The sequence below is a fragment of the Ochotona curzoniae genome, unplaced genomic scaffold (assembly GCF_017591425.1).
Source record: "Ochotona curzoniae isolate NIBS_2020 unplaced genomic scaffold, NIBS_Ocur_1.0 contig_1, whole genome shotgun sequence".
NCBI lineage: Eukaryota > Metazoa > Chordata > Mammalia > Lagomorpha > Ochotonidae > Ochotona > Ochotona curzoniae.
In genome coordinates, this window is record NW_024464918.1 from 46,788,841 (window position 1) to 46,915,358 (window position 126,518).

The following is a 126,518-nucleotide window of genomic DNA, read 5'->3' on the forward strand; positions in this document are numbered from 1 at the left end:
GGGACAGGGAAAAGGGACAGGGGCAGGAGCAGGGCAGGGGCAGCCTCTCTCACAGACAACCTGTGGGCTGGCCAGGCCTCCTGTGTTGTTCAGCTGGCTGTGCAGAGACTCCAAGGCCCTTCCCAGGCAGTGGGCTCATTTTGTAAACTGCCCACAACCCTGACCAGACTCTGTATCTCACCACATGGGCAGCGCAGGGCAGGGACAGGGGCAGGGCATGGCAGGGGTAGGGCAGGGACAGGGATGGGACATGGGCAAGGCATGGGCAGGGGCAGGGTTGGGGTAGGGACACAAACAGGGCAGGGACAGGGCCGGGTTGGGCCTCCCTTTCATGGGAGAAGAGAAGGTCCTATTGCTGGTTGAGAGAAGACTGTGCAGTGAGCAAAGGAAGTGTCGCGCATATATCCCCAGATATGGCCTGGCAAGGATGTCAAAAGCAGCAAGACCCTCTTTGGTCAGGCGGGACCCCGCAGCACTGGAGTCTTCCGGTGGCCTGCGTCTCCCCAGCTGCAGATCTGCCCTGGGAACCCCAGTCCTGTTCCTATATTCCCCATGCCTTGGTCCAGGCACAGCTGGTCCTGATTAGACGCAGGCAAATGAGGAAACTTGATTCCGGCACTCATCCCACCGTCAGCCCCCAATCTCCTGGCTTTGGGGTGGGGTTCCCAGGATGTGGTTCTCAGCAGAGAAATGGTTAGAAATTTATCTCCTTCTCTACTCTAGTCTGGTCCTGTGGCTACTTTTGGCTTGGCCATGATGGGGCAGGGTCTGTGTGTCCTCTGGGCGAAGGGACCAGTGGATCCCATCAGAGCAGAGCTCTACAGGATGCCAGGACGTGTGGCTCCCACCCCTTGGCTGCATCATGATTCACTATCCCCTGTCACCCAGGACCCTAGCCTTCTCCTTCCTGTTACCCCAGCCAAGCACAAGGAGAGGTCCTGGCAGAGTTGTCCTTTTATGCAGGGGGCCCCAGCAAGAAGGATGAGAACCATGCATCTGCTACTCACTCCTGAGGGCCAAGCAGAAGCTGCCTAGAATTGTGCTGGGAAGACCTTACTGCTTCTACAGGTCCACACGCGCCACCTTGGGGATGTTCCACATCACCCTCCGAAGCTCCAGCTGTTCACTTCCCCATTCCTTGCCAACCACGGAATACCACCTCTGCCATGGACCCTGGACACCCTGCTGCCCATGGCCTGGCCCTGGGGGACTGCAGATCTCTAAGCAAGCAGGACCCACTCCCACCACCATGCAGGTATCCATCTCAACCCCTATGACCTTGTCTCTTCCTGTGGGCCACGCCTACCATAAGGACTGGACTAGGATCTGGCCTCCTGCACCTTCACCCCACTGCAGCCGTTCCAAGGCTGAGGGTGTGGCCTGCGACCTCTTACCCAGAACTCTTTGAACCCTGCAGGGCCTCCTGGTTCCCCTGGCTCCAAACCTTAGGAGTGGACTGCCTAGTCACTATGGTCCCCGACTCCTGTTTGGGACATGTCTCTGGGAGAATCACAGCTGCCATGCTGAGCACTCCTGGAACTGCAGGACTTATCTGGGCTTCAGGCCCCAGCTGGCTTCTTTCAGAAACAACCTGTGGGCTGGCCATGCCTCTGTGTTGCACATGTGTATTCAGCTGGTTGTGTAGAGGCTCCAAGGCCCTTCCCAGGCAGTGGGCTCATTTTGTAAACTGCCACAGCCCTGACCAGACTCTATCTCAACACAAACACTCCCATATGTTGAGATTCTCTCAGAAGCAATCAAAGAGGAAACCCAGGGATACATGAACCACCTGTATCATGAGTGACATTTGTGCCTGTCCAGCCCATCTCACCGGTATACTAGGCACACTGCACTCTGGTTACACCCCACGCTGTGTAGTCTGCACCATGGTCATACCCCACACTGTGCACACTGCACTTTAGGTTACACCTCATGCTGTGCACACTGCACCTTTGTTACATCCCACACTGTACACACTGTACCCTGGTCATACCCCACACTGTGCACACTACCCTGGGGTCACACCCTATGATGTGCACACTATACCCTCCATCACAAGAATATGTTAAGTAACTCATGCTAGTGGCTCTTAAGCAGCACGAGAGTCAGCCCCTGCACCTGGTATGAACCGCCTTCTGCATCACCATGTGACAGATACCAGGTCTCCTCTAATTATGTTGAACTACAAAATACTGCTTTTAAATATGTTTTTCAAATATTTATTTATTTTTATTGGAAAGGTAGATCAGATTTATGGAGAAAAGGATTTTCCAGTGACTGATGTGATGGCTCAGTGGCTAACCCTTTACCTTAAAAGCGTTGGGATCCCATAGAGATGCTGATCTATGTCCTGATGGCTTCACTTCCCATCCCGCTTCCTGTTTGTGGCCTGGGAAAGCAGTCAAGAATGGACCTAAGTCTTGGGACCCTGCACGCATGTGGGAGACCCAGAAATTGTTTCTGGCTCCTGGCTTTGGATTGGCTCAGCTCTGGCCATTGCGGCTGCTTGGAGAGTGAACCAGCAGATGGAACATCTTTATCTTTATCTTATTCTCTCCGCTTCCCTGTAAATCTGCCTTTCCAATAAAAAATAAATAAATCTTAAAAAAAAAAAGAGAAGAAAAGATCTTCCATCTGCTCCTTCACTCCACTCCCCAAAGGGCTGTAGTACCCGGAGCTGAGCTGATCTGAAGCTGGGTGCTAGGAGCCAGGATCTTCACCTTCTTCTGGGTCTCCAACGTGGGTGCAGGGTCACAAGGTACACCATTCTCTACTGCTTTCCTAGACCTAAGTAGGGAGCTGGATGGGAAATGGACTGACGCCCATATTGAACCCTGGTGCTTACAAGTGGAGGATTTAGCCACTGAATCATCTCACATGCCCCCCCCCCCTTTTAAAAGATTTGTTTATTTTTATTAGAAAGTCAGATATACAGAGAGGAGAAGAGACAGTGAGAAAGATCTTCCATCTGATGATTCACTCCCCAAGTGAGTGCAACGGCTGATGCTATGCTGATCCGAAGCCAGGATCCAGGAACTTCTTCTAGGTCTCCCACACAGGTGCAGGGTCCCAAGGCTTTGGGCCATACTCAACTGCTTTCCCAGGTCACAAGCAGGGAGCTGGATGGGAAGTGGAGCTGCCGGGATTAGAACAGCACCCATATGGGATCCCAGTGCATTCAAGGAGAGGACTTTAGCCGCTAGGCCACGCAGCCGGGCCCAACACATGGCCCTTTTTTAAGACTTTTTTTTTTTTTTTTAATTTAAAAAGCAGAGTGATGGGTGGTGAGGAAAGGGAGTGAGAAGGAGGGTAGGAGAGAGAAAGAGGGAAAAATTAGTCTCCTACAGAGCCCACCTGCAACCCAGGTATGGTGACACAACCCCCTATCCAGGTGCAGAGCCTGCCTGCAGCACTGACATGGTGACATAGCCCCCTTGTCCAGGTACAGAGTCCACCTGCAGCACTGACATGGTGGGGCCTTCTTTGTTCTTAGCAAATAGATATTGCAGTGAACTTCATGCTGGACAGCTTAGTTCAGTGCTATTGTTGCAGGATTTTTGACTCCGAGTATGGCAGCAACCTCAATTCTTGTCTCGTAGGAAAGAAGAATTTTCACGCGGACACAGTTTAGTTTTAAAGCAAGATTTATTAGAAAAGCTGAGAAGAGAAACTCCCATCCTAGCGACGGGAGGGGGTTCTGAGATAGAAAGGACCCTTATCCCCTGCCATAATGGCAGGAGGAAAAGTAAAAAGAGGACCCTAGTGCTCTGCCATAGTGGCAGGAGGACAAGAAGAACCCGTATTAATGGTGGGCAATGCACCTTTTAAAGGTTTCCCTCAAAGATGTTTCTCCATAAACAAAGAAAATTCCTGGTTTCCATGGTACCTGGCCTTGGGACAAAAGGCCACAGAGATACCAGATATGGGCCATTCCAGGCCTTGGGCAGATATGTATATAAACAGATCAGCCTGAGGCCCTCCCACAATGGCAGGAGGTAATGGCCGATAGTTCAGGTGGGGAATTGATATGCTAATAGCATCCTTGTCCCTTGGAAGAGACATGCTCTGGTGAATCTAAGACATGGTAGGGGATTTTATATTTGAGAAAATGACTTGGGGACCCAGAATACCCTAACTGCCTACTACCCAGTCTAACTCCTCTCTTACTATCAGCAGTGGTTCTGAGCTGAACGGTGACAGACACACCCAGGAATGCCCAGGAAGCCCAGATGTAAGTTAGCTCCACCCCCCCTCCCCCCACTTAGCCTCAGTTGCTCAGGTGTAGCCCTCTTCCCACACAATATGGCCTTCCCAAGCCCAAGCCTCATCACAAGGAGCACAAGGGACTGCAGACCCAAGAGGAGAAGCCTGTCAGTAGCAAGCACCTTGCATTCTGTGTCCTCTTAAGTCAGCTTCCTCATGCGTCGGTTGTGCTTGTCCACAATTAAGGTTGCCCGATCCACAGCTGCAGTGATGCCATCCAGGGCCTCGTCCTGCCGCTCTAGCTCTGCCTCAGCATCCAGGGCAAGCCCTTTCATCTTCTTCAGGATCTGGGGAGAAGCACAAGTGTTTGTTGTGAACTCTCAGGAATGTACACAGCTGACAAGATGGTTTTCTGTAGTTAATATGTACAGGGTTCTCAAAGCTAAACACTTAGGTCCAGCTTCTTTCTGCTGTTTCTTGTCTACTCAAGGGATACCACTTCTAGCTGGCCAGTGGCACTCAGTGATGGGATCTTCTGTATCCCACTGCCAGTCTGCTCTGTCTGATCCAAGTGTCCCAGGGTGTTCCACACCAGCCTGCTCTGTCTGAGGTTGACTGTCCCACCGAGGATGCCACAAGTGGATTAGGGACTCCTTTGCCACCTTCTTGTGTTGCATGTGTGAAGGTGCCACAACAAACATGAGAAGTAAAACAAAATGCAATTACTCACTGTATCACACAGCCAGGGCCTCAGAACATCACTGTAGTGTGAGAACATTCCTGTAACCCAGTGACACTGTACCACCATGGATAAATGCATGCCTCTCATATGTGTGGTGATATGGTATAAGCACACTCATATTGTCCAACCTCATAAACACAAAACACAGTATCTGATACCTGATTGTATAGCTACTATACTTTTCCTGTTGCTTTGGAGTGCACCTCTACTCCTGAGATTCAGTTCAGCATGGAATGCCTTGTGCTTTCTGCATTTCTCACATTGAGTAACTCACCACTGCTCAGGTTTGCTAAGCACACTCCATGGTGTGTATGTGGTGATGGGTCTGCTGACTGAGGCAGCTTTCAGAATTCATGTCTGACTGATCTGGCTTGATGGGAGGGGCACATCTAACCTGATGAAGAAGGTAGGATGTGGCACAGCACACAGAGCACCACAGGCACTGAGAGCCCTGAGCAATCCAGGTTCTGGTGGGGTGGACATGTGCCAGCTGGAAGATGCGGGCTACCCACAGGAATGCCACAGAGCTGGGGGGCATGGAGCCAAAAGGAAGCCCTCCCACCCCATGGCTTCACAACTCACGCCTACCTCATGTGGTTTCATTTGATGGCAATTCTGTAGACAAAATCACACATGGTATCTTACTTTAACAGAGCCAGCTTTAAAAATTCAACACACTCAAACTGACAGCACGAGAGAACACATTTAAGGAGGAAGAGAAATAAACAGCTACTTGCCATACACATTAATATACTTTTCTGCAGCAGGTTCAAATCTTGGGTAAGGACCAGGGAATGAAGTGTGAGAAGCAGGCTGCATCCTACACCTGCTCCCACAGTCACTGTTATTGAATGAACTCCACAGAGCCAGTGCCAGGGCAGTGAGAGCAGGATGGGTCTTGACAACTGAGGAAAAATAGCATGGGTAACAGACCCTAAGATTCTCGGAGGCAGGAAACATCCTGTGACAGGCAGTGTACAGAGTTTTCTATGAAGTGTTCAGAGCTGCGAGATTGCATCTGCTATAAACATGGCAGAGGCAGACAAGGCTGGTTATAAAAGTTGAATGAAAACCTGAATCCTTCCTAAAGGAGAAACTAACCAGAGATTGTTCTGAGCATCAACAGAGAATGTCCTGTCTGAGGTCATGAGCAGACGCAGATATGAAGAGCAGTGAGCAGGTGGCAGCAGCTTTGGGAAGAGAAAGCTGCTGAACTGCAAGGGAAATGCAGGAAGGATGCTGCTGCAAAGGGGCTAAGGGGGAACTTGGTGTCATAGAAAAAGAGTTGTCAACACTGGTTACACCAGGAAATGAAAGATGAGGAAGGTGCAGAGAAGAAAATGAATACATGGGTTCTAGGATAGAGTTTTTTTTTCTCTCTCTTGTCTTTAAAGCACTGAACACGCCTGTAGGCAACTCCATTAAAAAAAAAAAAAACTGAATAAGATTCATTTTCCACTGTACTGTTTTTGTAGTTCACACACAAGTAAAAGCGTCTTTGGAGAGCCCTGTCCTGTGGATATTCAGTAGCTACTTTTCCTGCTTAGCACTCTATGGGGCTGTGAACTGGCATGGAAATTATAGCAGCTTCTTGTTGAAGTCCAGTACAAATCAGTTACACATGGAATGACATTATTCATCTTCAGTTGCTTATGATACAGTATATATAAAATAATTGTTCTGTTAACTGAGTATTGTTTTGCATTACAAAAAACTCACAAAAGCTGTAAGTAGTTTTGTTGGCATTCTGGATACATACACATACACACCACAGACAACTCTTTTTTTGAAAGAGTTATTTGAAACACTGAGCAACAGATTGAAATGAGAGAGAGAGAGAGAGAAAGAGAGAGAGAGATCTTTAATCACCTGGTTTACTGATTAAAGTGGCTGCAATAGCCTGGTCTGGGCAAGGCCAAAGGCAGGAATCAGAAACTCCATCTGGGTCTCTTACATGGGTGGCAAGGGCTTTAGCCCTTGGGTGGTCTGCTGATGCTTTCCCAGGCACAACAGCAGGAAGCTGAGTTGGAAGCAGAACAATCAGGACTCAAACCAGCACTTTGCTGTGGAATACTGGCATCACAGGTGGTGACTTAGCCTACTGCACTGTAACACCAGACCCAGCAAGAAAGTCTCTCTCTCTTTTTTTCTTCCTTCCTTCCTTCCTTCCTTCCTTCCTTCCTTCCTTCCTTCCTTCCTTCCTTCCTTCCTTCCTTCCTTCCTTCCTTCCTTCCTCCCTCCCTCCCTCCCTCCCTCCCTTCCTTCCTTCCTTCTTCTCTCATTCTTTTCTTTCCTTCCTTCTTCTTCCCTTCCCTTCCTTCCCTAACCTTCCCTCCCTCCCTCCTCTTTCTCCCTTCCTTCCTTTCTTCCTTTTCTTCTTTCCTCTCTTTTTCTTTTTCTTTTTTTTTTTTTTGTCATTTTTACCTGAAAGGCAGATTTACAGAGAGGGAAGAGACAGAGAAAGAGAGAGAGAGAGAGAATGTTTCATCTGCTGGTTCAGTCACCAAATGTCTGGGTACATGTGAAGCCAGGAGCCTGGAGTTTCTTCCAGATCTCCTATGTGGGTACAGGGACCCAATAACCTGGGCCATCTTTTTGCTGATTTCCTAGGCACATTAGCCAGAGCTGAATGGGAAATGGAGCAACCAGGACTTGAAATAGTGTTCATATGAGATGTCGGAGCCACAGGCAAAGGCTCAATCTGCCACACCATAGAGCTAGCTCCAAATTTTTCTAATTGGAAAAAAAAAAAAGGACTTTATGGTCTTCAGAAGGAGCCTGGGCTCCTTCTGCACTCTCGGCCTCCCTAATGTCAATTCCTTGGTGGATGCATGGATCATCCTCCATGGCAGGCTGGGTGGTAAGGGTTGGTAGCAATCAACTGGGCCAGGTCTTCAGAGGGACTCCTGAAGCTCAACTTGGGTTAGCAAGCTGCCTGGGCTCTGTCCACATGCCATATCAGAGAAACATTCACATCCTTACAAAGACCTGGGAAGTGCTGGGAAGAGCTACCTGGTACAATTTGGAAAGGAATCAACTTTGACACACTGGTGCCCAGGCAGAGATACCAGGTGCAACCAAACAGTGAAATGCCAGGGGCCCTTGCTGATAGCAATGGTCTGGCCAAACATTCTGTACCCGACCAGTAAGTAAGAGTGATGGCAACAGGTGGCCAGGATGGAAAGATCCAATCTTTGGATGGTGACAACACTTGCCTATACCCAGACTCACACACTGAAGCTGACTGTGTAGTGCAACACTCACCTGTCAGAGCCACAGGCAAAGGCTTAATCTGCTACGCCTTAGAGCTAGCTCTATTGAAGCTCACTGTACAGGGCAACACTATCTGTGTCCAGACTCATACACTTAAGATGACTGTGTAGGGGCAGCATTCACTTATATCCACAGTCTGAATACCCTGATGCTGATCCTGCTGAGGGCTGCCCACTTCCTCTTCACAGAGAGGAGGGAGAGAAGAACCTGAGGTTACACAAGGGCACACAGCAAGTCCATAACAGAGGTGGGATAAGTCCATCTCTCCCTCCCTACACAGCATCTGTGCTGTGATCTGTATCATGAGACTGAGGAACACATCTTGATTCCAGCAGGCAGTCTCAGACAGCAGTCTTCCTGCTCCCCTTGGGATATAGTGGAAACTCCATCAGTTGAGTCATTACTGAGCAACTGGCTGAAGCACTGGAAACTCAACTGTGGGGTCAGCAGTCCGGGGGACAGCCGGATGACCTCATACAGTAGGTCTTTTCCATCCCCTGTTTCTATGATCTCATATGGCTGATGCCCAAACAGCATAACGAAAAAGAAAAACACACCATAGCTCACCATGGTGGGCAGGCTCTTTCCTGCCATTTTCTCTGGTTGACTACTTCTCTCTCATCTGCCTCCACTTTAGTAAGAATGTTCTTCCACAGGAATTGGCACTAAGAGACAGCCTTTGCCACTCAACCCCACATTCTAAGATGTCCCCTGAGGAGGCCTCCCCATTCTCACATGAGTAGGCCACAAACCTCCCTAGTGACTCTCCTCTGCTTTCTTCATGCCCTGTCAATCACATAAAAATGCAATTCAATCTTACAGTAATATGCCATACAAAGACATTCAGGTCAATGATGGTGGTCTCATGACATCGCCCTATGACATAGCTATCCTGGTTTGTGGAAGTGCACTCTATGATGTTTGCATAGGGATGAAATTGCCTGCTGGTGCATTTCTCAGAACATGACCCCATGTTTAAGTGATGTGTGACTGTGTTTGAAAACTGAAATGTGTTTGGGACCACAGGGCTCCACACTGTACACAATGACCTCTTTGCACATGAACTAAGAGCTAAGGGATGGGCTTCTGTGATGGAACCTCTGGTTCCTGTTGGAGATCAGGGTGTGAAAGCATCTATGGGGCCATACAGGGACCAGCTGTCTCCACAGCTTGCTGGTCCATTCAGCAGAAGTCACTGTTTATTTTGGTAAGAATAGTGCATGCAGTTCACGAGACCAACACATTATGAATAAAAGTTGTCCACAATCTATATCACTGTCAGATTAGTGGTACAGGTTGCCCATCCCTAATCTGGAAATCTGAAATTTGTGAGCACTAATGGAGATGCCATATGTGGTATCTGATACAGTGTGATAGGTCAAAAGGCAGGTGTTCTACAAAACATGTGCAAATTACCTTTATGCTATGTGTCTGAGGAGTTTATAACACATAAATGAATTTCATGCTTAGCTAGACATGGATCTTATCTCTAAGACACCCTGTTACATGCATGTAAATATTTCAGAATTTAAAAATAAACCCTAAAATCCCTAACAGTTCTAGTTCTAATCATTTTGCATAAGAGCTATTCAGTCTGTATCAATAATATCTTATCCTACCCTTATATTCCATATTCTCACTTGGGATTAAAGCATATACTAGTTTCACTTCTGTTTTTTTTTTTTCAACCTCTAGCTAGGATACACTAAATAAAAGTAAGAGTTATGGGATCCCTGAAGTGCACTCAACATTGCTTTCAGAACTCCATATATCTTAACTCAATCTCCACATAAACTTGGTTTCAAAAATAAGACCCAAGGATCAGTACTGTGGTGTAGCATGTAAAGCCTCTGTGGTACCAACATCCCATATGGTTTGAGTTTGGGCTGCTCCACTTTGATCCAGCTCCCTGCTAATACACCTGGGAAAGCAACAGGGGCTGGCCCAAGTCTTTGGACCTCTGCACCCATATGGAAGACTTGTAAGAAGCTCTGGCTCCAGACTGGCCCAGTTCTAGTGGTTTAATCCATTTGGGGAATGAATCAGTAGACAAAAGATTCTCATTCTCAATCATTCTCTATCTTTTTCTCACCCTCTCTCCTTCCATCCCTCCTCCTCTTTCTGTAATTCTCCCTTTCAAATATATACATCCGTAAAAATAAGAATAAATTGTGGGCCTGGTGCAATAGTCTAGTGGCTAAAGTCCTTGCCTTGCATGCGCCGGGATCCCATATGGGTGCCGGTTCGTGTCCCAGCAGCCCCTTTCCATTCAGCTCTCTGCTTGTGGCCTGGGAAGGATGGCCCAAAACCTTGGGATCCTGAACCTGCGTGAGAGACCCAGAAAAAGCTCCTGGCTCTGGATCAGTTTAGCTCCAGTCGTTGTGGCCAGTTGGGGAGTGAATCAGTAGACAGAAGATTTTCCTCTCTGTAGATCTTTCAAAAACAAACAAACAAACAAAGAAATAAAATCTAAAACAAACAAACAAACAAAAAAGAATTAATTGTAAAAATAAAAAAAGGTGTTGGGGGGCAGACAGCTGAGCAGCCCATCACCTACAGGAAAGCCTAGGTTCTACTCTTTCTGAGTTGAGTGTTGAGTGGCCTCCTGACAGACACAGGGCTGTATATCCCTGTGGCAAGGCAGGCGGTGACCATACAGGCCCTGCTGCAAATGACTCAGTCTCAGCAGTAGACCACTGAGAAATCACACACCCTTTGTGGAATGAGAGAAGGGACTACGGTGGGTCAGATCTGGACCTGTGCTGCCTCACACAGTCTTGAGTGGTTAGGGCAAGAGCCTTAATTTCAAATACATGGGTATTTCATGGGTAGAAAATAATAGATGAACTCATGTCAGTATTTCACCATTTTATTCAAAATGTTATCACTTAATATGCAAACAACATTAACATAACAGTGTTGATATATTGTTTTACAAATTTCAATATGAAGTCCTGGAAAGACAGTGTGAATGCCAAGTCATGGGAGATGGGAACGTGGACAAACCATGTTTCAGGTGGTCAGTGCTAACAAGTGGAGGACCCTGGTACTTCACAAAAGGGTCTGCAGGGTCATCCCTGAGACAAATCCTCCTGTTTCCATCACCCATACCCTCAGAAGGCCAAAGGAATTACCTTTTCCCAGCCCACAGTGAAACCGTGGCTTAACCAAAAACAACTAGATTCCTGGGTACAGCAGTAACACACATGCACAAAAACCTGTGGTAAGACTAGCTGTTCTATCGGCCATTTTATTGCATGCATACTCAAAATAACGGCTGGTTCTTATTCAGTTTTTTAATTTAGAAAAAGTCTCACCACTTTGAAAGCCTTGTAAATAGAACTCATTGCAAACAGCCTGCTGAGACTTTTGCTTGCTTGCCAAAATAGCACTTGCAATTAACACTGCAAAAATACAAGAGAGATCTTTACAGCTACGAAGTCTCTAGACAAAGAAATCACCAAGCTAACTTTCAGACTACCAGTACTCCTGGAACAGAGTCCAGATTCTTTTTCCTTTAAGAGAGGGATTGAAGTAATTAAATGGCATCGTGTGCATTCCATATAACAGGGGATGGAAAGAATGGAGAATGTGAAGTCTGGCCAAACCCTAAAAACAGTTGTTCCTTCTGTGGCCCGGGATGACAGGCTGTCTAGTCATCAATGCATAAAGTCATCAACTTCTGAAATACCTAGTGGCCTCTTTGGGAGCCCTCCTTGGGTTCTGAGTCAAAGATGGGAGTCAAAGTGGAGTCATCCCTAGGTTGTCACTCTACTAATAAATAAACCTAGCAACCAGTGGCAGTTTTACCTACACAGAAATGATCTGTAACAGTGCTTTGAGCTTAAGGAGAAACTAACATTTACAAACTCCAGAGAGCTATCTGGTCACACTGGGATACATGAGATAAACAGGGGGGTGAGTGAGTTCAGGAAAGGAATACTAAGCAGAGTCTTAGGCCTTCTGCTTATGACCATTACAGATGCCCAGGCAGGGCCAGACAGCAAGCACTGTAGCCCATAAGCAGGTTATTGGGAAGGGAGCAGGAAGCCGAGGCACCATCTGATAGTGAGTGGCCACCATCCCCAGGAGAGCACAGGGGCTGCTTTCCTCTGATGGTAATTGTAAGCGACTATTGGACCTGTGTCTTCTGTAAGAAAGAGCTATTAGCTGCATCTGTCTCCACAGAGCACCCGAGTCCTGGACAAGCACCATAGACACCATCTGGGCTGACAGCAACAACAGACAAATGCAGAGACAGCTTGACCCACTCACCATTCCCATTTTGTTTATAAAGACAGAAAATAAATGATGGAAAATCAGCTCAATGAGGTAGACAGTGTGTCCTCATAGAGAGATGTGTTTATGTGTAGACTCCATCAGGAGTAAGGCTGGGCACCAGTAACCTGAGCCACCTTCTCCAGCACTACTCCTCTGTGGGACAGTGGCACAGAGGACATGCCCCACTGCTACACCAGGTATGGGCAATTCTTTCAAAGTACAGACTGCAAAGAGAAGGTGTTATACTGTACCTGGCCATACAGCCTCAGGATTCAGAGTAACACTCTATGTGTAGTAAGCGCCTACAGTGAGTTAGCATTAGCCAGGCTGTCTGCCCTAAGCTGTTATTAAGCTGACTCACCCAGAATCTGTGAATTTTCTTGCAGTGAGAAATTAGCAACCATTAAGAACAGAGCTGGGATAAATCAAGCTGTCTGCAACTCCAAATAGTTCTACCAGTCAGGGCCATTAATATGCTATGGGGAAGGTAAAGGGAGAAAGTTGGCTCTCACCACAGTCAAAGCCCTGGGGGCCGTAAGCAACATTCCCTGCTGTAATCTGTCACATTCAGCACTCAGAGACCACCCCAAACCATGTTCCCCACAGCTGCATTCCTTGGGGCCTGGAGTGCTATGGGTCTCTCCATGCTCAGGACCCCACCCATACCACCCGCCATCCGGTACCCCTGCAAAGCTGAAGCTCAATGTGGTCAGGCCTGTGCTATTTCTGAGGAACCTTAGAACTGGCCGAGGTGATTCTTGCACATATGCTGGTGGCTGCCAGTGACAAGTGGACCTTCTAATCTAAGGTTGAGGAAGTGGGTCCTGGAGACTGAGGAATCTGGGTTGGCCTGGGCTACTCCATCAATCAACATGGCTCCCTTCTACCAGATCATGAAACCAAGTGTTAAGAGCACAGTGAAGCCTTACTGAAAGAAATCCATCTTACCTAAAGGAGTGTGCCGGAAGGTTCATCTCCCATAGGGAACTTTGTACCCCAGGAGAACCCTCAAAAAAGGAAACAAACTGAAAGCTGCTCAAGATGACCAGAGCCTCTGCCATTCAGAGCTTACGGGCATTGGACATAGAATACATCCACTCTTTGTTCTCACTCAGACCTTGGGGCAGAAGCTTCTATACAGAGGGAGTAGCAATGAAGCCTGATTCAGGAGAAAGAAGTTACACAGTCAAGAAGCAGCAATGCCACCCCACCCATCTTAGCAGGGGACACAGACAGGCATTGTCAGGGCCTGCAGACAATGGCTTCCTTGGACAATATTCACTCAGGACAATTCAACGTGTAAAAATTTAAGACCCACTTTTCAATCTGAAACAAAAACTGCATAATACTTGTAGATTTTTTTTTTAATTAGTAAAAGTAATGTCAGCAATGGACAGAATATTTGGAGAGGAGATCAGTAAGGAAACAACTAGAAGCCCTCTGCACCCAAGAGACACAACACAGAACCAGAAGAATGGCTATTATACAGCATAGACCATGTGCTGGCAACAAGATAATAACAGAGAAAGCATTTTCTTTGAAACTAGAAATATAGGACACCATAATGTTCATAAATACCTGGGCATTAAACACCAAAATCATGAATGAAGGGTAATCAACAAATTTTTTGTTATAAATGAAAATGAAAGCATAATAAGACACAAGTGAAATAAATCTGTGTGAAATGCATCTGTGGTGTAGGATCTAGAACATGGGAAAATCAGTGTGAAGCCCTACATTAGCAGCATAGGGAAAAACCACACGTTCATTTCGATACAGAAAAAGCACTGACATCCTATATGGGCATCAGTTCACTGGAAGCCCATTCCTTGGGCACTTGTCACCCATAAGGGAGACCCAGATGAAACTCCTGCCTGTTGGTCCAAGTGCTGGCTGCTCAGCTTCCAATGCAACATCCTACTGATGCACCTGGGAAAGCAGCTAAAGATGGTCCAAGTACTTTGGACCCTGATCCCACACAGAAGATCTGGAAGAAGCTCTTGGCCCATGGCTTCAACCTTGTGCAGCCCTAGCCATTGCATCCACTTGGGGAGTGAACCAGCAGATGGAAGATTCTTATTCATTCTCTTTCTTTTCCCCTTCCTTTCTGTGACTGCCTTTCAAAAAAAAAAATCTTTTAAGAAGAAAAAAGAGAGAAAGAAAGCAACAAAGCAAGCAAGAAAGAAAATAAAGTAACTTTCATCTCTCAGCTTTGGATTGGCCCAACCTTGGCCACTGAAGCCATCTGGGGAGTGAAACAGCAAATGGGAGATCTCTGTCTTTACCACCCTATCTCTCTGCAAAACTGAAAAAAAAAAATCCTAAAACAACAATAACAAAACCCTCCTAATTCCAACATGCCTGCATGACAAAACCACACAAGCCATCACAAATAAAAGGAACTTCCGTAACATAATCAAAGGCTTTTGTGAAAACATAGCTGACAGCACAATCAATGCAAAAAGACTGGAAGCATTATCTCAAGATCTGGAAAGAGGTAAGAAAAATCACACTCAACATGCAATAAGCTAGCAAAAGCAATTAGAACAAAAAGAAAAAAAGGCTACAAGTCGGAAAGAAGTAGAACTGTTTGTAGATGACATAATCTTACATATGAAAAACTTTAAAGACTTTACACACACATCAAATTTTAAAAAACCCCTGTTATATCTAATAAACACTTACAGGTAAAATATCACTTGTGATGCCAGGATCCGAAATTGGAATGCTTGTTTGAGCTCCAGCTGCTTTGCTTCCTATCCAACTCCCTGCTATGGTGCCTGAAAATCAGCAGAAAATGTTCCAATTGCTTCGGTACCTGCCGCCCACACACATATAACTGTATGTAGCTCCAGACTCCTGGGTTAAACCTAGACCACTCTTGGCCATTGAAACCATTTTTGGGTTTAGACCAGCAGATGGCAGATCCATCTCTTTCTCTCTCTCTATCTGTATCTTTACCTTTCAAATAAATAAAATTGCAAGTAAAAAGATAACACCTTTCAAAAAACAAATACAATTTAAACCAGCTGTATTTCCATACAGCAACAATACAGAATTAGAAGATTAAAAAAAGTGTGTGTGTGCACACGCGTGCATGCACATGTATATCTTAACATTCTTATTTTTATCTTCTGATAAAAACATTTGTCTTTTTTATTAAAACAGTATCCTAAAAGAATAAAATACCTAGGAATATCTTTACCAAAGGGGATGAAAGAGTTACATATTGCAAACTCTTAACAGTTTTAGAATGGAAAGACACCATGACTTCCTGGATGCCAGATTTCACGTTGGGAAAATGGCAGTGCTTTACACAGTACTGTGCAGATCTTAAAAATCCCAACAAAATTCCAACTATTGCAGTTAAAGAGGTAGAGAAGCAGATATTCAAATTCATACAGAATTGTGAAAATCAAGATGGCAAAATAGAGTAAGGGCACATTTAAACAGACAGAAATATTAGCCAGTGTGAAGCAAAGAGGGCACATTCCAGGGAATAGAAGAGGACAGAACAACAGCAGTGAGGCACCTGGAGACTGACAGACATAGGAAAGCAGCAGAAAAATGGTGTGGTGTTGCAGTGACTGATACCCCAGTGGCATTCAGCAAGTGATGATCTGAATTGCACCAGCAGCCAGAACTGCACCAGCAGTCAGAACTACACCAGCAACAGGTGAGAAGGGACTTTTACTAGGAGCTCAGGAGGTGAACCCAGACAAAGAACTGCCCATCCTGTTGGTCTTTTTGATTTGACCAGGAGCAGAGACAGAGCAGCAGATCCCAGACAGGCAGTGCGGGAACAGGGTGGATTTCACAACCCAGTCTGGCCCTTGGAGCCTTATTGGGGTGCCATTTTGTTTAAGGAGGCAAGGGCTATGGACAATACTGCACATGCACTGAGCTAGGGAGTAAACTCATTTCTGGCTCAGTGAACGGCAACAACGTGGCATCCTACAGGTGCCACCCAAGATAGGTCCGGGTAGCGCTCAAACCTGACAGCCAGCAGATCAAGAACTCTAGTAGTGGCACATAGGTACCATTTCATACGGTGTGGCAAAGAATTTAAATCTGCAGGGACAACAATGAACTGTGCATGTGCTGAGCTCTGCGAGAACTCACTGAGCTCAGTGCATTGTACTGGTCCCACAGGAAAATAATACCGACTACAGCATCATACGGGTCAAAATAGGTCCGTGTGGCCCTCAGACCTAATGGCCAACAGGTTCTGGCAAGATCACCATCACCAACAACCTAGCTATATAGGACACCTGGTGTCTCCTGAATTGTGGGACCTGCTCCAACTGGAAGTGGGAGAAAGGTTGTACAGATAATGATACAGCCTCAGCATAGTCACAGGAGGTGGAGAATGGTGAGCCAGGAACCGGGGCTACAGAGACCATGGAGGAAGTCCAACATAAGAACCCAGACCTGGAACTCAATGGAGGGAGTGCCACAAGTGACTGTAAACAAAGAGCTGTGCACCAACAGTAATAAGGGAAATCAAACTGTAGACCTGTGGGTAACAGAGCATGGAAACCTGCCCCAAGGAAAAGAATCTGATGTACAATGAATCAGAAGTACAATGACCAAGAGCAAAAGAAGAGACAGAGGCATAACGAATATTACTGAAGACTCCCCTGCAAAGGAGCAAAACCCTTTGCCAACCTCAGAGTTAACTGAGAAGTACACCGTGAAAATGGGGGATACAGAATTCAAAATGCTTGTTATAAAGCATCTTATCAACAACTAGAAGCACGTAAGTAGGCATTCAAGGAATTTAAGGAATATGTCACATAGGAAATGAATTAAATGAGAGCTTATATATCACAAATGAAGAATACAGGAAACAAATTAAAAGTACAGTGGAGAGTTCCAAAATAGAATGAATGAACAGAAGAAAGTATGTCAGAATTGGAAGATACTCCTGTCACTAGGGGGAAACAAACAAAAAGCTGGAAGCGGAGCTGGGTCAAACTATAAAAAGTACTTAAGAACTGAAAGACACTGTTAAAAGGCCGAATATAAGACTTATGGGAATTCCAGAAGGTACAGAAACAGAAGCTGAGTTTAAAAATGTATTCAATGAAATAATAAAGCAAAACTTCCCTAATCTGGAGAAAGAATTGGGAAACAACATCTAGGAGGAGCACAGAACTCCCAACAGGCTTGATCAAAAGTGATATATACCATGACACATGATAATCAAGCTCTCTTCAAACATACATTAAAAAAAGATCCTTAAATGTGCATGTGAAAAAAATCAGCTGACATATAAAGGAATGCCAATTAAACTCACAGGAGACCTTTCACAGGAAACTCTATAGGCAAGAAGAGAATGGAACTACACATTCCAGATTCTGTAAGCAAAAAATTGTCAACCCAGGATAACATACCCAGCAAAGCTTTCCTTTGCTTTTGAAAACGAAATAAAATTCCTCACACTAAAGAAAAGTTAAAAGAATGTCTCTTCCAAACCTGTGCTACAAAGAATGCTTAAAAATGTTCTCTTGACAGAGAAAAGGAATAGCACCCACCAAAACCTAAGACAAATGTGAAGAACATCCCAGTAAAATAACAACAAAAGACCAAATCAATGAACAACGTATTGCTAAAATCACAGGACCAAATTACTGCCCATTCATATTAACCCTGAATGTAAATGGCTTAAAATCATCAATCAGACATCATAGATAAGTAGACTGGATTAAAAAACAAAGCCCATTTATTTGTTTCCTACAGAAAATATATCTTACTAACAAAGATCAGCAGAAATTATATCTCATGGATTTTAATTATTTTTATCAGTTTCATCTCTTCAAAAATTAATTAAATTCTTTACTGACTCATAGATCATACAGTAGCATCATTTTCTTCAAGCAGGTTCTTGATTTTCCTTTTTTACTTCTTCAATGACACATTAGTCATTCAGTAGCATGTGATTTAATTTCATGGCGTTGTAAATTTCTCTTTTCTCTTCCAGTTGTTGATTTTGTATTGTGGCTTTTCATTTAAGGGGATGTATAGTAACAGTGTATTGGAGACTTCATATCTGGTAGCATGTTATTTAACTTCATGGCGTTGTAAATTTCTCTTTTCTCTTCCAGTTGTTGATTTTGTATTGTGGCTTTTCATTTAAGGGGATGTATAGTAACTGTGTAATGGAGACTATCATATCCAGATGTGATGATACAATGCAGTATGCATCTGTACTTCCAGACAAAGATGGATTCCCAATGAAACTGTTAACTATATCTTGATAATAGGATGCTGAACTCTCTGCCATTGTCCATGCCCATAATGCCAGACATACGATCGTGTATGAAGAACTATACTTTAGTACTGATATAGGGGAACTCAGTGAGGGGGAAGGAATGGGGAAGGGATAGGGAAATCCCAGAGCCTATGGAACTGTATCATAAAATGATAATAATAAAAGAAGTAAAATAAAAAAGAAGAAGACTTGGAGAACCAGAAACATGGTTCCTTTAAGACGTATCCTAAGCATTCTCCAATTTTAAGTAAAAATGAGGGCCTTAGTGATTATATTGTCAGGATACTTTAAAATGAAGACAAATATTACATTTTTCTAGCTTTTGCCTTGCATTTTTTGTCATTAAGACCAAAATCTGGATCTCGACTTTAATTTTGCAAAGTTTCACATTTGTAAATCTTTTTTTCTTTTTAGATTTATTCATTTTTATTACAAAGTCAGATATACAGAGAGGAAGACCTTCCGTCCGATGATTCACTCCCCAAGTGACCACAACGGCCAATGCTATGCCAATCCGAAGCCGGGAACCAGGAACCTCTTTCAGGTATCCCACACAGGTGCAGGGTCCCAAGGCTTTGGGCCATGCTCTACGGCTTTCCCAGGCCACAAACAGGGAGCTGGATGGGAAGTGGAGCTGCCGGGATTAGAACTGGCGCCCATATGGGATCCTGGCGGGTTCAAGGTGAGGACTTTAGCCACTGGGCCACACCGCCGGGTCCTACATTTGTAAATCTTAAAAATACTCCTTTGTTGTACTTTGTGTGCTACTTTTCCAATATAATTTTAAATCCCCGTCAAAAAAAAAAAAAATTTACACAGAAGTGTAAGGGAAGCAGACTAGCCACAACAAGTTTGTAAAAGAAAGAAGTTGGATCCTCCTGCTAAAATTTACTGCAGGTGTTGGTGCTATGGTGTAGCAGGTAAAGCTGCTGCCTGCAGCATAAACATTCCATATGGTCACCAGTTCAAGTCCCAGATGTTCCACTTTTGATCCAGTTCCCTGTCTATGGCCTGGGAAATCAATGGAGGATGGCTCAAGTCCTTGAGATCCTGCACCCATGTGGGAGATACTAAAGAAGTTCCTGGATTCAGACCAGCTGTTCTGGCTATTGCCACGATTTGGAAGAGCGAACCAGCAAATGGAAAATTTTCTTGTCTCTCCTTCTCTCTGTAACTCTGCCGTTCAAATAAAAAAATCTTAAAAATAAGAGAAAGTGATACTCCATCAACTCACTTAAAAAACACTTACTACAAGGCCTGGCACCATGATTCAAGGACTAAATTCTTATCGTGCAAGCACTGGCACCACATGGGCGCTGCTTCATGTTCTTCTGGCTCCACTTCCATCCCGCTCCCTGCCTGTGGCCTGGGAAAGCAGCTGTGCCCAAAGCCTTGGGACCCTGCACCCGCATGAGAAACCCGGAAAAAGCTCCTGGTTCCTAGCTTTGGATTGGCTCAGCTCCAGCCACTGTGGCCAAGTGTGAAATGAACCAGCAGATGAAAGATTTTTGTCTCTCTGTTCTCCATATATCTGATCTGCCTTTCCAATTACAAACAAAATAAACAACAACAACAACAAAAAACACCAAAATTTACTACCATGATTAAAATGGTGACAATAGATTAGAAATGAATCCATACATGGTGGCTCAGAGATTTTTGATAGATTATCAAGATTACTCAGTCACAAAGACAACTGACTACTGACACGAAAAAGAATGAAGACGGGGTCAGTGCTGTGGCACAGTAAGTTAAATCTCTGCCTGTGGCTCTGGCGTCCTATTTGGCTGTTGGTTCAAGTCTTGTCTGTTCCATTTTTGATCCAGCTCCTTGCTAATGTACCTGGGAAAAGCAATGGAGGACAGCCCAAGTGCTTGGGCTGCTGCACCTTGTGGGAAATCCAGAAGAAGCTCCAAGATCCTGTCTACAGAATGGTTCAGCTCCAGCCTTTTTAGCCATTCGGGGAGTGAAAAAGTGGATGGACAATCTTCCTGTCTCTCCTCTCTCTGTAAACCCGCTTTTCAGATAAAAATAAATAAATCTTTTTAAAAATGAAGATAGACTCTTACTTCACTTCACACACAAAAATTCACTAAGAATGGATTGGTAGTAGTAGTATTTGGCCTAACAGATAAGACCCCAGTTGCAACACTAGGGTCTACCCTAGCCTCTGCTACTGCAGGCATTTGGAATGTGAACCAAGAGATGGGAGATCTGTCTGTCTTTGTTTTTTTTGTCTCTCAAACACATTGATTAAAATCACTTAAATGAAATGAATTTAAAATGCTTAAAGGGATGTTTGGCCAGTGTATTCAAGGAGCTGGATCAGAAAGTCAAGCAGCCAAGACTCTAGCTGGCCTTGTGATATGAGATGTGGTTGTTCTTCTTTTTTTTTAAAAAGATTTATTTATTTTTATTGGAAAGGCAGATATACAGAGAGGAGAAAAGACAGAGAGGAAGATCTTCTGTCTGATGGTTCACTCCCCGAGCGGCCACAATGGCTGGAGCTGGGCCAATCTGAAGCTAGAAGCCAGGAGCTTCTTCCAGGTCTCCCACACAGGTGCAGGGTCCCAAGGCTTTGGGCCGTCCTTGACTGCTTTCCCAGGCCATAAGCAGGGAGCTAGATGGGAAGGGGGGCTGCTGGGATACGAACCGGTGCCCATAGGAGATCCCAGTGCATGCAAGGCAAGGACTTTAACCACTACGCTATTGTGCCGGGCCCGAGATGTGGTTGTTCTAAATGGTGACTCAACCCACTGTATCATAACACAGTCCTAGCAACGGATGCTTCGGTATAATATCCAAAGCACAAGCCAAAGGGAAGAAACTTAGACATGTCAGACTCAATCTAATTAGACAATTTTATACCTGTTGAACTACAAAGATTTTAGGGAACTGGCATTGTCGTATTCCAGATTGAGCTACCACCTGCAAAGCCAGTATTTCGGAAAACTGGTTCAAGCTTCAGGTGAAAACTGGTTCAAGCTTCAGGTGCTTCCTTTCCAATCACTCTCTCTAATGTACCTAGGAAAGCAGAAGAAAACTTCTAGAGTTCTTGGGTACTCTTCTTTTCTCTTCTTTCATGTTGGAGAGGATGGATCTCCAGGCCCCTATCTTTGGCCATCCTAGTTCCAGCTCAGTCCCAGCCATTGTGGCCATTTGGGGAGCAAACCAAGGTTAGAAAATCTCTATCTCTCTGTTTTTCCCTCTCCCTAACTCTGCCTTTCAAATAAATAAAATACGTTTTTATAAAAAATAAATAAATAAATGTATTGGCCTTTGTCCCTGGTTCCTATGAGGAAGAATCTTAATCTCTGGAACTTCCCAGGTGATAGCAGTGTCTCTGTTATCCATGAGCCCTTGGAACCACATCTGAGTTGATACCAGCTCAGTGGCTCATGGTGGTCCCTGGATGGGGCAGCCATGCTGGATGAGCTGGCTACATGCTTAGGGTAGGAGCTAGGGGGACATGTGGTAAAGGCCCAAGCTCAAGGAAGGGAGTTAGACACATGGCCAACAAGTCAATCCACTACACTGCCACAGAAACATCCTAGTAAAAAGCTAATTCCCAAGGCTTGTGGGGGTGCTTCTTGGTTGATAAGACACATGGACACAGCTGGTGGTTGACATTGAATGTCACAGGAGAGAGCTCCTTATTTAGGATCTCCCAGACTTTGTTCTGTGTCTCTTCATTTGGTGGTTATTGATTTTCAAATGTTATATTAAAGCAATAATCCTGAAAACAGGGATGATTAAAGACTTTACTCCTTAAGGCCTGTGAATTATTCTAGTCAATGATAGAATCTTAGAGTTGTAGAAACCTCTAGAGTTACAGCCAGTTGATGAGCAGTGTGAACAGCCCAGGGCCCTGAATGCAGCTGTAAGCACTGCTGGAGACCAGAACTGAAATGTAGCAGCTGGGGCTGGTGTCAGCAGAGCATCAGAGCACAGCAAGAAGAGAATTCAGACTTACAGGGGCTGTAGTTTAACCTTAGCAGTTAAGACATTTACATCCACACCACAATACATAGGCTCAATTCCCAATTCCTGTGACTGCTAATGCTAAGAGGCCGTAAGTTTGCAGTGATGGCTCAGGTAACTAACTCCTGCCACCCAGGAAGATCGGGATTGAGTTCCTGGCTCCTGGTCCCATCCTGATCCAGCCCTGACCACTGAAGACACTTGTGGGAGGAACCAGTGGATAGGAATTCTCTGTCTCATAAATAGATAAACTGTAAAATTTTTTTAAAAACACAAGCTATGGAATAGAGAAAATATTTGCAAATCATATCTGATAAGGGTCGGACACCTAAAATACATATGTAACTCTTACTTAACAACAAAAAGACAAATCCAATTAATAAATGAGCAAAGGACTAGAACAGATGCTTCTCCAAAAAAGATATATGAATGGCCAATTACCACATGAAGATATTCAACACCAAGTCATCAAGGAAAAACAAATCAAAATCAAAATGAAGTGTCACCTCACACCCATCAGATGGCTACAATTTGCGAAAGGAAAGCAATAATGATGAAGATATGGAACAAATGGAACCCTTGTGCAATGATGGTGGGAACATAAAATGGTTCAGCTTCTGTGGAGAAGCTGCTCAAAAAACTAAGCTTAGAATTATCATGATTTAGCAAACCTACTCTTAGGTACCCACCCACAGGAACTGCAAACCAGAGGTCACACAGATACCTGTACGTGAATGCTTGCCTCAGCACTGTTCACAACAGTGTAAAGGCTAGGACAATCCAACTGTCCATCAATAAACTCACAGAATTGCATACTTCCTCAGGGATGAAACTCCAATTCATTTTTCTCACAGGTAAAGCCTTGACAACACTATGCTAAGTAAAATACGTCAGATATAAAAGAACAAATACTGCATGCTCCTGCTTAAAGGATTTAGGATAGGCAAATTCAGAGACAGAAAGCAAAACGGTGATTGTCAGAGACCAGAGAAGGTAGGACATGAGGTTACTGTCAAGGGATACAGAGTTTTAGTTTGGGACAATGAAGCTGCGGACGCAGATAGTGGTGATGGTATTTGCACAACATTGTGAGTGTAGTTAACGCCACTGAACTGTACACTCAAAATCAGGAGATGGGGCCGGCGGTATGGCCCAGCGGCTAAAGTCCTCTCCTTGCATGTGCCGGGATCCCATATGGGCGCCAGTTCTAATCCCGGCAGTTCCACTTCCCATCCAGCTCTCTGCTTGTGGCCTGGGAAAGCAGTCAAGGACGGCCCAAAGCTTTGGGACCCTGCATCCGTGTGGGAGACCTGGAAGAAGTTCCTGGATCCTGGCTTTGGATCGGCATAGCATCGGCCATTGTGGTCACTTGGGGAGTGAATCATTGGACAGAAGATCTTCCTCTCTGTCTTTTCTCCTCTCTGTATATCTGCCTTTCCAATAAATAAATAAATCTTTAAAAAAAAAATCAGGAGATAGGCATTCGACACAATGATTAAGACATTGCTTAGGATACCCATCTGCCATAATGAAGTGACTTGGTTTACATCACAGAGGTGCTTTCAATTTCAGCTTCCTGCTAATGGGCACCCTAGGAGGTAGCAGGTGATGGCTTACATACTTTGGTCCCTCCCATCCACACTGCAGACCCTGATGCAGCCCCAGGCTCTTGGCTTCCATGTGGCTAAACCCTGGCTCCTGTAGGCAACTGGAGAGTGATCTGTCTCTCTTTCTTTCAAATAAATTCAAGAAATTTTGTTAAATTAAAACTTTAAAAGATTTATGCTCATTTGAATACAGGGAAAAAATCAGTGTGGACACAATGGTATTACCCACTTTCCTGTAGCCCTTGAGCCTTTGTACCCTAATCAACTAAGTAAGATCATTTAAAAAAAATTAAAAAAAAGATTTATGTTCATTTCAAAGGTAGATTTTTTTTAAAGATTTATTTATTTTTATTGGAAAGTCAGATACACTGAGAGGAGGAGAGACAGAGAAAATCTTCCCATCTACTGGTTCACTCCCTAAATAGCCACAATGGCCAGACTAAAGCTGGGAGTCAGGAGCTTCTTTCGGGTTTCCCACATGGGTGCAGGGTACTAAGCACTTGGGAATTCTCCACTGCTTTCCCAGGCCATAAGCAGAGTTGGATTGGAAGTGGAACAACTGGGACACAAACCCTTGCCCATATGGTAACATTTGTGTTCACACACACACACACACACACACACACACACACACCCCTATATTTACTTTGTAGGGTTTGGGATTTTTTAATTTGTTTTTTAAAAGGTTTATTTATTTTTTATTAGAATGGCAGACTTACAGAGAGAAGGTAGCAAAGACCTTCCATCCTCTGGTTCATTCCCCAAATGGCTACAACAGCTAGAGCTGAGCCAATCTGAAGCCAGGAGCCATGGTCCTCCTCCGAGTTTCCCACATGCAGGTGCAGGGTTCCAAGGCTTTCGGCCATTCTCTGCTTTTTCCCCAGGTTATAAGCGGGTTGCTAGATGGGAGGTAGAGCAACTAGGACACAAACTGATGCCCATAAGGCATGCTGGTATTGCAAGGTGGAGAATTAGCCAAATGAACTATTACACCAGCCCTGGGTTCTTTATTTTGAAATATATCTTACAATGTAAAAGTTAATAAAGAGAAATGTCCCTCAAGCCAGGAGCTTCTTCCGGGTTTCCCACATGGGTGCAGGAACCCAAGGTTTTGGGCCGTCCTCGACTGTTTTCCTAGACCACAAGCAAGGGGCTGGATGGGAAGCAGGGCTGCCAGAATTAGAACCGGCACCCATATGGGATCCCGGCGCTTTCAAGGCTAGGACTTTAACCACTATGCTATCTTGCCAGGCCCAAACTGTCCTTCTTATGACATGCATAGTTACTTACTGCTGAACAATGGGACACACTCAGAGACATGACATTAGGGAACATGTTGTCCTGCAAACACCACAAACATGCACTCACAGATCAAGATGCTAGGTTGTCGCTGCGGCACCTGTGGTCCGTCACTGACTATAACGTTGTTACACAGTGCATGGCTAGATTACAGTGTGAAGCCAGGTATTCAGTTGTGAAATGAGCCATCACGATATGCATTTGTTTCTAAATGGACACATAAAGACCATACCATGGAGCACGGAGTCAGGTTTGGTACATTTACACAATATGTAATGATCGATTCAGAATAGTTATCTTTATGACAAGAACATTCAAAATCCTGTCTTCTAGTTATTCCAATGTATGATGCAATACTGCTGATTATAACCACCCTTTTGTACAACAGAACCCAGAACTTACTCTTCCTACTAGCTATGGCTTTGTATTAATTAATCGATCTCTCCTCATGCCCTCAGTCTTGCCTCTGCTTACTACCATGCACTCCATTTTTTACAATTCCACAAATGACAAGATTTTGTTGCTTTTTAATGACTGAATATTATTCCACTGTGCGTTCTTCAGCTAATGGGCTGCTCTGGACAGTGCTGAGGTAAATATATATGTATAGGTGTCTCTTCTGCTAACTAATTTCCTGTCCTTCCCAAAAGCAAGACTGCTGGATCATACAGCAGATCTGTCACTGGACAGATATGGAGAAGGTGGAATCCCCATATATGGTGGGAGAACATGGATTAGTATATCACTATGGAAAACAATACAGAGGCTCCTCAGAAGTTTAACAGGGGCTGAGATTGTGGCACAGTGGGTGGAGTTGCTGCTTGCAAAAAAAAGAATCCTGTACCAGAGCACCAGTTCATGTCTTGGATACTCTGGCTTATGACTCGGTTCCCTGCTGACATGCCCAGGAAGTAGCAGAGGATGGTTCAGGGGCTTAGCTTCCTGCCACATATGCAAGAGACCCACACGGAGTTCTAGGCTCATGGGGGAGTGAACCAGCAAATGGAAGATCTCTTTTTCTGTGTCTTCGCCCTTCAGATAAGTGAATAAATTTTTTTTAAGGATTTTTTTTTTAAATTGGAAGGTGAGATTTACAGAGACAGGAGAGACACAGAGAAAGATCTTCTATCTACTGAATCACTCCCTAAGTGGCCAAAATGGGTGCAACTGAGCAAATCTGAAGCCAGGGGCCAGGAACTTCCTTTGAGTCTCCCATGAGAGTGCAGGATCTCAAGGCTTTGGGCCGTCCTTGACTGTTATTTCAGGCCACAAGCAAGGAGTTAGATGGGAAGTGGTGCAGCTGGGACATGAACTGGTGCCTATATGGGATCCCAGTGTGAGCAAGGTGAGGACTTTAACCAGTACGCAATCGTGCCAGGCCTTGGTTTAAAGTTTTCAATAGTTCTAAACCAGAATTATTGAACACTCAGTTTTAAGACTCAAACTTCACAAAATGACAACTAAGGTATCAGATATCCAGAGGAAGGAGGTGACTCATCTCACAAATCGGAAGTCTCTCACAGGACTGACTTTCTGGAGGAGCTGTTCATTAGATGCCAGCTTCTTCTGCAGTCCGTCCTTTGCACAAAGTTTTGAACCATCTCTTGTTAGGCTTCCTTCGTGGCCAGTTTCCTGGAGGTGACAGTCCCTAATCACAGATGAAGTGACATAACTGATGTACATGGCACCTGGAATTCAGAAGAACTGCACCCACATGACATTCTTATGACCTGTAGAGCCTGGACATTCTGGACACTGAACGGTCCCCTGGGACTGGGCTCCACTGAAATAGCTGTGCCAAGGACACCCCAGGCAGGGAGTATGGGTATCTATCCAAGGTTACTCACAGTGACTCTCAGGGACACACAAAGATGAATGAGTACAGTAACACGTGGCATATTCCCATGACTCAGTCCAGTGTACATCAGATGGGAGCTGAGCTGAGGCCTGGGAGAGGCTTCCTGCTCCCTGCCTAGGGCACTCTGAAACGCACAGAGCCCTTACTCTCTGTGAGTGTTGGAAGCAAAAAGGGAAGTGTGTCCTTGTGATGAGGCTCTTTCTACAGCTCAATGCTTAGAGAAAACATGGGCTGCGGCATCGTGAACATTGATCAACAATTCACAACCAAGTGTAAGTCTGGGGCAGTTAAGATTACTGTGTCCACACCAGAATACCTGGGTTCGATGCCCACCCCTGAGTTTTAATTTCTGCCCACTGCTGACACAGACCTTTGGGGAGACCTGGATTAAGTTCCTGGCTCATGGGCTTTTAAGAAAGAAGCAGGCACTGTCTGCCTATCTGCTTCTCAAAGAAATAGGTACAAACATTTTCCCAAAACACAAGGGCTAAATTGTTGTTACACACACACACACATATATATTAAAGATTTATTTTATTTTTATTGGAAAGTTGGAGGAGAGACAGAGAGGAAGATCTTCTGTTTAATGATTCACTCCCCAAGTTGCTGCAATGGTCTGAATGAGCTAATCCGAAGTCAGGAGCCAGGAGCTTCTTCCGGGTCTCCCATGCGGGTACAAGGTCCCCAGGCTTTGGGCCGTCCTCCACTGCCTTCTCAGGCCACAAGCAGAGCTGGATGGGAAGTGGGGCCACTGGGATTAGAACCGGTGCCCATAAAGAATCCTGGCGCATGCAAGATGAGGACTTTAGCTGCTAAGCTACCGTGCCGGGCCCAGATTTTATATATATTTTAAATATTTTGAAATATTCACATTTACAAAATTATATCTTTGAGATGGGACTCAAATCTAGACAAAAAAATGTATTTTTTTTTTCATACACACCTTAATGCACAGAACCAGAAGGTAGTTTTCTACAATATTTTTCACTTACCTGCATCTTGTCTGCAATACATCACTTGCCTAGTGCTGACAAAGTTTCAGATTTCGAATTTTTGGATGCTCAGCCTGTAACATATCCTGAAATACCTGGCTTTTCTCAACACTAATATCTGGACTGGAATCAAAGCTGAGAATGAAAACAGCTATGAAACATCCCACCCCACAAAGACCAGACTGTAACAAATGAAGGGAACAGTCAGGTTTAAGGTTATGATATCAGAGACCAGGGATAACAGGTTAGAGAGAGAAAGGTTACTGGTGCTGACATGTGTTATATATTGTCTATAAAAGGAAATAATAAAGAGAAAAACAAAAAGAAATGGACCTCAGAATCATTTTTGGAAAGTTCTGATTACTCTAGACAGCGGCAGGAGGGACTCAGCTCAGCTGTGTGTGCAGAGGGCTTCACCACAGATGTAAACGTGAGCTGGAAACATTCAAGTCCTCTCACAGCCCCACCCCTGCCATGAGCCTTGGGAGGGAACACTGCTCCCATTAGGTGGCTTTATAGTCATTCTGAATGATGTTTGTGTCTAATGTCACCTACAGCCAGTGTAGGCTGTCTTATGTCACACAATGCAGAGCTCAGATTCTCATAAATCTGTGAGCAGAAGCTCACCATGCTCAGCAACAAAGATGAGCATCACACAGGGGATCCTGTGAAGCTCACAGGGGCCAGTCCCTAAAATGTGCCTTCCTGGCTCTGTGCCCACCAAGCTGACCCAATCCTGGATTCAGAAAGAGATCACGAAGAACTTCATGCAGAACTGAAACACCCTGCTCTGGGAACAGCCAAAGGCTACTTTCTGTTTTTTTGCTTTCCAACCCAGCATCCACTACGTGGCGTCCACAGATTCCATGACCGAGGGTAGCGGTTCTGAGGAGGGAATAGATGCTGAGGCGGGTCAAGGACCCCTGCCAAGCCCTTGGCCAGTCAGCTCTCCTCATGGCCTCTAAGCTATCTATCTGCCTCTCCAGGCAATGTGGCCACACTGATCACTGACCACAGTGGTCTGAAGGTTGGGTGCTACAACCCATGTCCACCTCTGTGCACCCAACCATCTCTCCCTGCAGCCCCCCGCACTGCAATATAAATCACCAAGACACATCCCGACGTAATGGCTTTAATAGCATTTGCAACAAAAACCACAGCTGGAAGGAGGAGGGTTTCTTGCATTTTTGTTTTCCCCAGAAATTTAACTCGTTCCTACTTAGGCTTGGGCTTCAACTGCACAGCTAAGAATTCTTCTCTAAATAGGAAACATGTGTTCCACCTCAAAAAGACAATCTTGTAAGAAACTAGGTCATTCCATCCAAGTCCACAGCCCTCCCCCAACACCCTGGCGGCTCGTCCTAGTGTCCTCCAGCCTACAGACCTTTACCTTCCACCCTCCCCACAGCCCTGAGTCCAGGGTTCTGACACACAGTACCCATCATTCCCACTACCAATGTCCCTGGTCATTAATAACTTGAAACCCACAAATTTGTCATTCCAGGGAGCCTGATCCTACCCTCAATTCCATGCTTCTCCATCCTGATATCTCCCAGTCTGTCCCCAGCCTTGAGACAAAGAGTACATGCTGTCACATTGGCTGGCAGACAGAATATCCAGAAAGTAAAAGGACCTCTCAGATTGCATGCTTACCTCTGGAATTAGCAGGACAAGTTCTTACTTTCTCACCCATGAGCATAGCTCCTATTTTAACCTAAATACAACTGTGGGACACGGAGATGGTCTCAGCCCCAAACACTTCTGCAGGGATACATGTGGGAATATCTTCAGCCCCCATTACACTCCCGTGATCTCAGCAGAGGGGTTTGGGACACTTGGGGTACATCAGTCACAACAGCAACAGGATGTCTCAACACACCAAACAAAGGAGACCGATAACTGGTGAGTTCTGGGATCAATGTGGCCCAGAATGTGCTGGGCATGGCTAGAAAGTAGCCTGCTTACATGTGATCACTATAAAGGACTGAGTGAGATCCAGGAAGAAAAGTGACAAAAGTGGCACACTTAAAGTGCCTCATAGCACAAACAGAGCACTAATGGACACACACATGGAATACAAGCACAGGATATGTACTGTACACATGTATAAACAGTACATGTGTTGTGCACCTGAACATGATACATGCACACACTGCACAGCACACATGAATGCACACACAGTGAGTTCATATCATACGTTGTATACATGTATAAACAGCACACACACACATAGAACACACAGAGCAAGCACACAAGGCATTTGCACAGTGTACACATGTAGTGAGCACAAGTATACACAATGAGCAGTGATGGCCACCAGGGTGCCTGTGTATGCCTACAACATATCTACATGTCACAAGTCCACAGACCTAGACTGGTACTGCCCTTCCCACCTTTTCTTTGGTTTGGGGTTGTGGTTAGCTGGTTCACACTGGACAGCATTTTTGGGAGAGATGTCAGTGTGTGTAAACTGAGGAGAGGAGTCACAAGCAGGGAGGACAGTGATGCTACCACAGCCTGTGGCATCAGAGCTCATTTACCTGACACAGCTCCTCAGTATCTCCCTCAGAAAGCAGTGGCACACTCCTCTGCAGCTGCAGTGACCCAGCTTCCTGGCCCTCCACAGGCAGCTCACGGTGACCAGGGCAACCCAGTAGCCCAGATGCTGTAATGAAAAACTGAGGTCAGCAGCAATGTCCTTCGGAAGGTATGAATCATGCATGAGGACTAGGAATCTCACTGAGAGCAACATCTGAGATTACTTCAGCTCTTCACCCTAGCAGGTGTCTCCTTGCAGGTCACTGTCCTTAGCCTCTGCTGAGCTCAATGGGGATATGCAGGGGGTGTACCAAGCCCCTACAACGAACCCTCACCCTCCAGTGACAAATTGGCAAGTCTAAACACTTAGGGCTGAATCTGTGATTATCCATGGGAGGAAAGTCCCTCTGTCCAAGATCTGCCATTTTAATTTATTTATTTAGAAAAAAGATGGCAGGTGCAGAGTATAAAATCAGGAATCACTGAAACCTCATGAGATGCACATAGAAATTCATCACTAGGAAACTGGCCATATCTGAACTACACCACAGAGCCCTGCAGCCCTGGAGAGCACAGGAAGTGGCAGCGGTCTGAGCAGAGCAGAGCTGTGGACACATTGGCCAAGGAGGGATGAGTCAGAACCACACTGTGGCCAGGCGCCTGCGGAGCATGGGGCACAGCTCAACACCTGCCTGTGGAGTGATCTCACCCAGACAGGCACAGATGGCTGTCAAGGTATGAATGGCTGCCACCTGCAGAGTGCCACCTGTTTCATTCAGAGGGGCTCTAATGCAATTCTAGCATCTCAGGACCCAGAGAAGTGCAGTAACTGTGTCCTGTGTTCAATTTTCCCCCAGATTTGCAGCAGCAACCAAGGGCATTAGGTAAGGTGCAAGAAGAGAGAAGGTAGGAAGCGTGTGGGGCTGATGGCAACATTGGCTCCAACCCTGGCTCCAGTCCCCTGGTCCCTGGCCCCCCTCCCAGCAATCCTCTACTCAGCTCTATGAGGAGCAAGCAGGTAGCTACACCTGCGCACAGCAGTCTGAAGGCTGGTCAGAAGGAACAGGGAAGGTAAACACAGTTGGGGGTGGGGAGGACCTTGGACAGGTCAAGGATAAGAGTCCCCAAAGCCTCCAAGAGACACCTTCTGCCCCCCAGGAAAAGATGGCTGCCTTCAAAACACACACACACACACACACACACACACACACACACACACACACCCTCAGCCTCACGATCCCTTCCCATTACCTGTACTCTTGGTTGGCTAAGGAAGGGAGAGTTGTCCTCATAGGGCTGGAATAGGGACAGGTACCAGGGCCCACTGGACCCACCCTCTGGAAAGGCCCTTGACTTTATGCCCACCTTGGCAAATGCATTCTAAACAAAATGCTGTGACCTCTACATACCCTGGCATGTGTGTTGAGTCTGACAAAACACTACCCTTGCTTTTGTATTCCATTCTTGAAAGAAAACTTTGCTGCCATGTGCCAAACTGAGTTCACAGCCAGTGTCTGAGATACATTAATGCTGTAGACATTGTCTCCCAAGCTCCAGAAGGGTTCCCAGCACTTCCAATCCTGAGAATGTGTCCTGGTGTGTGACTTAGGACTTCTGGTCCAACGGGATGCCACTTACTGAAAAATACTTTTCTACCCTTGTTGGCAGCATGCTAGAAGCTGGGTTGGAGGAACACAACAGGAAGCATTGAGAATGCCTGGCACTAGTTGTCACTGGTTCCTAAGCCAGGGTAACAATGGACTGGACGATACTGTGATCACAACTCCTGTGACAGCAGCATATGCCTAGGGCTACAGGGTGAGGCTGGAGCACCCTCTAAACTGGCAGCTGAAAGCCCTCATCATACACCCTGATGCTAGACACGTTCAGGTCTGTCAACAGCCGCAGTGCTTGCAGCCTTGTGCCAATAGTCAAGTGCCTGTTTAGAACTCTTCCCCACACTGGCTGAGTTGTTGTCACATGTCCTGCACCTTGACTTGCTGGTTCTGGGTTGGGGTACGCTCTGTCAGTGTCTCCTGGAGCCACAACACAGGCTTCTGAGAGCAGAGCTGCAGGGCTACCCCAACTGCGACTTGGTTTTCATTTCAACACATGGGATTTGCTAAAACAGTCAGAAAGCTGAAACAGGCTTTTCCTTCTGGATGTTACTAATTACCAGCACATGCATCAAGGCAGGAATGCTTTCCCCAAGCCACAGGATCAGCTGGATCTGTCTAAGCCACAGGGCTCTGCCACCTCCAGGACCAAGCTGCTGACTCAGTTACCCAATGTTCAAAACATCCTCTGAGGAAAATCATTGTGGCCTGTCCAGGATGCTTTTCAGAGTCTTTAATAATTTCCCTTAAATCAAAGCAGCACAAATGGCTCACACTGCAAGGAACAAAGTGGCAGGAGGGAGGGCCCTGGATGACAGCCCCCAAGGAGGCCTCTGCATACTGCAAGGTCCACTACCAGAAGCCTCCTCAGTACACAAAACATACAGCACGTTCTGACTTGCTGGCCAGCTTGAGCAAAGGCCTTTAGCCCTGACCTAGGCACTCATTGGCCACAGGCAGATCTTTGAGCCCTGGGCTCAAAAGTGCTTCCTCCTCTACCGAAGGCACCTTGGAGTTTGTGGGGCCCAAGAGGATAACACATGAGTAAAACAAACACCAACTACCCTGTTCATTTGTCCACCCAGAAAAGATAGCCCAAGAGTAGGGAAACAGAGAGGTAGTAGCTTGCAATGGAAACAACACAGGGCTGGGGAGGGAGGCCAGATGAGCTTCCCCAAGCTCCTGCAGCCTGTGCTGGGAACAGGAGCAAGTAGTTTGTGACCATGTGTCACTGGTCTCCTTATGCTGAGACCTCAGGAGAGTCCATCCCAGAACAGTAAGGGCTCCACTACAGCTCCTTCGTGAGTCCCCTTAGGGCAGAATTCTTCTACCCCACAGATGCCTAGACAAGTGCCTTGCACAGATACAACCTCAATTTATTACCTATCTGGTATATTTATTACCTATCTGGTATATGCACCTTCTGCAATCTGGGCCCACCTTGATGTACAAAGCGTTTAGGGAGGATACAGGTGCACACGGGGTTAGCAAAGCAGTAAGAGCATGCAAACATTTCATGGGTGAGTAGCAGGCTCTGGAGAGGGTGAGAGTAGCAACAGCAAAGAGGAAACCAGCCCACAGCACTCTGTGAGACCTGTGCATAGTCCAGCCTGGGAAGAATAGGCAGCTCGGGCTAGCTATGAGAACACATGACCCAGACATGTTGGGGGGCATTCTATCAGCCTTGGCCAGTCTTTCACAGGCTGTCTAGGGCAAGACAAGGGGAGTTCAAGGAATCACCTGACCACAGGGAACCCTGCAGACCCTGGAGACAGAAGAAAGGTCAGGAATGGAGCAAGGATATCAAAGAGACATAGACTCCAGTAGACACAATGCATGGCAGACTCCTGACCAAATTAATGTGTCTGACTAACACCCAATGTTGACAATATGGCAAACTGGGTGGGGACAGAGGGACAGAAGGGCACAGGATGAGCACTCCCAATCCAAAAACCAAACATCAAAATGTTTTGAAACCTGGGACTTTCTGAGTTATGATGCCACAATTAGGTTATTTCATACAGCAAATTGGTGTTTCATGCAGAAAATAATTTAAAATCTTGAATAAAACTATCTTCAGACTTTGTGTGTAAGGTATATATGAAGCATAAATGAATATAGTGTCTGGACTTGAATGAGGGACCCAACAATTCATTTTGTACAAATATTCTAGAAGCCAGGGAAACCTGAAATCTAAAATACTTCTAGTCCTCAGCATTTTGGAGAAGGGTTACTCAACCTGCACTATATTCATAACCCTTTTTGCAAATCTAAAATTATTCACAATTAAACAGGTTATATTAAAGATGCTCTTCAGAAACAAAAACAAAAACAAAAACAAAAAACCCAAAGCTATATGCAGCTGCTCTTCCCAGAGGTCAAGCTGTCTCAATTTTTCTGATATCCAGATAGCTAGCCCAGTCTGTGGTGACACTGCGTGTGGGCACTAGGCATTACTAGAAGTCTGAGCTTCAACTTCTACGTGGGCCCAGCGATACTGCAAGACTGCCCTCCTGTGGTCATGCACAAGCTCCACAGGGCTTCAGGCATGGTCTCCACCTCCAGGACTTGCTGACCCCACACAAACGGCAACAAGAAGGCAATAAGGCCAGCAAGTTCTCATCATCACACTGACCTCTTGAACATTCCTGGGCCGTACTCCTACCAAGCCATCAGCCCCAAAGCACACTCTTCCTATCACCTCATCATAAAATAAGGACTGTACTCCTTGCTCAGAAAAAAAACTCACACATCCAGGCAGTCCCACAGGGAGATGAAAGTTAATACCAGGATGATACCCTGGTGTCAATAAGCACCGCACCAACCTTAACACATCAAATATATCCCAGTGACATGCCCTGATGCACAGTCCAGGTGTTCTGAACAGTGCTGTAAAACTGGCCACAGTGATGTCGACAAAGACAAGGCTACTGTGATCAGGAATCAGAAGTCAGGGGATGGCCTTCTACTAGCTGGATGGGACACATGAACGGCCACACAGATTTCCCCAGGAAGCCATATGGATTGAGGCATAAGAAATTGGGGGCTGCCAGCTAAACCCATGGCACATGCAAGAAGCTGAAATAATCCCTTCCAATATACTATCTCCTGCTCTGCTGAGGACTGAGACCACAAACATGCAGTCACTTCTCTGCCACCACTCATGCCTGCACCACCTCTGGTTCCACTCTACTAGGGCAGACCTCCTCTTCCTGGTCACTGCAGTCTCATCTCACAGTAGACATTGGGGTCACTCTATAAAACCAGATATGGCCACCTTTGACTCCTATCACTTTGCACACTAAACATGTCTCATTCTTCACCTTTGTGTCCAGGTCTCTGCAGAACCTCCTCCCTTTTGCACGCTTTTACTCAGGAGGTTCTGTTGAGACACAACCACAAGGGCTTAGACCTGCTATCATTGTGCAGTCCACAACTCTGGTAGCAATAGGTCAGCGCCAAGGAACTGCATAATGGATGGCAGTCCCACAAGCACTCTATCTCCTCAAGGAAGAATCAGCAGAGTAGGGGATGTCCAGGTCTCAGAGTCAGAGTCCTCCAGGTTAGGATCAACCACTGCCTGACATAGCCTACCCTTCTCAGCTCTCCTGTGTCTAACTTCTGAGCCACGTCTTGACTTATTGGGCAAAGGAGAACATGGAAAACACATTTTTATATCAGTATTTCAACACTCCTCCTTCGCAGGGAGTCTTCAGTAATATTCATTGTGCCTCTGTCTCTTCTTTTGCTCTTGGTCATTGTACTTCAGGTTATCAGATTCTTCTCCTTGGGGCAGGTTTCTTTTTTTTTTAAAGATTTATTTTTATTATTTTTTTATTGGAAAGGCAGATATACAGAGAGGAGAGACAGAGAGGAAGATCTTCCGTCCAATGATTCACTCCCCAAGTGAGTGCAATGGCTGGTGCTATGCCGATCCAAAGCTGGGAACCAGGAACCTCTTCCGGGTCTCCCACGCAGGTGCAGGGTCCCAAAGCTTTGGACCATCCTCGACTGCTCTTCTGGGCCACAGGCAGGGAGCAGGATGGGAAGCGGGGCTGTGGGGATTAGAACCGGTGCCCATATGGGATCCTGGGCGTGCAAGGCGAGGACCTTAATCACTGCGCCGTTGCACCAGGCCGGGGCAGGTTTCTATGCTCTGTTACCCACAGGTCTACAGTTTGATTTCCCTTATTGCTGTTGGTACACAGCTCTTTGTTTACAGTCACTTGTGGCACTCCCTCCATTGAGTTCCAGGTCTGGGTTCTTATGTTGGACTTCCACCATGGTCTCTGTAGCCCCAGCTCCTGGCTCAGCACTCTCCATTCCTATGATCTGGAGCTATTGCTGTATCGTTGTGAATACAAGGTGCACCATTGTTAATACAATGTTTCTCTTCTGGTTTGTGCAGTTCCCAAGTTGATCAGCATCTATAGCTCACTGTTGTCCCTGTAGGGTCAAAGCCTTTGCCACACTTTGTACAAAAATGGTGCCTGTTGTGAAACTTGTGGAGTTCTTGATCTGCTGGCCTTTAGGTTGGGAACTACCTGGACCTATTTGAGGTGGAACCTGAAGGATGCCATGAGTTGCGATTCACTGAACCCGAAATCAGCTCCCAGCTTAGTGCCTGCACAGTCCTGTCCCATAGCCATTGCCCCCCTATAGAAGATGGCACCTGATTTGGCTTTAGTGGAGGTTTGGGCTGTGAAATCCAACCTGTTTCTGTTCTACCTGCTTGGGATCTGCTGCTCGGTCTCTGCTCCTGGTCAAATCAAAAAGACCAGCAGGACCAGCAGTTCTTCGTCTGGGTTTACTCCTGAGTTCCCAGTGAATTCATCTTCCCACCTGATTGCTGCTGGATTTCCAGCTGCTGGTGGAGTTCAGATCACCACTTGCTGAATGCCACTAGGGTATCAGATACTGTAACACCACACCATTGTATCCGCTGCTTTCCTATGTCTGTCAGTCTCCAGGTGCCCCTCTGCTGTTGTTCTGTCCTCTTCTGTTTCCTGTAATGTGCCCTCTCTACATCAGCCTGTGATGCATCACCCTGATATTCTCTACTTAAACATGTCCTCACCCTATTCCACCACTGTGATTCTCTCCTCCTATGAACATTTTATTTATTTTTATTGGAAAGATTTACAGATTTACAGAGACAAAGAGAGGCAGACAGGAAAGATCTTCCATCTGCCTGTTTACTCCCTAAGTGGCCACAATGGCCAGAACTGAGCCCATCTGAAGCCAGGAGCCGGAGCTTCTTCAGAGTCTCCCACATGGTTGCAGGGTCCCATGGCTTTGGGCTGTCCTTGACTGCTTTCCCAGGCCACAAGTAGGGAGCTGGATGAGAAATGGAGCATCTGGGACACGAATCAGTGCCCACACTGGATCCTGGTGGATACAAGGTGAGGACTTTAGGCACTAGGCTATTGTGCCATGTCCTCCTACGAAATTTTTAAAGACTCCGTATATGCACACATTTCAAAGTATTTTTACACCAAAATAAACTTATGTTCTAGTCCAACTTTCCACAAAGTTTTTGAACTACTTTTGTGTAGTCAGCCCTCTATTTCTGAAGGTTCCTTTTCAGAAAAAGCAATTTCTTCTGTACTGACTATCTAAGACTTTTTCCCCTTGTCATTTAGTCCTTAACCAATACAGGGTAACTACTGTCACAGCATGTAGGCTGTACTGGGTGTTCTAAGCACTGCAGAGCTGAGCTCATGTCTGTGGGTGGATATGCACAGGCTATGAACAAACACCTGGTATTTCTATTACAGACTTGAACACCTGAGGGTCTTGCTAAACACAGGCATCCTGGAACTATTCTGCAGACATTCAGGGATGTTAGCATGCATCATATGTATATATGTATCAGCTACAGCATCTATACTATGAAGCAATGTATTCTTTGAACTTGGACTTTCTTAATCAAGGTTGACAAACAAATTTAAGGGAATAAATGGTAGATTTTACCACAGCAAAATGAAAGTTCTGCAATGGAGAGTACAGGCACTCCACAGAACCAAGTCTGAGTGGCCAAAAATGAGTTAAAAATAGCTCCTCCATATCCTAACTGTTCAAAGGAATTGAAGTTAAAATATCAGACAGGTACCTCTCGATATTCATTAGAACAGCAAACATACAAAGTAACATGATGTCAATTCTTCTGTAGGCTATGGGGCAGAGCAGACTGGTACAGTTTCTGACAGCAGGGTCTAACCCTGCACTGCACATGGGGAGATGAACCACCACATCCTTCCATCCCACCAATACTCACATATTGCACTCACAGTCTGCTGAGACACAGGCTCCCTAAGTACATATCTGGACAGTGGGTGGAAGGACATGGTATGAGGTTGAGTGCAGTGGAGGGAAGGGAGATTTTCCAGAGTATGTATTAATAGTCCTGGCTGAGGAGAGAGATTCGAAAATGTTGAGAGATTATTTTTGTCCAGCATTGCCAAAAACCTCTACTATGCTGTGTATGAGCTTTAACTGGGTCCCCCAAAGGTTCGCGTGCTAGAGGCTTGGTGTTTGGTGTTTCTGAAGGGCCTTCATGAGGTGTGGCCTAGTGAGTTGTGGTTGGGTCATTAGCAACACCACCCTTAGAAGGAATTAATGCCAGTCTCTTGAAGTAAAGCTGTTCTTGTAGAGTGAGTAGTTAGCAGTAGCCAGCCTGGTCCAGAACTCATCTGGCTTGCTGTGTCTCTTCCACACATTCCCACCAATGTTGCATTATCTGCCACGAAGTCTTCACTACAGACCAGCTGACATGGGACTCTGAGCCTCCAAAATAACGAGGTAAGAAAAGCTTGTTTCCTTAGCCAGCTTAAAAAACCTTACAGCAACCAAAAACACTAACGTGCTTTTTCTAACCTCTCAAAATCCACAGGGCTGGCAGGCAAATGGTATATCTAAGTAATGTGAGATTCACTTACAGGTGTCAAGTACTTTTCTGTGTATAAAAAGCAAGTGAGCTGTTTCTGGTGAACTGAGAGACACACATGCTGAGTGTGTCAGCCATCTCAGAGGTCAGTGCACACACTGGCCTTGCTGGTCACCCACCTGTGTGCCACACAGAGCAGCTCTTCTCTGCAGAGGAAGACACTCCTGTGGTTCTGAACATGAAGGCATCTTCTAATAGCTCAATCCTCTTGCTGAACTGAACTTCTAGAATGGGAACAACTTTTGGCATCTTGGCAGATAGCACACGATAAACCACATCTGGCTTTCCAATGAAGCGTTGACGTATGCTAATCTCATAAGGTGAATGAACCTTAATGTCATCAATGTCTTCTCTTTCAAATCGGTGCAGTAGCAAAGAATTGGAGTCATGGATTTCCAATCCAGAAATAAGGATGGTGAGCCTTCCTGGTTTAGTGTGGGACTCTGTTCTTCCAGAAATAATACCAGGAATTACAATCAGAATCCTTTCTTTTCCAAAAGGTTCACAGGTAGCTGCTGAGGAGCCCTCCCTAGGTTTTGGTTCTGATGGCATCTTCCAAAACTTGGGGCTAAAGGGCCACCAGGAAGGAGATTCCAATTCTGTCAGTAATCTATAGAAGCAAACAAAACAGAAAATATGGTCGATCAGTATCTAAAGAGTAATACTTTTGGGCAGGAAGATTGTCATCACCGCAACTGTCCTTCCCATAAGCACACGCAAAGCAAGAAGAGCAGAGACTATTATGTGCATGCTTTAGAACTGAGGGGCTGGGCCAGGCGGCGTGGCCTAGCAGCTGAAGTCCTCTCCTTGAATGCGCAGGGACCCCATATGGGCGCCGGTTCTAATCCCAGCAGTTCCACTTCCCATCCAGCTCTCTGCTTGTGACCTGGAAAAGCAGACGAGGACAGCCCAAAGCCTAGGGACTGTGTACCCGTGTGGGAGACCCAGAAGTTCCTGGATCTTGGCTTCAGATCAGCATAGCACCGGCTGTTGTGCTCACTTGGGGAGTGAATCATTGGATGGAAGATCTTCCTCTCTGTATATCTGATTTTCCAATAAAAAAAAAAAAAAAAAAAAAGAACTGAGGAGCTGCTGCTGTGGCACAGCAGGTAAAACCACTGCCTGCGATTTGGCATTCCATACAGGTGTTGGTTCGAGCGCTGGCTACTCAATTTCCAATCAAGCTGCTTGCTACTGTGCCTGGGAAAGCAGTGGAAAATGGTCTAAGTGCTTGGGCCACTACACCCATGTGAGAGACCTTGGAAGAAGCTCCTGGCTCTAGATTGGTCCAGCTCTGGCCACTGCAGTCAGTCATGTGGGGAATGAACAAGCAGATGGAAGATTTCTCTCTTTCTCTCTCTGTTTGACTCTTCCCCCAACCTCTCTCTAATTTTGTCTTTCAAAAAAAGAAGAGGAAGAACTGTGAGGACTAGAGATATGTGGCTGTTAGCAGTGAGGTGAGTGGAGAGGTACACCTCTTCCAACCAGAATGCCACTCTTCCCATGCTATGTTACCTTCAGCTACATAATTTTGATTGCAAAACCAATCCTGGGGCCAGTGTGGTGGCTCAGCAGGCTACAGAACTGACATCCCGTATAGGTGTAGTCCTAGTCCTCACTGCCCCACTTTCAATCCAGTTCTGTGCTTACTGCCTGGGAAAGCAGCAGAAAATAGCTCAAAACCTTGGCCCCTGCATCCACATGGGAGACCTGGAAGAAGTTCCTGGCTTCTGGCTCTGGATTGGCTCAGCTCTGGTCATTGCAATCATTTGCATCCTCTCTGTAAAATCTGCTTTTCAAATTAAAACAACAACAAAAACCCACCCTGATCTCAATCTGCAGAATGTTCTATGTATGCACTGTCCAATGCAGTAGGAGGTACTTGCAGCAGCTACTGAGTAATTACAATGCAGTTAATGCAATTGAGGAGCTAAATAAGTTCATTCACTTTTTTTCTCTTTTTTTAACAATCTTTACATAGTTAGCTAGGGTAAAAGGGTTCAAGGGCTACAGGAAAGTGGGTAAGACTATTATTTCCATATTGTTTCCTTCATGTAATGAGGTAAAGGGGGATATTGAGGGAGAAGCCCCACCCAGTTTCCCCCCAACCCCAGGTCCTGGATGTGGGGCATGCTCTGAGATATTCGCTCAAGAGGTTTCAATAGTTCACCAGTTATGAATCGCTACCAATCTCGCCCCTCCAAACACGATGAGGTCATTGAAGAATCCACTGATTGACATAGTCCATCATAGAGTCTCCATTTGCCCGGTATTTCACTGCCAACATATAGCTGAGGTGGTTGATTGACTTGGTCTGTCTTCTGTCTTTTCTTGGTTAGGGTTCTGAGTCCGGCAGTTCGATTGGGGAGATCCCAAAAGAAACTTTGTCTGAGGTGTTCCCAGACCAGATTCTTGTATGTACTAGCAAGTACAGGGCCCGGCATAGTTCATTGCCCCAATAAGCTGGTAGTTACAATTGTTGGGTTGGTTCTGTTTTCAGCCCCGAATTCCACTGGAACCATGGGTGTTGCAGTCCAGCCTGGTTCTGCCCAGCACATACTCGGCCCTCATATAAACCAGTGGAAGCTGCAGCCCAGTCAGAGCGACCCACAATAACCCCCACCAGGCCCGCGCCCTACCCTGGTTTGCCAGTATGTGTAGCATACTAGTCCTGTCTGTCCACGTCCCATTTGGCTCTTGTACATTTCAATGGGTATTGAAGCTTAGTTCCATCTAACCAGCTCCACTATCCAGCCATCACAGATGTTGAGTGCCTCTCTGTCTAGCCACCCCAGCGCCTGTCCTAGTTTTTGTGCACTCCCGTGGTAGTGGTAACCCAAGAGGGAGGAGCCCACTATTTCCCTCCCAGGCCACTCCCACTCCCGGATTATGCACTCTCCAGGTGGTTCTGTAGTTTGACTTGACAGAATTAGCTCCCAGTGTCAGTTTCTGCCAGCTGGTGCTGCAGCTAAGCCCAAACAACCCTCACCCAGTCTAATTTTATTTGCACCAGTAGGAATAATCCACCCAGCCTGGTTTTCATTCACTTTTAATGTGGTAAGTAGTCAGTTACCATATTACACAACACAACTTGAAAGTAACCACTAATAACATAAAAAAAAAAAAAAAGATGGAAATGGTCAACAGAAAGGAGGCAAGAAAAGGAAAAACAAAGATCAAATAAAACAAATAGAAAACAAGTCATGAGATGGCAGAATTAAACTTAATTATATTAGTATTCATAGTAAGCATAAATGGACTAAAAATTAATTAATGAAGAGAGCCTGGATAAAGAACCAAAATCCAGCTATCCCTTGTTTATAAGTGATATACAGTAAGATCTATCTATCTTACTGTATGCACAAATATATAAATAAATATAGACAGACAAAACACAAGGACACCTGGGGAGAAAGAAACATTGTGGCAAAAGTAAACTTTGACAAAGAATGTTACCAGAAATAGAGACAGGCACTAGACAATAATGGGGATCAGTATGGGTGCAGGAGGGCAGCTAAATGAGATGTTCTCTAGAGACACAACTGTGAAAAGCTATTCATGTACCAGTCTACCTCAGCAAGAGCATGGGAAAGCAGGTAAGAGAAGGAAAGAGAAAGAGAAAGATCTTCCATCCACTGGTTTACTCCTCAAGTGGCTGCAACACCTGGAGCTGAGCCAACCCAAAGTCAGGAGCCAGGAGTTTCCTCTGGGTCTCCCACTTGGGCACAGGGTCCCAAAGCTTTGGGCCACCCTTGACTGCTTTCCTAGGCCAAAAGCAGGGAACTAGAAGGGAAGTGGAGCTGCCAGGATACAAACCAGCGCCCAAATGGGATCCCTGTGCATGCAAGACAAGGACTTTAGCCTCTAAGCTACCTTGCATAGCCCAGCACTGAGCATTCTTAAGAACCACCCTGCATCCACTCACCCAGTGCCCTGTAAGCTATGGACAGCTGTGTGCAGAGCTTCATGCTTCTGAGATACTTTGTGACCTGGCAGATCTTATGTACTTCCTATCATTCAGTAAGTTTTGGGGTCTGCAAACTGGGCCGACTGAGGGAGTGGAGGGAGAAGCCTTAATAACTCTGTCTTGCTAACACTAGTGAGAACTTCCTGCTATGCCCACAGGACTCTGAGAGCCAGGCTATGTCCACGGTTCCTTTGATTACTGCCCACTCCCACCATGCCTTTGGTGATTAAGTGCTACCACATGGCCCCTGCCATCCCTGGGGGTCCAATTATTCCCATTACATTCAAGGATTCCCAGTAACTTTTTTTTTTAAGATTTATTTTTATTTATTTACTTTTTTATTGGAAAGGCAGATATACAGAGAGGAGAGACAGAGAGGAAGATCTTCCGTCCAATGGTTCACTCCCCAAGTGACCGCAACGGCCGATGCTATGCCAATCCGAAGCCAGGAGCCTCTTCCAGGTCTCCCACACGGGTGCAGGGTCCCAAAGCCTTGGGCCGTCCTTGACTGCTTTCCCGGGCCACAGGCAGGGAGCTGGAAGGGAAGCGGGGCTGCCGGGATAGAACCGGCGCCCATATGGGATTCCCAGTAACTTCTTATCTACAGAGAAGAGCAGCCACCTAGCTCTCCAGAGGTGCCAGGGCTCCTGTACAAGTTGCTGCTTATAGTTGTGGCCACGGTGTACCCTTGGATCCTCCAGGATGGGTGAGCAGGTTTTATGGATAAATCCCTTCTACCATTACAATCTTCCTAGTCTTTTGGACATCTCCCCTAAAGTATCTCAAGACCTTGCGTGGCATCTCACCTTGTGGTTGCAGGCCACTTGAGCTCATCTGTCAACTGTGGAGGGACATTGTGAATCTTTGTCAATGTGGGATCAGAGCTATCAGGAGCAGTTAATATGGAAATGAATAGACAGGAAATTCTCTAGCCAGCAGGTTCAGATAATAGATCAGAGAGATGCTTCCTCCCCTAGATAGGGGAACAAGAATCAACAGGCTGAAGAAAGGAACCTGTTAGGTGAACAAATTGTATATTAGGGAACTGCCTCTTACTGTTAAAATGTAAATTCCTCAATCCTCCCTCCTTGTTGCATATTATAAAAGGACGCTGTGAATCTCTTGCCATACAAAACCAAACCTAGTAGCAATTCCTTCAGATATGGAGATGAATAAACAGGAAACCTCCTGGTTCACAGTTTTAGATAAAGGACCTGCTAGAGGAACAAACTATATTGGGAGACTCCTCCCTGGAAGCCTATGTGACAACATTCTTTTAAAAGTCTGATGCTGTTAATAACGGCTATTGACCATCAGTCAGTAGTTCACGGGTGTTATTTCAGGCTCCATGCACCGACTCCATCACTGCCAGACAATGAATAGTCAGCTAATTTGAGAATTACTGCCTATTATTTTTTATCAACAGATTCACCAAATTTAGCCTTCACTATTATTTCATTTCCTTAGCATCGATTCCCATACCTATTCTCCAGGTTGTGTTCTAAATCAGCAAACTCCTGTACTTTCTCACAGGCCACATCCTGTATAGCATCTCCTAGGATGTGTGGGCATTTGAGTTTAGCCACACATCTAGAAGCAAAGATGGATGGCTGCAGTGGGTCCTGAAGAGCAAGCAATGATGAACAGGATCACCGCCTCTTCTCAGGCAGAGTTCATCTTCTCAGCAGCAGGGTTGGGAGAAGGGTTGTATCTACTGACAAAGAAGAATCAGTAGAATGTACTGGTTCAATGTCTTGAGCTTCACTAGGGTCTTCCCATGTGTCCACATTCAATTTTTTCCTCAATCAATACCCTCAATTTAACACCACTGTCACACAAAGATGCAATTTCAATGTTCAAGAAGCCTCAGGATTTGGATTTTAATACAGTCCTTGCAGCTACAGGGCTGAAGATTTCCCTTAAGGACAGAAAGGGAAACTTCTAGGTCCTATATGCAGCACTCCTGTAGCTCTTCTTTTTCATTCTCCTCATATTCTAGAATGATGAGGAGCACCAGGCAATCTGATTTAGTTTTGTGGCTTCTCATTTAAGGGGATGTACAGTAACTGTGTAATGGAGACTATCATCTCTATTAGCATGGGCAATCTCATTATGTGTGAGGAGTTAAGATGGGATGATAGTAACCAGCTAGAATCCTCCTGGTCCCTCAGTTATTTTTTTTCTAAAATGTAAAAATTGTATTTCTACTCCATGTCTTAATTTTACCAGAGCATGTTTCTCCCAAGAGACAGGGGCAGAATTAATATATCAACTCACCACCTAAAGTGGCCTACCTAATTCCATTTCTGGATCATTGTCAAGGAGGTGGTGTCTGAACGGTCAGTTTATCATTAGAAAAGGCCTGAGGAAGTTGACTGATAACATTTTTCTGTGGTTTTGTTTCAGAGCTAGGAACTATAGAAACCTGAATTTTTTTTTTTTGAGACTCCTTTGATAAGAGGTTTTAGAAGATAAAAGCAGCGGAGATTCAAGATGGCAGCATAGGGTAAGGGCACATTGAAACAGAGACACATTAGCCAGTGGAAAGCAAAAAGAGCACATTCCAGGAAATATGAGAGGACAGAATGACAGCAGAGGGGCACCTGGAGACTGACAGACATAGGAAAGCAGCAGACACAATGGTGTGGTGTTGCAGTGACTGATATCCAGTGGCATTCAGTGAGTGGCGATCTAAACTGCACCAGCAGCAAGAACTCCACTGGTAACATGGGAAGATAATACTGACTTTGGCATGATACAGGTCAAATTAGGTTCATGTGGTCCTCAGACCTTATGGCCAACAGGTTCCAGCAAGATCAGCACCACCAACACCCTAGCTATATGGGATAACTGGCGTCTCCCTAATCCTGGGAACTGCTAGAACCGGAAGTGGGAGAAAGGCTGTACAGACAACGATGTAGCCTCAGCATGGTATCACAGGAGGTGGAGGGTGGTGAGCCAGGAACTGGGCTATGCAGACCATGGTGCAAGGGTATATATACTATACCTTGTGTATTTTTATTTATTTATTTATTTTAGTTTCATCTCTTCAAGACAGTGTCTCATTAAATTCTTTACTGACTCATAGACCATACAGTAGCATCATTTTCTTCAGGAAGGTTCTTGATTTCCTTTTTCATTTTTTCAGTGACATATTAGTCATTCAGTTGCATGTTATTTAACTTCATGGTATTTTTAATTTCTTCCTGCATTGTAAATTTCTGTTTTTCTTTCTGTTGTTGATTTTGTATTGTGGCTTGTCATTTAAGGAGATGCATACAGTAGAAACTGACATGTCCAGATGTGAGGATACAATGCAGTATGCATCTCTACTTCCAAATCAAAGATGGACTCTGAATGAAACTGTTAACTATATCTTGACAATAGGATGCTGGACTCTCTTACCATTGTCAATGTCCACAACGATGGACATATGACTGTTTATGAAGAACTACAGTGTTATAATAAAATAGGGGAATTCAGTGGGGATGGGTGTGCTTGGAGAGGGGTAAATGGCCATTGTGGCCATTTGGGGAGTGAATCAGTGAATGAAATCTCTCTCTCTCTCTGAGTATATTTCTTGTTCTCTCTATAAATCTACTGTTCAAACAAAAATCTAAAAAATCTTTTTTTAAAAAAGAAAAAGATTATATAAAGTTTTCTTTCAACCACATAATACAAATGGTTCGCACATTGAAAGATTACTGAAAGTCTATATATTCATATGTTTCCATCCAAGTGTTAAGGAAAATAGTATGAAAGTTCCTCAGAAAATGAAAACTAAATACACCTGTGATCTACCAAATGCACTACTGGATATATACCCAAAAGCAATGAAATCAGATTCTTAAAAGGGTTACTTGCACTTCATTTTCATTGTAACATTATTTACAATAAGCAAGATATGACATCAACCTAAGTTTTCATCAAGTGAAGAATGAATAAAGAAAATGTACACATATTAGGGGAATAATATTCAGTAATAAAAAGAAGAAAACCCTGTCGTTAACTGACATGTATGAATCTGGGGGGGGGGTGCATTATCACAAGGTAAAATAAGTTGGGCCCAGAAAGACAAACATTGTATGTGCTCACTGATATGTAATGAGTGATCTTTTAGAAGACAGTAGGACAGTGGTTACTAGGGCCAAGGGAACAGAAAGTGACCATTCATTTAGATATTATGGTGTGGACAATTCTGATGTTTCCCAAAGAAACACAACTTGGAAAGGAGTACAAGAGCTCAGAAATGTTAAGGGGTACGTTTCAACCATATTTCCTAGCAGGAATCAAAATTAAACAAGGGGGAATACCTAATTTAACATTGCACATGAGAAAGCATGCTTTCTAAATCTCTTCCCAAGTCCCCAATATCCCACCAGATGCAACATGGTCACAACAGAAAAGATCACAAGGCTCAGTGTGGCTACTGGAGTGTTAGCTGTCCTGCAGCAATGTACTTGGTCGTTGGAACCCGAGATTAACACGGGTGGACTCTGACTGATGGTCAATAGCCAAAGTTTATTTTATAGGGTCACATAGGATAAGGGAGGGGACACTGATCTTATCTACGGGACCCATCAATTGTTTCCATACTCTTATTTGAAACTGTTTTGTATATCCCACCAACTGTTCTCATTCAAATGCTACCCACTCAGTTGTTCTCATACAAATGTTATCCTATCAATTGTAACCCTGTGCTCAATGACCTTCTAGAATCACAATGTCCTTCTACACTGGAGCAGATGGAGATGTTCATCCCCAAATTGTATTTTACCTGGGAAATGAAACAAGATGGCTTCTGCTTAGAAGCACTGTTCTGTCAACAAGAATCCTGAACTAAGACAGTCATGTAGCTGCGCCCACCCAGATCCTTGCTTCACAGTGCCTTCCTGTCCCTTTTTCAGTGGAAGCCCTCAGGGATTAGCCCCAGGTCATATTCCTCAGTGATCTGGGGAAAGTGACTGAGGCCCCATCAGGAGGGCCAAAAAGCAGAGCATAGACCTCCCAGAAGTGATGGCTAATGCTACGCCACGGTGATTACACATTTGGTCAAATCATACACTGAGTTTCTGAGTTTCACACACACACACACACCCTCTGCCAGCCAGAGGCAGAAGTTGGAACTATGGTCTCTAGTAGTTTCAGCTGGGAAGAGTGTGATGAGGGGAAGAAGCAAGACCCTTCACACTGGAGAAGCCCTCCAAAAGGCTTAGACCTCAGACGTAAAGGCTGCAGTCCAGAATCTAGCTCCTGACAGCCTCAAACACACAGGCAGTAGGAAAGGAGAGATGATGAGAAAGACATAAAATGAGGCAGGGGAAAAGATTACAGAAAAAAACAAACAAACAAAAAAACCTGGCCTCTTAAAAGTGAAACAAAATCAGTGATAACTTGCTGAGAGTTAGGACTCATCATCCAGAAGAAAGATGCTACTCAAAATAAGCATTGAGGGGAAAGGTAATTCCTAAGACTTAAATATAACAGAAATAGAAAAACAGAGATAAAATTCAGGTTACATGCAGTACCATGAACAGGAAAAAAAGGCAAAATGAGAAAGGAATAATAGTACAACACTAGTGCAGGATGTTAGGTATACAGAAAACGGGAATTCCAAGGAATCAAGCTTTTGAAATGGAGTGAAAGGGGCAAGTGTTTGTTTCAGAAGTTATGAAGCCTTTTAGGACACCTGCATCCCAAACTGAGTCTGGCTACTCTACTCCAAATTCAGCTTCCTGCTAAAGCACACTCTGTCCCTCACACAGGAGACCTGGATGACACCTTGGCTCTGGTCTAGCCAGCCCTGACTGTTGGTGGGCATTTGGAGAGAGAACCAACAGAATTTCTTCTTTTCTCTCTCACATAAAAATGGAAATAAAAATTCACCAAAACTCATCCTCCCAAGCATGACTTGGGAGACACATGTGTCCTAATCATCAAATAGGAGCCACAGTCACAGAGGTCACTACCTGTATGTGTCACTATGTATGCTCTACATGGCATGCATAGCAGGTACACAGCCATGTTCTCAGAATATGGTTTATACACAGAATATGCATCATAACAATAACATCTTCCCTAGCCCAGTGAGCCCAAAGCAGTTTCTAGGATAACCTACCTGTCAGCCACATCCAAGTCTGATTCCATCTTCTCCAGACTCCTCATGGCGTTGCTCAGCTGCTCCCCCTGGTGGTGAAGGACCTTTGCAGTGTCTTCCAGTCGTTTCTGGGACACAGCCATCATTCCGGTGAGCTCCTTTCCCCGGGTCAAGGGGGAAAACATGGCCTCCACAGGAGCTCCTGGCTGGGACAGCAGCAGCTCCCTCCAGAAATGCTCAATGATGGTAAAGACTACATTCCGGTTTGGCTGCAAGGAGCTGAACCAGTGCTTGGCATGGTTTTTTTCCAGGATGGTGATGGAACTGAAGATGAAACGGGAAGCCTCCTTCTTCATCTCAATGATGCTGGCAAGGGGAAAGCCAACCAGAATTTCACCAGTTCTGTCAGCTGTGAACTTCAAGGAGTGTGATGTTAAGGACAGCTTTCCAGGGACCCAGCGTTTTTCAGGGTCCAGGTAGTAAGAGCAGGGCCAAGCATGGATACAGATGTCTTTGCTCATCTTTTCCTGGAACAGGTATGCCACATGGAAGCACACCCTTTCCCTCTGGTGGAGGTTAGGGAGAGGGGAGAGAAGGAGACAGAGAGAGGTTAGTGGGCAAGGGAAGCTGACTAGAGACCTCAGCTTTGGCTAGACACTCAGAAACAAGCAACAAAGGCAACCTCCAGGTTATTCTGAGCTCTGTCTCCAATGACAGGAGCCAACACTCCTAATGAGCAGATGAAGGGGACAGCTGGGATCAGAACAGAGCCCCTCAGACTCATTCTCATGCTTAGGTCCCCTGTGGGGGCTTTCAAACTGTCATTCCCACTACTAGATCCTAGCCTTAGTCCTAACCCTAACACCAACCCTAGCCCAGCTCCTTTGGATCTTGTGGCTGAGATATCCTTGTTGCTGGACAATCCCACAGGTTTCGACCATAGTAGCCTCCTGAAATTTCTATGTTGTAAATTGTACACAGCAAACGATCTGACAAATGTTTTTCCTTCTCAGAATACTAAGTTATCTTAGAGTTGTGCATAACTTCATAGCCAGAGGCAGATGTGTACATCTACTTGTGTGCTACCATAGGTAACAAAGCATTTTCACATTTATATAGACACCAGTAAATACAGTCTGCAAAACCATGGCTGTCAAATCTGCATTAAACCCTTATATTACTGTTAGTCCAATCATCTCATAAAGAATAGGGCAAGATAGGATGAACACCTGTCAGATAAGGCCAACCTAGGAGTTTATGGCACTGACGAGGCAGGGGCACAGTGTGGTAATGCCTAGTCCTGTGAGATTCCGAGTCAGTAGTGCTCTAATTGTGATGGGGCATTTCCTCTATTGCCAGTTGTAATACCCAAATCCATTATTTGAATGCAGGGGTTCCAATCTTGGCTATGCTCTCAATTTCAGCTGCCTTCTAATGTGCATCCTGTGACATAGCAGGTAATGGCTCAAGTGCTTGGGTCCCTGCCATTTATATGGGAAATATGGATTGAATTCTAGCTCCAGCTGCTGTGAACAGTTGGGAAGTGAACCAGCAGATGGGGAAGCGCTCACATTTGCTTGCTTGTCTACTCTCTTTCCCCCTGCCCCATTCAAATATATTTAAATACTTTATAAAAAGCAAAGTGAAACTTTTTAACAATCACTTGACACTGAGTGACTCCTGAGCATATACTAGTGTGAGGTATTCCACAGGCAAGGAGTAAAACTAGTCATAAAGTCCCCAGAGAACCATTTCACTTGGCACTGCATAATCAGAGGAAGCTGTGGTTCCAACGCCAGCTCCTCCAGTTCCGCCCCAAATTTTATGACTTTGGAAAAGTTACCTCACTTCTGGACTTCTGTGTGTTCAGCATTAAAATAAGTTAAAAACGTAAGAGTCACACCAGCTCTAAAATACTCTAAAATTCAAAGAGAAAGGGGCTGGAACCAAAGGTGACAAGATGAATAATGATAGTATTTCTCCTATCACATTACAAGTGCAAGAACAGTACTCACACTTGGAAATACCAAGAAAGAAGCAGAAACATTAGCAACAACTTTTATACCAAAGATTTCCCATCTGCTGTTTCCAAAATCCAAAGTAAACAAAGTGGAAGGGTAGAAGTAAGGACAATGTCTTCACCATGTATCAGAGCTACGACTACACACAGCCCCCTGCCCTTCAAACTCACCTCCCACTCTAAGTGACACATACGTCCCAAAGAATTGCCAGGAAAAAGTGTCCCTGCTCCATTGAAAGGCCAGGCCTTCCTCATAGCCCTCAACACCAACTCTTCCTCCTCTTCAGCATCATGCGTATCTCCTTCTCTCCCATCTCAGGCCCTGAAAACCTGGTTAAGTTCAGGGACAGACACTAAACACTTGAGGCCCTGTGGGCCACAGGTCTGTCACAACTAGTCAAATCTGCTCTTTTAGCATCCAGTCACAGAAAACAAAAATGAGTATGGTTGTCCCAATAGAAATGCATTTACAGATATGCAGTACCTGGGCTTGACCCACAAACTGCATCTTATTCCTTTCCTAGGTCACTGCTGCAATTTGCTAACATGCTCTAAGATCCCTGTCTTAAAACAAGCACAAAAACTACACCCCACTGCTGATACCCTCTACCTCCCAAGCACTGCTTTCCTGAGACACTGTTTCCTGACTTCACTCCACCAATACACAGGCACCTCCAGACAGGCTCCATTCCCACCACTTGCCTGGCATATCTCCCAGTTACCAGTATCTCCCATATCTGTGAATACCTGTGCAAGATGATGGTTCCTCAAGGGCTGCTTGCACCCCATTGCTCTCCTATGACAAATTTTATGCGTACTTCTTTTCACTTCTTTGCTGATTCTTTCTCTTACACCTGCCTAGATGCAGCCTTTGTCTCATAGGCAACTATTCTTAAAATGTGTTCAGAAAGTACCATGGCATCAGATATCACCTCCAGGCAGACTGTCGTCAAATGCACAAATTGCCAAGGCTTCAACTGAGACGTCTCATCACCCATTGGCATCTCCATTCCTCAGGCCTCTACTTACCACTCTTCTCAGTAAAGGCTCCAAGGACTAACCAGTTTTCACAGATTCCTCTCTTCATCTTCTCAACAATCCTGGAGCAAGTCCTCTATCCCCACAGCCATATCTCTGTCCAAGGCAGGATCATCACCCACCTTGACAACCTCTCATTCAACCTGTTTACTTGACCCTGCCTCACCATCTGTCTTCCATCTAGCAGCCAATGAGTGACAAAACAGAAACAGAGGGTTTTGTGTTAGGGTGCAAGATGAGACAATCTTGCACACTAAGCTGCAGCTACAACAATAGCATCCTACATCAAAGTGCTGGCTCAAGTCCCAGCTGCTCCACTTCCAATCCAGCTTCCAGCTAATGGTACCTGGGAAGGCAGAAGACGACCCAAGGGCCTGGTGTGATGGCCCAGTGGCTAAATCCTTGTCTGGCACAACCAGGACCCCATATGGGTGTCGTGTTTCATGTCCCAGATGCTCTGCTTCCCATCCAGCTCCCTAATTAGGCCTGGGAAAACAGTAGAGGACGGACCAAAGCCTTAGGACCCTGCACCTGCGTGGGAAACCCAGAAGATGCTCCTCTTGCACACACTCCTGGCTTTGGATCGGCTCAGCTCTAGCTGTTGCAGCCACTTGGGGAGTGAATCAGTAGATGGAAGACCTCTCTCTATCTCCTTCTCTCCATATATCTGCCTTTCCAATATATTTAAACAAACAAACAAATCTTAAAAAAAAAAAAATAGACAACCCAAGTGCTTGGTCTCTTGACACTCAGATGGAATTCCTGGCTCCTGACTTCAGCCTGACCCAGTCCTGTTATGGTCATTTAGAGAATGAATCAGCAAATGGAAGAGCTTTTTCTCTGTCACTCCCTCTGTCCCTTTGCCTTTCAAATAAAAAGAAAAATTTCTGAAAGAACTAGAAAAGGTCAATCTTCTGTCAAAAGCCTTTCCCAATATTCTGAGTAAACTTTTCTGATGGGCTCTGACTGGCATGTGGCTCCACCATGTAATCCTTTTTCTTTGCACCCTGGTCTCCCACAGCCATTGTACTGCAGTCTTAGTGCTCCTGACTCAATGTATTCTTCAGGGACTCCAGTTGAGGACTTCTTTCTTTAGCTCTTTGCTCAAGCAGCACCCTCACCTCCCTAACACACTGACCCCAACCACAGCACTTCAACATCAGGAGTTCCTGTTGATGTTCATATGGCTGTCAGCTCAGTCGGCTCTCAGTGCAGAGGAGGGTCATGGGAGGGGCTCCTGTGCAGCACTCTTGCACACACAGGCAGCAGTATATTCATGCTAGTATGTCTGTTCCCTCACTAAGCTGGAGTTCTCATTCAGTGTCCTCTGCTGTACCCTGGGATGAGCCTCCACCCTTGCAGATGTGTGCCTACAGACCTGTACTGACCCTGTGGAAACAGAGCGCCTGACTGTGGGAGGTCATGGCAAGGAGCTGGTCCACACACCAGTGACACTCTTGGGGAAGAAGACAGCAGAAACACAGACTGCACTCATAACACTGCAACTGGTTTAATGGGTCTCTTTCAATATTTCCATAAGACATGTGCTCCTTGAGGGGACTCAGTATCAAGTAAACACCCTATTTTTAGTTCATTTCCAAAGTCATCAAACAAGTAACATTTTGCCCACCTTCCACTACCTTGAGACTGGAAGGAGAACAGTGAAGCACTGTGAGCCTGTGGGGGTGGACAGCGCAGCTGGCCGGCTTTTCCATTACCTGCCTCCTGCTCGACAACAGACCCTCTTTCCACTCCCTCAGAGGTTCCCATCTGTACCCAGGAGGTTACATCTCAACACCACAGCCTACTCACAGTGAATGTTCTTGCCACTCAAAGACAAACCCATATATCATTCTCATAGTATTAGACTTGAAACCCCTGTCCTATTGTTTTCTGTGTGACCACCCTGTTCCAGAAGTTCATTGTGCAGGTCTAACCAGGATCCAGGCTGAACCTCCCAGAGTCTGCAAGTGCAACAGAGCTAAAATTAACACTAGAGGGCCACCGTGTGGACAAGGAGTAGTAGGGCACTAAATATCTAGCCCAAGAGCTGCATCTCTGAATTTACAGGTATAGTTGCCCCACTGACTTGTTGATCTTGGGGAGTACAAGGCCTTACACATCCTACTCTCAGCCACAGGGCTGCAGAAATTCATCTGGCAACATCTCTCTGTATTTCATATATTTCCCCATTAACAAAACTTTGTACCAGATGTCCACATCTTGAGATCACCTTAAATACTCTGCTCCTGATACATGTCCTATTGGCTCCCAAGATTCTTCACTCACTACAACTGAAATGTTTAATTTTTAAAAATTTGGTCAGCATGTAGTCAAATATTATACTGTCATTGAAGTTTTTAAAGTTTAGGAGCTGGTGCCATGGCTCAACAGGTTGATCCTCTACCCTACGGTGCCAGGAACCTATATAGGTGCTAGTTCATGTTCTGCCTATTCCATTTCCTACCTAGTTCTCTGTTTATGATCTGGGAGGACAGCAGAGGATGGCCCTGGTTCTTAGTACTCTGTAATCATGTAAAAATTTGGAAAAAGCTCCTGGTTCCCAGTTTCAGCTCAGCTCAGTTCTAGCTACTGTGGCCATTTGAACCAGTAGATGAAAGATCTGTCTCTCCTTCTCTCTGTAAATCTATCTTTCCAATAAAAATAAACAAATATTTTAAAAATTAAAGTTTAAAAAGTACAAATGTTCACGTACTCTAGTTTCCACACATACATGAGGTTATGGTGGAAAGAGAAACTTATGTATATGTATGTTTGTGTGTGTGCTGGGAACTGGAACTCAAATTCAAATTCAGGTTCTCCCATTGTACTCTTCCAATTCTGTGACCACATGAACAGGAGACTTTTCTTTCTTTCTTTCTTTTTTTTTTTTTTTTTTTTTGACATATCTTAAGAAGTTTATTCCAGCGGGGCAGGAATAGGGGAAAGGGGAAAGGGGGAGGGAGGGAGCAAGGAAGGAGAGAGAGAGAGAGAGAGAGAGAGAGAGAGAGAGAGAGAGAGAGAGAACTGAGTGGGGCAGGAACAGGGAAGGGGAGGGAACGGGGGTAAGAAGGAGAGAGAGAGAGAAGAAGAGCAGGGGAGAGGAACCAAGGAGAGCAAGAGCAAGAGCAAGAGCAAGAGAGAGCAAGAGAGCAAGAGAGAACAAGAGAGCAAGAAAGAACAAGAGAGCAAGAAGACCAGGAGACTTTTCTAACGCAGCAGGCAAGCAAACAATTCCAGATACCAGCTGCGGGTTCTGGCGCTGTATACCTCGAGGTAACACTGGAACTCATTTGGCCACCAAGTCCCCCCAACCAGCCTGCTTCAGATGGCAGTGAAGACTCAGGAGATCTTCCCTGTGCTGTAACTCAGATTCGCAATACCCCTTCCTAAAGTGGGATTAATTTGTTTGAGCATATTACAGAATTTGAAGAAATACTGTTTACCATTGTATTACAAAGGATGTTACAGAGAAAACAGATGAAAAGACACACAAGGCGAGGTATGGGGAAAGTATGCACTACTTCCCAGGAACCTCAGATGTTCAGCTATCCAGAAATGCTGCAAATCCAGACCTTTCGGGTACTCGTGGAAGCTTCATCATGTGTGAATGATGAAGTCACTAGCCATCAGTGATGCACTCTCCTCTTTTCAGAGATTGGGAATGGGGATGGAAATCCCAACCCTCCAATCCAGCCTGGGACTTTCTTGGTGACCAACCCATCCTAAAGTTACCAGAGGGCTACAGAGTCAGCAGCCAACTCATTGGCATACAAAAAGACTCCAACAATTTGGGAATTTTGTGTCAGGAAGTGTGGGGAGGGACCAAAAACAAATATATATTTTATGATAGACTGCATGCACATGCAAGAAGGGATGGATTGTGTGCATTTGTGTATGGGAAGGGGTGGAAGAACTGGAGAAAGGGAGTGATGTGGAGAATGAATGAATGCACAGCCTGGAAAAAAACAGACTTTGTAAAAGTCATCTGTGCATTTTCTACCATGACTTAGCTTGTGACCACAATAGTCCAATATTGGCTAGGAAGGAAGCACAACTCACAATACCAAAAAGCATCTCTCCTCAACCTTTTCCTACTCCCTTTCTCACTATTCCCACTCACCACCTGGATCTCAGACTTCCCAGAAACCACCTTGCTCCACATACTCCCTTCTCTGACCCTTCCTGTGCAACATGACAGGTCTTGATATAGTCCCTGCTCCCACACAGATCAGAGCCACAGCATCTCTCTGGGACCTCCTTTATCTTAGCTTGCGAGAATAAGTAAAATGACATTCCAATGGCTTAATTCAGGAGAGGTAAATTGCTCCTTCCACCTCCTCAGGGAGTCTCCTTTTGGTCAGGAATGAGACAGACTTGGCTATACATCTTAGAGGCACAATCGGACATCCTAGACCATCCATGCACATCTCCAAATGGATTCAGAGGTCTTTGCGCATTTAGCCTGTCAGGGAGATCAGAGGAGTTTGCATTGCATTTCCTCATCCATCATCATGTGACAGCCTAGGACCTGCTGCCCAAAGTCCACTGAAGGAACATAATTTGCAAAGAGGCAGCCAAAAATTATATTTTCTTCTCTTCTAATTCATGTGGTTAAGTTTGATTTGGCAGGATTTATTACTAAAACATGCAGGGCCAGTCTCAAATTCCAACCTTCACACTTCATGTATTGCATTCACCTTCTAGCATTCTAGATTCGCTATCTCATCCACACCCACAATTCTCCATCTTTTCCCCATCCCGACTCCTCCTCTACTCCATCCTTAGTGCACCACCTTCCATATTACCATGGATACCATTTTTACTCTGCACTCAATCATGTCCACAGATATGACTGTTGATCCAATCTCACCATCTCCATGGGCCCATCATACCTTCATACTCGTCTAGTTCATACACATTACCATCATTCAACACTTCAGTATCACACAGCTCAGAGTCGTTCCCCCCCCCGCCCCCCGCAATCACACAACTCTACAGGCGTCACCGTCCCCTCCTCATCCCACCATCTTCACAGACGTCACCGTTCACCTATATCCCACCCTCTCTCCACATTTTCTGGGGACATCACGTCTCTCCACAGCCCACCCTAACCCTCCGGGGCTTGGGGAAGAGCAGAGCTGGGCCAAGGCTGGGAGGAGCACTGAGCACAGGCCTGTCGCTGGCCGCACTCACCTGCGGCGCTAGGGGTGGCGCGCAACCAGGGAGTCCGGGAAAGAAGCCAGACTCTGGACCCTGCCCGGAACGGGACAGGAAGCATGATGCGCGCATGCTCGCAGCCTGGTGCGCGCGGCTCCAGGTCCGGCAGGAAGGGGGCGCGCTCGAACTCTAGGTTCCGAGGCGGAGCCTTGTCTTTTTAGCTCTGGCCGGCGCACCACCAGAGCGGTTTCGGCGAGTTCCTGCGTCTCCGCGGCCGGCTGGAGTTTGGAGTCGGGCTCTGCACCCCAGCACCCACAGGCTCCGACCATGGACCGGGAGACGCGCGTCCACGCCGAACGCCACTTCCGAGGCCTCCGAGACGGCGTCCCGGGCGGCGGCGGGACCCCGGGCCGTGTCGCCTTCATCCAGGCGCCCGAAACCTTCTCCTACGCCGACTTCTTCAGGGGCTTCCTGCTGCCCAACCTGCCCTGCGTGTTCTCCCGGGCCTTCACCGAGGCCTGGGGCAGCCGGCGACGCTGGGTGACGCCCGCGGGCAAGCCCGACTTGGACCACCTGCTCCGGAAGTACGGTGAGGGCCAGGTCCGCGGTGCCGGGACGCTGGAGCAGGAACAGGGACCAAGGGGGTCCACCGTTTGCGGAGGTGTCGCGGGTGAGCGAGTCCCGGGAGGGCGCCCCGCATAGCAGTCTTCCTGATCTGCTGTTGCAGGAGATGCTCTCGTTCCCGTGGCAAATTGCGGGGTCCGAGAATACAACTCAAACCCCAAGGAGTATATGGTCCTGCGAGACTACATCAGCTACTGGAAGGACTACATCCAAAGAGGCTACTCTTCTCCAAGGGGCTGTCTCTACCTCAAGGACTGGCATCTGTGCAGGTAAAGGGGCTCACAGCGCTGACCACCTCACTGCACTCACCGAAGCCTTTCTGATGGAGGCGAAGGCTGGCTATCTTCTGAGTTGTCTCCTCTTTCGCTGGAACAGTCAGCTCCTCCCGGTTCACTTGGCCTGGTGCTGACACCATGGGGAACGTGGGTGTGCATGGCATGGTGACTGTACTTACTCCCTTCCTCCTGGTCACCTTTGCCTGGGGTGTCCCCATCTCACCTGATCTTCTCCATCCCTCCCTCTCAGGTGCCCCTGGGCCCACCCCCACCGACTCCTAAGCCCAGGCCTGTGCCTGTCACCTTGCCAGCACCAAGGCGCCTGCATCCTCCTGCCCCCCCGACCCCTAGACTAGCTCTCATTCCCAATCTGGGGAGCCCCTCTGCACCTCCCTGGGATGTCCCAGCTGCATGGGCGTTTTGGGAGCAGGTACCATCAGAGTCTCATCCCTAGCAGTGAGTGAGTAGATGTGGGCACTCATGGGGGCACACTGAGGGTGAGCACAGGCCCCTGCCATTGCCCCAACCCACCTGCCAACTTACCTCCACCACCCTGTGAGTTGTAGGGAAGCCATGAGTGGCTTTTATGGCTTCAGTGTATACCAAATGTTGCATGGGACACACTTATATTAGAAAACTGTTGGTTATTGTAAACTTAATGTTTGACAGAATGTTTTGTATTTTATCTAGCAACCATGAGAAATAAAAAGATCAGAAGAAGGCATGGGGGCAGAGGACATAATATCTGAGCATGGCTTTTGTGGATGTGTAGGAGTCTGTCAGGGAAACTAAGGAATGCCAGGCGGAAGGACTGGCACGGTCTTGGGGGAGCTGTACATGGTTGCTGCTACTGGGGCTATGATCCATCATCGTCTCTGGACTTTAAACAAATCCAGGAGCCCTGTACTATGTGGCATTGGTACCTTTTCCTTACCTGGGGCAAGTGTAATATAATCCTGTAATGTGCCCATTAGTGGACTTTAGGAGTGAATTCACAGGGAATGAAGAGTTGAGAGGGTATAGGGGTGGTGACTCCCAGTCCTGGGCCTGTGGCCTAGCATGTATTTGGCAGTTGAGTTGTCTGGCATTTGGGGGAGTAGCTAGCAGAAGAGGCCCCGCACTTAGGAACCAGACTCCTAGGCTGCTGCAGCCAGAAGCCAGAATCCCAGGACTAGTTCACAGGGACCTGCTGCGCATGGTTCTGGCTGTGCCCTCACAGTACACTCCAAGGCATGTTTCTTGGTTAGAATTCTGGAATCTGCAGTTGGGGTGGGGTTCAGCTTGAGTCTGTCAGGGGCTTGTGACTGTTGGGCAGCTCCAGCAGGCCTGGGTGGGATAACATGGCCCTGCTTATACGTGGTGGAGTCAGCAGAGTGTCACCATGTGGTCCGTATGTGTTTTATCGAGATCCTGGTTGAGGGTGGGCCTGTGGACCAACATACACGAAGTAGGCTCTCACTGCAGCCCTGTGCCTCCCCCTTAGGGACTCCTCAGCAGAAGACGTGTTCATCCTGCCTGTGTACTTCTCCTCTGACTGGCTGAATGAGTTCTGGGATGCCCTGGATGTTGATGACTACCGTTTTGTCTACGCGGGGCCAACAGGCACCTGGTAATGCCATAGGTGAACCACCGGCACTGCTCCTGTGGTGAGCTGGGAGGTGTGACCACCCATCTGGCTCACAGGCCAAGGCCATCACAGTTGGAGGCAATCATTCTGCACGGGGAGGCCTTTGCGGAATGGGAGTGCTCTACTTCAAGGGCTGGTATTTGACACACCTGGTAAAGCTGCCACCTATAATATCATCTTACTTGGGTGCCGGTTCAAATCCAGCTACTCCACTTCTAATCCAGCTCCCTACTGGGAAAGCAGCAGAGGATTGCCTGAGGCCTTTGATCCCTGCACATATGAAGAAGCTCCTGTGTTTCTCTTACTAACTGCTTTTCAAACAAATCTTAAAATAAAATTTTGAAAAAGAAGAAACAAGGCCCAAGCTGGGTATGTTTGCCACAGGTCACCGTTCCATGCAGACATCTTCTGCTCCTTCAGCTGGTCTGTCAACATCTGTGGGAGGAAGAAGTGGCTGCTCTTCCCACCAGGACAAGAGGAGGCTCTGCGGGACTGCCATGGTGGCCTACCTTACGATGTCACCTCTATGCTCCAGCACTGCAGTCCGCCCCTTGAGATCATCCAGGAGGCTGGAGAGATGGTGTTTGTGCCCAGCGGGTGGCACCACCAGGTGCACAACCTGGTAAGGTGGCTACACCCTGCCCTGTCTTACCCACAACCTGCCTGCTTTGCCTGACCACAGTCCCTGTCACCTCTCTGGATGGCTCCCTATAGAGCCAGAAGATGGGGCAGGGTGCCATAAACAATGCAGAGGCCCCAGCCCCTGAGTCCCACTCCTGCCCTGGGCTCATCTGGGTGGCTGTGGACCGAGCTGATTCAGCTCCTTGGTATATTCCATTGGACCAAACGTCCCCTCCTTCCAGCTGGGCCTGGCACCCGGGACTCCTGTAGCAGGCTCATGGTCACTGCCTTTCCTCTCCAGGACGACACCATCTCCATCAACCACAACTGGGTCAACGGCTGCAACCTGGCCTCCATGTGGCACTTTCTGCAACGGGAGCTCTGTGCTGTGCAACAGGAGATCAGTGAGTGGAGGGACTCCATGCCAGAATGGCACCACCACTGCCAGGTAAGGCTTGCTGGGCTGGACTGGGAGTACAGGTGGGATCCGTGTCAGGGCTGAAGTTTGCTTGGCCATATGGGGGATGCAGGAGGGGTTTTGTGGCTAATGTTTGCCAGCGGCTGAGCTGGAAATGTGGGAGGGGTATAAGGTAGTAGCCCACCATTCTGGGGAGGATGTGACTGTAAGGCCCAGGAGGCAGGCAGTCATCAGCTGTGTGTGAGGGGTTAATCCAGGGCCAGCTGAGTGTCAGGGCCAGCTGCCTGTCCTCAAGAGACTCGTAGGCTCTGTGGCTTGGACTCATTGTGTTGCTACTTTACCTCTCAGTGCCTCTGCTCACTGGGGCTGCACTAGGATCCTGTGCTGTCTTTAGCAGTGACCACATGGCTGACTGGCCTGTCATTCTGGTTCAGGTCATCATGAAGTCCTGCTCAGGGATCAACTTTGAAGAGTTTTACCACTTCCTCAAGGTCATTGCTGAAAGGAGGCTCCTTGTTCTGAAGCAGGGGGCAGAAAGAGCATCAGAACATGACCCGGACACAGGGCTTGGCCTACAGCAAGCTGCATTTGACATCAGCCGCCTTACAGAGGTGCTAGCCTCTGTCATCGCACACCCTGACTTCCAGAGGGTGGACACTGGTGCATTTTCACCACAGCCCCTGGAGCTGCTGCGACAGCTGGAGGAGGCCATGGCCGCCGTTGCAGAACTTTAGCATTCCTGGAGGATGACCGCCAGTGTGCAACCTCCCTGCCCAAGACTCCCCACCCACCCTCATGGCCTGGAAAATGCCCCTGTGGAGCAAGAAGAGCTCTTCTCTGGAAACCTGACATGGTCCTGCCTGCCCAGGGCTATTTTATGATAGTCCTAGGCATGGGTCCTCAGTGAGCACTGAGTCCTACTTGCTGTGATGGTGCCTGGGATTGGGGATGTTGGATCATGCAAGCCTGCTGGCAGTCAGTGGACAGCTATGTGACTGTGTTTCTGAAGAGTCTCCTGACTCTTGGTGAAGGTGAGGACTCCTGAGTGACAGATGTCCAGCCTGGCCTGTCACCCGACATAGGTGCATTACAGCTACCCTCCGTCCTGACCTCAGCTCCTGTTGGGCTTGGTGCCATGCGTACCCAAGCTAGTGTGTGAAGCTGGACATTGTGCTCCTGTAGTTAACAGGTGGCAAGGTCACCATTGTGCCAGGGAGTGTGGGTGTTCAACCTCTGAGCAGATCTAGCACCTGCTTGGTAGTGACTGAGCGTGGCAGTTGCAACAGGAGGATGGGAGCAGAGCAGGAATGATAGATGCCAGATGCTTGGTCAGTTTTCCAGGTGCCCACGTTAGCAACTGTACCCTCGGTGCTTCATGGTTATGAGGAAGACGCAAGCAAGTACACAAGCCGTGCCTGGTCTGTGGGGTCAGGTGCTCCTCAGGGTTTCAGGTGGGATGGTAGATGGCCACAGGGCAGCACCAGGGGCTATTCAGGGGCCAGCTGAACTCCTATGTCCCTCAGTGACTGGGACACTGGTGGTCTAGCAAAGTTCAAGGCAGCAAAGTAAAATATTAACACTGTCAAGTCATTGAGTAGTGTTAGCAGTTGTTTCAGAGCCTGTATCAGCAGTATTACCTGTTGAGTCTACACCAGTAGTTCCAAGGTGGTCACAGGTGCCAAGTGGTGTCCCCTGAGAAGCTGAGCTTGTAGGTTGTTGGGGACTTGGTCCCTTCCTCATGTGGAGACATCTCACATGACTGTATGGCCCTGAGCTCCCAACCAGCAGTTCTCCCTGGGCTAGGCTGGAGGAGTAGCCATGCGGGCATGTCAGGGACCCTCCCAGCACGGGAATTTTGCTGTGAGGAGCCAGTTTCCCCAGGATTAAGGCAGCTGTTTGTCTTGTTGAAAACCACATTCTTGGGCCCGGCGCGGTGGCGCAAGTGGTTAAAGGTCCTCACCTTGCCCGCCCGGGATCCCATATGGGCGCCGGTTCTAATCCCGGCAGCCCCGCTTCCCTTCCAGCTCCCTGCCTGTGGCCTGGGAAAGCAGCAGAGGACGGCCCAAAGCTTTGGGACCCTGCACCCGCGTGGGAGACCCGGAAGAGGCTCCTGGCTTCGGATCGGCATAGTATCGGCTCGTTGCGCTCACTTGGGGAGTGAATCATCGGACGGAAGATCTTCCTCTCTGTCTCTCCTCTCTGTATATCCGCCTTTCCAATGAAAAAATAATAAAAATAAATCTTTTAAAAAAAAAAAAAAAAGAAAACCACATTCTTTCAACTCCATGCACCCTGATGCAATCACTGTCCTGTTATAGGTCCATTCTCTAGGCATAAAAACTACCCAGTTGACCCACACTGTCCTGTTTGGTCAGGACCAGACTTCCTGGGGCATCACAACCCTTCAGTGCAGAAGTGCTTTGCCTGCTGCAGCCTGGCCTCAATATGTTTTTTTATTTAAAGATTTATTTTTGGGCCCAGTGTGGTAGCCTAGAGGCTAAAGTCCTCACCTTGCATGTGCCAGGATCTCATATGGACACCGGTTCTAATCCCGGCGACCCTGTTTCCCATCCAGCTCCCTGTTTGTGGCCTGGGAAAGCAGTCAAGGACAGCCCAAAGCCTTGGGACCCTGCTCCTGCGTGGGAGACCCTGAAGAAGCTCCGGGCTCCTGGCTTCAGATTGGTGCAGTACCAGTTGTTGTGGCCAGTTGGGGAGTGAGTCATTGAACAGAAGATCTTCCTCTCTGTCTCTCCTCCTGTCTATATATCTACTTTGCAATAAAAATAAAATAAATTTTTTTTAAAAATTATTTTTTTTGGAAAGACAGAGTTACAGAGAAGAAAAACAGATCTTCAGTTCACTGGTTCACTCCCCAAGTGGCCACAACAGCTGGAGCTGGGCTGGTCAGAAGCCAGGAGCTTCCTCCCGGTCTCCCATGTGAGTGCAGAGTCCCAAGGACTTGAACCATCTTCTGCTGCTTTCCCAGGCCATAAGCAGGGAATTGGATCAGAAATGGATCAAACTTGGGCCTATCTGGGATGCCAGTGCTTCAGCAGAAGCTTAGGGTACTGAGTCAAGGTGCTAGCCCTAAGCTGCCCTGAGTATTATAGTGAGTCGGTGAGGAGAAATGCCTTGCAGAAGCCTGTCTACCTTGGATCTCCCTGGGTATGGGACAATACTGAACCAGAGCATTCCATTACAGGCAAGCCAGAGTCAGTGGATCCTGATCTGAGCAAAAACCGCTAGCATTGAGATAGGGACATGTGTAGATCTGGGCTGACAAGATTCCTACCCAAGACTGGTTCCACTTCCAGGAGCAGCTGCAACTTGCTGGGTATGAGTGAGGTGCAAGGCAGGCAGTCTGCAGGCAGAGATCTCAGAAGAGTCTCAGCGCAAACACAGCAAGTGATGTTAGCCATGACATACATGCACCTTGAATGGCAATACAGGCTGAGGTGTGTGCCCTCAGCACTCTGGAACGTGACCTTGGGTCCCAGTTCTCTCCACCGTCTCCTCGCAACTTCAGGCCATCGGTGTGAGTGGAGAGATCCTGGGGTGTTTTGGTCTAGGGACAGCCACATGAGGAGGCAGCCATCTGCCAGCACCTTGATCCGAGTCTCCAGCGTCTAGAACTGGAAGAAGCCCTAGAAAACTAGATGCACTAACCAGCCCTAAATCCACAGCAGTGTGGCAGACTCTCACTGTGTGTACAGTGTCTGCCTGAGCTGGAGGTGGTACATTCACAACTCTGTCATGGTTAATGCTTAGTTAAACTGCCTCCCAATTCATGGTGAAGACTTCACAGCACCTCAGATTGTGGTGTTACTCTGCAAATTTGCACTCAGCCGGACACTTCATGCAGGTGGGAGCCAGGCGACAGGGGCAGTGGTGGACACTGCAGTTGCAGCTCCTTGTGCTACCTCTTATCCTGAGGACAAGTCTGCCAGTCGCCCCTGTTGTCTCTACTGCTTCCCAAATGCAAGTCTCCAAATAGCAAACTAAGTATGGATTTAGTGGGAAATAATGAGGCACAATGGGTTAAGCCACAGCATTTGGGGGAGTGAACCAGTAGTTGGAAGAGATAGTATATTTCCCCTGTCACTGTGTTTATTCAACTTAGTAAATATCGTGCTCTGGCAGCACATATACAAATAAGTAAATATTCAACATTAATGGTTATATGTATTTTATGGAATAGCTAATGAGAACAAAGCCACAATAGCTGTATTTATTGCAGAGTTGTTTTTAAGGCAAATACACGTGCATGCACACACACATTTTTGGAGATACAGGAAAGTTTCCAGCAGGGAAACTTCTGAGTGTATGTGCACCTTATCATTCAGCTTTAGCATTTATTAAAGTAAAATTGATCAAAGGAGCAGACAAACTGTCACAGTGGGAGACCCTTTAGTTAAGTCATGAATTATTTGAGAATTTGTTTCAAATTGTGCCTCCCACAAATAACTTCCAAATCAGCCTGGTTGCCAGGCTGACTTGACTCACAGGGCTCTACCACCTGATGTCCTCTGGAAGCCAGAGTGAGAGACACCAGTTTTTGTGAAAGGAGTTTGCTATTTTCATGCTTCATCTCAACTGCCACTCCTCTGGCTCAGGGAAGGGATGCACACAGGTAGACAAATGCAAGCTGGGAGGGTGGCTGAGGCTTCAGGTGTGTCTGTATCCTTGCTGTGTATATGTGGATTTTAAAGCCCGTTTATTTTTGATTTGTGAGACAGCAACAGAGCCCCCGTGCACTGCTTCACTGTGCAGATGCATTGACAGCTGGCGCTGAAGCCAGAAGCCTGGAGCTCAGTCCAGATCTCCCACATGGTTGGCAAGAGCTCAGTGACCTGAACTGTCACCTGCTGCTTCCATGGTCTGCATCAGAAGGGTGGTGGACTTATGAGCTGGCATCAGGACCTGAACTCGGGTATTCTGGTATAGGATGCACATCTTAGCTGCCAGACTAAATGCTCATTACCTCCTACAAAGTTTATTAAAAGTTTATTTATTGTTTGAAAGGTAAAGAAAAAGATCTCCCATCCCCTGGTTCATTCACCAAACACACAACAGCTGGGGCTATACCAGGCTAAACCAAGATGCTGGGAACTCATTCTAAGTCCCACATAATTGACAGGAAGCTAAATACGTCAACCATGGCTTGCTATTTATTTCTTGGGATGGACATAAGCAGATGAACTTGGAGTCTGAGCCGGGCTGCAGTCCCAGGCACTTCAATAAGGGAAACAAGTTAACCATCAGGTAAATATCTGCCCCTCCCCACACTTTATGAAATACCCACATCGAATGCATGTTGCGTGTTTGTGATGATAATGTAGGTCATTTTTATTGTAAGTATTAAGTGTTTATTCATGCAGCCAAAAAATATTGAAGCAAGACATGTAAAAAAGGTGTGCTATTTTAACACATTCATAGTGGAATGAACAAATAGGAACCTAACTGCATGAACCCATGGATCTCCCAAGCAACCTCAGCATCCAGTCCCAGAACCATTGGTTGTAGCCACTGTGGCAATCCTGCAGGTTACGGAGTAACAAACAGCTTCATCGCCCAGCCACTCATGGGACACTCTGGGACACAGAATCTTAGCCACTCGTGGGACACCCTGGGACATCTGCATCCTACAGTTGCGGCCTCATCCCAGCAGGGCCTCTTGGGAATAGCACAGAGCAGGTAGATCTGCCTGGCACCACGCTTATGGTTGCTTCCCCTCTCTCCCTCAGCTGTCCCCACAGTCCTTCCCAGTGGTCTCTCACTGCATTAGTGGGGCCCCTTACTTGGGGCAAGCAGGAGTGGGGAAGGGGCTGCTGTGATTCTCTTCAAGTCCCCACATCTTCTGCAGCTGATGATCCTGGCTCTTTGTGGCTTTCCAACCTGCTCCCCTCTCTCCTCTTCGAGGTCCTCACAGGCCTTGGACTATGTCCATGGGTCATCAGCTGGCCACATGTATCTGAGACCAAACTTCCTTCTGCCAGGTCCCTGCCATAGCTCTGACTTCCGCTCATGTTTCAGCAGACTTGTCCATGTGCTCTGTCTCTGTTGACCCTGTTCTCTCTTGCAATCTGGAAACCTGGGATGGCCATTGGAAGTGGTGCAGCCTTGTGGGACTGAGCTGGGATCCTGTGCTGTCCCCAGGTAGATGGTGGCATGATTGTTTTCAATTGTTGGAGACATGCTTTCTGTGGGAGAATCCCACACACTGGTCGCACAGGTTCTGGGTTGAGTACGGCTGTAATAGTAGGGGAAAACAGTTGGCTTCTTCCTAACCTGGTATGTTCAGATGTTAGTTCTGAGGTAAAGTCAATGTATCTGGTTTTGTAGTGTTTTTGTGCTTTTGGTGTCAGATCTAATGAGCATATGCTCAATGCAAGGGCATGGAGATTTATTTCTGTTTTCATTTAGAGTTTGTAGTTTCACCTCTTACTCTTTTTTTTTTTAAAGATTTATTTTATTTTTATTGGAAAGGCGGATATACAGAGAGGAGAGACAGAGAGGAAGATCTTCTGTCCGATGATTCACTCCCCAAGTGAGCGCAACGGCCAATGCTATGCCGATCCGAAGCCAGGAGCCTCTTCCAGGTCTCCCACACGGGTGCAGGGTCCCAAAGCCTTGGGCCGTCCTCAACTGCTTTCCCGGGCCACAGGCAGGGAGCTGGATGGGAAGTGGGGCCGCCGGGATTAGAACCGGCGCCCATATGGGATCCCGGGCGTGCAAGGTGAGGACCTTAACCACTGCACCACCGCACTGGGCCCTCACCTCTTACTCTTTGTCTTTTGATCCATTTTAGGTTAAGTAGATTATGACGTGTGGATCAAGACATCTGGACAGCCAGGTGGACCAGCACCATCTGTTGAAGACACCCCTCTTTTAAATGTTTCAAATTACACATTCAGTGCAGAGAAAGAATATGACCTAGTTCCCATCTTCTGGTTCTCTCCCAAATACCTGTTAGTGTAGTGGGAGCTTAGAAGGTTGGAGCCAGAAAATCAGACTGGGTCTCCCACATGGGTGGCAGGGACCCAAAGACCATTTTGCATTTCCTCTGTCTCCAGGGTCTGTGTTAACAGGAAGCTGGAGGCAGGAGCTGCAAGTGATCACTAAGCTTGAGCACTGCAGTGTGGGACCCAAATGCCTCGGCTGCTGCCTCAGCTGCCAGGTCAGCTGTCTACTTTGAAGACACCACTCTTCCCCCTTGTAATTTCATTGGGTCCTCGTAAACAATCAATCCACTGCAGACAGCTAGATCCATCAATCAACTCACTGCAGATGTGTGGTTTCATTTCTGTGTCTTCAATTCAATTCTCTGAATGTTTCCATTTATACCAGTATAGGACTTCCTTTGATTTCCATTGTTTTGTGTTCATATTTGAAATGGGTAATTATGACTCTCTTTAATTTGTTTCTTTTTTCAGAATAACTTTGATCTTTAGGTAGGTCTCTTGAAATTCCATATGAACCATGGTATAATTGTTCCAGTGCATGGAACCACACTGAACCTGTAGGTTGCTTTGCTCTGTGGTATGCAAATGTTAAAATGTTTATAAGCGTTCTACTGCATATGTGTGATAGATCTTTGTATTTATTTTATTTAAATCTGTATACTAATATTTTATAATTTCCAGTGTGTAACTCCCATTTTAATTTTATTCATTTTTATGATTGTTGACATTACTTAGAGAAGAATTTTAAAACTTTGCTTCATGCAGGTTCATTTCTGACATGACATGGATTGTTGGATGCTGATGACATTTTCACCTCAATGAGCATGACATCACCAACTCTTCTGCCATGTCAAGGTCTCCTTCCCCTCACTGCCCTGGAGAGGCAGTGCTGAGAGCTGCATGGCTGAACACAGAGGGGAGGGCTGCCCCTTCAGCTTAGGCCTGGGGCTTTCAAGGAGAATCATTGTGTGTGTTTGACCAAATACTCTATCCTGCTGAGGAAATTCTCTCCCTCTTAAAAGATTTATAATTTATTCAGGAGGTAGAGTGACAGAGAAGGAGAGAAGAGAGAACAGAGGTTTTTTTCATACTCTGATTCACTATCAAGATGCCTGCAGCTACCAGGACTTAGCTGGGCAAAAACCAGGAGTCTGAAACTCTATCTTGGTCTCTATTAGGGTGGCAGGAGCTCAAACCTTGAACCATCACCACAGCTCTCCAGAAACATTGTCAGGAAAAGGATCACATGTTAGGTGAGGCATGGATGCAAACCATACATGGAGATGGGGCATGCACCTGCCAAGCAGCAGCCTAACATGCTACCCTGCAATGCTAGGCCTCAAAATGCCCTCCTTGCCTGGCTAATGTGAGTCGATCTTGCAAAGGAGGTGTATTGGTCCCAGCTATTCCATGTCTGCTGGAGAATCAGGTGGAGTGTCCCCTTGCTTTGTGACTGTGGTATCCACATGAACACCGTGTTTGGTGGAGGGTCATGTGGAGTGTCAGTATTTCCGTAATTCTGTCTTTCAAATAAATAAAATGAAACCTCTTTTATTTTTTAAAAGCGTATTGGTGTATTTCCTCATCTGTGGAGTGGTGATAGCAGCAGCATCTCAGAACTATCAAAAACACATGGGCAGAACCCTCAGAAAATGCTCCACAATGGACCCTGGGATGACACTGGGTGGTAGTTCCCCATTCCCCCGGTAATGCAGCAGTTGGGAGGTTGGGCATGGTTTCTCCTCTCCTGATCCCTTCTCCGACATATACAGGAAAAAAAATATATGTAAACAATGGTTTCACCCACCATCCCCTGATCCTCGACCCTTCCCACCCTGATCAACTATGTAAGCATTATCAAAAATAAAATTAAAAAGAAAAAAAGTGTGTTGGTGTATTTGCACATGTGTTGCTTAAGTTGCTTGATGCCAGTGATGTTTTCAGTTAGTGTTGTTTGATGCACAAAAGGTACTACACTGCATATTTGACCTAGGTTACATTTTTTCTCTATTTTTAAAAAAATGTTTAATTAACTAATTTATTTTTGTAGCAAAGGCAGATATATATAGAGAGAGGAGGAGAGATAGAGAAAAATATCTTTTGTCTGATGATTCACTCCCCAAGTGACCAAAACCGCCGGTTTTCGCCGATCCAAAGCTAGCAGCCAGGAACTTCCTCCAGGTCTAACATACAGGTACAGAGGCCCAAGGCTTTGGGCTGTCCTCAACAGCTTTCCCAGGCCACAAGCAGGGAGCTGGATGAGAAGTGGGGCTGCCGAAATTTGAACCATCCCATGTGGTTTGCACATACCACACAAATAATGTTTCATCAGCACTTCGGCCTTGGGGACTCAAGCACAACCCTGAGTTTCGTCTACTTCACAGGGAAGCTGGAAAGGAGCACTCAGTCCGCTGAGAACGTATTGCACTGAGTCAAGGAAGCCACTAGAGGGAGTGAGAAACAGGCTTTTCTGACCAATGTCACACTGATGGTGGAACTGAACACATGTCCTCAGGGATAGGGAATCTAGAGCAGGGCACTTAACCCGCTTCTTCAGGGTGTGCTGACAGCGACCTGGGCTCTACACCCATCCTTAGCCAGATGCCACTGCCCTTTCGTTCACCAGGGAACACTTCACCCTCCACCAGGGCCATCCTGGACTCAAGACTCTTTCTCCTACAGGCCAGCCATGGACCATCGGCCATTGCTGATGTGCCACCTGCAACAAGACATCCCAAGAGTGGATGTCTGTTCCCCACAGAGGTCCTTCTCACCAGAAAAGGTAGAGTAGCAACATGCCTGGATCTCTCGTTTGTGCCTGCCACTCTCACAGCACGCAATGGCATAAGTTGTGCAAGCCAGGGGGAGAGGCAACCTGCATGGTGAAGGAGCTGGTAAAGAAGCCAGCATGGGTGGAGTGATGTCCCAGTGGAGTGGGTCAAGCCTCAGCCTCCCAGGCGGATGGTCTGTATGGGTGCGATTTTAAAGCCTGGCTGCTTCCCCTGCAGTCCAGCTCCCTGCTGGTACTCCTGGGAGAGCAGCAGAGGATGGTGCAGGGGCTTGTGCCCCTGTGGTCCTGTGCCCCTGTGGTCCTGTGGGAGATCTGGAGGAAGCTCCTGGTTCCCGGGCTTGTCCTGGCCCAGCCACTGCTGGCTCTGGTGGTGGTCCCTGGGGAAGTGAGCCAGCAGATGCAAGAAAGATTGCTGCCTCTCCCTCTCTGTTCCTCTGTGTTTCAAAGCAAATAAGATCAAAGCAAATAGGACAGAGGGAGGCAGGTAGGCAGGCAGGCAGGAAGGAGGAGACAGAAAGCTGCTGGGCTCCTGGGAGGGAGCATGCTGTGTGCTGTGCTGTGCGCTGTGCTGTGCTGTGGCTCTAGACTGCTTTTTCCGTGCTAATGCAGACCCTGAGGGCGTGCGTAGGGCTTCCGTCATGGGACTCCTGTGCAACCTCTGTAAATAGTGTTCTTGAGAGAGATTGCCTTTCTGGGCTGCGCTGCTTCCCTTAATTTGGCAGGAGAGCCTGGATGTGCGTCCTGCAGTGAGTGCTATTGGCCACGAGAGGGCGCGTGAAGCTGCCTTTTCTGCCTCTATTCCTCTAGGGCATTCTGAACACTTGAGAGGAGCCTGAGCCATCTTAGGGTCAGGTGGGGAACACAGATGGTGTTTCTGGACACGTGTCATTGGAAGATCAGGGGTCCAAGGCCGAACGGCTTGCATGTCAAGGCCTGGGAGGGAGTGGAAGACCCTTGGGCCTTGCACCAGCCAGGCCCTCTGTGATAGAAAGCGGCAGGGTGCCTTCACCAGCAAGGCACTCTTGGGAGGTGGAGTCCCATGGCAGGGTGCCCACAGGCGCTCTGGGAGCTGGAATCCCATGTCAGGGTTCTCAAAGCCCTGTGGGAACTAGAGTTACCCATCAGCTAACAAGCATTGAATTCAGGAAGTTTAGGTCCCAGGAAACCTTACCACCACTGCTACTCCTTGCAGAGCACCCTGAGATGCAGGCCCCGACAATCTTTAGCAAGTGGAGTGTTCCCCGATGGGATGCGGAGAGGGCTTTATGTATTTTTGCTTGTGTGTGGTGGTGGTTAGGGTTACGGTGATACACCACTCAGCCTTCCTCTGCCTAGCTGGGTGGTGGCTCAGCATATGCGCTCATAAGCCAGGTGAAGGTAGGTGGGCAAGTAGGCACCAGAGGTCACCAGCCACCTAGAATAGGAAGTCCCAGGCCCTAACCCTTACTTGATCCGAAAGCACCCTGGAACATGTGGTCACGCTGCCCAGCCTGGCGTGGGGTACGTTGGGACAGGAATTCCTAATCCAGGCCTTTTGTGAGGAATTTTGGCAAAGGATGTTCTCCAAGGTAGCCTTCCAATGGGCACTCTGGGACAAGAAGCACCATCCTCTTGACTCTCAAAGTGCATCCTGGGACGTGTATTCCCAGCACCTCTCTTCCTGTTGAGCACAGCCGAGCACAGCTGAGAATAGCCTCCCAGGCGGATGGCCTGTATGGGTGCGATTTTAAAGCCTGGCTGCTTCCCCTGCAGTCCAGCTCCCTGCTGGTACTCCTGGGAGAGCAGCAGAGGATGGTGCAGGGGCTTGTGCCCCTGTGCTCCTGTGGGAGATCTGGAGGAAGCTCCTGGTTCCCATGCTAGTCCTGGCCCAGCCACTGCTGGCTCTGGTGGTTGTCCCTGGGGAAGTGAGCCAGCAGATGCAAGAAAGATTGCTGCCTCTCCCTGTCTTGTTGCTCTGTGCTTCAAAGCAAATAGGACAGAGGGAGGCTGGCAGGTAGGCAGGCAGGAAGAGACAGAAAGCTGCTGGGCTCCTGGGAGGGAGTGTGCTTTGCTGTGCTGTGCTGTGCTGTGCTGTGCTGTGGCTCTAGACTGCTTTTTTTCCATGCGAATGCAGACCCCGAGGGCGTGCGTAAGGCCTCTGTCATGGAACTCCTGTGCAACCTCTGAAAAGAGGGTCTTGAGAGAGAATGCCTCTCTGGGCTGGGTCGGCTTCCCTTGATCTGGCAGGAGGAGCGTCCTGCAGTGAGTGCTATTGGCCACGAGAGGGCGCGCAAAGCTGCCCTTTGTATCCCGGGTGGGCTCAGGCCTTCTGAGTGCTAGACAGCCCAGCCCTGAGCCGCCCGGGCGTCAGGTGGGGGTCCCGGACAGGGCTCCCGGACACGTGTCATTAAAAGACCAGGGGTCCAAGGCCGAACGGCCCACATATCAAGGCCCAGGAGGGGGTGTAGGACGCTTGGTGCCTAGCATGAGCCTGGGCCTCTGTGGTAAAAGTGTCAGGGTGCCTTCACCAGCAAGATACTCCATCAGGACACCCAAAGAACTCTGGGAGTTGCAGTCCCATGTCAGTCTGCGTGCCCATGGGCCCTCTGGGAGTTGCAGTCCCACGTCAGCATGCTCAGGGCATTGTGGGAGCTGGGGTCCTACGTCAGCACGCTCAGGGCACTGTGGGAGTTCGAGTCCCACGTCAGTCTGCGTGCCCATGGGCTCTCTGGAAGTTGTAGTCCCACGTCGGGCCACTTAAATACTCTTGCCGCTGGCGTGATGAGGCATTTTGAGAAAAGATGTTCCACTAGGTAGCCTTCGAACGGGCGCTCTGGGACAATAGACACCATCCCCTTGTCTCTCGAGGTGCATTCTGAGACATCTATATTCCCAGCACCTTTCCCCCTCCACCCCCCTACGCCGAGCACAATCGAGCACAGCTGAGCCCAGCTGAGCTCAACGGAGCAGGCATGCAGTGCTGTGTTTGTGTTGCAGTGCAAGGAGATGATCAGGCTTTTATTTTTATTGGAAAGGCGGATATACAGAGAGGAGGAGAGACAGAGAGGAAGATCTTCTGTCCAATGATTCACTCCCCAGGCGGCTGCCACGGCTGGAGCTGAGCCAATCCGAAGCCAGGAGCCTCTTCTGGGTCTCCCACGTGGGTGCAGGGTCCCAGAGCCTTGGACCGTCCTGGACTGCTTTCCCGGGCCACAGGCAGGGAGCTGGATGGGAAGCGGGGCTGCTGGGAGTAGTACCAGCGCCCATATGGGATCCCGGGCGTGCAAGACGAGGACCTTTAACCACTGCGCCACCGCACCGGGCCCAATGGCCAGGCTTTTGGGGCACACTTGGGAACTTGTACTGCAGGTGGCAGAAGTCATGAGCAGGTATGACAGTGGCCAGGGAACCACTTGGGCCTGGACAAGGGAGCGCTTTCAGGGCCTGTGCTCCCAGCAGCACAGGCCTGGACCCCTGGACTGTTTCCCTGCAGCCCTTCCTGGGCTGCCCTGAACCCTTCTTTTGGAGAGGCTCTTTGGGGAGGTGCTCCCCCGTATCCCTGCCCTCTACTCACACACTCGTTACCCCTTCCCCACTTGCCCATGCCTTGGCCGTGCACCCCAGCCCCTCCTGGAGGCCCTCCACAGCTGTCCTGCCTACCCCTGCCCGCTCAGTGCTTGATCCAAGTTGTCCTGATAGACACGGCTTTCCTGCTCACTTGCGTAGTGCTGGTCTCTGGCAACAGGTCTGTTATCCTCCTGCTTTTTGGCAGAAGCCCTGCCCTTCCTTGTGGGTGTCTTCAGGCTCCAGGCCTTCTCCGGCGCTCTCTCTGGTGGCTCCACACCCATTTTCACAAGACACTTTCCTACCTGGTCGCTCGACAGCTCAAGGCCACGTGGATGGCCGCGGCCTCCCCACAATGACCTGCTTGCTTGCTTGCTCTTCGTGTGTCAGTGCTCATGACCCCCTTTCCCAGGTGCTGGAGTCTGTCCCTGCCCTCCTGCCTGCCTGCCCACTGTCTTTCTCTCCTACAGGGCCTGTGTGTGTATGTGTGTGTGTGTGTGTCCATGAGGGCCCACAAGCCTCCTCTTGCCACAACCTCGGTGGCATGGGTGTCCAGCGTGGCCTCCCATGCCATCTCCGGGCATGGGCTCATGAGGACCCCTTTCCCTTTAAAGTCAGGGGCTCCGAGGAAACACTCGAGGGCTTAGGCATCCCTGTCGTGTGCATTTGAGGCAGGAATTTGGCCCCACGGCCTCCAGCCAGATGCTGCTGCCCTCTTGTTCACCAGGGAACGCTTCACCCTCCACCAGGGCCATCCCGGACTCAAGACTCTTTCTCCTGCAGGCCAGCCGTGGACCATCGGCCACCGCTGATGTGCCACCTGCCACAAGACACCCAACGGCTGATGTGTGTTCTCCACAGAGTTCCTTCTCACCAGGACAGGTAGAGTAGCAACATGCCTGGATCCCTCCTTTGTACCGGCTGCTCTCACAGCACGCAACGGCATAAGTTGTGCAAGCCAGGGGGACAGGCACCCTCACCAGTCTGGTGAAGGAGCTGCTGAAGAAACCATCAAGGGGTGGAGTCGGGTGCTGTGGGGTGGTGCTGTAGGGTGTTGTCCCAGTGGGTCAAGCCTCAGCCTGCCAGGCGGATGGTCTGTATGGGCGCTATTTTAAAGCCTGGCTGCTTCCCCTGCGGTCCAGCTCCCTGCTGGTACTCCTGAGAGAGCAGCAGAGGATGGTGCAGGGGCTTGTGCCCCTGTGCTCCTGTGGGAGATCTGGAGGAAGCTCCTGATTCCCAGGCTTGTCCTGGCCCAGCCACTACTGGCTCTGGTGGTGGTCCCTGGGGAAGTGAGCCAGCAGATGCAAGAAAGATTGCTGCCAGTTAAACTGCATAACCACCTGGAAAGTGCACAATCCAGGAGTGAGAGACCTGGGAGGGAAATAGTGGGTTCCCCCCCTCTTGGGTTACGACTTCCACGGGTTGGCACAAAAACTAGGACAGGGGTTGGGGTGGCTAGACAGAGAGGCACTCATCAACACCCGTGAGGGCTTGGTTGTTGAGCTGCTTAGATGGATCTAAACTTCTCTCCATTTGCCGTGTACGAGAGCCAAGGGGGATGTGGGACAGACTACACTGGTCTGCTACACATACTGGCAAACCAGGGTAGGGGGCAGGCCTGGTGGGGGTTATTGTGGGTTGCTCTCACCAGGCTGCAGCTCCCACGGGTTTATGTGAGGGCCAAGTATGCGCTGTGCAGAACCAGTCTGGACTGCAACACCCATTGGTTCCAGTGGAAAGCAGGGCTGAAAACAGAACCAACCCGGCAATTGCAACCACCAGCTGACCAGGGTGATGGACTGTGCCGGACCCTGTACTTGCTGGTGCATACAAGAATCTGGCCTGGGAACACCTCAGACGAAGTTTCTTTGGCGATCTCCCCAATTGAAATGCCAGACTCAGAACCCTAACCATGAAAGGACAGAAGATGGAACAAGTTAATCAACCACCTCAGCTATAGGTTGGCAACAAAATACCGGGCAAATAGAGACGCTATGATGGACAATGTCAATCAGTGGATTTTTCAACGACCTCATCGTGTTTGGAGGGGCGAGATTGGTAGCGATTCATAACTGGTGAACTATTGAAACCTCTTGAGCGAATATCTCAGAGCATGCCCCACTTGCAGGACTTGCTTGGGGTTAGGGTTATATCCGCCTTTCCAATGAAAAAATAATAAAAATAAATCTTTAAAAAAAAAAAAGCATCCCATATAGCCTCCATTTCCCATACAGCTCCCTGCTTGTGGCCTGGGAAAGCAGTAGAGGACGGTCCAAAGCCTTGGGACCTTGCGCCCATGTAGTAGACCTGGAAGAAGCTCCTGGATCCTGGCTTCAGATCGGCTCAGCTCTGGCAGTTGTGGCCGCCAGGGGAGTGAACCAGAGGACAGAAGATCTTTCTCTCTGTATCTCCTTCTTTCTGTATATCTGTCTTCCCAATAAAAACAAATCTTAAAAATCCCTGAAGTCACAGGAGAAGAGATGCCCACAAAACAATATGGGAGAGGGGGCCCAGCACGGTAGCCTAGTGGCTGAAGTCCTTGCCTTGCGTGCCTGGAGTTCCCATATGGGCACTGGTTCGTATCCCCACAACCCACACTTCCCATCCAGCTCCCTGCTTATGGCCTGTGAAAGCAGGTGAGGACGGCCCAAGCCCTTGAGATCGTATCCTGCACCCATGTGGGAGACCTCAGAGAGGCTCCTGGCTCCTGGCTTCAGATCAGCTCAGCTTCGACCATTGCAGTCACTTGGGGAGTGAATCATTGGATGGGGGAATCTTCCTGTCTTTCTTCCTGTGTATTTGACTTTGCAATAAAAATAAATAAATCTTTAAAAAGAAATTTGGGAGAGAAACTAGTTGGAGTCACTCTATGCGTATCAGGAAATGTACATTGAACAGAAAGCTCAGAGGTGTGGCATATGCAAGGGCACATACAGGCAGCTGTTTCACACACACAAAGCAGAAAATACAGAACTCTGAATTCAGCCACCCTACAAAAATTTCCATAAATAAGTCATATGTTTTATTTAAAGATTTATTTTTATTATTATTTTTTTTATTGGAAAGGCGATATACAGAGAGGAGAGACAGAGAGGAAGATCCTCCGTCCGATGATTCACTCCCCAAGTGAGCGCAAGGGGCCGATACTATGCGGATCTGAAGCCAGGAGCCTCTTCCGGGTCTCCCACGTGGGTGCAGGTTCCCAAAGCTTTGGGCCGTCCTAGACTGCTTTCCCAGGCCACAGGCAGGGAGCTGGAAGGGAAGCGGGGCTGCCGGTGCCCATATGGGATCCCGGGCGTGCAAGGCGAGGACCTTTAACCACTTGCGCCACCACGCCGGGCCCAATAAGTCATATGTTTTAAAAGTTTATACACATAGGGCCCGGCACGATGGCCTAGGGGCCAAAGTCCTCACCTTGAACATGCCAGGATCCTATATGGGCTCTGGTTCTAATCCTGGCAGTCCCGCTTCTCATCCACCTCCCCGCTTGTGGCCTGGGAAAGCAATCGAGGACATCCTAAATCTTTGGAACCCTGCACCCACATGGGATACCCGGAAAAAGCTCCTGGCTCCTGGCTTTGGATTGGCTCAGCTCCAGCCATTGCGGCCGCTTGGGGAGTGAATCATTGGACGGAAGATCTTCATCTCTGTCTCTCCTCTTCTCTGTATATCTGCCTTTCCAATAAAAATTAAAAAAAATTGTATTCAAGTCTGACCTGGCCCACCTTGGAAACCTACGTGGTCGGTCTGCAGCACAAGAGTCATGTGTCCCCGCACGCAGGGGCGAGGCCAGATCGTGGGGGCCGGTGTTGACGACAGGTGCCTAATGTCTTCCTCGGTGCGGTGGTCACTAGGGCTCAGGCCCAAGGGTCTGAACCCCTCCCTGTCCACAAGCAGAGCCCTTTTTGGGGCATTCAGAACCGTGCGCGTGTGGATTCCAATAGCGCCTTCTCCGGGGAGGCTGGGGACGGGGAGCGGGTCTCGGGGAGCAGCGCCCAGCGCCGGGAAACCGGGAGAGGGGCGAGCGCGTGGGGCGAGCGCGTGGGGCGAGCGCGCCTCTTCCCGCCCGCCCCGGGCAGAGGGCTCCCACCCCAGGCAGCTCCACTCCTTCCGGCTGCCCCTGAGAGCCCCCGCCCCGCCAGTCTCCCCCTCGTGATTGGCCGCGGGTGGATACATTGAGCGACCACTCCAGTCCTGGGCCAGCGGGCGACGGTGCCTCCGGTCCCGCGGGAGTGAGGAGCTGGTGCGGCACGTCCGCGCAGCGGAAGCGGGAAGTGGACGGTATTGCAGGTGAGTCGGCGTGGCGGGCGGGAGCCCTGGACGCCCAGCACGGGGTGTGAGCCTGGGCCTCCACCCGGGGCTGCACCCGGACCGAGAGCAGCGAGAGCAGCGAGAGCAGCGGGCACGGTAGGGCAGGGTCGGTGAGCCCGGTGGAGGCCCCAGTGCGCGCTTCTTCCTTGCCGTCTGTCTTCCGGAGCTCCCCCACCTCCACCGCCCTGGTCTCCCGGAGCCCCGGTTTCTCTGAGGACGCGGGTCCAGGGCTTGGGACGCTGGCGCCGGGAGTGAAGACCCGTGAGAAGGTGACCCCGTGAGGGGGCGTCGGGACCGGGTCAGGGGGCGTCGGGACCCTGAGGGGGCGTCGGGACCGGGTGAGGGGGCGTCGGGACCCTGAGGGGCATTGGGACCGGGTGAGGGGGCTGACCGGGTGAGGGGGCGTCGGGACCCTGAGGGGGTGTCGGGACCTTGAGGGGGCGTCGGGACCGGGTGAGGGGGTGTCGGGACCCTGAGGGGGTGTCGGGACCCTGAGGGGGCGTCGGGACCGGGTGAGGGGGCGTTGGGACCCTGAGGGGGTGTCGGGACCCTGAGGGGGCGTCGGGACCGGGTGAGGGGGCGTTGGGACCCTGAGGGGGTGTCGGGACCCTGAGGGGGCGTCGGGACCCTGAGGGGGCATTGGGACTGGGTGAGGGGGCGTCGGGACCGGGTGAGGGGGCGTTGGGACTCTGAGGGGGTGTCGGGACCCTGAGGGGGCGTCGGGACCCTGAGGGGGCGTCGGGACCGGGTGAGGGGGCGTTGGGACCCTGAGGGGGCATTGGGACCCTGAGGGGGCATTGGGACCCTGAGGGGGTGTCGGGACCCTGAGGGGGCGTCGAGACTGGGTGAGGGGGCGTCGGAATCCTGAGGGGGCATTGGGACCGGGTGAGGGGGCGTCGGGACTGGGTGAGGGGGCATTGGGACCGGGTGAGGGGGCGTCGGGGCATTGGGACCGGGTGAGGGGGCATTGGGACCCTGAGGGGGCATTGGGACCCTGAGGGGGCGTCGGGACCCTGAGGGGGCTTCGGGACCGGGTGAGGGGGCGTCGGGACCCTGTGGGGGCGTTGGGACCCTGAGGGGGCATTGGGACTGGGTGAGGGGGCGTCGGGACCCTGAGGGGGCATCGGGACCGGTTGAGGGGGCGTCGGGACCAGGGTTGTGACCGGGTGAGGGGGCGTCGGTACCCTGTGGGGGCTGACCGGGTGAGGAGGTGCTGGGACACGGGTTGAGGATATGTGAGGAGCTGCTGGGACTCGGGGTCGGGACCCAGTGAGGAGGCGGTGAGGGGTCAGGACCCCATGAGGAGAGAGCTGGCACTGTAGTGAGACCTGGCGGTGGCACAGGGCACCAGGCGAAGTGGAGGCCTAGGCTTTAGCCCGGGAGCGTTTTTGGTAGGCTCTGGGTACAGACCCCGTTGCTCATGGCCGCCCTTTCCGGGCTAACCTGTGGAAGCTGAGCGTTTTCAGTGAGCAGCAGCGGCAGTGGGCAAGTGCCCCGGAACGCCTTGGGGGCCTCCCCGAGGAAACAGAATCAAGTTTATCTCATGCGGAAAAGGGAGGCTCAGGGAAGTCAGGTGACTGGGGGCAGGCTCTGGAGTAACAGTTAAGTCTGCTGGGGATCCCACCTATCGTTGTGAGGTATCTGGGTTCAAGCCTGGCCCCCAACTGCACCCTGGGAGGCAGGGAAGCAGCGGGTGATAGCTCAGGTGCAGGTGGTCGGTTTGTGTTGTCCACGTGGGAGGTCCATACTAATTTTCACCTGGCTTTGCATAGCCTCTTGTGGATATTTGGGGAGTAGACTAGCAGGAGTTCTCTCCCCACCTCATTCCAATGACATCAGTAATAGTGTTGACAAAGAGGTGGACTAGTGCTGGTCACTCTCCCGTGGGGTCACCCTCTCAGGATTCAGACTTTTTCTGGTGGAGGGTAGAAGGAAATTTTGCAGGCGTGTGGTCCTTGGCCATTCCCAGTTGGGCACCACAGCTGATCTGGCATGGAGGTTGCAGTGTGGCCTGCTGTGTGCACATGGTCTGATCTTGGTCTTTGTTGGCAGAGTGGCATGATGCAGAGCTTCTTGATGTTGCTGAGGGAGCACGGGAACACCCACCCACCCCCGGCGGAGCTGGTGCCCCTCGCGGGCAGCCTATGCCATGACATCCAAGATGACCTCACTCAGATGCAGCCTTTGGTTTCTGCCATTCTGGACAGCCAGCTGTGCCCGCACCTCCTGGACAATGCAGATGTGGCCCTGGTGTGTGCCCGTGTCCTGGCCCAGCAGGAGCAGCAACAGGCGGCCTGCCGGCTTCTGGAGGTACATGTGGGCTCAGTGGCCATTGGAAGGAGGGGCAGGGTGCACCATTCAAGCATTATCCATATGCCGGGAGCTAGCAATGAGTTGCTGGCCCACATCTCACAGACCAACCCCTTAGGGCTGCCTGGGAGAGGTGTTTTATACAAAGATTAGTTCCGGTAATTCTCACTTGAGTGAGTTACAAGCAGCTTGGGAATCTGAGTACTGGATGTGCATCAAGTGGTGCCAGCTCATAAACACAGCAGGTGGAGTGAAACCTGATTTCTTTCTGGCTTTGAAGCGCTGACAGTGATCAGATGGCCAGGTACACCCATCATCACCCCGGTCCCCAGTCTGGCGGCACCTGGAATCCCTCTCAGTATGTCATTCCCTCTGCAGGAGGCCAAGACCTTGCTCTGTGCAGTTGATGCCTCCCTGGCCGCTTGATGTCACTTGTTCCAGGTTCTAGCTTGTGCCTGTTTATTCCTTTCCCACTGTAGCCCTCAGCACTGCTAACCGTGGGTCCATCCAGACCTGGTTCTTCCTACCAACATGTGGCTTTAGTGGACTCTCCTTGACAGGGTTGTCGGGTGCCAGGAGGCAGCCGTGAGCTGGTGCAGCTCTGGAACGACATTCACTACGACCTGGCCAGGAGGAAGCTGGGTGTGGCTGCGCTGACCCCGGTGCAGAAGTTCCGCTGCAGGAAGAGGTACTGCTGGGCTTTAGCTCTGTGTGTCAGGGGCTCCTGAGGGGTTGGCCATGCCCTTACGTTATTTTCTGTTGCCAAGCAAGGCTCACAGGTCTTGTTCTGAGTGCTACCCCACCCCTCCCTGTGGCTCCTGGAAGAAGAGATGGATTGTACTACAGAGGCTTGCTTGCAGGGAGGCCAATGTGAGGCAAGTCCTTCAGAGTCCAGCAGTCAGTGAGCCTGGGACCGCTAGGGCTGTGTGACCCACCACACAGAGGCTGACAGCCTGCCAGTGGAAGCCCAGCAGAGGCAGCCACTTGGTGACCAGTGTAGGGGTGGCATCCTGTCACTCAAGCTGTTTGGGGAGCACTCCCTGGGTCTGGATGCTGGGGCACCCTAGGCTTTGCTTTCCTGCAGGTGGCACTGACATGAGACCACGAAGTGCTAGCGGATCGATCATCGCTAGCAGGCAGGTCTCTGCAGAGACCGTGGTCTGAGGGGGCTGGGCTGTGGGGAGGGGCTTCTTCAGTGTTGGTAGTGCAGGTCTATCCCAGCCTTGGAAGGAGACCCTACCTGAGGGATGGTGGTGGTCTTGTGAGCACCAGTGTTTAAGGCAGAGGGAGTGGCAACCTCAGAGGTCTGGCTTAAGACCTCTGGTTTAGGGGATGTCCGCTGGCTGAAGGGGTGTTCACAGCCTTTGGAAAATGCAGCAGTGACCTTCGCCTGTAACCATAGGGACAGGTGGTGGCTGAATTTTCACCTGCGGGGAGAGTGACTGATGAACCACAAGGAGAGCCCAGGGCTGTATTCTGATGGTGCTGGCTGACCCTGAGGGCTGTCAGGAAGGGTGGTGTCTCTTTGCGGCTCAGGCGTTGTCCAGGACCCAAATCATGGCCCAAGAACAGTTGTATGCAGTGAAAAGGGAAGAGATTCCAGGGCTTTTGGCCCTGGGTTGGAACCAGGAGTGTGGTGGTTCTTGTTAAGGCACACAGGGCAGGGGTGGGGTGAGTGGTTCCAGGGAGATGAGCTGCATTTGGGATGTGTAAGGTGCCCACTGCATTATGTACGTCCACATAGGCTTTGCAGCTGAAATCTTCAACTGAAGTGATATTTGTCCTCAGTAGAAATGAAGATATATTCAGTGGTGGCGAAAAACTGTGACCAACTTGGACATGTCCCCTGCCTAGCTCCAGGAGGCTTCAATCTCAGGAGTAGTGCTGGGGATGTTGTCCAGTGGCCTGAGCAGCCTAGCTGCTCCTCATACCCCCTGCAGTGGTCAGCTGAGGAGTGGCCAGGGGGTGAGGGGAAGTGCGGGGTGTGGCATGCAGGGAGGGAAGTCCAGGGTGATAAAGGAGAACAGCAGTGACCCTCTGCTGCCCGTGGTGAGGGGAGGAGCTGGCTCAGTGACCCTGGGTGAAGCTAGAGAAGTTTTACTGGGAGAGCCCTGACTGAGGCAGCAGCCGGAGGGCTGGGGGGAGGTGAGAGCCGCCAGAATGTTTACCAGCCCCGATGCCTCTGGTGCAAGAAACACTTGAATTGGAATGGAATCTGGAAAGTCCTTAGGGAGGCAGGGAAGTGGAGCCAATACACAGAACATCAGCTGCAGCCTCATTGCTGGGGTCCCCATGTGTTTGAGGGGTGCAGTGGGCTGGCAGGCGCCATGGTGGCAAGTCAGTGATGATAACTCAGTGAAATCTAGGGAGGAAGTGCTGGGCAGAGAAGGGCGCAAGGGTATGGGGGTGGGGCTGCACTGAGAGATGGGTGGGAAGGCCAAGGACTTTGCCTCATAAGTCCCATGGGCAGACAGGGAGGACAGGGAAAAGCCACATGGAAATGTGAAAACATAGGGGTGGGAACCCAGATCCTGGAGCCCTCTTTGGGGGTCTTGGGGCTGAGCTCCCCGCCATGGCCTGCAGGTGTGTGGGTTAGACGCTGATTTTCACTTGTGGGACAGCCTTGCCTCAGAAATGTTGCTGTCACAGGGCAGGGGACCGCTGGGCCCCCTCACTGTGCTGTTCTCATCTCCTCCAGGAATCCCCCACCCGCAGGCCTCTGCCCGGATGGCCTCAAGAGTCGGAACTTCCCCAGAGAGGTCCGCAGGAGGCTTCAAGACTTTGCCTTGGCCGTGAGCATTAACCCCAGCAAGGCTCAGCGGGTAAGAACAGGTGGAAGCCTTACCTCTGCCTCAGCTGCCTGTCCCTGGGCCTTTGCCCCCACGCCTGTTCTTTATCCTCTTTTGGGAGGGCGTGCCCTGTGCCTAGTCTACAGAGGGCAGTCCCAGTCGCCTTCTTAGGTTCTCAGTGTGGCTGTAGGCATGGAGGCTGAGATGGCTGGTACTGGGTGTGGGTTGAGGGTAGGGGCATTGGCCCACAGTGCCTGGTTCCTGCTCCCTCAGCACATCCGTCCCGCGGTCGCATGGCTCCTCCTGGTGGCCTCTCCTGTCTGCTGCTTACTGGGCTGGGTCCCCCCTCTCTGCTGGGGCTTTTGCTCAGGGTCGCCCCATGTGTGGGGTGCATGGTGCTGGGGGCGGTGACTGCACACAGCGGGCCCCTCCCGAGGTTCAGGACACTGTGGGCCTGCTCTGCAAGGTTCAGGACACTGCGGGCCTGCTCTACAAGGCCTGCTGAGGCTCGGCTCCCTACGACGCTTGGCCTGGCCTGACTCCCGAACTGAGCCTGGGCCTGGGAGGTGTTGTGTCTTCTCCAAGCAGGTGGCTAGGAGAGGCCCTGGTCAGCCACCAGTGCAGCTGGTGCCGATTCTGCTGCCTTTGGAGAGGTCAGCTTGGTTTCTGTGGAAGTGTGGGCACGGACCAGGAGTTAACAAAGCTAATTGTGCTGTTTTCGGACAGGAGAGTTTGGCTTTGGAGACAAGCTTGACTGCAGAGCAGGTCTACAACTGGTTTGCTAATTACCGGCGGTGCCAGCAGTCCCTGCTCCAGCATGTGCAGCCAGCCCAGCGGGTGGTGGCCGAAGACCCCAGTACAAAGGAGAGACGTCTGGACCGCTGGTGTCATTGGTCCGGTGGGTGTCTCCAAGGCCCTAGCATCATGGTATCTGGAGGTTTGCTTTCTGACAAGCCCCCTCGTTGCATTAACTGTTACGGGACACTGGAACAGGGGCACTGTGGCTATAGGTGCAGACCTCACCAATGTTCAGCACAGTCAAGACCTCACCTGGTGGCCAGCTAATCCTGAAGGTAGAGAGAGTCAGACTGTGCCGAGGAATGGTGTAGGTGAGGTTGTAGGTGCCCGGCCCCCCACCCGTGTGCCCAGATTGCCATGTGGAGATAGATGGGCATCGGTGTGGGGATCAGGGAGTAGATGTGGGTCTGGGGATAGCTCACAGCAAAGATTGATGACCCAGTGGCCACACCCTGCTCTACTTGCTGGAAGGGAGGCCGAGATAGAGTCACGAAGCCTCTCCTTCCCTCTGTTTTTTCCAGCCTGGCCCAGGGACGGCGTACCTCCGCAGTCTCCAGACGCCCTCCAAAGACCTTGGGAGGCCCTGGCCCTGGTCACAGACCTTCCTGGAGCTGAGACGATCTCAAGGCCCCTGGCTCCCAGGTACTGTTGTCCTCACGTGCTATGGGGCCATCTCACCTGTTCGTTCGCCTTCTCAGCTGAAGGTGAGGATGGGGAGTGGGCATGAGTGTGCTGGGGCCACCGCACAGGTACCAGGTCAGTGACTGCTGATTGATTGGAGGAAGGGAAGCCACATCAGAGACAGAGCAGCTGTGACTCTGGAACCTGACATGGAGTGAGGCCCACCTTCATGTGTGTTTGGGAAAAGGGGGGAGATTGACTTCGCCTGCAGACGACCCCAGCTTTTGTGGTTTGTGAGTCTGCTGTAGTCTGTCTGTTGTGCATTCCGTGCAGTCAGCACCTTTCTCCTTTGCAGAATGCTGTCTGAGCACTCTGCTTTGTGTACTGCCAGGAAGACCTCGCAGAAGTAATGTGGGAAGGAAGAAGCTGAGCACCTGTAGCAGGCATTTTTGAACCTTGGAGAAGAAGTATATGGCTTTATTACAGGAAAACCAAGTGCACTTTTTAAAACAATATATTTGAAAGGAGAACAAGAGATTTTTTTTCTATTTTATGGTTCATTTCCCAAATGGCTTCAACAGTTGGAGCCAGGCGAGGCCAAAGCCAGGAACCAGCTCTTTCCGGGTCTTGCACTTGGGTGGCAGGGGTCCAGGCACCCAGGGCATCTTTCATTGCTTCCCCAGGTATATTGCTGGGGAGGTAACTTGGAAGTGGAGCAGCTGAGACTGCTGGGTCCAGTATGGGATGTCAGAGTTGCAGGCCACAGCTTAACCCAACACACTTCAACACCAGCTTCGAAAGAGTGTAAGTGAACCAAGAATCCAAGCTCAGACCAAGGCTGAGGCTGAGTCCTGAGGGCAGCTGGGGGTGTGGTTTCCTAGTGGTGAGGTGTCCAGAAGTCACCTAGGGGGAGGCCATGCTGCTGCTAAGTGAAGGATTTTTAAGCGTGTAGTGTTTTTTCTTGGCTTATTTAGTTAGTCCTTCTCACAGTAGGCAGATAGAGAAAAGGAGGAACAGGTCATGAAAGAGTTTTAGAATTTGATTTTTGCTGCTTTTCCAACCAGCCCATATTTGCTGCCTCATAAAGATAAGGAAAGTACAGAGAGCTCAGTGTTTGTCAGCTGTGGGCCTGAGGTTCATGTCAGGTCTGATCGTTAGGTCACACGCTTGTGTTGCATGTGGTCCCTCCTGAGGACATTTGTACCTGGGCCTCTGGTAGGTTCGTATGACCTCGATTCCAGCTGTAAAATGGTGTGTTACTGAAGTCAAGGGAGGGGATGCAGTGAGCGTTCCTTGAAATGCAATGCTTCGTTACCAACTTCTGCCTTGTATGCCTTTAAAATCAACTGGCATTTATTTTCTGGACTATTGGGCTTTTGCTAATCATGTTAAGTTGCCAACACTGCATTGAAGCTCATTGTAAATAAACTATGAATGCTTTTGTGGTTGGTCTTCATGAAGTATCTCTGGAAGCCAGGTCTGGTGTAGTCTAGCCCTGGGTCTGGCGTTGCAGTGTGGTGCGTAAAGCTGCCCCTGCAGTGCCGCCATTCTGTGTGGTTGCTGGTTTAAATTTTAGTTGCTTCCTGCTGATAGCCTGGGAAAGCAGCAGAGGATGGACCAACTCCCTGGGTCTTTGCACCCATGTGGGAGACCCAGATGGAATTCCTGGCTTCAGACCAGCTCAGCCGAGCCATTTGGGAAATAAACCAGTGGATGGAAGATTTGTCTCTATGTGTTTTCTTTCTCTTTCTATAATTCTGCCTTTCAAATTAATCAATCTTTTACATAAATGTCTTTTGTATTTCTAGATTTTTTTCTTAGGAATACAGTCCTTGTAGTGGCAGTCATAGGTTTAGAATAGGGGCCTGGCGCGGTGGCGCAGTGGTTAGGGTCCTCACCTTGCATGCCCGGGATCCCATATGGGCGCCGGTTCTATCCCGGCAGCCTCGCTTCCCTTCCAGCTCCCTGCCTGTGGCCCGGGAAAGCAGTCGAGGACGGCCCAAAGCTTTGGGACCCTGCACCCGCGTGGGGAAGAGGCTCCTGGCTTCGGATCGGCATAGCATCGGCCGTTGCGCTCACTTGGGGAGTGAATCATTGGACGGAAGATCTTCCTCTCTGTCTCTCCTCTCTGTATATCCGCCTTTCCAATAAAAAAAATAATAAAAATAAAGAAAACCCTTCTTCTTAAAAAAAAAAAAAAGAATAGGAGCAGTGTGTTAGTGCTGTGCTGGGCCCTGCAGCCTTTGTGGTTGAACCTAGACGAGCCTACATTGTGTAGCCCCCACTGTCGACTGAGGGACAGTCTTTGCTATGTTTTCCAGGTTCCTGCAGGGTGGTGAGATGCACCAGGAAGAGCATGGCCATGATCCTGCCTCCGTCCTCACCATCTGCCCTGGCTCTGGTCTCTGCACTCTGCCTGCCAACAGTAGTGTTGTGGAGCCCTCTCTGGTGGCCTCTGAATCATGGTTGATGTCCCTTGCGCTTGCATCCTCCAAGGATATTTCCTTGCAGGCTGGACATCTGGTCCCCAGTCACAGGCAGGACTTTGTGATGCACCCTTTAGATGATGCTCTGGCTGTGTCTGTTGCTGCCCTCAGCGATCCTAACCTTACAGGTGAGTCTACTTGGAGCAGACCGTGTCTGCACCCGGTACTGACCTACTTAGATCCTGTTTGTTGGTGGGGAGAGCCAGGCTCTTCTGCTGGGACTCCTGGTCTTTAATTAGACCCAGACTCAGTGCCACCATAGCAGAGACTGCCCCACAGGCATCCTGGATCACTCATCCTCTCTTGTAAAGAATGTGTGCCCAAGCCTGAGAAGCAGGAGAGTTTCCACCCTTCATTCCCCTCTGTGGTGCTTGACTCAGCTGGGGCACCGACTGCTGGAGGAGGCCTGAGCTGCATAGACCCCTCTGTTAGCGTACTAGTGTCTCTTACTACCACTTAGCTGTCAGTGACATTTAAGAATATTTAGACATGGTTTGTACTCATCAAATGTAATGGAGTTGGAGTCCCTACCTTGTGAATCACAGTGCATTCACCCCCCTTTCTTACTGCTCAATGCATGGGTACCTCTCTGCAGTGTCTATTTGTTGGGAAGGTAGATTGGCAGAGTGAGAGAAACAGAAAGATGGCTTCCACTTGTCAGTTCATTCCCAAATGGTCACAACACGAGCTCTGGGCCACACCACGGCCAGGGGTTGGCAATTCCATCCTGGCCTCCCACAGGAGTGGCAGGCAGCCTGGCTTGGGCCATGTTCCCTACCTTCCAGGCACATTAGCAGGAAGCTGAATGAGAAGCAGCCAGAATGGAAGCTGGCGTTCCAGTGTGGGACACCAGCAGGTGCTACAGGCTGCCTTCTGAGCTACTGTGCTGCAGCACCAGACTTGCTTTTGTTTCTTACAGTTGTGCTTTTTTATTTTAAAAAAACATTGTCGGACCTGGCAGCGTGGCCTAGCGGCTAAAGTCCTCGCCTTGAACGCACCAGGATCCCATATGGGCACCGGTTCTAATCCCGGCTGCTCCACTTCCCATCCAGCTTCCTGCTTGTGGCCTAGGAAAGCGGTCGAGGACGGCCCAAAGCCTTGGGACCCTGCACCCGTGTGGGATACCTGGAAGAAGTTCCTGAATCCTGGCTTCAGATTGGCATAGCATAGGCCGTTGCGCTCACTTGGGGAGTGAATCATCAGATGGAAGATTTTCCTCTGTATCTCCTCCTCTCTGTATATCTGACTTTCCAATAAATAAATAAATCTTTTTTAAAAAATTGTCTCCCTTTGTAACAGGGATACTGTGTTTCACACCTTCTGTTTGGAAACTCGTTGCTGGGAGCCTCCTTTTGCCCTGTCATTTTTAGGTGAAGTGTCTGCAGGCCTGGTTGGAACCATGGTTCCCAGAGCTCTGAGCAGCTCCAGGACTGCTGGTTCACTGTCCAAATGTCTGCAACAGGAACCAGGAGCCAGGGGCTTCTTTCAGGTCTCCTTTGGGGCTACAGGGATCCAAGCTTGTGGACCATCCTCTCCTGTTTTCCCAGGGACTTTATGAGGAGCTGGATCAGAACTGGAGTAGCTGGGACTTGAACTGGTGCCCATATGGGTTGCTGGCATCACAGGCAGAGGCTTTACCCACTATGATATAAACTGGCTCATTTATTTGTTTTAAAGTGAGAGTTACAGAGAGATAGGGAGAGGCAGAGGGAGGTTTTCCGTCCACTGGCTCACTCCCCAAGTGACTAAAATGGCCAAGGCTGGGACAAGCCAAAAGCAGGAGCTTCATCTGGGTCTCCCACATGGCTACAGTGTTCCAGCCACTCACACCATGCTCTGCTTTCTGCAGGCCTTTACAGGCAGTTGGATTGGACTTAACTTTATTGCTACTCCAACATGCCTGCTCCCACCCTCCAGTTGCAGGTTTAGTTCTTTTCAAGATTTTTTTTTTTTAATTTAATAAGAATGGTGTCTGCAGACCTGGGCCTTTTCAGTAACAGTCTGCTCTGCTCTATGTCCCAGCTCTCTCTCTCAGACACCAGTTGCCATGTGACACACCAGTCCTGGCCAATGTGCCAAGACTTTCCACTTTTGTCTTGAAGAAGATGGAACCCATCTTTCCACTATGTCTGAGCCCTGATATCCAGACTTTCCCCAGCTGGTCTGGAAGGCCTCCTTGGTCTGGGCAGGTAGCTACCAGGTAGACAGGAAGGAGGACAAAATGAGCCTCCCTGCAGGTTCTGAGATGAGGGCTGTTCGCATGCTGCTAGACTCGGGTCAGAAAGGATCACCCAGAACTGACCAATCCATCATAACTATTTTTTTTGTTTGTTTTATATAGTCTTATTTATTTGAATGTCTGAGTTCCAAAGAGGGGCTGGGAGAGAGGTGGATCTTCCTTTAGCGGGCTCACTCACCAGTGACTGCAGTGGAGCCAAAGCCAGGAGCCTGGAGCTTCACCCAGGACTCTCACGTGGGTGCAGGGGTCCAAGATTTGGGCCATCATCTGCAGCTTTTTCAGTTGCATGTTCAGGATGCTGGATCAGAAGTGGAGCAGCAGGGATGCTAACTGATGCTTATATGGAGGGACAAGTGGCTGAGCAGTACTGGGGAGGGAGGTGTAAGATCTTACATGACAAACAAACCTTTGTGTTTGTCTCCTAAGGACTAATAAGGCAATTACCAGTTGTGGTTGCAATGTTTTTTTCCTGAGTTTTTATGTTGCCACCCCAGCTAGCTGTGCTGGACTGTGTCACTTTCTCCACTCAGCTGTCTTTGTGTCCTCTGTGGGCTGAAATTGGTTTCTCTGCAGGATTTACTGACCCATCCAGTGGCAGTCTGCCGAGTGTGTACCTGGAGCAGGGCCCTGGCTCAGGCAGTGGAGGGGCAGTCCAGGTCGGTGGTTTCCTGGTGACGCAGCCCCTCATGCCAGCTCCTGACTTCTTTCTCCCCCAGAGGTAAGTGCCCCAGTCACAGGCTGAGTTGATGCCTGGCGTGTCGATGGGCATCAGCAGCTGGGGACTTCGGAAATTCTTCTACTGAGACTTCCGTGAGCCCCAGAAACCTTTGCTGTCGTTTTTTCCCAAGCAAAGGCTGTCGGTTTCTAAGTAGGATCAAGATCTGATTTTATTCTCCCAGTCGTAGGTTTATTTAAAAAAATTTTTTTTTAATTTATTGGAATGGCAGACATACAGAGAAAAGGAGAGACAGAAACATTTCTGTCCACTGGTTCACAGAGAAAAGGAGAGACAGAAACATCTCTGTCCACTGGTTCACTCCTCAAGTGGCCACAGTGGCCAGAGCTGAGCTGATCAAGAGTCAGGAGCTTCTTCTGAGTCTCCCGTGTGGGTGCAGGGTCCCAAGGCTTTGGGCCATCCTTTACTGCTTTCCCAGGACACAGCAAGGAGCTGGAAAGGAAGTGGGGCAGCTGGGACATGAACAAGCACCCATATGGAATCCCAGGCATGCAATGCAAGGATTTAGCCACTAGCTATCACACTGGGTCTCTGAATGAGTTCTAAAGGGACTTCGGGGAGGCTCTTAAGTACCCTGTGAGACTTTGCTGGTGGCATCAGTGCTGTGGACAGGTGGAAATGGAGAACAAGGCTGCCAGGGTCAGCAGGCTTGTGACTGGGTGTGCAGTCCTCCAGTGGAGGAGGGAGCAGCACTGCCTGTGGTGCCGCAGAATGGCAGCCCCAGGACCATGTCTTCAGAGTACAAGTATTGTAATCTGACCAGTGAGAGCAGAATTACAGGAGCCCCGAGTGTGTATGTGGCTGTACTCACTACAGCACTCAGGTTGTGAGAAAATCCGTACCTCAGAGGTGGATGGGAGCAGAGATGTGGCAGAGGCTGCCACCAGCAGTCTGTCCACATGGCCGTTGTGACACTTCTTCGTTCCTCTGACTCCTTACTTCTTCCTGTATAGAGGATTGCGAGTCCCTTGCTGAGCTGTGATTGGTGTGTGTCACACTGATGTCTGTGGCTTCCCTGGGTTACCTCTGTCCACCAGGAAGCCACAGCTGTGCTGAGAGCTACATCCTGGTTTGGGGCAGTCACAGGCTACTGTGAACAGGCCTGTGCTGTGCCATCTGTGTGTTTGCTGTGGTTTCTCAGGGAGTGTGGTGGTGGATCCCATGGTGGACATGTGGTGCACATGTTTAGGAGTGCCAGTTCATTTCCTGGTCAGCTGAAGTGCTGGGATGTCACTGTTGTGCTGAGTGACTGCCGGTTGCCTGCTCAGATTCCACTGCAAGCACATGTTGTGTGGCCCTCGTCCCAAATGACTGCCTGTGAATTCCCTATTGTTCCTCCCATCTCCTTCACACACCCCAGGCACTGCTGTCCCCCAACTCTTTGCTCCCAGCTTCTGCTGGAGCCTGTTCTGACCCCTCACAGGTACCCTCTGTGACTAGTGAGTGACTTTGCTGGATGTGTCCTGTTCTGTTAGCTGTACAGCCATGAGGGTCCTGGAAAGAGCATCATGTGTGATGTATGTCAAGCCCTTAGAGTGGCTCCTGATAGGGCCTTTCCCCACCTGTTGCTTCAAAACAGGGCCTTGCCTCACACCCCCTCTTCTAGCCCTCCAGATCTGCTGCCAGCCTCACCCACCTTCCTTGACTCTGGGTCTGCTGTGGAGCTTAGCCAGCACCTGCCCCCCAGCCAGGTGAGGCCTTCCTACAAGCTTTGGGATATGTGATCCCCAAGTCACATGCACTCAGCCAGTGCTGTTTTTGGGGATTTAAAGTGGGCAGAGAGGAACAGGCTGTTGGTGGGCTAGGAGCTGGGATGTGGCATGCTGTGGGGCAGCATTCCCTCCTGAGTTCATGTGTGGGTCTATAGGTGCCAGTTTTCCAGATGGGAAGGCAGCTTCTGTGTGTAAGTCCATGTTTTGTTCCGCCCCGCAGGTGCAGTGCTTTAGTGGCCAAGCTTGGTGAGATGGTTTCTGGGGAGCCAAGATGCTCCTGGAGTTCTCAGGGGGCAGTCTCAGCTGAACTGTCCCTCTGGAGCCAGGCCAGTCCCTAGGACAATGACATGTGTCCAACACAACCAGTTGCAGTATTCTGGATAGAATGCAGAGGGTCCTGTTGGATGCCAAGAGCTGCTTAGCTTGCAGCCATGTGTGAACAGTTTGGTCAGCAGCTCCTTGTGTTGGGGAATGCATCTGGGAAAAGTTGGCGGCTCAGCAGCTGGAGGTGGATCTGTCCACTGAGGCATGGATAGACTGGACTGGAGCTCCCTGGGTTTCTGCAAAGAAGGACAGTCCACTGCAGCTGCTCTCGCCTTTCCTGCTTCAGGCCAGGTGCCCTCATGTCAGGTAGCTTTGTGAGGAAGGCCTGGCGGGTGATCATGCTGACTGCCTTGTGGTTGTGGAGACTTTTCTGAGTACTGGGGTTTTCTGCAAGGTTGAATGGGGTGTGTTTTCAGATTGTAATTCATTGTTTGCTTAACAACTATTGTGTTCAACCAAATTAAAGTTTGTTTTGAACTCCCTGTGTTGTTTACTGAAACTATGTCCTGATACGTGTGCTGAGGTGCAGATTTACAGCTGCCTTGTTTGTCCGTGGCCAGCGTTTGGCGGTGGTGTGCTGACTGGTGTCTCAGTCGGCTGATGGATGTTGGGGTTGTTTCCAGCATCTCTTTGATGAGCAGCACTAGGGCGGGCATCTCTTCCTCTGCCCGTTGCTCCTTTTGTGGTTGTTGGCCGAGGGTTCCTTCCTGAAGCCTGCGGTGTGGACTGTGGACCTTGGGAATGTGTATCAGCTAGCCCTGGGCTCACATGCACATGTGCCCGTCTTTGAGGGGAGCTGTGTGTGGATCAGGCTGGGATTCAGAGCCTCGCCTGACTCAGAAGCTTCCAAGCTGGCTTGTGAGGAAGGTGCAGGCAGTTGTGGGCACATGGCTGTGGGAATGAGGAGTCACAGCTGAGAGACCAAGGGCCAAGGGTCAGGAAGTTGGAGAAGCTTTCCTGACGTTGGAGAAGGTCATCCGGGCCCAGGGCAAGGGATGGAACAGCAGGAGCCTAGGGGTGCCCCTCCCAGAAGCCATCACAATTCCATGGGACCCTGCATGACCTGGCTGTTCCCAGGTCTGGAGGAGGAGGATGTTGGCACAGCCCCAGGTCCCCAAGCTGGCATGATGTGTTTGTTTCCCTGTTGCAAGTGCACCAGTCCCCCCCCCATGCCCCTGCCCACCACATTTCCCACAAGGCTGGACCCCTCAACAGCCATAGGAACTGGTATGCTTTGGAGTGGTACAGGTATATGGGAGAAGTTGGGGGTGGCTCTGTGGCCCCAGCTGGGGCTTTCCTGCCATAAGCAGGGCAGGTAAATGGTGGTGGTGGAGTGCCTGTGGGGAGCTGGTTACAAGCAGCTGAGACCACACCAGCCCTGCTGTAGGAGTCTCCTTTTGTGTCTGTCTTTGCTCTGGGGCTTGCTCCTATTTCACTGGGGAGGAGGATTGGTTCTTGTGTCTGCTTCTCCCTCTTAGTGTAGGAAGGAGGAAAGAGGAAGGGAACCACTTCTGGTGCCCACCCATGCCTATGTTCCCACTGAGCCCTTGATCCCAGTCAAGGATATGTTGCTTCCCTTCACAAAAGGGTGTTGAGCCTCACAGACCCAAAACCCAACCCAGCCCCATGACAGATAAGACCAGACCAGCAGGAATTCAAGTCCCCAATCCTGATTTTACCTGAGACTAGGGGGTAAACAGATCCCATTCCCAGGATGTCCAGTATCTCTATGAGCTGATTGGTCATTTGTGCTGGAGAAAGACCTACCCCAATCCTCTGCCTTTTTTGTCACAGAGCCTTTTGTTGTTGATTTGTAAGTGTTGTTTCTATGGGGTGGCCTTTGTGTGCTGTGATTTGCAGATGTTTTCCCTGTGGATTATCTGTCCACTCGGTAGCATCCCTGGAAGCATCAAGTTTTTCTCAGTTTATCTGGAATAGTCCATGCTTGTGTGATGCATTTAAGAACCCAGGACCAGTGGAATTGTGTCCCAGGGTCCAGGTTCTGGCATAGCACACTTGCATCCCGTATCAGAGGGGCCTGGGCTTGGATCTGCAGACCCTGGAGGCAGCATTGAGGGCTCAAGTCCTTGGGTTCCTGCCACCCAGGCGAGAGATCTGGCTCTTGGCTTCAGCCTGGCTGAGCCCAGCTGTTGCAGGCATTCAAGGAGTGAACCAACAGGTGAAAGATCCCATTCTGTCTTGCACAGTCTGTGTGCCTCTGCCTTTCAGATACAATCTAAATACAAAAGAGTTGTAAAAAATCACAAGAAGCCATGGCCAAGCTCAAGGGCACACAGACAAAGCAGCAAGCATGGGGACCACTGAGCACAGTCATTGGGTGCAGAACGTGATTTATCCTCATCCTGAAGCTTAAGTGGGACTTGGTGGTGGTGAAAGAGGGATGGAAGAAGGAACCTTTTAGAACAGGGAATAGCCAGTGCAAAGGAGGTGCTGCCTTATATCTCTCCTATCTCACAGATACCATGCTCCCTCCAAAGAGAGGCACTGGGAAGGACCTGGGCTGGAGTCCTGGCTCAGCCACTTAGGAACTGTGTGATCTGGAGCAGGTTATATCTCACCTGGGTGCCTTGTTGTGTTGATCTGTAAAATGGGATATGCAGTACTACACCCCTCCAGGGCCACTGGGAGCAGCCATGAAGCAGATACCCACATGTTTGGGTTACTGCTACCATCGAATTCCTGTCTTTCCACCGGGTCCCCTGCTTCCTCAGCTAGGCCAGCCTTGGCATCTGTTTGCTTTTAGATCCTTACTCCTATTGGTGGCAGGGGATTGGGACCATGCAAGGGTTGAGGGGACTCAGGGAAGGCGGGCCAGGAAGGCAGTGACTTGCAAGGAAAAAGCAGGAGGGTGTAAGTTGAGCAGGAAGGGGGACAGAAGCCATATGGGAAGAGTCTCCTGAGGCCTGAGGGACAGGGGTACAATTCAGCAGCTGAGGGACCAAATTTTCTCTTCACTGGGGCAGCAAGGGGAGGCAACCTGTGTGAGTAGATGGTGGGCATTGTGATTCTAAATGGACCTAGAACTAGATAGTTCTAGCTTTGCCACTGTGACTCCAGTCTGATTCCTCCCTGTCCCCACCCAGGCTGCAGGATTGGAAGCAGTAGTGGGATTGGCCTCCTTTCGTGGGAGGCAGGCATCCCAACCACATCACATGGAGGGCCTAACTCCTTGAGGAGCATAAAGGTCATAGCCATGGTCAGGGCTGGTGACCAGAACAGAGGCCTCCTCCTTTCTGAGGGATGGAGAAGAGATGGGACAGTCAGGCTTGCTCTTGTAATGTGGCACAGAGTGGGGGCAGCTGGGACTCAGTCTCTTGGGAATTCTGTGGAAGGGACCAGGCTTTCCACAAGGTCATGGCCAGGGCTGGAGCTGTGTGAATGGGCCTGTGACTCCTCAGGAGACCCAGCTGCCATGAGGCCTGTGTTGAGTCATTGGTGTGCCTGGCTCTGCTGGCATGTGGAACAAGGACAATAGAAGAGGTCATTATTCCTTTCTTGTGCCATCACCTCCATCTGGCCAGTTGCCCCACATGCAGCCTCCAGGCCCCGTCACACCTGTAAGCAGTGAGGCTGGGAAGTGCTGGCAGGAGTTGGACAGCGGGCCCACAGCCAGAAGAGCCCATATAATAAGCAGCAGCCTGATGCCGATCTACTATTAAGTGGTCACTGGTGGTATTTGTGCTTTAATTTATGCACTGCTCTTTGAGGTAGCAACAAAATTAAGAACTGCTAAAGCTACCAAGGTCAAGGAACAAGAAATTCCTGAAAAATCGCAACCACAGTAAACTGTTAGTTGGTCTCTGGAGCCTTATGCAAAGATGGAGACTATGATGGGAACATCTGAAAAATGTCAGTGGGAGACTTTGGGTTAGGGTTAGTGTTTAGTGTGTCAAGCGGTGGCCTGCAAAGTGATTGCCCTATATGGCTGAAGCTTCAGGTCATGGCCGCTTCCGCTGCAGTCCAGCTCCCTGCCGGTACTCCTGGGAGAGCAGCAGAGGATGGTGCAGGGGTTTGTGCCCCCGTGCCCTGTGGCCCTGTGTTCCTGTGGGAGATCTGGAGGAAGCAACTGATTCCCAGGCTTGTCCTGGCCCAGCCACTGCTGGCTCTGGTGGTGGTCCCTGGGGAAGTGAGCCAGCAGATGCAAGAAAGATTGCTGCCTCTCCCTCTCTGTTGCTCTGTGTTTCAAAGCAAACAGGACAGAGGGAGGCTAGCAGGCAGGCAGGCAGGCAGGAAGAGACAGAAAGCTGCCGGGATCCTGGGAGGGAGCATGCTATGTGCTGTGCTGTGTGCTGTGCTGTGCTGTGGCTATAGACTGCTTTTTTCTGTGCGAATGCAAACCCTGAGGGCGTGTGTAGGGCTTCTGTCATGGAACTCCTGTGCAACCTCTGTAAAGAGGGTCTTGAGAGAAAGTGCCTCTCTGGGCTGGGTCTGCTTCCCTTGATCTGGCAGGAGGAGCGTCCTGCAGTGAGTGCTATTGGCCACGCGAGGGCGCACAAAGCTGCCCTTTGTATGCCCGGTGGGCTCAGACCTTCTGAGCGCTAGAAAGACCGGCCCCTAGCCATCCTAGCATCAGGTGGGGTTCCCGGACAGTGCTCCCAAACAAGAATCCTAGGAAGATCAGGGGTCCAAGGCCAAACGACCCACATACCAAGGCCCGGTAGGGGATGAGGGCACCGTGAGATGCAGGCCTGTGCGTTCTTTAGCAAGTAGAGCAGTGTTGTGGGCTAAGGAGTTGACTAGCACTTGTTAAGCCCAGCACTACAGTGAGTGGGCTTGGGGCTAGAAGCACCTGGTCTCAGCTGTAACCAATCTGCGCTAATGAGGGTGTAGGGTAAAGAGTAAACAAGAAGCAGCTGAAAGGTCAAGAGAGAAGGCGAGAAAGGGAGGCCTCAGAGAGACTTCCACCATCACTGGTCTCCAGTTGGTGCCTCAATCTCTCAGACCCTTGTCGTGTCCCATGTTCCTGGAGCAGCCGGCCGTAACAGAGCAGCTTCCCGTGATGGGCTGCGGAGAGGGCTTCATGTATTTTTACATGTGTGGGGTGGAGTTTAAGAAGGCCGACTCCACTTGGCCTTCCTCTGCCTAGGTGGGTGGTGCCTGGGCATGGGGCTCATAAGCCAGGAGCAGGTGGATGGGTAAGTAGGCACCAGAGGTCACCAGCCATCTGGAATAGGAGGTCCCAGGCCCTAGCTGCTCTGAGAGCACCCTGGAACATGCAGTCCTGCTGCCCAGCAGGTATGACGGTGGCTGGGGAGCCACCAAGGCCTGCACAACAGAGGGCTTTCAGGGCCTGTGCTCCCTGCACAGGAGAGGGTGCGCAAAGCTGCCCTTTCTACCCCTAGCTAGCACTTGAGGGCTCAGGCATCCCTGTCATGTGCTTTTGAGGCAGGAATTTGGCCCCACAGCCTCCTCCCAGATGCTGCTGCCCTCTCGTTCACCAGCGAGTGCTTCACCCTCCTCCAGGGATCATCCTGGACTCAAGACTCTTTCTCCTGCAGGTCAGCTGTGCACCATCGGCCGCCGCTGATGTGCCACCTGCCACAGGACACCCCAACAGCTGACGTCTGTTCTGCACAGAGGTCCTTCTCACCAGGACAGGTAGAGTAGCAACATGCCTGGATTCCTCATCTGTACCGGCCGCTCTCACAGCACGCAACGGCATATGTTGTGCAAACCAGGGAGGCAGGAACCTTCTCCGGTCTTAGTGAAGGAGCTGCTGAAGAAACCGGCAGGGGCTAGAGTCGGGTGGTGTGGGGTGGCGCGGGGTGTTGTCCCAGTGGGTCAAGCCTCAGCCTGCCAGGCAGATGGGCTGTATGGGTGCTGTTTCAAATCCTGGCTGCTTCCCTTGCGGTCCAGCTCCCTGCCGATCAACCTGGGAGAGTAGCAGAGGATGATGCAGGGGCTGGTGCCGCTGTGCCCCTGTGGCACTGTGGCCCTTGTGCCCCTGTGGGAGATCTGGAGGAAGCTGCTGGTTCCCGGGCTTGTCCTGGCCCAGCCACAGCTGGCCCTGGTGGTGGCATTCGGGGAAGTGAGCCAACAGATGCAAGAAAGTTTGCTGTCTCTTCCCTCTCTGTTCCTCTGTGCTTCAAAGCAAACAGGACAGAGGGAGGCAGGAGGGAGGGAGGGAGGAAGAAAGAGACAGAAAGCTGCCGGCCTCCTGGGAGGGAGCTTGCTGTGTGCTGTGCTTTTGTCAGCCAATGCAGACCCCGAGGGCATGCGTAGAGCTTCCACCACGGGACTCCTGTGCAACCTCTCAAAAGAGTGTCTGTGAGAGAGAAAGCCTGTGTGGCTGTGCTGCTGCTTTTTTGGGCAGGAGAGCCTAGATGAGCATCCTGCAGTGAGTGCTGGTGTCCACTGGAGGGCGCACGTAGCCGCCCTTTCTACCTCTGCTGGGCTCAGGCTTTCTGAGCTCTAGACAGCCCAACCCAAGGCATCCTAGCATCAGGTGGGGGTCCAGGACAGTGTTCCCGGACACGAATGGTAGGAAGATCAGGGGTCCAAGGCCAAACGACCCACATACCAAGGCCCGGTAGGGGAGGAGGGCACTTGGGCCCTTGTATCAGCCTGGGTCTCTGTGATAGGAAGTGGCAGGGTGCCTTTAACAGCAAGGTACTACGTCACGGCACCGAGAGAATCCTGGGATAGGGTCCCACGTCAGCGTCCCCACAGGCCCTCTGGGAGATAGAGTCCCACGTCAGCATCCCCACAGGCCCTCTGGGAGCCGGAGTTACACAGCAGCTGACTGGCGTTGAACTTTGGCAGATGAGGTACCAGAAACCTTACCACCACCACCCTTCCTCGCAGAGCACCGTGAGATGCAGGCCTGTGCGTTCTTTAGCAAGTGGAGCAGTGTTGTGGGCTAAGGAGTTGACTAGCACTTGTTAAGCCCAGCACTACAGTGAGTGGGCTTGGGGCTAGAAGCACCTGGTCTCAGCTGTAGCCAATATGCGCTAATGAGGGTGTAGGGTAAAGAGTAAACAAGAAGCAGCTGAAAGGTCAAGAGAGAAGGCGAGAAAGGTAGGCCTCAGAGAGACTTCCACCATCACTGGTCTCCAGTTGGTGCCTCAATCTCTCAGACCCTTGCCGTGTCCCATGTTCCTGGAGCAGCCGGCCGTAACAGAGCAGCTTCCCGGTGGGCTGCGGAGAGGGCTTCATGTATTTTTACATGTGTGGGGTGGAGTTTAAGAAGGCCGACTCCACTTGGCCTTCCTCTGCCTAGGTGGGTGGTGCCTGGGCATGGGGCTCATAAGCCAGGAGCAGGTGGATGGGTAAGTAGGCACCAGAGGTCACCAGCCATCTGGAATAGGAGGTCCCAGGCCCTAGCTGCTCTGAGAGCACCCTGGAACATGCAGTCCTGCTGCCCAGCAGGTATGACGGTGGCTGGGGAGCCACCAAGGCCTGCACAACAGAGGGCTTTCAGGGCCTGTGCTCCCTGCACAGGAGAGGGTGCGCAAAGCTGCCCTTTCTACCCCTAGCTAGCACTTGAGGGCTCAGGCATCCCTGTCATGTGCTTTTGAGGCAGGAATTTGGCCCCACAGCCTCCTCCCAGATGCTGCTGCCCTCTCGTTCACCAGCGAGTGCTTCACCCTCCTCCAGGGATCATCCTGGACTCAAGACTCTTTCTCTTGCAGGTCGGCTGTGCACCATCGGCCGCGGCTGATGTGCCACCTGCCACAGGACACCCCAACAGCTGACGTCTGTTCTGCACAGAGGTCCTTCTCACCAGGACAGGTAGAGTAGCAACATGCCTGGATTCCTCATCTGTACCGGCCGCTCTCACAGCACGCAACGGCATATGTTGTGCAAACCAGGGAGGCAGGAACCTTCTCCGGTCTTAGTGAAGGAGCTGCTGAAGAAACCGGCAGGGGCTAGAGTCGGGTGGTGTGGGGTGGCGCGGGGTGTTGTCCCAGTGGGTCAAGCCTCAGCCTGCCAGGCAGATGGGCTGTATGGGTGCTGTTTCAAATCCTGGCTGCTTCCCTTGCGGTCCAGCTCCCTGCCGATCAACCTGGGAGAGTAGCAGAGGATGGTGCAGGGGCTGGTGCCGCTGTGCCCCTGTGGCACTGTGGCCCTTGTGCCCCTGTGGGAGATCTGGAGGAAGCTGCTGGTTCCCGGGCTTGTCCTGGCCCAGCCACAGCTGGCCCTGGTGGTGGCATTCGGGGAAGTGAGCCAACAGATGCAAGAAAGTTTGCTGTCTCTTCCCTCTCTGTTCCTCTGTGCTTCAAAGCAAATAGGACAGAGGGAGGCAGGAGGGAGGGAGGGAGGAAGAAAGAGACAGAAAGCTGCCGGCCTCCTGGGAGGGAGCTTGCTGTGTGCTGTGCTTTGGCTCTAGACTGCTTTTGTCAGCCAATGCAGACCCCGAGGGCATGCGTAGAGCTTCCACCACGGGACTCCTGTGCAACCTCTCAAAAGAGTGTCTGTGAGAGAGAAAGCCTGTGTGGCTGCGCTGCTTCTCTTTTTTGGGCAGGAGAGCCTAGATGAGCATCCTGCAGTGAGTGCTGGTGTCCACTGGAGGGCGCACGTAGCCGCCCTTTCTACCTCTGCTGGGCTCAGGCTTTCTGAGCTCTAGACAGCCCAACTCAAGGCATCCTAGCATCAGGTGGGGGTCCAGGACAGTGTTCCCGGACACGAATGGTAGGAAGATCAGGGGTCCAAGGCCAAACGACCCACATACCAAGGCCCGGTAGGGGAGGAGGGCACTTGGGCCCTTGTATCAGCCTGGGTCTCTGTGATAGGAAGTGGCAGGGTGCCTTTAACAGCAAGGTACTACGTCACGGCACCGAGAGAATCCTGGGATAGGGTCCCACGTCAGCGTCCCCACAGGCCCTCTGGGAGATAGAGTCCCACGTCAGCATCCCCACAGGCCCTCTGGGAGCCGGAGTTACACAGCAGCTGACTGGCGTTGAACTTTGGCAGATGAGGTACCAGAAACCTTACCACCACCACCCTTCCTCGCAGAGCACCGTGAGATGCAGGCCCGTGCGTTCTTTAGCAAGTGGAGCAGTGTTGTGGGCTAAGGAGTTGACTAGCACTCGTTAAGCCCAGCACTACAGTGAGTGGGCTTGGGGCTAGAAGCACCTGGTCTCAGCTGTAGCCAATATGCACTAATGAGGGTGTAGGGTAAAGAGTAAACAAGAAGCAGCTGAAAGGTCAAGAGAGAAGGGAAGAAAGGTAGGCCTCAGAGAGACTTCCACCATCACTGGTCTCCAGTTGGTGCCTCAATCTCTCAGACCCTTGCCGTGTCTCACGTTCCTGGAGCAGCCGGCCGTAACAGAGCAGCTTCCCGGTGGGCTGCGGAGAGGGCTTCATGTATTTTTACATGTGTGGGGTGGAGTTTAAGAAGGCCGACTCCACTTGGCCTTCCTCTGCCTAGGTGGGTGGTGCCTGGGCATGGGGCTCATAAGCCAGGAGCAGGTGGATGGGTAAGTAGGCACCAGAGGTCACCAGCCATCTGGAATAGGAGGTCCCAGGCCCTAGCTGCTCTGAGAGCACCCTGGAACATGCAGTCCTGCTGCCCAGCAGGTATGACGGTGGCTGGGGAGCCACCAAGGCCTGCACAACAGAGGGCTTTCAGGGCCTGTGCTCCCTGCACAGGAGAGGGTGCGCAAAGCTGCCCTTTCTACCCCTAGCTAGCACTTGAGGGCTCAGGCATCCCTGTCATGTGCTTTTGAGGCAGGAATTTGGCCCCACAGCCTCCTCCCAGATGCTGCTGCCCTCTCGTTCACCAGCGAGTGCTTCACCCTCCTCCAGGGATCATCCTGGACTCAAGACTCTTTCTCCTGCAAGTCGGCTGTGCACCATCGGCCGCCGCTGATGTGCCACCTGCCACAGGACACCCCAACAGCTGACGTCTGTTCTGCACAGAGGTCCTTCTCACCAGGACAGGTAGAGTAGCAACATGCCTGGATTCCTCATCTGTATCGGCCGCTCTCACAGCACGCAACGGCATATGTTGTGCAAACCAGGGAGGCAGGAACCTTCTCCGGTCCTAGTGAAGGAGCTGCTGAAGAAACCAGCAACGGGTGGAGTCGGGTGGTGTGGAATGGCGCAGGGTGTTGTCCCAGTGGGTCAAGCCTCAGCCTGCCAGGCAGATGGGCTGTATGGGTGCTGTTTCAAATCCTGGCTGTTTATCCTGTGGTCCAGCTCCCTGCCGATCAACCTGGGAGAGTAGCAGAGGATGGTGCAGGGGCTTGTGCCGCTGTGCCCCTGTGGCACTGTGGCCCTTGTGCCCCTGTGGGAGATCTGGAGGAAGCTGCTGGTTCCCGGGCTTGTCCTGGCCCAGCCACAGCTGGCCCTGGTGGTGGCATTCGGGGAAGTGAGGCAGCAGATGCAAGAAAGTTTGCTGTCTCTCCCTGTCTGTTCCTCTGTGCTTCAAAGCAAACAGGACAGAGGGAGGCAGGAGGGAGGGAGGGAGGAAGAAAGAGACAGAAAGCTGCCGGGCCTCCTGGGAGGGAGCTTGCTGTATGCTGTGCCTTGGCTCTAGACTGCTTTTGTCAGCCAATCAGACCCCGAGGGCATGCATAGAGCTTCCACCATGGGACTCTTATGCAACCTATCAAAAGAGTGTCCTTGAGAGGGAATGTTTATGTGGCTGCGCTTCTTGCCTTGTTTTGGGCAGGAGAGCCTAGCTGAGTGTCCTGCAGTGAGTGCTATTGTCCACTGGAGGGCGCACATAGCTGCCCTTTCTACCCCTGCTGAGCTCAGGCTTTCTGAGCTGCAGAGAGCTCAGCCCAAGCCATTCCAGCATCAGGTGGGGTTTCCAGAAAGTGTTCCCAGACATGTGTCATTGAAAAATGTGTGGTCTAAGGCCGATGGTCCCTTTATCAATGCCCGGGAGTGGACGAGGTCACTTGGGGCCTATCATCATCCCCAACCTCTGTAATACAAAGTTTCAGTGTGTGTTTAACCGCAAGGTACTATGTCAGAGCACCAAAAGAACCCTTGGAGCTGGAGTCCCATGTCAGCGTCCCCATGTGCTCTCTGGGAGCTGGAGTCTCATGTCAGCGTTCCCACATGCCTTCTAGGAACTGAGTTCCACGTCAGCATCTGCACAGGCCCTCTGGGCGCTGGAGTTACACACTAGCGGACTACCATTGAACTTGGGCAGATGAGGTTACGTGAAACCTTACCACCACCCCCTTTCCTCGCAGAGCACCCTGAGATGCAGGCCTGTGCATTCTTTAGTAAGTGGAGCAGCTCTCGGGTGGGCTGAGGAGATGGCTTCATGTAGGTTTCTTTCATCCTGCAGTGTGTCCTGATAGCCATGAGCGGGTGCACAAATCTGACTTTGCTGGCAGTAGTCCACTTAGTCATCATTTCTCAGTTAGTTATCATGCGTCTTGTGATTCACTCAGGCCTGATGGTTAACCTTCATGGCAGGTTCCTCTTTCTGACACCATGCTGTGGCAAGATTGTGATAACTGTGTGCAGGGCTCTGTCCTCAGTGATGCGTGATTTTTAAAGACCATGAGAAAATCCTGTAGCTAAAACGATATGAGCAGGCTGGGTGTTGTGCAAACCCCATCCCAATATGATGCCATTGCTGTAGGCCCCTGTCCTCTGTAATTAGGGGTGGCTCAGGCTGGGTGTGGGCACAAGGTGGTGAAAGGGTTTCGGGTTTTGTGTGTGTTGGGCTTGGTACGCCCAGTGGCATTGCCACATCAGTATGAAGTCATGGTGCCTGCAAGGACCTCCGGAATTGAAGTCCCCACCTTGTCAACTCCGTGGTGCAAATGGCTGAAGATCCAAGCAGGAGAGAAGGTAAGTGGTTCTGGGATTGTGATGTGGTATTTGGTCGTTAGTGGTTAGGATTTACCTGTGAGTTTTATTGGATAAATTTTGTTTTTGTAATTAGTGCTTATGATTAGTGCTTACCGGTTAGGGTGTTAGGGCTTACGGTGCTAGGGTTGGTGTTTAGTGGTTCGTTAGGGGTTAGAGGGTTAGTGTTAGAGGGTTAGAGGGTTAGGGGTTAGGGATAGGATTAGGGGTAGGGTTAGGGGGTTAGGGGGTTAGGGGTTAGGGTTAGCGTTAAGGGTTAGGTTTAGGGTTAGGGTTAGAGGTTAGGGTTAGGGTCGGGGTTCGGCGGTTGGGCGTCGGGGGTCAGGGTTCAGTGTTAGGGGTTTAGGGTTATCGTTAGGGGTCAGTGTTAGGGGGACAGGTTTAGGGGGTCATGGTTAGGGGTTTAGGGTTAGGGGGTTAATGTTAGCGGGTTAGTGTTAGGGAGTTATGATCAGGCGGTTAGGGTTAGGGGTTTAGGGTTAGGGTCAGGGGGTCACGGGCAGGGTCAGGGTTAGGGGTTAGAGGTTAGGGGTTAGGGGTAGGGGTTAGCAGTTACGGGTTAGGGTTAGTGGTTAGGGGTTAGGGTTAGGGTTAGTTTTAGGCTTAGGGCCAATTTTCGGTTAGGACCAGTTTTAGGTTTGAGGCTGAGGGCCAGTTTTAGGTTTAGGTTCAGTTTTAGGTTTTAGGCCAGTTTGAGGCTTAGAGCCAGTTTGAGGCTGAGGGCCAGTTTGAGGCTTAGGGCCAGTTTTAGCATTAGGGGCAGTTTGAGGCTGAGGGCCAGTTTGAGGCTAAGGGCCAGTTTTAGGGTTAGTGCCAGTTTTTGGGTAAGGGCCTGTTTGAGGCTTAGGGCCAGTTTGAGGCTGAATGCCAGTTTTAGGCTGAGGGCCAGTTTTAGGCTTAGGGCCAGAATGAGGCATAGGGGCAGTTTTAGGGTTAGCGCCAGTTTGTGTCTGAGGGCCAGTTTTAGGTTTAGGGCCAGTTTGAGGCTTAGTTTCAGAATGAGGCTTAGGGCCAGAATGAGGCTGAGGGCTAGTTTGAGACTTAGGGCCATTTTAACGTTAGGGCCAGTTTTCGGGTTAGGGCCAGAATGAGGCTTAGGGCCAGTTTGAGGCAGAGGGCCAGTTTGAGAGTGAGGGCCAGTTTGAGGCAGAGGGCCAGTTTTAATTTAGGGCCAGTTTTAGGATGAGGGCCAGTTTGAGGCTGAGGGCCAGTTTGAGGCTGAGGGCCAGTTTGAGGCTTCGGGCTATTTTGAAGCTTAGTGCAAGTTTGAGGCAGAGGCCCAGTTTGAGGCTTAGGGCCAGTTTGAGGCTGAGGGCCAGTTTTAGGCTGAGGGCCAGTTTGAGGCTGAGGGCCAGTTTGAGGCTTAGGGCCAGAATGAGGCTGAGGGCCATTTTGAGGCTTAGGGACAGTTTGAGGCTTAGGGACAGTTTGAGGCTTAGGGCCAGTTTGAGGCAGAGGGCCAGTTTGAGGCTGAGGGCCAGTTTGAGGCTGAGGGCCAGAATTAGGCTTAGGGTCAGTTTGAGGCTGAGGGCCAGTTTGAGGCTGAGGTCCAGTTTGAGGCTTAGGGCCAGTTTTAGCGTTAGGGCCAGTTTTAGCGTTAGGGCCTGTTTTAGCTGAGGGCCAGTTTGAGGCTGAGGGCCAGTTTGAGGCTGAGGGCGAGTTTGAGGTTAGGGCCAGTTTGAGGCTGAGTGGCAGAATGAGACTGAGGGCCAGTTTGAGGCTGAGGGCCAGTTTGAGGCTGAGGTTCAGTTTTAGCGTTAGGGCCAGTTTGAGTCTGAGGGCCAGTTTGAGGCTGGTGCCAGTATGAGGCTTAGGGCCAGTTTTAGGGTTAGGGCCTGTTTGAGGTTTAGGTCCAGTATGAGGCTTAGGGCCAGTATTAGGCTTAGGGTCAGTTTTAGGTTAGGGCCAGTTTGAGGCTGAGGGCCAGTTTGAGGCTTAGGGCCAGTTTTAGGGTTAGGGCCAGTTTGAGGCTGAGGGCCAGTTAGAGGCTTACGGGCATAATGAGGTTGAGGGCCAGTTTGAGGCTGAGGGCCAGTTTTAGCGTTAGGGCCAGTTTTATGCTGAGGGCCAGTTTGAGGCTTAGGGACAGTTTGAGGCTTAGGGACAGTTTGAGGCTAAGGCCAGTTTTAGCGTTAGGGCCAGTTTGAGCCTGAGGGCCAGTTTGAGGCTGAGGGCCAGTTTGAGGCTGAGGGCCAGTTTGAGGCTGAGGGCCAGTTTGAGGCTGAGGGCCAGAATGAGGCTTACGGCCAGAATGAGGTTGAGGGCCAGAATGAGGCTTAGGGCCAGTTTTAGCGTTAGTGCCAGGTTGAGGCAGAGGGCCAGAAGGAGGCTTAGGGCCAGAATGAGGCTTAGGGCCAGTTTTAGAGTTAGGGCCAGTTTGAGGCTGAGGGCCAGAAGGAGGCTTAGGGCCAGTTTGAGGCTGAGGGCCAGTTTGAGGCTTAGGGTCAGTTTTAGGGTTAGGGCAAGAATGAGGCTTAGGGCCAGAATGAGGCTGAGGGCCAGTTTGAGGCTTAGTGCCAGTTTGAGGCTGAGGGCCAGTTTGAGGCTGAGGGCCATTTTTAGGCTTAGGGTCAGTTTGAGGCTGAGGTCCAGTTTGAGGCTGAGGTCCAGTTTGAGGCTTAGTCCCAGTTTGAGGCTTATGGCCAGTTTTAGCGTTAGGGCCAGTTTTAGCGTTAGGGCCAGTTTGAGGCAGAGGGCCAGTTTTAGTTTAGGGCCAGTTTGAGGCTGAGGGCCAGTTTGAGGCTGAGGGCCAGTTTGAGGCTGAGGGCCAGTTTGAGGCTGAGGGCCAGTTTGAGGCTGAGGGTGAGTTTTAGCGTTAGGGCCAGTTTGAGGCTGAGGGCCAGTTTGAGGCTGACGGGCAGTATTAGGCTTAGGGCCAGAATGAGGCTGAGGGCCAGTTTGAAGCTTAGGGCCAGTTTGAGGCTGAGGGCCAGTTTGAGGCTGAGGGCCAGTTTGAGGCTGAGGGCCAGAATGAGGCTTAGGGCCAGAATGAGGCATAGGACCAGTTTTAGGGTTAAGGCCAGTTTGAGGCTGAGTGCCAGGTTTTAGCCATAGGGCCAGTGTTAGGCTTATGGCCAGTTTGAGGCAGAGGGCCAGTTTTAGTCTGAGGGCCAGTATGAGGTTTAGGGCCAGAATGAGGCATAGGGCCAGTTTTAGAGTTAGGGCCAGTTTGAGGCTGAGGGCCAGTTTTAGGGTTAGGGCCAGTTTGAGGCTTAGGTCCAGAAGGAGGCTTAGGGCCAGAATGAGGCTTAGGGCCAGTTTTAGGCTTAGGGCCAGTTTTAGGGTTAGGGCACGAATGAGGCTTAGGGCCAGAATGAGGCTGAGGGCCAGTTAGAGGCTGAGGGCCAGTTTGAGGCTGAGGGCCAGTTTGTGGCTGTGGGCCAGTTTGAGGCTGAGGGCCAGTTTGAGGCTGAGGGCCAGTTTTAGGCTTAGGGCCAGAATGAGGCTGAGGGCCAGTTTGAGGCTGAGGGCCAGTTTGAGGCTGAGGGCCAGTTTGAGGCTGAGGCCCAGTTTGAGGCTGAGGGCCAGTTTTAGCGTTAGGGCCAGTTTGAGGCAGAGGGCCAGTTTTAGTTTAGGGCCAGTTTGAGGCTGAGGGCCAGTTTGAGGCTGAGGGCCAGTTTGAGGCTGAGGGCCAGTTTGAGGCTGAGGGCCAGAATGAGGCTTAGGGCCAGTTTGAGGCTTAGGGCCAGTTTGAGGCTTAGGGCCAGAATGAGGCTGAGGGCCAGTATGCGGTCTAGGGCCAGTTTTAGCCTGAGGGACAGAATGAGGCTGAGGGTCAGTTTGAGGCTGAGGGCCAGTTTTATTCTGAGGGCCAGTTTTAGCGTTAGGGCCAGTTTGAGGCTGAGGGCCAGTTTCAGGCTGAGAGTCAGTTTTATGCTGAGGGCCAGAATGAGGCTGAGGGCCAGTTGAGGCTGAGGGCCAGTTAGAGGCTGAGGGCCAGTTTGAGGCTGAGGGCCAGTTTGAGGCTGAGGGCCAGTTTGAGGCTGAGGGCCAGTTTGAGGCTGAGGGCCAGTTTGAGGCTGAGGGCCAGTTTTAGGTTTAGGGCCAGTTTGAGGGTGAGGGCCAGTTTGAGGCAGAGGGCCAGTTTTAGTTTAGGGCCAGTTTGAGGCTGAGGGCCAGTTTGAGGCTTAGGGCCAGTTTGAGGCAGAGGGCCAGTTTTAGTTTAGGGCCAGTTTGAGGCTGAGGGCCAGTTTGAGGCTGAGTCCCAGTTTGATGTTTAGGGCCAGTTTGATGTTTAGGGCCAGTTTGAGGCTGAGGGCCAGTTTGAGGCTTAGGACCAGTTTGAGGCTTAGGGCCAGTTTGAGGCTTAGGGCCAGTATGAGGTTTAGGGCCAGTTTGAGGCTGAGGGCCAGTTTGAGGCTGAGGGTCAGTTTGAGGCTGAGGGCCAGTTTTATGCTGAGGGCGAGTTTTAGCGTTAGGGCCAGTTTTAGCGTTAGGGCCAGTTTGAGCGTGAGGGCCAGTTTGAGGCTGAAGGCGAATTTTAGCGTTAGGGCCAGTTTGAGGCTTAGGGCCAGTTTGAGGTTTAGTGCGAGAATGAGGCAATAGGCCAGTTTTAGGATTAGGGCCAGTTTGAGGCTGAGGGCTAGTTATAGGGTTAGAGGCAGTTTTAGGCTGAGGGCGAGTTTTAGGTTTAGTGCCAGTTTGAGGCTGAGGGCCAGTTTTAGGCTTAGGTCCAGTTTGAGGCTTAGGGCCAGAATGAGGCTTGTTGCCAGCATGAGGCTTAGGGCCAGATTGAGGCTGAGGCCTAGTTTGAGGGTTAGGTCCAGAATGAGGCTTAGGGCCAGAATTAGGCTTAGGACCAGTTTTATGGTTAAGGCCAGTTTTAGGGTTGGGGCCAGTTTGAGGCTGAGGGCCAGTTTGAGGCTGAGGGCCAGTTTTAGGTTTAGTGCCAGTTTGAGGCTGAGGGCCAGTTTTAGGCTTAGGGCCAGTTTGAGGCTGAGGGCCACAATGAGGCTTACGGCCAGAATGAGTTGAGGGCCAGAATGAGGCTTAGGGCCAGTTTGAGGCTGAGGGCCAGAATGAGGCTTAGGACCCGTTTTAGGGTTAAGGCCAGTTAGAGGCAGAGGGCCAGAATGAGGCTTAGGGTCAGTTTTAGGTTTAGAGCCAGTTTGAGGCTTAGGGCCAGTATGCGGCTGAGGTCCAGTTTGAGGCCATTTTTTGGGTTAGGTCCTGTTTGAGGGTGAGGGCCGGTTTGAGTGTGAGAGCCAGTTTTAGCTTTAGGGCCAGTTTGAGGCTTAGGATCAGAATGAGGCTTAGGGCCAGATTGAGGTTGAGGGCCAGTTTGAGGCTTAGGGCCAGTTTGAGGCTGAGGGTCAGTTTGAGGTTGAGGGTCAGTTTGAGGCTGAGGGCCAGTTTGAGGCTGAGGGCCAGTATGAGGCTGAGGGCCAGTTTTAGGCTTAGGGCCAGTTTGAGGCTTAGGGCCAGTTTTAGGCTTAGGGCCAGTTTGAGGCTTAGGGCCAGTATGAGGCTGAGGGCCAGTTTGAGGCTTAGGGCCAGTTTGAGGCTTAGGGCCAGTTTGAGGCTTAGGGCCAGTTTCAGGGTGAGGGCCAGTATGAGGCTTAGAGCTAGTTTGAGAGTTATGGCCATTTTGAGGCTGAGGGCCAGTATGAGGCTTAGGGCCAGTTTGAGGTTTAGAGCCACTTTTAGGGTTAGGGCCAGTTTGAGGCTGAGGGCCACAATGAGGCTTACGGCCAGAATGAGGCTTAGGGCCAGGATGAGGCTTAGGGCCAGTTTTAGGCTGAGGGCCAGTATGAGGCTGAGGGCCAGTATGAGGCTTAGGGTGAGGTTTAGGGTCAGAATGAGGCATAGGGCCAGTTTTAGAGTTAGGGCCAGTTTGAGGCTGAGGGCCAGTTTGAGGCTGAGGGCCAGTTTGAGGCTTAGGGCCAGAATGAGGCTGAGGGCCAGAATGAGGCTGAGGGCCAGTTTGAGGCTGAGGGCCAGAATGAGGCTGAGGGCCAGTTTGAGGCTGAGGGCCAGTTTGAGGCTGAGGGCCAGTTTGAGGCTGAGGGCCAGTTTGAGGCTTAGGGCCAGTTTTAGGGTTAGGGCCAGTTTGAGGCTTAGGGCCAGAATGAGGCTGAGGGCCAGTTTGAGGCTTAGGGCCAGTTTGAGGCTGAGGGCCAGTTTGAGGCTGAGGGCCAGTTTTAGGCTTAGGGCCAGTTTGAGGCTGAGGTCCAGTTTGAGGCTGAGGGCCAGTTTGAGGCTAGGGCCAGTTTGAGGCTTAGGGCCAGTTTAGCTTAGGCCAGTTTTAGCGTTAGGGCCAGTTTGAGGGTGAAGGCCAGTTTTAGTTTAGGGCCAGTTTGAGGCTGAGGGCCAGTTTGAGGCTGAGGGCCAGAATGAGGCTCAGGGCCAGTTTGAGGCTGAGGGCCAGTTTGAGGCTGAGGGTGAGTTTTAGCGTTAGGGCCAGTTTGAGGCTGAGGGCCAGTTTGAGGCTAGGGCCAGATTGAGGCTTAGGACCAGTTTGAGGCTGAGGGCCAGTTTGCGGGTTAGGTCCAGTTTGAGGCTGAGGGCCAGTTTGAGGCTGAGGGCCAGTTTGAGGCTTAGGGCCAGAATGAGGCCTAGGGCCAGAATGAGGCATAGGGCCAGTTTGAGGCTTAGGGCCAGTTTGAGGCTGAGTGCCAGGTTTTAGCCATAGGGCCAGTGTTAGGCTTAGGGCCAGTTTGAGGCTGAGGGCCAGTTTTAGGCTGAGGGCCAGTATGAGGTTTAGGGCCAGAATGAGGCATAGGGCCAGTTTTAGAGTTAGGGCCAGTTTGAGGGTTAGGGCCAGTTTGAGGCTTAGGTCCAGAAGGAGGCTTAGGGCCAGAATGAGGCTTAGGGCCAGTTTTAGGCTTAGGGCCAGTTTTAGGGTTAGGGCACGAATGAGGCTTAGGGCCAGTATGAGGCTGAGGGCCAGTTTGAGGCTGAGGGCCAGTTTGAGGCTGAGGGCCAGTTTGAGGCTGAGGCCCAGTTTGAGGCTGAGGGCCAGTTTGAGGCTGAGGGCCAGTTTTAGGCTTAGGGCCAGAATGAGGCTGAGGGCCAGTTTGAGGCTGAGGGCCAGTTTGAGGCTGAGGGCCAGTTTTAGCGTTAGGGCCAGTTTGAGGCTGAGGGCCAGTGATAGGCTTAGGGCCAGTTTGAGGCTGAGGGCCAGCTTGAGGCTGAGGGCCAGTTTGAGGCTGAGGGCCAGTTTGAGGCTGAGGGCCAGAATGAGGCTTAGGGCCAGTTTGAGGCTTAGGGCCAGTTTGAGGCTTAGGGCCAGAAGGAGGGTCAGGGCCAGTATGCGGTCTAGGGCCAGTTTTAGCCTGAGGGACAGAATGAGGCTGAGGGTCAGTTTGAGGCTGAGGGCCAGTTTTTTTCTGAGGGCCAGTTTTAGCGTTAGGGCCAGTTTGAGGCTGAGGGCCAGTTTGAGGCTGAGGGTCAGTTTTAGGCTGAGGGCCAGATTGAGGCTGAGGGCCAGTTTGAGGCTGAGGGCCAGTTAGAGGCTGAGGGCCAGTTTGAGGCTGAGGGCCAGTTTGAGGCTGAGGGCCAGTTTGAGGCTGAGGGCCAGTTTGAGGCTGAGGCCCAGTTTGAGGCTGAGGGCCAGTTTGAGGCTTAGGGCCAGTTTGAGGCTGAGGGCCAGTTTGAGGCTGAGGGCCAGTTGTAGTTTAGGGCCAGTTTGAGGCTGAGGGCCAGTTTGAGGCTTAGGGCCAGTTTGAGGCTGAGGGCCAGTTTTATTTTAGGGCCAGTTTTAGGCTTAGGGCCAGTTTGAGGCTGAGGGCCAGTTTGAGGCTTAGGGCCAGTTTGAGGCTTAGGGCCAGTTTGAGGCTGAGGGCCAGTTTGAGGCTTAGGGCCAGTTTGAGGCTTAGGGCCAGTTTGAGGCTTAGGGCCAGTTTGAGGCTTAGGGCCAGTTTGAGGCTGAGGGCCAGTTTGAGGCTGAGGGCCAGTTTGAGGCTGAGGGCGAGTTTTAGCGTTAGGGCCAGATTGAGGCTGAGGGCCAGTTTGAGGCTGAGGGCCAGTTTGAGGCTGAGGTCGAGTTTTAGGGTTAGGGCCAGTTTGAGGCTTAGGGCCAGTTTGAGGCTTAGTGCGAGAATGAGGCAATAGGCCAGTTTTAGGTTTAGGGCCAGTTTGAGGCTGAGGGCTAGTTACAGGGTTAGGGCCAGTTTTAGGCTGAGGGCGAATTTTAGCGTTAGGGCCAGTTTGAGGCTGAGGGCCAGTTTTAGGCTTAGGTCCAGTTTGAGGCTTAGGGCCAGAATGAGGCTTGTTGCCAGCATGAGGCTTAGGGCCAGATTGAGGCTGAGGGCCAGTTGGAGGCTGAGGGCCAGAATGAGGCTTAGGGCCAGAATGAGGCTTAGGACCAGTTTTAGGCTTAGGGCCAGTTTGAGGCTGAGGGCCAGTTTGAGGCTGAGGGCCAGTTTGAGGCTGAGGGCCAGTTTGAGGTTAGGGCCAGTTTGAGGCTGAGGGCCAGTTTTAGGCTTAGGGCCAGTTTGAGGCTGAGGGCCAGAATGAGGCTTAGGGCCAGAATGAGGGTGAGGGCCAGTTTGAGGCTGAGGGCCAGTTTGAGGCTGAGGGCCAGTTTGAGGCTGAGGGCCAGTTTTAGGGTTAGGGCCAGTTTGAGGCTGAGGGCCAGAATGAGGCTTAGGGTCAGTTTGAGGCTTAGGGCCAGTTTGAGGCTTAGGGCCAGAATGAGGCTGAGGGCCAGTTTGAGGCCATTTTGGGTTAGGGCCAGTTTGAGGCTGAGGGCCAGTTTGAGGCTGAGGGCCAGTTTTAGCTTTAGGGCCAGTTTGAGGCTAAGGGTCAGAATGAGGCTTAGGGCCAGATTGAGATTTAGGGCCAGTTTGAGGCTTAGGGCCAGTTTGAGGCTGAGGGTCAGTTTGAGGTTGAGGGTCAGTTTGAGGCTGAGGGTCAGTTTGAGGCTGAGGGCCAGAATGAGTCTTAGGACAGAATGAGGCTTAGGGCCAGTTTGAGGCTTAGGGTCAATTTTAGGCTTAGGGCCAGTTTGAGGCTTAGGGCCAGTATGAATCTGAGGGCCAATTTGAGGCTTAGGGCCAGTTTGAGGCTTAGGGCCAGTTTGAGGCTTAGGGCCAGTTTGAGGCTGAGGGCCAGTATGAGGCTTAGGGCCAGTTTGAGGTTATGGCCATTTTGAGGCTGAGGGCCAGTTGAGGCTTAGGGCCAGTTTGAGGTTGAGGGCCAGTTTTAGGTTAGGGCCAGTTTGAGGCTGAGGGCCAGTATGAGGCTTAGGGCCAGAATGAGGCTTAGGGCCAGATGAGGCTTAGGGCCAGTTTTAGGCTGAGGGTCAGTATGAGGCTGAGGGCCAGTATGAGGCTTAGGCGTGAGGTTAGGGCCAGAATGAGGCTAGGGCCAGTTTTAGGCTTAGGGCCAGTTTGAGGCTGAGGGCCAGTTTGAGGCTGAGGGCCAGTTTGAGGCTGAGGGCAGAATGAGGCTGAGGGCCAGAATGAGGCTGAGGGCCAGAATGAGGCTGAGGGCCAGAATGAGGCTGAGGGCCAGAATGAGGCTGAGGGCCAGTTTGAGGCTGAGGGCCAGTTTGAGGCTGAGGGCCAGTTTGAGGCTGAGGGCCAGTTTGAGGCTGAGGGCCAGTTTTAGCGTTAGGGCCAGTTTGAGGCTGAGGGCCAGTTTTAGCGTTAGGGCCAGTTTGAGGCTGAGGGCCAGTTTGAGGCTGAGGGCCAGTTTGAGGCTTAGGGCCAGTATGAGGTTTAGGGCCAGTTTGAGGCTGAGGGCCAGTTTGAGGCTGAGGGCCAGTTTGAGGCTGAGGGCCAGTTTTAGGCTGAGGGCCAGTTTGAGGCTGAGGGCCAGTTTGAGGCTTAGGGCCAGAATGAGGCAATAGGCCAGTATGAGGTTTAGGGCCAGTTTGAGGCTGAGGGCCAGTTTTAGGGTTAGGGGCAGTTTTAGGCTTAGGTCCAGAATGAGGCTTGTTGCCAGCATGAGGCTTAGGGCCAGATTGAGGCTGAGGGCTAGTTTGAGGGTTACGTCCAGAATGAGGCTTAGGGCCAGAAGGAGGCTTAAGGCCAGTTTGAGGCTGAGGGCCAGTTTGAGGGTTAGGGCCAGTATTAGGTTAGGGCCAGTTTGAGGCTGAGGGCCAGTTTGAGGCTTAGGGCCAGTTTGAGGCTGAGGGCCAGTTTTATTTAGGGCCAGTTTGAGGCTGAGGGCCAGTTTGAGGCTGAGGGCCAGTTTGAGGCTGAGGGCCAGTTTGAGGCTGAGGGCCAGTTTTAGCGTTAGGGCCAGTTTGAGGCTGAGGGCCAGTTTTAGGGTTAGGGCCAGTTTGAGGCTGAGGGGCAGTATTAGGCTTAGGGCCAGAATGAGCCAATAGGCCAGTTTGAGGCTTAGGGCCAGTTTGAGGCTTAGGGCCAGTTTGAGGCTTAGGGCCAGTTTGAGGCTTAGGGCCAGTATGAGGTTTAGGGCCAGTTTTAGGCTGAGGGCCAGTTTGAGGCTGAGGGCCAGTTTGAGGCTGAGGGCCAGTTTTATGCTGAGGGCCAGTTTTAGCGTTAGGGCCAGTTTGAGGCTGAGGGCCAGTTTGAGGCTGAGGGCGAATTTTAGCGTTAGGGCCAGTTTGAGGCTTAGGGCCAGTTTGAGGTTTAGTGCGAGAATGAGGCAATAGGCCAGTTTTAGGTTTAGGGCCAGTTTGAGGCTGAGGGCCAGTTTTAGGGTTAGGGGCAGTTTTAGGCTGAGGGCCAGTTTTAGGTTTAGTGCCAGTTTGAGGCTGAGGGCCAGTTTTAGGCTTAGGGCCAGTTTGAGGCTTAGGGCCAGAATGAGGCTTGTTGCCAGCATGAGGCTTAGGGCCAGATTGAGGCTGAGGCCTAGTTTGAGGGTTAGGTCCAGAATGAGGCTTAGGGCCAGAATTAGGCTTAGGACCAGTTTTATGGTTAAGGCCAGTTTTAGGGTTAGGGCCAGTTTGAGGCTGAGGGCCAGTTTGAGGCTGAGGGCCAGTTTGAGGCTGAGGGCCAGTTTTAGGTTTAGGGCCAGTTTGAGGCTGAGGGCCAGTTTTAGGCTTAGGGCCAGTTTGAGGCTGAGGGCCAGAATGAGGCTTAGGGCCAGTTTGAGGCTGAGGGCCAGTTTTAGGGTTAGGGCCAGTTTGAGGCTGAGGGCCAGTTTTAGGGTTAGGGCCAGTTTGAGGCTGAGGGCCACAATGAGGCTTACGGCCAGAATGAGGCATAGGGCCAGAATGAGGCTTAGGGCCAGTTTGAGGCTGAGGGCCAGAATGAGGCTTAGGACCAGTTTTAGGGTTAAGGCCAGTTAGAGGCAGAGGTTCCAGAATGAGGCTTAGTGCCAGTTTTAGGTTGAGGGCCATAATGAGGCTGAGGGCCAGTTTGAGGCTGAGGGCCAGTTTGAGGCCATTTTGGGTTAGGCCTGTTTGAGGGTGAGGGCCGGTTTGAGTGTGAGAGCCAGTTTTAGCTTTAGGGCCAGTTTGAGGCTTAGGATCAGAATGAGGCTTAGGGCCAGTTTGAGGTTGAGGGCCAGTTTGAGGCTTAGGGCCAGTTTGAGGCTGAGGGCCAGTTTGAGGTTGAGGGCCAGTTTGAGGCTGAGGGCCAGTTTGAGGCTTAGGGCCAGTTTGAGGCTGAGGGCCAGTTTTAGGTTTAGTGCCAGTTTGAGGCTGAGGGCCAGTTTTAGGCTTAGGTCCAGTTTGAGGCTTAGGGCCAGAATGAGGCTGAGGGCCAGTTTGAGGCTGAGGGTTAGAATGAGGATTAGGGCCAGAATGAGGCTTAGGACCAGTTTCAGGGTTAAGGCCAGTTTGAGGCTTAGAGCCAGGTTTAGCCATAGGGCCAGAATGAGGCTTAGGGCCAGTTTGAGGCAGAGGGCCAGTTTTAGGCTTAGGGCCAGTATGAGGTTTAGGGCCAGAATGAGGCATAGGGCCAGTTTTAGAGTTAGGGCAGGTTTGAGGCTGAGGGCCAGTTTTAGGGTTAGGGCCAGTTTGAGGCTTAGGTCCAGAAGGAGGCTTAGGGCCAGAATGAGGCTTAGGGCCAGTTTTAGGCTGAGTCCAGTTTGAGGGTTAGGGCCAGAATGAGGCTTAGGGCCAGAATGAGGCTGAGCGCCAGAATGAGGCTGAGGGCCAGTTTGAGGCTGAGGGCCAGTTTGAGGCTGAGGGCCAGTTTGAGGCTGAGGGCCAGTTTTAGCGTTAGGGCCAGTTTGAGGCAGAGGGCCAGTTTTAGTTTAGGGCCAGTTTGAGGCTGAGGGCCAGTTTGAGGCTGAGGCCCAGTTTGAGGCTTAGGGCCAGTTTTAGCGTTAGGGCCAGTTTGAGGCTGAGGGCCAGTTTTATGCTGAGGGCCAGTTTTAGGTTTAGTGCCAGTTTGAGGGTGAGGGCCAGTTTTAGGCTTAGGTCCAATTTGAGGCTGAGGGCCAGAATGAGGCTGAGGGCCAGTTTAAGCGTTAGGGCTAGTTGGAGGTAGAGGGCCAGTTTTAGTTTAGGGCCAGTTTGAGGCTGAGGGCCGGTTTGAGGCTGAGGGCCAGTTTGAGGCTGAGGGCCAGAATGAGGTTTAGGGCCAGTTTGAGGCTTAGGGCCAGTTTGAGGCTTAGGGCCAGTTTGAGGGTTAGGGCCAGTATGAGGTTTAGGGCCAGTTTGAGGCTGAGGGCCAGTTTGAGGCTGAGGGCCAGTTTGAGGCTGAGGGCCAGTTTGAGGCTGAGGGCCAGTTTTATGCTGAGGGCCAGTTTTAGCGTTAGGGCCTGTTTTACGTTGAGGGCCAGAATGAGGCTGAGGGCCAGTTTGAGTCTGAGGGCGAGTTTTAGCGTTAGGGCCAGTTTGAGGCTGAGGGCCAGTTTTAGGGTTAGGGGCAGTTTTAGGCTTAGGTCCAGAATGAGGCTTGTTGCCAGCATGAGGCTTAGGGCCAGATTGAGGCTGAGGCCTAGTTTGAGGCTGAGGGTCAGTTTGAGGTTGAGGGTCAGTTTGATGCTGAGGGCAAGTTTGAGGCTGAGGGCCAGAATGAGTCTTAGGACAGAATGAGGCTTAGGGCCAGTTTGAGGCTTAGGGCCAGTTTTAGGCTTAGGGCCAGTTTGAGGCTTAGGGCCAGTATGAATCTGAGGGCCAGTTTGAGGCTGAGGGCCAGTTTGAGGCTTAGGGCCAGTTTGAGGCTTAAGGCCAGTTTGAGGCTTAGGGCCAGTTTGAGGCTGAGGGCCAGTATGAGGCTTAGGGCCAGTTTGAGGCTTAGGGCCAGTTTGAGGCTGAGGGTCAGAATGAGGCTTAGGTCCAGTTTGTGGCTTAAGGCCAGTTTGAGAGTTATGGCCATTTTGAGGCTGAGGGCCAGTATGAGGCTTAGGGCCAGTTTGAGGCTTAGGGCCAGTTTTGGGTTAGGGCCAGTTTGAGGCTGAGGGCCAGATTGAGGCTTAGGGCCAGTTTGAGGCTTAGGGCCAGTTGAGGCTTAGGGCCAGTTTTAGGCTGAGGGCCAGTTTGAGGCTGAGGGCCAGTTTGAGGCTTAGGCCAGTTGAGGCTTAGGGCCAGAATGAGGCTTAGGGCCAGTTTTAGGTTAGGGCCAGTTTGAGGCTGAGGGCCAGTTTGAGGCTGAGGGCCAGTTTTAGGCTTAGGGCCAGTTTGAGGCTGAGGGCCAGATTGAGGCTGAGGGCCAGTTTGAGGCTGAGGGCCAGTTTGAGGTTAGGGCCAGTTTGAGGCTGAGGGCCAGTTTGAGGCTGAGGGCCAGTTTGAGGCTGAGGGCCAGTTTTAGCGTTAGGGCCAGTTTGAGGCTGAGGGCCAGTTTGAGGCTGAGTGCCAGTTTGAGGCTGAGGGCCAGTTTGAGGCTTAGGGCCAGTTTTGGGTTAGGGCCAGTTTGAGGCTTGAGGGCCAGTTTGAGGCTGAGGGCCAGTTTGAGGCTGAGGGCCAGTTTGAGGCTGAGGGCCAGTTTGAGGCTGAGGGCCAGAATGAGGCAATAGGCCAGTATATGGTTTAGGGCCAGTTTGAGGCTGAGGGCCAGTTTGAGGGTTAGGGCCAGTTTGAGGCTTAGGTCCAGAATGAGGCTTGGTGCCAGCATGAGGCTTAGGGCCAGATTGAGGCTGAGGGCCAGTTTGAGGGTTAGGGCCAGAATGAGGCTTAGGGCCAGAATTTGGCTTAGGTCCAGAAGGAGGCTTAAGGCCAGTTTGAGGCTGAGGGCCAGTTTGAGGGTTAGGGCCAGTATTAGGTTTAGTGCCAGTTTGAGGCTGAGGGCCAGTTTGAGGCTGAGGGCCAGTTTGAGGGTTAGGGCCAGTATTAGGTTTAGGGCCAGTTTGAGGCTGAGGGCCAGTTTGAGGCTGAGGGCCAGTTTGAGGCTGAGGGCCAGTTTTAGCGTTAGGGCCAGTTTTATGTTGAGGGCCAGTTTGAGGCTGAGGGCCAGTTTGAGGCTGAGGGCCAGTATTAGGCTTAGGGCCAGTTTGAGGCTGAGGGCCAGTTTTAGTCTGAGGGCCAGTATGAGGTTGAGGGCCAGAATGAGGCATAGGGCCAGAATGAGGCAATAGGCCAGTTTTAGAGTTAGGGCCAGTTTTAGGTTAGGGCCAGTTTGAGGCTTAGGTCCAGAAGGAGGCTTAGGGCCAGAATGAGGCTTAGGGCCAGTTTGAGGCTGAGGGCCAGTTTTAGGGTTAGGGCCAGAATGAGGCTGAGGGCCAGAATGAGGCTGAGGGCCAGTTTGAGGCTGAGGGCCAGTTTGAGGCTGAGGGCCAGTTTGAGGCTGAGGGCCAGTTTTAGGCTTAGGGCCAGTTTGAGGCTGAGGGCCAGTTTTAGGTTTAGGGCCAGTTGCAGGCTGAGGGCCAGTTGGAGGCTGAGGGCCAGTTTTAGGCTTAGGGCCAGTTTGAGGCTGAGGGCCAGTTTGAGGCTGAGGGCCAGTTTGAGGCTAATGGCCAAAATGAGGCAATAGGCCAGTTTTAGAGTTAGGGCCAGTTTGAGGCTGAGGGCCAGAATGAGGCTGAGGGCCAGTTTGAGGCTGAGGGCCAGAATGAGGCTTAGGGCCAGTTTGAGGCTGAGGGCCAGTTTGAGGCTTAGGGCCAGAATGAGGCTGAGGGCCAGAATGAGGCTGAGGGCCAGTTTGAGGCTGAGGGCCAGTTTGAGGCTGAGGGCCAGTTTGAGGCTGAGGGCCAGTTTGAGGCTTAGGGCCAGTTTGAGGCTGAGGGCCAGTTTTAGCATTAGGGCCAGTTTGAGGCTGAGGGCCAGTTTGAGGCTGAGGGCCAGTTTGAGGCTGAGGGCCAGTTTGAGGCTGAGGGCCAGTTTGAGGCTGAGGGCCAGTTTGAGGCTGAGGGCCAGAATGAGGCTTAGGGCCAGTTTGAGGCTGAGGGCCAGAATGAGGCTTAGGGCCAGTTTTAGGCTGAGGGCCAGTTTGAGGCTGAGGGCCAGTTTGAGGCTTAGGGCCAGAATGAGGCTTAGGGCCAGTTTTAGCGTTAGTGCCAGTTTGAGGCTGAGGGCCAGTTTGAGGCTGAGGGCCAGAATGAGGCTTAGGGCCAGAATGAGGCTGAGGTTTAGAATGAGGATTAGGGCCAGAATGAGGCTTAGGACCAGTTTCAGGGTTAAGGCCAGTTTGAGGCTTAGAGCCAAGTTTAGCCATAGGGCCAGTTTTAGGTTTAGGGCCAGTTTGAGGCTTAGGGCCAGTTTTAGGCTTAGGGCCAGTATGAGGTTTAGGGCCAGAATGAGGCATAGGGCCAGTTTTAGAGTTAGGGCAGGTTTGAGGCTGAGGGCCAGTTTTAGGGTTAGGGCCAGTTTGAGGCTTAGGTCCAGAAGGAGGCTTAGGGCCAGAATGAGGCTTAGGGCCAGTTTTAGGCTGAGTCCAGTTTGAGGGTTAGGGCCAGAATGAGGCTTAGGGCCAGAATGAGGCTGAGCGCCAGAATGAGGCTCAGCGCCAGTTTGAGGCTGAGGGCCAGTTTGAGGCTGAGGCCCAGTTTGAGGCTGAGGGCCAGTTTTAGCGTTACGGCCAGTTTGAGGCAGAGGGCCAGTTTTAGTTTAGGGCCAGTTTGAGGCTGAGGGCCAGTTTGAGGCTGAGGGCCAGTTTGAGGCTTAGGGCCAGTTTTAGCGTTAGGGCCAGTTTGAGGCTGAGGGCCAGTTTGAGGCTGAGGGCCAGTTTTAGGTTTAGTGCCAGTTTGAGGGTGAGGGCCAGTTTTAGGCTTAGGTCCAGTTTGAGGCTGAGGGCCAGAATGAGGCTTAGGGCCAGTTTAAGCGTTAGGGCTAGTTGGAGGTAGAGGGCCAGTTTTAGGGTTTAGGGCCAGTTTGAGGCTGAGGGCCGGTTTGAGGCTGAGGGCCAGTTTGAGGCTGAGGGCCAGTTTGAGGCTGAGGGCCAGAGTGAGGCTTAGGGCCAGTTTGAGGCTTAGGGCCAGTTTGAGGCTGAGGGCCAGTTTGCGGGTTAGGTCCAGTTTGAGGCTGAGGGCCAGGTTGAGGCTGAGGGCCAGTTTGAGGCTGAGGGCCAGTTTGAGGCTGAGGGCCAGTTTTATGCTGAGGGCCAGTTTTAGCGTTAGGGCCTGTTTTACGCTGAGGGCCAGAATGAGGCTGAGGGCCAGTTTGAGGCTGAGGGCCAGTTTTAGGGTTAGGGGCAGTTTTAGGCTGAGGTCCAGAATGAGGCTTGTTGCCAGCATGAGGCTTAGGGCCAGATTGAGGCTGAGGGCTAGTTTGAGGGTTACGTCCAGAATGAGGCTTAGGGCCAGAATTTGGCTTAGGGCCAGAAGGAGGCTTAAGGCCAGTTTGAGGCTGAGGGCCAGTTTGAGGGTTAGGGCCAGTATTAGGTTTAGTGCCAGTTTGAGGCTGAGGGCCAGTTTTATGCTGAGGGCCAGTTTTAGCGTTAGGGCCTGTTTTATGCTGAGGGCCAGTTTGAGGCTGAGGGGCAGTATTAGGCTTAGGGCCAGAATGAGGCTGAGGGCCAGTTTGAGGCTGAGGGCCAGTTTGAGGCTGAGGGCCAGTATTAGGTTTAGTGCCAGTTTGAGGCTGAGGGCCAGTTTGAGGCTGAGGGCCAGTTTGAGGCTGAGGGCCAGTATGAGGTTTAGGGCCAGTTTGAGGCTGAGGGCCAGTTTGAGGCTGAGGTTCAGTTTGAGGTTAGGGCCAGTTTTATGCTGAGGGCCAGTTTTAGCGTTAGGGCCTGTTTTATGCTGAGGGCCAGTTTGAGGCTGAGGGCCAGTTTGAGGCTGAGGGCGAGTTTTAGCGTTAGGGCCAGTTTGAGGCTTAGTGTGAGAATGAGGCAATAGGCCAGTTATAGGTTTAGTGCCAGTTTGAGGCTGAGGGCCAGTTTTAGGGTTAGGTCCAGTTTGAGTCTTAGGGCCAGAATGAGGCTTGTTGCCAGCATGAGGCTTAGGGCCAGTTTTAGGGTTAGGGCTTGTTTGAGGTTTAGGTCCAGAATGAGGCTTAGGGCCAGAATTAGGCTTAGGGTGAGTTTTAGTGTTAAGGCCAGTTTGAGGCTGAGGGCCAGTTTTAGGATTAGGGCCAGTTTTAGGGTTAGGGCCAGTTTGAGGCTGAGGGCCAGTTAGAGGCTTACGGGCATAATGAGGTTGAGGGCCAGTTTGAGGCTGAGGGCCAGTTTTAGCGTTAGGGCCAGTTTTATGCTGAGGGCCAGTTTGAGGCTTAGGACCAGTTTGAGGCTTAGGGACAGTTTGAGGCTAAGGCCAGTTTTAGCGTTAGGGCCAGTTTGAGCCTGAGGGCCAGTTTGAGGCTGAGGGCCAGTTTGAGGCTGAGGGCCAGTTTGAGGCTGAGGGCCAGTTTGAGGCTGAGGGCCAGAATGAGGCTGAGGGCCAGAATGAGGCTTAGGGCCAGTTTTAGCGTTAGTGCCAGGTTGAGGCAGAGGGCCAGAAGGAGGCTTAGGGCCAGAATGAGGCTTAGGGCCAGTTTTAGCGTTAGGGCCAGTTTGAGGCTGAGGGCCAGAAGGAGGCTTAGGGCCAGTTTGAGGCTGAGGGCCAGTTTGAGGCTTAGGGCCAGTTTTAGCGTTAGGGCCAGTTAGAGGCTTAGGGCCATAATGAGGCTGAGGGCCAGTTTGAGGCTGAGGGCCAGTTTGAGCGTTAGGGCCAGTTTGAGGCTGAGGGCCAGTTTGAGGCTGAGGGCCAGTTTGAGGCTGAGGGACAGTTTGAGGCTAAGGCCAGTTTTAGCGTTAGGGCCAGTTTGAGGCTGAGGGCCAGTTTGAGGCTGAGGGCCAGTTTGAGGCTGAGGGCCAGTTTGAGGCTGAGGGCCAGTTTGAGGCTGAGGGCCAGAATGAGGCTTAGGGCCAGAATGAGGCTGAGGGCCAGTATGAGGCTTAGGGCCAGTTTGAGGCTTAGGGCCAGGTTGAGGCTGAGGGCCAGAATGAGGCTTAGGGCCAGAATGAGGCTGAGGGCCAGTTTTAGGTTAGGGCCAGTTTGAGGCTGAGGGCCAGAGTGAGGCTGAGGGCCAGTTTGAGGCTGAGGGCCAGTTTGAGGCTGAGGGCCAGTTTTAGGCTTAGGGCCAGAATGAGGCTTAGGGCCAGAATGAGGCTGAGGGCCAGTTTGAGGCTTAGGGCCAGTTTGAGGCTGAGGGCCAGTTTGAGGCTGAGGGCCAGTTTGAGGCTTAGGGCCAGTTTGAGGCTGAGGGCCAGTTTGAGGCTGAGGGCCAGTTTGAGGCTGAGGGCCAGTTTGAGGCTTAGGGCCAGTTTTATTTTAGGGCCAGTTTGAGGCTTAGGGCCAGTTTGAGGGTTAGGGCCAGTTTGAGGCTTAGGGCCAGTTTGAGGCTGAGGGCCAGTTTGAGGCTGAGGGCCAGAATGAGGCTTAGGGCCAGTTTGAGGCTGAGGGCCAGTTTGAGCGTTAGGGCCAGTTTGAGGCTGAGGGCCAGTTTGAGGCTGAGGGCCAGTTTGAGGCTGAGGGCCAGTTTTAGCGTTAAGGCCAGTTTGAGGCTGAGGGCCAGTTTGAGGCTGACGGGCAGTATTAGGCTTAGGGCCAGAATGAGGCTGAGGGCCAGTTTGAGGCTTAGGGCCAGTTTGAGGCTGAGGGCCAGTTTGAGGCTGAGGGCCAGTTTGAGGCTGAGGCCAGTTTGAGGCTTAGGGCCAGTATGAGGCTTAGGGCCAGTTTTAGGCTTAGGGCCAGTTTGAGGCTGAGGGCCAGGTTTGAGCTAGGGCCAGTTTGAGGCTTAGGGCCAGTTTGAGGCTTAGGGCCAGAATGAGGCTGAGGGCCAGTTTTAGAGTTAGGGCCAGTTTGAGGCTGAGGGCCAGTTTTAGTTTAGGGCCAGTTTGAGGCTGAGGGCCAGTTTGAGGCTGAGGGCCAGTTTGAGGCTTAGGGCCAGTTTTAGCGTTAGGGCCAGTTTGAGGCTGAGGGCCAGTTTTAGGCTGAGGGCCAGTTTGAGGCTGAGGGCCAGTTTTAGGTTTAGGGCCAGTTTGAGGCTGAGGGCCAGTTTGAGGCTTAGGGCCAGTTTGAGGCTGAGGGCCAGAATGAGGCTTAGGGCCAGTTTAAGCGTTAGGGCTAGTTGGAGGTAGAGGGCCAGTTTTAGTTTAGGGCCAGTTTGAGGCTGAGGGCCGGTTTGAGGCTGAGGGCCAGTTTGAGGCTGAGGGCCAGAATGAGGTTTAGGGCCAGTTTGAGGCTTAGGGCCAGTTTGAGGCTTAGGGCCAGTTTGAGGGTTAGGGCCAGTATGAGGCTTAGGGCCAGTTTGAGGCTGAGGGCCAGTTTGAGGCTGAGGGCCAGTTTGAGGCTGAGGGCCAGTTTGATGCTGAGGGCCAGTTTTAGCGTTAGGGCCTGTTTTAGGCTGAGGGCCAGAATGAGGCTGAGGGCCAGTTTGAGTCTGAGGGCGAGTTTTAGCGTTAGGGCCAGTTTGAGGCTGAGGGCCAGTTTTAGGGTTAGGGCAGTTTTAGGCTTAGGGCCAGAATGAGGCTTGTTGCCAGCATGAGGCTTAGGGCCAGATTGAGGCTGAGGGCTAGTTTGAGGGTTACGTCCAGAATGAGGCTTAGGGCCAGAATGAGGCTGAGGGCCAGAAGGAGGCTTAGGGCCAGTTTGAGGCTGAGGGCCAGTTTGAGGTTTAGGGCCAGTTTTAGGTTTAGGGCCAGTTTGAGGCTGAGGGCCAGTTTTATGCTGAGGGCCAGTTTTAGCGTTAGGGCCAGTTTTAGGCTGAGGGCCAGTTTGAGGCTGAGGGCCAGTTTGAGGCTTAGGGCCAGAATGAGGCTGAGGGCCAGTTTGAGGCTGAGGGCCAGTTTGAGGCTGAGGGCCAGTATTAGGTTTAGTGCCAGTTTGAGGCTGAGGGCCAGTTTGAGGCTGAGGGCCAGTTTGAGGCTGAGGGCCAGTATGAGGCTTAGGGCCAGAATGAGGCTGAGGGCCAGTTTGAGGCTGAGGTTCAGTTTGAAGTTAGGGCCAGTTTTATGCTGAGAGCCAGTTTTAGCGTTAGGGCCTGTTTTATGCTGAGGGCCAGTTTGAGGCTGAGGGCCAGTTTGAGGCTGAGGGCGAGTTTGAGCGTTAGGGCCAGTTTGAGGCTTAGTGTGCAGAATGAGGCATAGGCCAGTTTAGGTTTAGTGCCAGTTTGAGGCTGAGGGCCAGTTTTAGGGTTAGGTCCAGTTTGAGTCTTAGGGCCAGAATGAGGCTTGTTGCCAGCATGAGGCTTAGGGCCAGTTTTAGGGTTAGGGCCTGTTTGAGGTTTAGGTCCAGAATGAGGCTTAGGGCCAGAATTAGGCTTAGGGTGAGTTTGAGTGTTAGAGGCCAGTTTGAGGCTGAGGGCCAGTTTGAGGATTAGGGCCAGTTTTAGGGTTAGGGCCAGTTTGAGGCTGAGGGCCAGTTTGAGGCTTAGGGCAGTAATGAGGTTGAGGGCCAGTTTGAGGCTGAGGGCCAGTTTTAGCGTTAGGGCCAGTTTGAGGCTGAGGGCCAGTTTGAGGCTTAGGGCCAGTTTGAGGCTTAGGGCCAGTTTGAGGCTGAGGGCCAGTTTGAGGCTGAGGGCCAGAATGAGGCTTACGGCCAGAATGAGGTTGAGGGCCAGAATGAGGCTTAGGGCCAGTTTTAGCGTTAGTGCCAGGTTGAGGCAGAGGGCCAGAAGGAGGCTTAGGGCCAGAATGAGGCTTAGGGCCAGTTTTAGAGTTAGGGCCAGTTTGAGGCTGAGGGCCAGAAGGAGGCTTAGGGCCAGTTTGAGGCTGAGGGCCAGTTTGAGGCTTAGGGCCAGTTTTAGGGTTAGGGCCAGAATGAGGCTTAGGGCCAGAATGAGGCTGAGGGCCAGAAGGAGGCTTAGTGCCAGTTTGAGGCTGAGGGCCAGTTTGAGGCTGAGGGCCAGTTTGAGGCTGAGGGTCAGTTTGAGGCTGAGGTCCAGTTTGAGGCTGAGGTCCAGTTTGAGGCTGAGTCCCAGTTTGAGGCTGAGGGCCAGTTTTAGCGTTAGGGCCAGTTTGAGGCTGAGGGCCAGTTTGAGGCTGAGGGCCAGTTTGAGGCTGAGGGCCAGTTTGAGGCTTAGGGCCAGTTTTAGCGTTAGGGCCAGTTTTAGCGTTAGGGCCAGTTTGAGGCTGAGGGCCAGTTTGAGCCTGAGGGCCAGTTTGAGGCTGAGGGCCAGTTTGAGGCTGAGGGCCAGAATGAGGCTTAGGGCCAGTTTGAGGCTGATGGCCAGTTTTAGCGTTAGGGCCAGTTTGAGGCTGAGGGCCAGTTTGAGGCTGAGGGCCAGTTTTAGCGTTAGGGCCAGTTTGAGGCTGAGGGCCAGTTTGAGGCTGAGTGCCAGTTTGAGGCTGAGGGCCAGAATGAGGCTGAGGGCCAGTTTGAGGCTTAGGGCCAGTTTGAGGCTGAGGGCCAGTTTGAGGCTGAGGGCCAGTTTGAGGCTGAGTCCAGTTTGAGGGTTCGGGCAAGAATGAGGCATAGGACCAGT

At 50.4% G+C, this 126,518-nt stretch overlaps 3 protein-coding genes across 6 annotated transcripts; 2 read left to right on the plus strand and 1 right to left on the minus strand.

Moving 5' to 3' along the window:
- Positions 1 to 4,113: 4,113 nt before the first annotated feature.
- SNAP47 (synaptosome associated protein 47) lies at positions 4,114 to 58,020 on the minus strand. 2 transcript variants are annotated; one of them, XM_040973704.1, is made up of 5 exons: positions 57,929 to 58,020; positions 49,696 to 50,240; positions 39,730 to 40,220; positions 31,051 to 31,175; positions 4,114 to 4,550 (listed from the first exon to the last, which is right to left on the minus strand). In XM_040973704.1, exons 2-5 carry the CDS (start codon positions 50,193 to 50,195, stop codon positions 4,404 to 4,406), a joined length of 1,263 nt encoding a protein of 420 aa, XP_040829638.1. In that variant the 5' UTR covers positions 50,196 to 50,240; positions 57,929 to 58,020; the 3' UTR covers positions 4,114 to 4,403. The 2 variants fall into 2 exon arrangements, with proteins under 2 accessions (XP_040829638.1, XP_040829645.1); XM_040973711.1 differs by lacking the exons at positions 4,114 to 4,550; positions 31,051 to 31,175 and adding an exon at positions 38,021 to 39,074.
- A 105-nt stretch (positions 58,021 to 58,125) lies between these two features.
- JMJD4 (jumonji domain containing 4) lies at positions 58,126 to 63,262 on the plus strand. Of its 3 annotated transcripts, none has more exons than XM_040973721.1 (6): positions 58,126 to 58,481; positions 58,620 to 58,785; positions 60,275 to 60,400; positions 60,803 to 61,040; positions 61,341 to 61,487; positions 61,892 to 63,262. In XM_040973721.1, the coding sequence occupies exons 1-6, from the start codon at positions 58,220 to 58,222 to the stop codon at positions 62,189 to 62,191; spliced, it is 1,239 nt and encodes a 412-aa protein (XP_040829655.1). In that variant the 5' UTR covers positions 58,126 to 58,219; the 3' UTR covers positions 62,192 to 63,262. The 3 variants fall into 3 exon arrangements, with proteins under 3 accessions (XP_040829655.1, XP_040829669.1, XP_040829661.1); XM_040973735.1 differs by having other exon boundaries at positions 61,341 to 61,437; positions 61,890 to 63,262; XM_040973727.1 differs by having other exon boundaries at positions 60,839 to 61,040.
- A 17,703-nt stretch (positions 63,263 to 80,965) lies between these two features.
- LOC121154373 (anomalous homeobox protein-like) lies at positions 80,966 to 85,725 on the plus strand. Its single transcript, XM_040977325.1, has 5 exons — positions 80,966 to 81,374; positions 81,935 to 82,062; positions 84,073 to 84,196; positions 84,890 to 85,061; positions 85,483 to 85,725. Exons 1-5 carry the CDS (start codon positions 81,057 to 81,059, stop codon positions 85,686 to 85,688), a joined length of 948 nt encoding a protein of 315 aa, XP_040833259.1. The 5' UTR covers positions 80,966 to 81,056; the 3' UTR covers positions 85,689 to 85,725.
- The last annotated feature ends 40,793 nt before the right edge of the window (positions 85,726 to 126,518 follow it).

What these genes read in the sequence shown, in the direction of transcription:
- SNAP47 (XM_040973704.1), bottom strand. Translation starts at nt 50,195, where the DNA reads ATGAGCAAAGACATCTGTATCCATGCTTGGCCCTGCTCTTACTACCTG. An exon ending in GACTTGGATGTGGCTGACAG is followed by an intron (nt 40,221 to 49,695) that starts GTAGGTTATCCT and finishes TTGCTTCTATAG; the next exon opens with ATTACTGACAGAATTGGAAT. An exon ending in ATACTGAGGAGCTGTGTCAG is followed by an intron (nt 4,551 to 31,050) that starts GTAAATGAGCTC and finishes GCTTCTCCCCAG; the next exon opens with ATCCTGAAGAAGATGAAAGG.
- LOC121154373 (XM_040977325.1), top strand. Translation starts at nt 81,057, where the DNA reads ATGGAGGTTGCAGTGTGGCCTGCTGTGTGCACATGGTCTGATCTTGGT. An exon ending in AAGTTCCGCTGCAGGAAGAG is followed by an intron (nt 82,063 to 84,072) that starts GTACTGCTGGGC and finishes CATCTCCTCCAG; the next exon opens with GAATCCCCCACCCGCAGGCC. An exon ending in CCGCTGGTGTCATTGGTCCG is followed by an intron (nt 85,062 to 85,482) that starts GTGGGTGTCTCC and finishes TGTTTTTTCCAG; the next exon opens with CCTGGCCCAGGGACGGCGTA.
- JMJD4 (XM_040973721.1), top strand. Translation starts at nt 58,220, where the DNA reads ATGGACCGGGAGACGCGCGTCCACGCCGAACGCCACTTCCGAGGCCTC. An exon ending in GCGGGGCCAACAGGCACCTG is followed by an intron (nt 60,401 to 60,802) that starts GTAATGCCATAG and finishes TGTTTGCCACAG; the next exon opens with GTCACCGTTCCATGCAGACA. An exon ending in AATGGCACCACCACTGCCAG is followed by an intron (nt 61,488 to 61,891) that starts GTAAGGCTTGCT and finishes ATTCTGGTTCAG; the next exon opens with GTCATCATGAAGTCCTGCTC.